Below are 144179 nucleotides of genomic sequence, written 5' to 3' on the forward strand. Positions count from 1 at the left end.
TTAAAAAAAATAAAAGGTAAACTGTTGAAACAAAAATTTAAAAGTATTGTGCTATTCATAAGTTATGTAAAGGTAAAGTGTATGACAGTAGTGCAAAGGCCAGGTAAAGAGAAATGGCAATAAAAAATAAATAAATAAATAACTGGGAGTATATTATTGTAAATATTTTATATGTGAAATGATATACTTGCCTTATATGTGAAGTGATATGTCAAAGGTAGAATATTATAATGACTTGTAAGTCCTAGAGCAACCTCTAAAATAGCAACAAAAAAAGAGCCAATAAAGGAGATAAAGTGGAATCATAAAAACATTCCATTAATCCAAAAGAAGGCAGAAAAGGGGAACAAAGGGAGCAAACAAAAATGGATAGGACAAAACGAAAACATGTAACAAGGTGATGACTGAGACCAAACTATATTAATAATTACATTAAATGGAGATAGGGTAAATGTTCTAATTAAAAGGAAAAGATGTTCAGATGGGATATAAAAAAGCAAGAACCAATTAAACTGCCAACAAGAAAAACACTTCAAATATAAATGCTAATAGGCTGAAAGTAAAAAATTGAAAATGATATATTTACACTAATCAAAAGAAAGCTAGAATGACTACATTAATAACAGTGCAAGTGGACTTCAGAGCAAAGAACATTATCGGAGATAAAGAAGGTTATTTCCTACTGATAAAGGGGTAAATTTACCAAAAGGACTTAAGAATCCAAGAAATTATGCACTTAAAAACAATGTAAAAATGCATGAAACAAAAATATGTAACTGCAAGGAAAACTAGGCATAACAACAATTATACTCAGATTTTAATATCTGTCTCTCAACTGATAGAATAGATAGAAAATCAAAGTGGTATGGTAGACTCGAACAACACTATCAACAAATTTCACCTAATTGACATTTACAGAACTTTCCACCAACAACAGAAGACTACGTATCTTTCAGGGTGCACATGGAACACTTATCAAGATAGACCAGATCCTGAGCCATGGAAAAAGTCTCAATTTTAAAAGGATTCAAGTCATACAAAGTACATTTCCTGATCACAAGGGAATTAAATTAGAAATCAATAACAAAGATATCTAGAAAATCTCCAAATATGTAAAAATCAAACAACACATCTTAAATAACCCATGGGTCAAAAATAAAATCAAAAAGAAAATTAGAAAGTATTGTAAACTGAGTGAAAATAAAAACAAAACATCAGAATTTGTAGGCTGCTAGTAAAAAGAAACACATAGGGGAAAACTTATAATCAGCCTATATTAAAAAGAAGAAAGGTCTCAAATCAGTGACTTCAATTTCTACCTTAAGAAATTAAAAAGTGAAGAACATATTAAATCCAAAGCAAATAGAATAAAGGAAATAATAAAGACCAGAGAGGATATTAATGAAATAGAAAACAGGAAACAATAGAGAAAATTAATGAAACCAAAATGGAGTTTTTTTTTTTTTTTTAAGATTTTATTTCTTTATTTGAGATAGAGAGAAAGAGTGATCACAAGCAGCAGTGAGGGGTAGAGGGAGAAGCTGACTCCCTGGTGAGCAGGGAGCCAGATGCGGGACTCGATCCCAGAACCCTGGGATCATGACCTGAGCTGAAGGCAGATCCTTAACCAACTGAGCCATCCAGGGGCCCCAAAATGGAGTTCTTTGAGAAGATACAGTTGGTAAACCTCTAGTAAGCCCAGAAGAAAAAGAGATGAAACACATATCGCCAATATCTGAAATGTGAAAGGTGACAGCATTACTAATTCTATAGATACTTAAAGGATAAAGTTATATATAACTCTATGCTGACAAATTTGGCCATATGGATAAAATGGACAAAATCCCTCTAAAACAAATTACAAAACATCTTTCAAGAGGTAATAGGTAACCTAAACAACCTATGTCTATTAAAGAAATTGAATTTGTAGTTAAAAATGTCCCCACAACCTCAGGCCCAATGACTTCAGTAGTGAATTCTACTAAGCATATAAGGGAGAACTAATACCGATTCTACACAAATTCTTTCACAAAATTAAAGATAAGGGAACACAGGGGCGCCTGGGTGACTCAGTTCGTTAAGCGCCTGCCTCAGCTCAGGTCATGGTCCCAAGGTCCTGGGATCAAGCCCCACATCAGGCTCCTTGCTCGGTAGGGAGCCTGCTTCTCCCTCTGCCTTTGCCTGCAGCTCCCCCTGCTTGTGCTCGCTCTCTCGCTCTCTCTCTCTCTCTGTCAAATAAATAAATAAATAACATCATTTAAAAAAAAAACAGATAAGGGAATACATCCCAAACTCATTCTATGATGACAGCGTTACTCATCATTTATCCGAATTTCACCATAGCAACTATCAAAAGTTATCTCATATTCTTGTGGATAAGTAAGTGTGGGATAAATGACAGGGTTAGTACAATTAGTACAGCTGAAGTAGTATGGTCTTTTTTGATTGAATGACTATGGCAAAATAGTGATTGAATAACAGATTAATGTCAACACAGAGTGTTTTAATAAAGCTGAGAACATGTAGTGGGTTAGGGAATCAAAAATCCCATGAACTTAAAGCAATAATGTAACACTTTCTAGCTCATGGAAGAATAGAGGTAGATTTTCCTCTTCAGGAGGCTTTTCTGGAAAGTTTTCCTTTAAATAGGGAACTCAGGGATCCAGTTCCTCCCACCCTCTAGTTCTCTCAGAGTTCTTCACTTGCAGCAAGTCAATTGGGGAGAGACTGCAAATGTTTATACTGCATGTTTCTGGCCAGCACTGAAATGTATCGTATGGCAAGAACTCAGTCCTATGCTCTACGTGGATACAAGAGGGGCTCAGTATGTGGTCGTGCTGTATGTCCAGGAGGAAAATAAAACAATTTGGTGAATACTATCTGTCATATATGTTATGAACACTTCACATAACATCATCAGGACACACAAGCTAAAATGATAATCCATTATCTAAGAAGATGACATCGATTTTTTAAAATTCTACACATCAATTTAAAACTGTAAAATAGGAAAGACTTAACATTAGCAAGTTAAAATATGCATCAAATTGTATATGAATTTTAAGAGACATGAGATCCAGGTTAATACTTTTTTTCTCTACTTCCCAACATTCAGACTATCTTGAAATATTGTACTCAACCCTAGTGGTTATAGCAAAAGAACAAATGACTAACAAGTGCAGGCCCAAGGATACTGTAAGTACCACAGAAGGAAAAATTGAGGTTTGTCACATGAACATTAGTTGAAAGAACTATGAAAGTTGATCCTGAAGGAAAGATACAGGGTTAACAACAGAGTTGTCATAAAATATTTTAGTGGGGATATCATTTGAAACAGAGATCAGACATTCTTTATGGTTCTTGAGATGAGTACAAGGACCTTGAAAGTAGAAGAAAATAGGGGCTCAAAATAAAGGAAAATCTTTATAAATAATTAGAGCAGTGATTCTCAAAATGTCATCCAGGATATCCAGGGGAAATCTGAAACCTTTTCAAAGGGTCTTCAAATTCAAAATTATATTCAAAATGATATAAGGGTGTTATTTGCCTTTTCGATTCTTGCTTTCTCACGAGCCTAGAAGTGATGTTTTGTAGGCCACTTGACATGTCATATCACAAAAGGAAGACGTAAGAACCTCTTATTAATCCAGACATAAAAAGAGATTTGAAAAAAGGTAAAACCATTCCATTCTTCTCACCATAATTTTTGAAAAATATTATTCCAGCCTTATTGAGGTATGATTGACAAACAAAAATTCTATGTATTTATGGTATACAATATGATATTTTGATATACATATACATTGTGAGATAATTACCACAGTCAAGTAATTAACATATCTGTCAGCTTTCACATCGTTATCTGTGTGTGGGTGTGGGGGGGGGGTGTGTGTGTATGAGGAAAACGCTTGAGATCTACTCTGTTAGCAAATTTCTGATATACATTAACTATAGTCACTGTGCTGTATATCAGATCTCCAGAATTTGCTCCTCTTACAACTGAAATTGTGTACTCTTTGACTAACATCTCCCTTTCCCCCCCACCTCCCAGGTCCTGGTAATGTCCAGCCTACTTTCTGTTACATGAATTCAACTATTTGTTTGTTTGTTTTGTTTTCAGATTCCACATACAGGTGAGGTCATGAGATAGTTGTCTTTCTGTGTCTGGCTTATAATTATTGAATCTTAAAAATATTTGTGTTGGGGCGCCTGGGTGGCTTAGTGGTTAAGCGTCTGCCTTCGGCTCAGGGCGTGATCCCGGCATTCTGGGATCGAGCCCCACTTCAGGCTCCTCCGCTGGGCGCCTGCTTCTTCCTCTCCCACTCCCCCTGCTTGCGTTCCCTCTCTCACTGGCTGTCTCTCTCTGTCAAATAAATAAATAAAATCTTAAAAAAAATATTTACGTTACTATATAACAGGTTTATTATAGCTATTTAAAATGAATCATTAAAATGGTTCATTTTAATTTCTAATATGATAAACATCAATAGATATATCCCACATAAACAAAAGCTCTTTGCAATTTTAATAAGTGCTAAGAATATAAATGGGTCCTGAGACAAAATAGTTTAAGACCCGTAGAATTAGAGCGTCACAAAATGGGATAGACTAAAGTAGATTGAAGCCACTGAAGCCCATTCCAAATCTGAAGTACAACGATGCTAAAAATCTGTAATCATCTGTTAATTTAATAAAATACCGACACGAACATAAACTTAGTTAAAATTTGTTTCATCAAACATCTATTTTGGGTCAGAACCATACTTAGAATTCTGTTGTCTTCTCACTAGACCACTTTTATTCCTTCCCCTGATCCTATTCCCATAGTTTAGGAGTAATGTTTACCTCCAGGTTTTGGCAAGCAAATAAATGGACTGTGTTGTATTTTAACTGGAACCTTTCATGAGTTCACTGCCTAAGATATTTGTTGGTTGTAACTACCTTCCTTTCTTAGTACTCCTTGACTGAATAGACAAAAGATTTCTCAGGCTTCTGATATACTGTTCACCTAGATTCTTGTTTTCCTTATGTGTCTAAGGCACTCAAAGTACGTGTCAGCAAAGAAAGAGTCAGTTCTGGGATGTGGGTGGAAAGTAAGAAAACAAGAATGAAGCCAGAGGAGGATACTACATGCTTTGGAGGTTATTCATGAAGTGAAATGAGTCATAAAACACTACACAATTGTGCACTAACAAATGCTTTCCCAAATAATGTACCTGAATATAAAAGATATATTGAAAAAATGCCACATGAGACTTACCGAAGTAATAAATCAACAAGTATGGCATGCTATCAACATGAAGCTACGGTAAGCATACATTTTAATTGGTTACTATAATGTATGTGCCATAATATTCAAGCATCATAGTTGGTATCAAAGCTTTAGAATCATTTATGCATACTTTTATAATGTCCATGGTTCAGAAACATACCTGTATTTCCTTGTCAAAAAAGAAAAAAAAAGTCAAGAGTAAAGGCAAACATCCTGAGATAAAATTCAACCAGTAAAATAGAAATTGTTCATGTACTTGGAATGACACACGACAATAGAGGGTGATCTGGAAGATAGTTTCCCATCATCCAATAGGTACGAATCTGTGGCTGTCCTAAACGTAAATACTACAGAAGATCTTAATCGTCCCCCCAACATTTTTGCAGTTATTACCTAAATATTTAAAGAGAAGGGAACCTAATTATTATGATTTCTGGTTCTTATGTAATATAGAAACATTGTCTTTCTTTGAATTCTAGAAAAGTAAAGGCCAGTATACCACTTTAGATGTTTTGAATAGAGTAGATTTAATCAGAATAATATAAAGCTGGCATTGTCATACAATTTTCACCTCACATGAAGGGTGTATGGAACTTCCTTGCACTATTCTTGCAAGTTTTCTATATAATTTTGCAGCGAGACAAAATTTGTAAAAATAAGACATTACTTTTCATAAAACTCTCCAATGCTTTCCATCATACTTAGTGTAAAATACTGTTCTTCCCATGGCCTACAGGCCCTATATATGTTAGCTCCTGCCTACCTCCAATATTAGTTCATAACACTTTACCCCTTGCTAAATATGCTTTAGTCATAAGGTTCTCCTATTCCCTTCACTTAACAAACTCTTCTCTGCCTTGTGGCCCTTGTACTTGCTATTCTTTCTGCCTAGAATGTTGCTTTCCAGGATCTTGTAAAACTGATGTTTTTGCAGCATTCAATCTCAGAATAAATGTCATATCATGAAGGCTTTTTCTGTTTGATTGAAATAATCATCATACATGCACACAAATACACATTCTGTATCACCTTGTCCTGATTACTTTCCTTATATCATTTATCACAATTCACAAATATTTCCTTTAACCTGTTAATATTAATATCCTAAACCAGAGGAGTTTTGTATTTCCTGTTCTAGCATAATAAGGGGTCCACAAACATTTGTTGAATGAATCAATTCATGGCATAATAAGTGTAAGAAAATAAAAGATCTCAAGACTATAAAAAAAATTGATGCGATGTCAATTCTGAGACTAGGCTATAGAAGGCAATTTTGGTTTCACTTACCCTGTGGCTCTTCTAGCTTGCTGCTCTGATGAAGCAAGGTCTATGATGTGAGCCCACATGGATAAGGAACTGAGAGCTGCCTCTGGTCAAAAGCTAGTGAGTCGCTGAGGCCATTGGTCCAACATTCCTTGAAAAACTGAATCCTACCAACAACAGAAATGATGGGTAGGTGATGCCACTCAACAGGTGAGCAGGGAGCCTGGGTCACAGAGCTCCAAAGGGCAGCAGCAGCTCAGGATGTTTCAGATGCTGGGCACCGTTTTCCATGATACACAAAGCAAGCCAGCTCAGAATGGATAAAAATCTGTTTAATTGGGCCATGCTAAAAACACTGGATGTGTAAAAATAATAATAATAAGCCCCAGAACTCTGTGAAGAAATAAACAATCTAGTGGCCACCTTTGGTTAATTTAGTAACTGATTCATACTAAAGTACTTCTATAATTGACTGGATAAAATGGTAACAGCTTGCCTTCAAAAACTTCTAGGCTAAGATAAAATCATAACTTCTAGTTCTTAGAGAATGCTCAACTGCTATAGAAATATTTGTTCAGGCATATGAGAGGTTCAAAGATCTCTGAGAAATGTTGACTCCTTGCCAGGCATTACTATAGACTCTGCCCCAGCCACTTTCATGAAAAGGTGGAATTACCTCCAAGCAAAAATAAATTTAAAAAAAAGTCGTTAATGTGAATAACTGCATCTTATTCTGCTACTGACCATTGTTCATTAAGAAGGTATGGCTTTTTTCGATAGGATACACAGTCTTCCTCTTAGTCACTAGCCAGAGAGCACAATTTGGAATTGGAAATCTTGTGTGCTAAAACGGTAGGTAGGATGTAACAGTCTAAGGGAATGTTAGCCATGAAGTCTTCTAAATTTTCTAAACTCTATCTTTAAGCCAGAATTCTAGAAATCAGAGAAACTTAGTCCCTGATTTTTACTAAGCTATAATTTGGTATCCGTATTTTTTTTTTTAGGATAAACTAGATCATATTGCAGTAACAAATTACGACTCAAACTGTGGTTGGCTCAACATAATAAAGCATTTTTGTCTAGCTTCACTGCATGTTCAACAAGTATTTAAGAGTGTCTACTCCGCTACATATATAGTCTGTGGCCCAGGGTGACTGAGGACTTACCATCTTGTAGTCGTACCATCTGAACCATACAAAGAGAAGAAAAGAATCTGATCTGAAAGAGACCTATTTCACTTCTGCTCACATTTCATTGGCCAAAATGAGTAACATCTAACTTCAAGGAGACTGGAAACTGTAAGTGAGGGTAGGAAATATAATATTTGATGAATATCATCTCTATGACAGTGCCATTCTGGTAAGCTTTTAAGGGGTAATACGATGGGTGTTATTAGTTTTCTATAGCTGCTTTTACAAATTACCACAAACTAGTAACTTCAAAACAACAAAAATTTATTGTTTTATAATATGAAAATCAAATTCCAAAAGGGGCCTTGCTGGATTATAATCAAGGTGTTGGCATTCCTTGTCTCATAGTCTCCTTTCCTTCTCTCTTTAAAGCAAGAAATGGGCAGTTGAGTCTTTCTCACATCACATATTCTGACGCTGACCCTCCTGCTTCCCTCTTCCACATTTCAGGATCCCTGTGGTAACATTTAACCTAGACAATCCAGGATAATCTCTCTATTTTAAGGTCACCTGAATAGAAGCTTAATTCCATCTCCCACCTCGAGATATCGGGAGATAGATGTTATGAGGAGCCATTGTTTTGCCTACCTCAATATAATATGAAAAACATTTGTGCAGCTTTGACATATAAAGATAACGCTTATTATGTCATGCAATGACTTTTATATAAAATTCACATCTAAAAACTTTAAGAACTAATAAGCCTCCTTTTATTAGTTCATGGGAATGAAGTAACACAATATGTTTTCCTTTTGGTCTTGGAGACAAGGAAGGAGAAAAGTGAATTCAGTAATACATTGCCATACACATATCAGTTTCCAGAACAAGTAAATCCTGTTTTCCTAGGTAGTCCTATAACTTATTTCTACTTTAAAAAAAAAAATGCTGCCTGCTGCCTCCAACGCTTTTAGAAGCAAAAAATTTTTAAAATTACATTAATAAAAAATAATAATGTCAGCATTGTTGAGTTGAAAATTATAAAATATAGAATACAAATTGAAAGGAAAATAAATATTAAACATTATTCTGCAGAATAAACATTTTTTATATCTTATTTACAAACATATGGAGAGCAAGGCACATATATACTTGGAAGAAAGAAAATTTAGACGAATAGAAGAGAATCCCTTCCCTTAAGCAGCATTACATCTATTTAGAATGGCAAAGTCATACACATGAAGGCATAACTGGCTACACCTAGCATAATATGAGCAGGATAGTGTCTTATAAATACTATAAGTTATATCAGGAAGAAAAGAAGGGGAAGTGAGTAATTATATGGGAAAAAAATCATCTGATAAGTCAGGACTAAATTTTTTATAATAGATTTTATTTTTTAGGTCTGTGTTTTAGGTTTATAGCAAGAATGAGAGGGGGCACAGAGATTTTCCATATAACTAGCCCCTGTCCTATACATTCATAGTCTCCTCCATTATCAACATCCTTCACCAGAGTAGTACATTTGTTACAATTGATGAAACTACACCAACAAATTATTTTCACTCAAAGACCATAATTTTCTATAGGCTGACTCTTGATGTACATTTCATGGGTTTGGACAAATTTCTAATGATATGTATCCACACTTATAATATCATACAGAGTAATTTCATTGCCCAAAGAATTATCTGCACTCTGCCTATGCACACCTCCCTCCCCCTTAACCTATAGCAACTATCCACCTTTTTACTGTTACCACAGCTTTGTGTCTTCTGAAATGTCATATAGTTGGAATCATACAGTTTGTCTTTTCAGATTGGCTTCTTTCACTTAACTAATATACATTTAATTTCCTCCATATCTTTTCATGGCATGATAGCTCATTTTTTTTTAGCACTGAATAACATACCATTGTTTAGATGTACCAGTTTATTTATCCATTACCTACGGAAGGACAGCTTGTTTGCTTCCAAATTTTAGTAACTATGAATAATCTGCTGTCATGTATAGGTTTTTGTGTGGATATAAAATTTCAACTCCTTTGTGTAAATGCCAAAAGTGTGATTGCTGAATCTTATGGTAGGAGTATGATTACTCTTCTAAGAAACTGCCAAACTATCTTCCAACGTGGCTATACAATTTGGAATTCCCACCAGTAATGAATGAGAATTCCTCTCGCTCCACATTCTCACCAGGATTTGATGTTGTCAGTACTCCAAATGTTGGTCATTCTAATAGATATATAGTGGTATCTCACTTTAATTTGCATTTTCCTGGTGACCAATGATGTGGAACCTCTTTTCGTATGCTTATTTGCCATCTGTATATTTGCTTTGATGAGATATCTCTTAAGGTCTTTGGCTCATTTTTAAAATCAGCTTATTTGTTCCCCTGTTGCTGAGGCTTAAGAGTTCTTTTATATTTTGGATATCAGTCCCTTAGCAGTCCTTTCATAAATATTTTCTTCCAGTCTGTGGTTCATCTTCTCATTGTCTTTTGCAGAGCAGAAGTTTTTAATTTTAATTAAATCCAGCTTATCAATTATTTCTCTCATGGATTATACCTTTGATATTTAATCTAAAAATACATCAATATACCCAAGATTATGTACTTTTCTCCTATGTTACCCTCTATGAGTTTTGTAGTTTTGCATTTAACATTTAGGTCTGTGATTCCTTTAAAGTTAATTTTTGTGAAAGGTATAAAGTCTGGGTCTAGATTCTTTTCTTTGTATGAGGATGTCCAGTTGTTACAGCACCATTAACTGAAGAGATTATTTTTGCTCCATTATATTACATTTGCTCCTTTGTCAAAGATAATTTGAATACATTTATATAGATCTATTTCTGGGCTATTATGTTCCATTGATCTACTCGTCTGTTCTTTTACCACAGGTATCTATTCAATACCACACTATCTTGATTACTATAGCTTTATATGGTCTTGAAATCAGATAGCTCCAGTCCTCCAACATTGTTTTTCTCCTTCAATATTCTGTGGCCTAGTATGAGTCTTTTTGTTCTCCATATAAACTTTAGATTCAGTCTGTCATAGCTATAAAATAATTTTTTGTAATTATATTGAATCTAAGGATTAATTTGGGAAGAACTGACATCTTAATAATATTGAGTCTCCCTATTCATGAACATGGAATATTTTTCAATTTATTTAGTTCTTCTTTAATTTCTTTCATCATAGATTTGTAGTTTTCCTCATTATACATATCTTGTTAGCTTTATACCTAGAATTTCTTTTTTTTTCTCTTGGTAATGTAAATGGTATTATGTTTTTAATTTCAAATTCCACTTGTTCAATGTTGGTACATAGAAAAGTGATAGACTTTTGCATATTAACTATGTATTCTGTAACCTTGCTATAATTGCTTATTAGTTCCAGGAGTTTGTCAATTCTTTTGGATTGCCTACATAAATGAGTACATCATCTGTGAATAAAGACAACTTTATTTCTTCCTTCCCAATCTGTATACCTTTTATTTCCTTTTCTTGTCTTATTGTATTAGCTGGAACTTCCAGTGCAATGTTGAAAAACATTGGCGAGGCTTTCCAATTTGTGAGAAAAATACATCCCTAATTGGCATTTTTGTTGTTATAGTCACCATTCTCTGACTCATTTCATGATCATATGCATCCTATGTTCTCTGTAGTGAAATTCCACTCATAGAAAATGAGCTCCAGGCTTTACTTCCAGGTAGAAGTTTTCAGTTAGTTGATAGAATAGCCTATATATATTTAGTAGTTGTCCTAAATCAGGTTCCCAAATCTTTGTTTGAGACTGATACTCCCAAGGACATCCATGCCCCTTAAGAGATTACAAAAGGTTTTAGGAACTATTTAATAAACTGTGGCCTTTTTCTTTCACCTATGCTTTGCCAGTTCAAACTTTCATCTGACTTTCTTGATTGAAATCCCTGGGATAAAATTAGTCATTAATTGTCTTAAATATAAAACCTGAAACCGTAAAGCTCCTAGAAGAAAACATAGGGAAAAAAGCTCTTTGACATTGATCTTAGCAATGATTTTATGGATATGACACCAAAAGCATAAACAACAAGAGTAAAAAAACAAGTGGAACTACATCAAACTTCAAAGTTTCTGCACTACGTCAAACTAAAAAACAAAAGAAGTATCAATAAAATGAAAAGGCCACCTACAAATGAACAAAAATATTTGCAAACCACACACCTGATAAGAGACTATACAAAATATGTAAGAAACTCATACAACTTAATAGCCAAAAAACCCCAAATAATGTGATTTTAAAATGAGCAAAAGACCTAAATAGGCATTTTTCCAAAGAAGATATTTAAATGACCAACAGGTACATGAAAAGATGCTCAACATTACTAAGGGTCAGAAAATGCAAATCAGGGGCGCCTGGGTGGCACAGCGGTTAAGTATCTGCCTTCGGCTCAGGGCGTGATCCTGGCGTTATGGGATCGAGCCCCACATCAGGCTCCTCTGCTATGAGCCTGCTTCTTCCTCTCCCACTCACCCTGCTTGTGTTCCCTCTCTCGCTGGCTGTCTCTATCTCTGTCAAATAAATAAATAAAATCTAAAAAAAAAAAAAAAATAGGAATAAGAAAAAAATCTTTAAAAAAAAAAAGAAAATGCAAATCAAAACCACAATGAGTTATCTTAAACCTGTTACAATAGCTATTATAAAAGAGACAAGAGATAAGAGGATGCGGAGAACCCTTATGCACTGTTGGTAGGAATGTAAATTGGTGCAGCTACTATGGAAAATAGTATGGAGGTTCCTCAAAAAATTAAAAATAGAACTACTTTATGATCTAGCAATTCCACTTCTGGGTATATACCCAAAGGAAATGAAATCATTACATATCTTCCTCAATTTAGGATGAGATTACCTCCAAATAAACCCATTGTAAGTTGAAAATATCCTAAGTCAAAAATGCATTTACTATACATAGCTTACCAAACATCATAGCTTAGTCTAGCCTACCTTAAATGTGCTTAAAACACTAACGTTAGTTACATTACAACCACATTTGGGCAAAATTATCTAACACAAGCTCTATTTTATAATAATGTGCTGAAAGCCCACGAACTTTATTGAATAGTGTACTGAAAGTAAAAAACAGAGTGGTTGTCGGAGTATACGTTGTTTAACCTCATGACTGCATGGCTTACTGGGAGCTGCAGCTCACTGCCGCGGCCCCGCAGCATACGAGAGCATCACACCACATATCACTAGCCAGAAAAGATCAAAATTTGAAGTATATTTTTTCTTTTTATTTTTTTGTAGTTTCAAGTTTTTATTTAAATTCCAGTTAGTTAACATATAGTGTAATATTAGCATTAGGAGTAGAATTTAGTGATTCTGCACAGTGAAGGAAACAAACAACATAACTAAAAGGCAACCTTCAGAATGGGAGAAGATATTTGCAAATGACATATCTGATAAAGGGTTAGTATCCCAAATCTTTGAAGTATGTTTTTTATTGAATGCGTATTACTTTTGCACCATCATAAAGTAGAAAAATTGTAAGCCAAACCATTGTAAGTTGGAACACTGTATATGCAAGAGATATCTGCATTTGCATGCTTATTGCATCATTATTTACAATAGCCAAGATATGAAAACAACTAAGTATCCACCAATGGAAGAAAAAACAAAGAAAATGTGATAGATATGTAATATTATTTTATATATTTATATGCATATATATTAACTCATACATATTAATTTTTAAAGATAAAGGAATTTTAATTTACCTACAAAAATGAAGGAAATTCTGTCATTTGTGAAAACATGGATGAACCTTGATGGGAATATGCTAAGTGAAAAAAGTCAGAGAAAGACCAATACTGTATGATCTCATATGTGGAATCTAAAATAGTAAAACTCAGAGAAGCAGAGAACAGATATTTTACCTACTTCAAGATGATAACATATGTCTAAATATGTTTAAAGAACGCATTAAGGAGGACACGTGTTGTGAAGAGGTGTTATATGCAACTAATGAATCGTTGAACACTACCTCAAAAACTAATGATGTACTATATGTTGGCTAATTGAACATAATAAAAAAAAATGCCAATCCTTTATTCACACCTCTTTATCTTCCTCCTTCTCCCCGAGCTAAACGAAAAGCTATTTTTCCTAAATAATACTGGCAATCTCTGGGTCTAGACTTACGTAAAGCAAAAGTACATATTAAAAATAGTATATGACAATAATCACTTTAGAGAACTCATCACCATATATCTATCTCTGATAAAAAGATGAATTTATTTATAATACTTTGTAGTAAGTGAAAACCAGAAACTGTATCTCTTATTTTTATTATCCTTAATTGTCTTGGTTCAAATTAAACTGTAGTTTCATTTATCAGCTCATGACACAAAAGTTCAATTTATATACATTCTTTAGAAACATTTTGCATAAATGGAGATAAATGTACACATTATAACCTAGTCAAAAGATTATGTGTTTGGGGGCACCTGGGTGGCTCAGTCGTTAAGCATCTATCTGCCTTCAGCTAGGGTCATGATCCCAGGGTCCTAGGATCCAGTGAGCCCAGCACCTGGCTCCCTGCTCAGCGGGGAGCCTGCTTCTCCCTCTCCCACTCCTGCTGCTTCTGTTCCCTTTCTCGCTGTGTCTCTGTCAAATAAATAAAATCTTAAAAAAAAAAAAGATTATGTGTTTGTTCTAATACAATCCTAAGATTACATTTTTACATACTTTAAGTTGATAAACTATGCTTAAAGAAATGCTAATTTGCCCTTTTGTTGTCTCCAGGTTCAATAAGAGGAAGGCAGATATACCTTTGTATTTTTTTTTTTAAGATTTAATTTTATTTATTTATTTATTTATTTATTTATTTATTTGACAGAGAGAGACAGAGATAGAGACAGCCAGCTAGAGAGGGAACACAAGCGGGGGGAGTGGGAGAGGAAGAAGCAGGCTCCCAGCGGAGCATGAGCCTGATGTGGGGCTCGATCCCTGGGATCAGGCCCTGAGCCAAAGGCAGAAGTTTAACGACTGGACCACCCAGGTGCCCCTACCTTTGTATTTTGGAAACAAACTTTCACATAAGGTTTTGTTTTGGTTTGGTTTGGTTTTTTTGTCAATAGTGAAGTAGCTTTAGAGTCAGAGGTTTCACAGCTTTTATTATTTTTATGATTCTCCTGAAATCATTTAACATGGAGACTTTTCTCTTGTAAAATTTCTTTGTGAGGTCCAAGACTGGTGGTAAATCTTTCCCACAACCTCTGTGGTTTCCTAAGTGTCATGCATAGCCATTTAAACAGATTAATGTCATTTAAAAATCTTTCTTCCTAGTCAAACAACAACATTGAAATAAAAAAAAAGTCATAGAGGAAATTAAAAAAAAAAAGCCATGGGATTAGTGCATTTTTGTTCTAAAGATAATAAAGTTATTGCAGTGTTGTTTGAATTTTATGTTGAGAATAGCTCCCTGGATGGATGAAAGTGAAAAGTTTTCATTCAAGAAGCGAGAAGACTTATCTACTTGGAAGTTTCATGAGATTCCCGAAATAAATCTAATCAAGAAAAAATATATACATATATAAGGTGTATTGGAGTCCTAGAGCTGTCATAACAAAGCACCACAAACTGGGTAGCTAAAACAACATAATTTGATTCTCTCACAGTTCTAGAGGCTAGAAGTTCAGTCAAGGTATCAGCAAGGCCATGCTCCCTCTGGAGGCTCTAGGGAAGAAGTCTTCCTATCTTTTTCCTGCCTACTTTTCTTGGTGTCCTTGGGTTTTGGATGTATCACTCCAATCTCTGCCTTGTTCTTCATACAGTGTTCTCCCCTGTGTCTTCTGTGTCCAAATCTCCCTCTTTTTAGATGGATGCCAATCAATGAATTAGGGCCCACCCTAATCTAGTACAACTTCATTTTAACTTGATTCCATCTTCAAAGATCCTCTCTCCCAGGGCACCTAGCTGGCTGTCAGAAGAGCATGTGACTCTTGATCTCAGGGTCATGAGTTTGAGCTCCACATTTGTTGCAGAGATTACTTAAAATAAACGAAACTTTAAAAAATAAATAAAAAGAATTAAAAAAGAGATCCTATTTCCCAAGAAGATCACATTTACAGGTACTAGAGGTTAGGACTCAAAAATATCTTTTGTGGGGACACAATTCAAACTACAATTGAACAAACTTTGCTGAAATAGGCTTTTAAATAGCAAGTGAGGGAGGCTTGAGCAAGTTGGGAAGTGGCTTTGAAAAGAAATCCTGAAGATCTTAATTATGAATTCTCAAAGTCCCACAGAAGATTTTACACTTGTATTCAGCAATCTATCTTCTGATAATCTCAGTAATAAACAAATACTTTGGTGCCAATGGCATTAAAGATAAAGTCACCAGCCATTTATTCATCCAACTAAAATTTTTTGAACATTCATTACATAAAAAAGAGAACAGAGTAATGAACAACACAATACTTCCTTTCATAGTCTCCTTATCTAGAAAAGAGTCAAGCTGGTGAACAATTACAACTCATTGCACAACATGATCAGACTGACGTTTTAAAAAGATTGCTTTCACAACAGGGAAAGGAGTGGGTTGGAAGAAGAAAAAAGCCAAGAGACCAGTTATAGTGGTATCATGCTGTTTATGGAACAGAACATAGGTTGCAAAGGTTAGATCATGAGGAAATGATTGTAAGGAGAGGAGACACATTCAGAAGATTGTGTGGGCTCCAGTTCCAGCCACCAAACCTACAAAATTACCTGCAGTTGCACCCATTCCTTCGTGATCTCTGTTGCAAAGGAAGAAGTCATCTCTCTTTACTACAGCTAATCCTTCTTCCTGTGCTTTGGAACCCATCCTATCCCTTTGATAATCTTGCTCTATTAATTATATTCTTGTTTTTAGACCCCAGTCTCTTCCTACTTACTTCTTCTTATCAGCTTTGAACATGCTCAAACCAGCCATCACAACACATAGCAACAATTACTTCATTTCCACCCTCAGCAAACCTCAGCACTGCAGCCAACTACGGACTTCTATCTTCTGTTCACAGCTATACTTGTAGATTGTTTACATATGATGTGTCCAATGCTCAGCTCCAACACATTTCTTCATCTATTGCCATTTGACTTCTGTTCTTACAATTCTCTGAAGTTTCTCTCATTCTAGTTTCCAACAAACTCTTTGTTGCTAAATCCAGTAAACATTATCATTACTTCCCTTGAACTCTCCGCAACATGTGGTAATTTTGACTGCTCCCATCATCTTCATATACCCTCTTACCTTACCTTTATTGTATTGATTTCAGTTCTGGTTTTCTCCTTGCTTTTCCTTCTTAGTCTCTTTCTCTAGGCATTTCTTACATGTTATATTCTTCAGAATTCCTCAGTTTGTAGTAGACTCTTTTCCTTTCTTGAGAAAATTTATCTTTTCCCCATGGATCAATAATTATTATTATACTGATGATTCCCAATTATGACTCCAATTGAGATCCCTCTCCTCAGCTTTAGATCTTTATTTTCAACTGCCAAATGGCACTTGCTGCCTCATTGGTACCTAAACTCAGTACGTTCAAAATTGAACTCATCTCCTCTTCTAAATCCTCTATTCCTCCTATGATTCACATATTAATAAATGGTAATACCTTATATAAAAGCCTACAAGCCAACTACAAGGTACCAAGTTTAATTACCCTCCCTCTCTTTCTCTTTCCATCCACCCAACTCCCTATCTCTTTCTTCCCCCTCTTGCACTCCTTCACCTCCCATCCCTTACCATTCACATTATACCCATAATTCCACTGTTACTACTATAGTCCTGATCACTGTAACACTTTAACTCCTACAGATTTCTTCTTCCTAAACAAAATTCCATTTTGTTCATGATATATACCTCTCCCAAACTGCTCATGGGACCTATGGGAAGCTGATCCCACGTTCAATTCAATGCCACACTAGGACCTGAATAAATCATCTAATTATGGCAATTATATTCCCCTTGGAAAATAATTAATTTAGGAGCTCAAATTGAAGTCAATCTGGTTTTTGTTATCTTTGCAACTGTTCTTGTTCCTGGTGTGGGCATGGAACTAAAATTTGTCCAGTCAGACTGAAGCAAGGGAATTTTTTTTTTTCTTTTCAAATCTGGGGAGAGACTTTATTTCTCCCCCACTGGATGTAAGCAATACAGCATGTTAACTTTGCTGCTACGACTGACATTTTAACATTCCCTTAAATTTTTTTATAAATCTATTACAAATGTATATGCCCGTAAATAATATTGCATATTATAAACACACACACACACACACACACACACACACACACACACACATATATATATATATATATATATATATATATACAGTCTGCAATTTGGCATTTTTGTCAAAATGTTTAAAGATTTATTCATTTTGATAGCAACACCTCAATTACATTCACTTTCATAGTATGGTTTCCAGTGCAATAATAGCAAGGAAAGCAAAAGCAAAAATAAATTATTGGGACTTCATCAAAAGAAAAAGCTTCTGCTCGGCAAAGGAAACAGTCAACAAAACTAAAAGACAACCTACTGAATAGAAGATATTTGCAAATGACCTCTGATAAAGGGTTAGCATCCAAAATATATAAGGCATTTATACAACTCAACACCAAAAAAACAAATAATCCAATTTAAAAATGGGCAGAAAACCTGAACAGACATTTCTCCAAAAAAAAACATACAAATGGCTAACAGACACATGAAAAGATGCTCAACATAACCCATCAGGAGGGAAATGCAAATCAAAACCACAATGAAATATCACCTCACACCTGTCAGAATTGCTAAAATCAAAAACTCGAAAAACAACAGGTGTTGCTGAGGATGTAGAGAAAAAGGAACTCTCTTGCATGGTTGGTGGGAATGCAAACTGGGACAGCTACTATGGAAATCAGTATGGAGCCTCCTCAAAAAATTAAAAATAGAAATACCCTATGATCCAGTCATTGGACTACAGGGTATTTAACAAAAAAATACAAAAACACCAATTTGAAGAGATATAAGCACCCTTATGTTTACTGCAGCATTATTTACAATAGCCAAATTATGGAGCAGCCCTAGTGTCCATCAATAGATGAGTGGATAAAGAGGATGTGATACATATCTACACGGTGGAATATTACTCAGGCTGAGCCCAAACCAAGAGTCGGACACTCAACTGACTAAGCTACCCAGGCACCCCTGAGAAAGACAAATTCTTTATGATCTCACTTAAATGTGGAATATAAAACAAACAAACAAAAAACCATACTCTCAGAAGAAGAGATTAGATTTGTGCTTACCACAAGTAGAGCTTTGGGTGAGGGGGTGGAATCAGACAAAGGTGGGTCAAATATACAAACTTCCGGTTATAAGATAAAGAAGTACTGGAGATATAATGTGCAACATGATGACTACAGTTAACACCGCTTATAGTATATTTGAAAGTTAAGAGGGGAGATACTGAGAGTTCCCACCATGAAGCAAACAACACTGGTTTCCTTTCTTTCTTTTTTGTATTTATATGAGATGATGGATGTTAACTTACTTTGGTAATCATTTCACAATATATGTAATATATGTGAGTCAAGTCATTATGTTGTACACCTTAAGCTTACACTGTGCTATATATCAATTATAAACTAACAAAGCTTGGGGAAAATGAGAATAAACTCTTAGTGCTGAGAAGGGAAATATGCCACTAATAAATCAAAACTTGATATTTTTCTAGACTACTTATGGAAGATTGAATGCTACATGTTAAAACAGGAAATCTTTAATCCAATATTATTAAGAATTTTAGAAAGACTGAGGAACTAGGATTTTCATGGTAATTGTCCTAAGACTTTGGAGAACATGCAATTCAAAGCTCTCAATTCTAAAAATACAAGCATTTCTGCTATAATGTGTGCAGTCCTTTAAAACATCCCCTTAGGCAAAAATCAAACACCGGAAATAACTAGGCTTCTGGAGAAAACAATGTAGAGGTAAACCACCGCAACTTTGTAACCAGAGGTCTCACAAAAACAACCACAATCTTAATACATTTTAGCACAGCTAAATTCACACTAGCTTTTCACCCAGTACCAGCTACGTTTTCATCCAGTACCAGAGTTATCTTGTAGGTTTAAACACCGGGGCTCACCTTCTTACATTAAGATATAGCTCCTTGAGGATACCCACTCCCGTTAGAGATCAGTCTTATCAAAAAAAAAAAAAAAAAAAAAAAAAATTTAGAAATATCTTTTCAGCTTCACCTGCACTTGCAGCCTCACTGGATACGTTAACATTGTAAAAAGCATAATGATTCTCCATAGCCTCAAACTATTCAAAACTGATTCCAAAGGAAGGTACTACTATAAGATTTTTAGCTGTTTTTTCTTAAGATTTCATTTATTGCTAAGGTCTTTGTTTAATAGTAAGAAAGATTCCTCTGATTGTTTCAAAATCTGCTTAGTGTTAACTAATGAAACTTCTGGGTTATGCTTGTATCATTTTCCTATTTACCAATCCACTATACACTAATTTGTGACAGAAACAAATGTTCTGTTTTATCAGAAAGCTATAATCAAATTTAAAGTCTTAACATTACTCCCCAAATTATTATAATTTTTGTTTTACCCTCAATTTGTTTTTTGAATATTATAGATAATATATACATATATACACACAGGCGCGTGCAACAAGCACCTTCAAAATGGATCTGAGTGTTATTGTTTTACCTTAATTCCTGGTTGCATAAATTTTCAGATAATATCTTTGAATATTAAGAAAGGATATGAATAACCTAAAACTATTAAACTTTAATTTTCCTAGAAAAACCTATGTTATACACTGGTGTTTAAAATCCTATACACTTTAGGGGCGCCTGGGTGGCACAGCGGTTAAGCGTCGGCCTTCAGCTCAGGGCGTGATCCCGGCAATCTGGGATCGAGCCCCACATCAGGCTCTTCCGCTATGAGCCTGCTTCTTCCTCTCCCGCTCCCCCTGCTTGTGCTCCCTCTCTCGCTGGCTGTCTCTATCTCTGTCGAATAAATAAATAAAATCTTTAAAAATAAATAAATAAATAAAATAAAATCCTATACACTTTAAAAATGAGAAATGTTTCACAAGAAGGTATTCTATAATGAAAATACAGATCGCCATGCATACATTTCTACTACTTAGGTAAACATCATGTGTGATTTTTCTTTTCTGAATGTAGGGCACAGCAACAGATCTTGTAGAATCTTTGAAGGAGAAACTCCTGTTTTCACACTCTGATTCACAGATATTCTGCAGTCCTATTGGTCCAAAGAGAAGAGTCAAGCAGTCAAGTAGAATTTCACATAAAGACTAGTTTATAAGTTTTCATAAATGCATGTTGAAGTTAAGGAAGAAAGATATATAGTAAAATATGAATACTTACTGCTTCACATTTCCTTCTGCCGGCCAATACTGTGAATAAGCCATTTGCAGTGATGTGGATGGAGCAAGAAGGTATTATGCTAAGAGAAATAACCCCGAGAAAGACAAATACCAAATCATTTCACTCATATGTGGAATTCAAGAAACAAAACAAATGAGCATGGGGGCGGGGGAGAGACGCAAACCAAGAAACAATCTTGACTACAAACAACAAACTGAGGGTTGCCAGAGGGGAGGTGTGCGGGGTTGAATAGGTGATGTGGATTAAGGAGGGTACTTGTGATGAGCTCTGGGTTTGCATATAAGTGAGAAATCACTAAATTCTACACCTGAAACTAATATTACCCTGTATGTTAACTACCTGGAACTTAAATAAAAATTTGGAAAAGGAAAAAAAAAATAGGACAATGCCTAGCCTTACACTCAGGGTCATTGACTAATGCGTACAATAAAGGAGAAATTTTGTCAGTTTCTTCTCCCAAGAGAACGATGGAAACAATGTAGAGAAGTTTTTGTTTTATAAAAATCTGATTTTTATTCCAACATTTAGAAAATTGCTATATAATTTGGATGGATGTACAATGATGTATGAAATAATTATAAGAAAAGCTCTCTAGAGAAACACATTTAAGCTTAAGAAAAATTCCACAAATGGTTGACACATTTTCTACATTGAAATTTGAATATATTTTCACATGGAATAATTGTAATTATCATACGATGATAAGAGCATAAAAATGGAAATCAGTTCAGATATCAGAGAGTCTTTATCAATAAAATTAAGGTCAAAGTAAAAATATACGATCATACTGAATTTTGTTTCCAAAAAATTAAAGGAGCATAAAAATGTATATTGCAAATTGGCCAACTGACCAGAGAAAGTTTCTAAAGAAACCTCTCTGTGGTGAAATAAAAGATAAAATGATAATTTTTAAAAGGTTTAAAACTAGCTTCTTTTGGAGAATAAATATGACATTAATTTAAATTTTTATTATATGAACTGGATTGACAAATCTAATGTTATTTTGAGAAACTATTGAGAAACAAATATCCACAGCCCAAATGAAAAGTAGTAAGACTAAACTATATGAACCTAAGTAGTCCTACATAACCAAAAGCTAATAACTAATACATAAGACATCATAGTCAGAATTAACTTACATGTATTTTCCCACTTCTGCTTCACCTTTTTCTTCAAAGTATTCTCTATTGAAAGTATTAAATGTGTATTTTACAAGATCTTTTAAAAATCTAAAACAGAGACTATATTATTATATTTGCACTCAAATTATAATAAAACTTATGGGGTCACATGAATCACATTCATTTATTAAACATGTAACTATATTGTAATTATTTCAAATTTTATTAATATAGCATTCCATTGATGGACTGACAGTGTATAATTCTTCTGCATTGACGATCCAGTTATAAATCAGTTCTTTCCCTTTTTTTTTACTTTTAGATTCTTTACAGGTATATTCAGGATGTTACTGTCTTCCTTTGATAAACATTTATATAGGCAAAATGCAATAGCAGTGAAGAAGATAGTGAATACTTTGCAAATAGAACCTGAATTAAAAAAAAAAAAAAGCATCAGATATGTCAATCTGTTTAGAGCAAAAATATTTGTGGAAAGAATGCCAGTTACCAAAGAAAAAGTAAGTATATTTCGTCTCCAGAAAATATCAATTTTTCCAATTGTAAAATATAATTAATGTCATAAACTTATATCAAGTTACTTAAAGGAGATTTTTTTCCTGTTTACAAAAACTTTCAGATTTCTTAAAGATATGGCCCAAGAAAAATTCAAGGTGTGTTAGTATCTCACAGAATGTATTAATTTTAAAGCTTAAAAAGACATTTCTGCTTTCAGAATTGAAATATCAATAGGAACTGGAATCTATGTAATTGACTTCATGTAGCTTTACTCTTTTTGAAATATTCACCATTTTCCAAATAAAAACAAATATTGTAGAAAAATTAGTTGATTATGTAGGGTTTTTTATTCATTTTCATGTTTCAAGTTTCAGAAAATATATTACAAGGATTATATAAAAGTACTTGGGTTTAGGATGCAAATGACCCTGAAAATTAAAGTAAAAAATATTTTATAGCAACAACATCAACTATCTGACAATATCAATTATAGTGGTTACAAAAGATAAAGTAAGAAACATTAATTAGTCTGTCATTTATAATAACACAATAATTTTCATACATCTTTAATAGCCCAACACTGTAAATAGCCCAAATGAATTTTAACAAGAAAAATAAATTGTAGTATATTCACAAAATGAAGTAGTATTCAGAAATTTTTTAAAAGCACAAGCTACTGCTATGGAATAACACAGATGAATCTCCCCAAAGCATATGAAGCAATACAGAAAAAAGAAAAAAAACTGTATATACTTCATTACACTTGCAAAAATTGCTAGAACATGCAGAACCAATGTATTGTAATAGAAATGTGAAAGAGGTTTATCTGTAGAGGAAGGAAATTGACTGGAAAGGGACAGGGGGAAAATTTCTACAGCTTGGATGAGGCTCTGTTTCCACAGGTGCACTCAATTATCAAAGGCCATCAAACTAAACACCTCAGATTTATGCTAATTGTATCTTAATTACATCTCAATTTTTTTTAAAAAAAGAGTACCGTTTGATACATTTTTCACAAACTAAACACAGTGTGACCAGCATCTGGATCACGAACAAAACATTGTCAACACCTCAGAAGCCCTCCTTTGTGTTTTCTCGAAGTCACTAACCCAAGGGTTAGTGTTGTTTGCTCTTGAACTATATTTATAACAGGTCAAAACTATGTAAGTGGAATCATACACTGCATAATCATTTGTTTCTGGTTTCTTTCGTTCATCATTATGTTTGTTGATTCCTCCGTAATTTATGCAGTTGTGTAGCTTTCACTTTCATTGTTGTATACTATTCCATTGTTGATTTTATCACAATTTATCCAAGCCATTATTTACTATTTGATTATCCACTTTTGTGAAGAGTTCTTTCAAGTCCTTTGTCTATTTTTTCCATTGCCCATCCTTTGTTTATTACTGATTTATGGGACCTCTTTATATACTTTGGACATTAGTTCTTTTTCACATTTACCTTCTACACTGCAGCTATCTTTTCATTATTTCTTTCGATGGTCAGAACTTTAAAATGGACTAGTTGACATGAAATTAGCACAAAAGCATATTCCTATTATAGTTTCCTGTGTTTGTCCTTTCCGATGTAATTCCCTATTTCTTTATTATTGTTTTCTCCTTTTAGTAGCTCCTTAGCAGGATCTCTAGCAGTTCACCAGCTTTCTCAATTACGTGCTGTGTTTGAAAATAGATTAAGCGTGCTACAGTTATAACTAGAATAAAAATTAAAAGGCTCAGCAGTGTCTTAAGAGGACTTACTTATGAACAATGCCTAGTTTTGTTTAATTATCTCTCAGAAATTAATTTTGACTACTTAAATGTCTTTTTTTTTTTTTTTTTACTTTGTAATTGTTTTTTAAAATTGTACTTTACCCAGTGTTCTATATAGACTAAGCTTACTGGATAATGGACTTTTGAATTACAAGGTACCACTGTATACTGTCTCACAGAGGTATTTGTTACTGTTAAATATTAGAGTCTATTATTATGTGTTTCTTTGAATTAATGAACCCACTCATTAAAATCACAAAACATATAAACTCTTTTAAATATTTATCACACCAACAACATCTATGCAATGAAATCACTGAATGTTAGTACCGATAAAAATTTCAGAAATTATGTAGTCCAGCATCCTCATTTTTACAGATGAATAAATTGAGATCCAGGAAGATCTATTGAACTTTTCAAATACAAGCATATTTAAATTTTCTCAACACTGACCATAGCTCATACAACTACAATATCCCAGTTCCCCATATCTCTTTTATTCAACTAATAATGAATGCTTGCTATGTCGATTGTTATATCATTAAGCAAAAGAAACAGTGAAACTTACATGTAAGTAGGGTAAGAGTATCTTGATGTTCTTTAGGGGTGTGAAAAACATTTTTTTATTTATCCTATCCTTTACTATGGAAATGGTCACAAGGTCAAGCAACTTGGTCGTATAAGTATATGGACAAAATTGTTTCCTAAATTGAAATTTTGCTAATTACCACCCCTTATTCAGGAATAACATAAAACAATTGTGTATTTAATGGAATGACTCAAACAGTCATATAAAAACTATAGAACTTTAGTTTCTAAAATATTTTCTTTTTTTTTTTTTTAAAGATTTTATTTATTTATTTGACAGAGATAGAGACAGCCAGCGAGAGAGGGAACACAAGCAGGGGGAGTGGGAGAGGAAGAAGCAGGCTCACGACGGAGGAGCCTGATGTGGGACTCGATCCCAGAACGCCGGGATCACGCCCTGAGCCGAAGGCAGACGCTTAACCGCTGTGCCACCCAGGCACCCCATCTAAAATATTTTCTATATAATAAGTCTTCTTAAATCATCAAAGTATCCATTTGTTCACAATTTATTATTACTGCACATTACTATAAACAACTATACATTTTTAAAACAATTATATTTTTCTATATTTCTTCAATAGGTATTACTTACATATTCCTACCATAAAGTAGGCCATTTTCGTCTTATTATAGATCCAACAACGTCCTGTCTTTCCACAGTATTCAGTCCCCCGAAAGATACAAGAAGTGGCTCCTGCCATTTTAAAAAGTATTGGTCCAGGTATAGTCCCTATGAAAAATGCAGTAATTGTAAATTCTCCATGAAAACACTACAGGTACAGATAAGAATGTTTTTATTCTAAAATTAAACACACATTTAGTCATCATTACATTTAAATATATCATTTAAAATTAGCTAAGAATTTGCTTACAAATAGGATTATTAATAACTGGAAACTGTAACTGTATTTTTAAAAAATTCTTATCTCTGCAGGCATAAAAAATTAGTATCTTTGATATTTTTAGAATGGTGTACATATTGTTATGCAGTGGACATCTCAAAACTTTTAATTTCTCAATTAGAAATTTAGGAGAAAGTATTTAAAAGAGAGATATTAAAAATTATTTTTGTGAATTCAGTGTACCTCCAAAGACTTCAAATTGTGAAATTTTCAATCAATGAAAAGTTAGTTTTGTAATGCAATGTACATCTGTTATCAAGATATTGTGAGAAATAACTGAAAATGTAAATGGTTTTGTATGTTTGTAGCAACCCCTAAATCCAGAGGACGGCTTCTGTGTTGCCTGAGGTAAATCTCTATATGCTCTCAGAGACAACACCTGTTCAGCAACAATTTCAGCTAAAATTGAATTGAAAGTCACTTAAAAAAAAAAAAAAAAGCCAGTGGGGAGCCTGTCTGGCTCAGTTGGTGGAGCATGTGACTCTTGATCTTGGGGTTGTGAGTTTGAGCCCCACATTAGATGTGGAGATGACTTAAAAATAAAATCTTAGGGGGGAAAAAAGCCACCACAAAGACATCAGAAAAAGGATCTCAGAGCTAACGTGTCTTCACCAACTTCCTTCTCTCAGGGCCCTCGTGCTCCATGACTCTTGATTCCTGTGAAAGATCATACCCATCACCAATTTTCCCAGGCTCATTGAGTGCTGGCACTCTGTTTCTAATTGTTCAAGGCGAAAAACTTAGGCCTGCTATTCATTTTTTTTCCTATTTTCCATCGTATTTTTCCAATCCATGATAAGTTTCTGTGACACTAACTCCAGACATATCTTGGATATGTTGATTTCTCTCTTTTCACAACCTCCAGAATCCAATTTAATATAATTCTGACTTAGACTTCAGCAAAAGCCTTTTTTTCCCTCCACGTTTATCTTCTGTAAGTATTTCTCCCTCAGAAGTAGAGTTATCTTTTAAATGTAAATCAGATAATCTCTACTCTCTGCTGCAAATTCTCTGTTGGCAAAATCCTGTTAGATATAGAGCCAGTCTGTATCTAAAATATCATATTCCACCCTCTTCCATCAAAAATGTATTAGTCTCCCTGGCTTCCTTTCTGATGCAGAAACTATTTCTATACTTCTTGTTTCTCATGTTCTTTCTTCCATTACAAAGCTGTCCTTGGGGTACCTGGGTGGCTCAGTCAGTTAAGGTTAAGCGTCTGCCTTTGGCTCAGGTCAGGATCCCAGGGTCCTGGTATCAAGCCCAGAATGGAGCCCCACATGGAACCCCATATCAGGCTCCCTGCTCAGCGGGGAGCCTCCTTCTTCCTCTCCCTTCCTCCCTCTCCCCTGGCTCATGCTCTCTCTCGCTCTGAAATAAATAAATAAAATCTTTTTTTAAAAAAATCTGCCCTTATCTAGTGGGTCGTTATTCACATAAAAATATGCTCTAATTTTTCCTGACTAAAAAAGCAATTTTAACCCCACATATTGATCCAGTTATAGAATTATTTCTCTGGTCCTCATCAAAACCACACTTAAATTTTTCTACATTCTTGACTCCATTTATCATATGTCTTTCAGTCTGAATCCAGTTCAATCTTGTTTCCTTGCCCCATTAATATTTTTCATCAACTTTTGAATCAGGGGTGCTAATATAGTCATAATGCAGATTTGAAAGCTAGCCTTTGCTATTTTAAGAAAGCCTGAAGTACACAGTGCATTACCCTCAGCAAGACCAATTTTTTCTTTGGCTATAAATCCTTGAAAACATCCGATTCAGAGTCTTTGGTAATGAAAATGTTTAAAAGCACTAGTTTAGGTTAATGACTTCCCAAACATGCAAGCAATCCTGTGGTTATATGTTTTGTTTCAGCTTACCAAACTACTTGTATGAGCTTGATGAATATACCTCTAATCAAACATTGTCCTGTCTAATCAAATATAATTATAATACATATTTTATATGGCAGGATGGGCTTTGCATTAGGTATTGTCTTTTTACATAAATATTGTCTCCTAAATTCTCCAAAGCAACTCCCCCAGTCACTTGTTTTGTATCAGTTAACCATTATTTGACATTCCAAATATACATGTAGACACACATATCAAAAAATGAACAATTCAGTGTAATAAAAGATTGCCAAAAGTCCATACCAAACATTCTCAAAATCACATAGGTCAAACCCAGGGCCAAGGAACGATGATTGTCTGATACAATCCTGCAAGCAGATAGTAATGATATTACCAAAACATCATTATTATTAGCAATAGAGAATGTTTGCTAGGTTCAAGGTTATTTTTTTTCCTGTGTGTTAATTAAACCAAGAATCTTTAGCTAGTTGACAGAGTTCATTCTGGGTGAATTAAAGAAGCACCACTCCATCAATTTCTTTATACCCTGCCCCTCACCAACTGATTCCAAAGCTTCCTGCTCTTCACAAGGAGGAAGCATTTACGGACCAAACCCTCTGCCCCAGCCTCTTTTTTCCTTTGCTGAAAAGACTTAGCACTAACTTTCATACTTATGTTCTTCCATTTTGAGGTGCATACCCACTCTTTTAGATTTCTCCTTTTTGCCCCTGTGAGATCCACTGCCTACATTACTCTACCTTTATCTCTGTCTTGGGAGGCTGACCTAATGTACTATATCCCTATGCTCTCTTGCTTTCTGTCTTCCAGTTAGGGTTTGTGATTTGGGTGCTCCAGAGTGAGGACGGACAGTGAGGTCAAGGTGTTCACGCTCAGGCTCTCTCCCTGCAGAGTGATATCAGGTTGACTGGGTCCGTAGGCAAAGCAGTCCCCTCTACAGGTCTCTCTCCTTCCTACCCGTGTTTTCCTGTGGCCAAGTAGTAAGACCAGAGGTACTATGCTATACCCTGTGATTTCTTATATTCCACCCACATTTCAAACAGCCACATTCTTCAACCTTGTTCAAATTGTCCTAATTGAAGTGTGCCTTCTCTTTCCTATTGGACCTCTGACTGTTACCCTCACTATTCAAAACCTAAAATAAACAAAAAATAACTTTCCCAAATACAAAAAAAAATGAACCTCTCTGTATTTATTGGTCAAAGCAAGTATTTGTTTAAAAAATGCATAACGCCACGTACTAGTTTGGAAAATGAAAATACAATAAAATATAATCAACCTTTGAACATATTAGGAAGTAAAAAAATAAGAGCTACATTTTATTCTAATTAAACTCTATGCTTACCCTTTGTTTTCTTGTTCTAGAACTTGAACAATAAACTAGTATGACCAATATTTTCATCCAAACTGACCCAATTTATTAAAATGTAGCATACATACAATATTTTGTGACTATTTTACAAAAAGTGAGGTAATTCTACCATATCAACCTGGTGAGAATATATATTCTTTCCTCAGATGCTTACTACTAAGAAAATGAAAACAAATTAACCAATCCTCAAAAGAGAATGGCATTTTTAAATAAAAAAATACTTTACCCTTCTATAATGAGCGGATTCTTAAGGGAGGAAAAAGAAAGGGTCACGTTGTAGAACCGTACTTCGGTACAGGTCTTGGTATAATGTGCAAATATGAATAATATGCCTAACTGTAATTGTGTGTTCTGCTTCAGTTAGCACAGGTAGCTTCTTACATGGCTTATCGCTGCTTTCTGAAGCATAGATAGAGCTGATCATAACTCATAAGTATAATCGTTAAGATGTATTTATGTATCTTCAGTTTGATTAGAACCATCTTTCTGATATGCAAAATAAGACGAAAAGAGTAATGATTCCTCAGATTTTCCATAATCATTTAAATGAGCAGCACAAAATAAATAATAGATATGTATTCAAAATATTTAATGAAAAATGAGTATTAAAATATACAGCGAATATAACAATGAAGTGAATATTTTTTGTACATTGTCTAATAAGTAAGGCTATGAGAGGATGATTTAAGAATTTCATGGAATAAACAAAAAATTTGTTAGTACTCTTCCAAAGTGTAAAAAGGCAGCTTCCACTATCTCCTAGGACTTCTAAATTCATATTTTCACTCCATGGCTTTCTTAAAAGACATCAGTTCTAAACTGAAGTTCCCTGTGGTGCACAAAAGCTGCTCTTTCCCTAGTGTTCCCTGTCACAGGAGATGGAACTGCCATCCACTGTCATGCAAAGTTCAAGTCCAAAATGTGAAAAGAGGCATCCTTGATACCATTTTTTTCTTCGTTGGCCAGATTCAATAACCAAATACTGTCATTTTTAAAATACGGCTTTTTCATATCTCTTTCTCTGATTTAAAAATATACATAAATCTCTAAGACCACTGGCCTATTCCAAGGCTCTACCTCACTCCTTAAAGAAACGAAGTAACTTCTTAATTTATCTCCTAACAACCATCCTTATCCTTTCAGTCCACTCTCCACAGAACAGCCAAAGTGATTTTTTTTTTTACCTCTGAGATTCTGATTATTTCACTGCCCCCACTAGGATCCTTCAACAGCTTCCCCTTGTTCTTATGATAACATCTAGAACTGCGGAAAACTTTTCAAGGGTCAGCCTGATTGCACAGGTCTCATGGCACGCCACCTCACACCGCATTTTTGCCTAAGCACCCTCCTTGTTCATGACATTTGATAACACAACAATCTTACGAAGCGGCTTCCCCTGAATCTTTGCTTCTGTTGCCACTGTATGAAATACTCAGCCCCTAACCTTTAGGGCTCAGCTTAAAAGTCAGTTCTTCAGAAACACCCTCTCTGAATCCTCAGACTGAGTTAGATTGTCCTATAATTTTCTCATTTCATTTCCTTGCATTTTCTTTGCAGCGTGTTTTAAAACCATAATTGAATACTTATTAGTAAAAACCTTTTTTTTTTCCTGCTGTTTTTCTTGCCACCGTCCCATATCCAACAGTGCAGCAGGGAACTGGACACTTTTCTCTCTCTTTTCTTTTATGCTTTTCTTAAAAGTTCTCATCTACCTTCTTGCTTGAACCTGTGGTGACTATCACAGTTGAGAAGACAAACATTTTTTTAAAATGTGGGATGGAAGGGAAAGAACTGAAGAACTATTTTTTCTTTTCTTTTTCTTTAGTTATTTCTTTGTTTTTCCTTTACCTTCAACTATTATTTTTTTTAATTTGGTTAAACTTGTAAACCTGATTTTAATCCATTTACATATAAAAATTTCTGATGTATTTTACCATTTTTATTTTATTTACTTATTTTTATTAATGAGCACCTTGATGGGGAGATACAGACAAGTCATGGTACTTTTCTGTTTAGACTTCAGCCTCACACATCTCAGATTTTAACAAATTTCTCCAGAGAAAAAATAATTTTATCATTCTCAGTCCCATGTGATCACCCAAAACTCTGCCAGCTTGCTTGCCCCCAGCAGTGACCCTCTACCTGGACCTAGTCCAGACTGTCAGCATCTAGCCTTTATCAAGAATTGGCAAGAAACTCAGGGAGAGCCTTAGATCTCCAATTCACCTCTAAAAACTTCTGCTCTCTCTGGAAGTTTAATCCCTCTAGTCCTTTGCCATTTTCTGCCTGGAGATACATGATTTTTATCATTAACCCAGCTTTTCTAGTTGCCCTCTGTAGGGCCATTGGCCTGATACAAACTTCTCCATCCTACCCCTCTCTTCCTTGACTTTAATTATCATTTATTTGCCAGTGATTTCACAATTTATGTCTTTGGCTCTGAATCTTATTGTATTTTTAAATTAAACTTTATTTGTTGAATTTGTAGTATGGTTACATGCTTTGGAAAGCAAAACAATATAAAGAGAATATGCTGGAGAAACTTGCTTGTTTCTGCCTCTGCCTTCATCTGCCTCCACTTCTACCTCATCCCTTTGGGCTACCGTTAGGTTACCATTTTAATTTCTCTTTTGTTTATATCTACTGTTCCGTTATGCAAATACAAATAATTGTAAATGCATATCTCTATATTCTTTCTTCACAGGAAGTAGCATACTATATTCACTGTTCTGTACCTGATTTTTTCATTAACAGTGCATTCTTAAGATCCTTTCCTACATGAACATAGAGCTCCTCCCTATTCATTTTTTTCAGTTGCATTATATTTCATTGTGCAGAAATGTTTTGACTTTGGTTATTATTTTTAACTTAATGGAGTAAATTATATCAATCTTTCCTGCTTTTAGATTTTGAGTCGTAGTTGGAAATACCTTGTTCTTTTAAAGATCATAGTGAAATTGGTCTATTTGTTTTTCTAGCATTGTATTGCTTAATTTTTTTTACATTTAAATCTTTATTCCATGTTAGGTTTTCCCAGTGTGTTATATGGGCTCCAAATATATTTTTTTTCCCCTTGAAGTCTATCTCTTTATACTCAAACCACTTTCCAAAAGATCTATCTTTGATTCACTTCTTTAAGATTTCACTTTCATTTTATATGAAATTCCCATGAGTTGAGATCTATTTCTAGACTTACTGTCATTCTATTCATAAATCAATACCATATTGTTTTAATAATTAAAACTTTATGGTGCTTTTAGCTTATGGGGTTAAGCCTCCATTATTGTGTTTCTTTGTTTAAGATTCCCAAGCTACTCTCGTTATTTTTCCCTAACAATTTTAGAATCAGGTTTTAAAGTTCAATAATTATATTGGTATTTTCATGATCACATTAAAATTATCAATTAGGTTAAGGAGAACTGATATATTGGTGATGTTCAGTCTTCAGAAATCCATAATATGGGATATATTTTTCCCAGCTGTTAAGTCAGTCTGCTTTTGTGACATTCACGTGTGTGTGTGTGTGTTTCATTTTGTTTTTTTACTTTTTATTTTGAAATTATTTATTTTTGAAACTCACAGGTAGTTGCAAAAATAGTACAAAGTACCATGTGTTCCTTTACCCAGCATCCCCCAATGACGAAACGTTATATAACTATTACATAATATTAAAACCAGGAAAATGACATTGACTTATTTCTGTTAACCAGACTACTGACCTTAATCTGTTTTCATTTTTCAGTTAATGTAGGTTAAAAAATTATTTTTAACTGAATTTGTGTGTGTGCGCGTGCGCATGAGGGTGTGTAGCTCTATGTATATGTTATTTTTTATATCCTGGAGCTTAATGAACTTTTAACTAAATGTATTAGCTATTATTTCCAATACAACATAAAAAGAACTGGTAATATTTTTCTTGGAAGTTTTATTGTAACTGAAAGATAAATACTGGAGTTCAAATCTCACCAAGAATGAAAGATCCTATGTTTAACTTTCTTTCAATCAGGACCTCTCGAAAGACTATGCCCTAGAATAAAGGGCAATCTGGAAATTGATAAGGTCTTTTAGAGACTTAAACTTACCCTCAAACCAACTAAATTTCTGTTTGGATTACAGGTAACTGTCCCGATTCTGTACATCTAAATAAAACTATTGTAAAAAAATTTTTTTGGAGTTATTAATGTCTATAGCCTCTATTGTTTTTGGTACACAAAATCTCACATATGATTAAAAATAATTACAGGAACTATAATTTATATGCTGGAGAAAAAAATACAATATAATACTTCTACAGAATATTCAGATACTAGATACCTAACAGAGATTTTAGATATGGGGAATTAATATATACTAGAAAACAAATGATGAGAGGACTTTATCAGAGAACTAGTATCTATTAAAAAGAAATGAAATTCTATAACTGAAAAATACATGAATTAGATTTAAGAACTCAGTAGGAGAATTTAATAGCTAATTAGACACAGATGAAGATATACTTAGTAAACTTGAGTGTACGTAAATGGAAAAGCAAATGGGAAAAAGATTAATACATCAAAAATTAGAAAAGCAAAAAAACTTCAGTCTAAAGCACAGAGCATAAAAACAAATGAAAATAGAAAGCAAAAGTCAGAAAAAGACACATGGATACGGAGAAAGGTTTATGATATATGTTATTAAGATCCCAAAGATGAAGAGAGAAAGAATGGGGCAGGAGGAATATCTGAAGAAAGAATACTTAAGAATTTTCCTAGATCAATGAAAGATATTGTGGTAGATAATCACCCAAGATGACAGGTATCAATTCCTTTTTTTTTCTTTTCTGTACTTGCTAGTTGTTTCTAACATCAAAAAGTGGAACCTAGTGATCCTCTTCCTGAAACATGACTTTTTTTAGCTAATAGAATGCAGAAAAGTGACATTCTTGGGCATCTAGCCTAAGTTAAATAAAGCCTTGCTACCTCTGCCTTATAGCTTATGCCTGAGTCTCTTAGAACACTAGGACTTTGGGTGTTCGCTTTTGGAAATGTTGTACTTTGTTAGCAGAAGTACAAGTCACACAAAGAGTTTACTTATGGTCAATCAACCTAGCTAGGCTCCCAGCAACAGTTAGCCTAAATTGTCAGTGGTCTTGGAAATCCAGCCCAATCACACTATCAGATGACTAAGTGTCATGTGGCATCTGACCACAAGCTCACAAGAAACGTCAATCAAGAACTACCCTATTGAGTGCAGTCAACTCACAGAACCATGAGAGAGAAAGATAAACTGTTGTCATTAAGTGATAAATTTAGGATGGTTTGTTACTGCTATGGGCTGAATTGTGTTCCTTCCAAAATTTAGATGCTGAAATCCTAATCCCTAGTACCTCAGAATGCCATCATATTGGAGACAGGATTTTAGAGAGGTAATTAAGTAATTAAGTTAAAATGAGGTCAGTTGTGTGGGCCTAATCCAATATGACTGGTGTCTTCATTAGAAGAGAAAAGATGGACACAGAAATGTATGGAGAAAAGACAATGTAAAGACTCGAGCAAAAATGGCCATTTACAAGCCCAGAAGATCTGGAACAGATCTTCCCTCAAAGCCCTCAGAAGGAACCAACACTGCCCACACCTTAATCTCAGATTTCTAGCCTCAAGAGCTGTGAGAAAATAAGTATCTGTTGTTTAAGACACCCATCCTGTGGTACCTTTCTATGGTAGCCTAGCAAACTAATATTCTTACCATCATAATAGATAACAGGAAAAGACAACAAGTCTGTCTTTTAAAGCCATAAAAAAATTTTAAATCTCCATGGCACACACACAGAAACAAAATCATATTAAGACATATCATAGAAAAATTACTGACAACCAAAGACAGGGAAAAATGTTAAAAACATCTAAAGAAAAGGCATATTACATTCAAAGGAATAGTAATAAAGCATTCTCATAGAAATCGGGAACACTAAATATTTCTTTTTAAAGTACTAAAATTACCACCAAACTTGAAATTCCATAAGCAGCCAAACTATAATTTTATGATAAAGGTGAATAAAGAAATTTTTAAACAAACAAAAAATGAACAAAATTCATTTCCCTCAGACCCACAGTAAAAGAAATTTTTTTTTTGAAGAAAGAAATGATCTCTGAAGAAAGCAAAAAATGCAGGAAAATATAAAGAGATTCTGATAGTATGATATTAAATATACATAATATACATAAATATACATCTTTTAGGTTGTAAAATTTGTGTAGCATCGGAATATATGACAACAATAACAAAAGTCTGGAAGAGAGTTAATGGAGTTAAAGTATTCTTAGGTCCTTGAATTATCCAGAAGTGGCAAAAGTACTAATTTAATTTGACTCTAATGAACCACATATACTCTTATAATGTCTTGACTAATATAAGAATAAAATAATACATAATTAGCAAAATAATAAAGGGAAAATGATGAAAATTAAAAATAATCAATGCAAAAGAAGTAAAGAACTAAAAGAACAAGTAGAAAATAATTTAAAGCAAATGCTAAAATGAGACCAAAATCCAAACATATCAGCAATTATTTTTAATTTAATAGTCTATATAGTCTAGGTTAGACTGGATTTTTTTAAAGGCAACTATAGACTGCTTACTAGATATACCTTAAATATGTATAATCAGAGAATGATTGAAAGTAATAGAATGGAAAAGTGTATATTATGCTAATGGAAATATAGCTGATAAAACAATATTCAAGTGAGAAAAAGTAATTCTAAGATAATAAGTTATTAGAGGTAAAAAAAGAATATTAGAATATTTCAAGGGCTAAAGGATCAATAAAGCAAGAAGTTGTAGCAATTTGAAATTTGTTTTCAACTAATATAGTCTCAAAATATATACAGCAAAATGATATAATAATGGAAAAATGCACCATCATAAACAAAGATCTTAAATAATTTGCAAGTCCAAAGAAGTTTTCAAGGAAGAACACATGAAAGTATGTTCCCTGAACACAGTGGACTCCAAATAAAAATAAATGGAATATTAATTATGTTTATATTACATATAAATATAAGATATATAACAAAATATAATGAAAATTTCAAATGTTTAGGAATTAAACAATACACTTTTAAAAAACATATGGCTAAAATAAAAAACATCAAAAGGCATATTTGAGTAGAAAGAATGAGAAAAATACATATTAAGACTTTTGGAATGCAGCTGTATTTACATCTGGACAGAAAAGGAATATATATTGGGGCGCCTGGGTGGCTCAGTCAAAGCATCTGCCTTTGACTCGGGTCATGATCCCAGTGTCCTGGGATCAAGCCCCAAGTTGGGCTCCCTGCTCAATGGGGAGTCTGCTTCTCCCTCTGCCCCTGCAGCTCCCCCTGCTTGTGCTCTCTTTCTCAAATAAATAAATAAATAAAATATTTTTTAAAAAAGAAAAGGAATATATATTAATATACAGAAGATATATGTGAATAAAATAAAAATATAATAAACATAAAAGTGAAATGATGCAAATTAAAAATTTAAAGTGAAAAGATTCATTAGCTTCTTTCTCTCACTTTCTTTCACACACACGCACACACACACACACACACACACACGAGGCATTCCATTTTTAATTTAAAACTCCACAAAGAAATTTCCATGCCCAAGTGACAACAAAAGTGATTTCTTCCAAAGATTTAATTTAAAAAAATTTAACCACGCCTTCATAAAATAGCCCAGATACAAAGAAGAGAGGAAATATTTCCCAACTCATTTCATGAGACCAGAACAGCATTAAGACCAAAACCCGACGAGCAGATTATTAAGAAGGGAAAATTATAAGGTAATCTTAGTCATGAAGACAAATGCAAAAATACTAAACAAAATATTAGGAAAATGAATAAAGCAACTGACCAAGACCAATTTATTCCTAAAATAAAGTAGAAATGTGATATTGTGATCATTTCAATATATGCATCAAATGTATTTCAAATTTTATTCATTAAAAAAAGTCTTAGAGAAAAAGAGACTTAGTGAATGAGGAATGAAAGAAAAACTGGCTTATTCTGAAAAACGGTATCAATACCACACTTAGTTGTGAAATTTACAGCAAATTTCATATCTCACACTGAAATATCAAAAGCCATCACCATAATGCACATAAAAAATAAGGATAGTAACTATCACTACTTCTATTCAGCACTGTAAAGGACAACTTAATCAGGCAAGAAAAAAAGTTATAAGGGTTGGAAAAGAATAAAAATCATTACTTGCAGATCAGGATTATGTACATAGAAAATCTGAAGTTAAATTACCAACCAACCACTAGAAATTAATATAAGCATAGTCACAGAATACAAGATCAAAGCACAAGAATGAATTGCATTCTTCATACCAACAATAAACAACTATACTATACTATGCTATACTAAGTATGAAAAGCATTAATTACCTAGGACTGAATCTATGACGGACATAAAAAACCTCCATCTTGAAAATGAAAATTATGAAAAATTACTGCAAGAAATAAATTTAAATAAATGAAGGAATTATACCTCATTGATTGATTTAAAAACTCAGTATGATAAGTATAGCAATTCTCTCAAATAGATTTGAGGGTGTTCTGTTTAAAATTGCATCATGTTAGGGGTGCCTAGGTGGCTCAGTTGGTTAAGCATCCAATTCTTGGTTTTGGCTCAGGTCATGATCTCATGGGTCATGAGATCGATCCCCACATTGGGCTCCCTGCTCAGTGGGCAGTCTGCTTGAAGATTCTCTCTCTGCCCCTCCCCCCAGTGCTCCCTCTCTCTCTCTAATAAACAAATCTTTTTTAAAAATCTCATCATGTTATTATAGACATGACTAGTTAGATTTCAATCACCTCAAAATACAAGAATGGCCAAGAAAGTCTCGAAGATGGACTTAAAACAAAGACTGATACAAATATTCACAATAACTGTACAACAATAAAGACAGTGTAATACCGGTGCAAGGATGCATAAATAAACCAATGGAACAGAATAGATACAGAAGTAGGTCCACATATAGACAGCCTCTTGTACACTGTTACAGGGTAAGTATAGCCTTGAAGTAAATGGGGGGGAGTCTCTTAGTATTCATATAAAAAAAGAATGAAATTGGATTTCTACATTATATTTTAAAAATTTCCAGCTGAATTATTGATTTTATAATTTTTATTAAAATAACAGTAAATGTCCTCATGATTCTGCTTAGGGAAATATTTCTTGAACAGTACATTAAAATCGAAAATTTATTTCCCTCAAAAGATGACATTACCACAGCTGAAAAGGCAAGCCATTGAGTTGGAAAAGATATTTGTTATGAATATATACGATAAGTAATTCCTGACTTGGGGTATATAAACAATATAGAAAATAATCCAAAAAAATTAATAATAAACAGACAGCCCAATGTAAAGTAGACAAAAGAACCGAACAGATATTTGACAAAATCGCATGTTCACATGGCTAATAAGTACAGGAAAATGTGTTCAATCATATCAGTCCTCTGAATAAGGAAATTAAAAACAATGAAATATTAACACACACCCATCAAAATTGTTCAAGTTAAAAAAACAATAACAGGCTGCTGGAAGAATGAATTTGTGCAAACACTTAAAAATTAAAAAGCTGAATGTATGTAAACCCTATGACCCAGCAATTACGTTGTTTACATACGTATTCGATAGAAATGTATTCATATCTTTCCCAAAAGACAAGTAAAAAATGTTCGTGGAAATAGCAATCCTAACAGCCCTAAACTGAAAACACTAACTAGAGAAAAAATGGGCAAATTTTAGTATATTCATACAATGGACTACTATAAACCATGCTATACAATATGGTAACCATTAGCCATTTGTGCCTACTTTAATTTAAGTCAGTTAAACTAAATAAAAATTAAAGTTCAGGGGCGCCTGGGTGGCACAGCGGTTAAGCGTCTGCCTTCGGCTCAGGGCGTGATCCCGGTGTTCTGGGATCGAGTCCCACATCGGGCTCCTCTGCTATGAGCCTGCTTCTTCCTCTCCCACTCCCCCTGCTTGTTCCCTCTCTCGCTGGCTGTCTCTATCTCTGTCAAATAAATAAATCAAATCTTAAAAAAAAAAATTAAAGTTCAGTGCCTCATTCACAATTAGCTGCATTTCAAAAGTCAACATGCACATGTGGAGAGAGACTACTATTTTGGACAGCAGATACATAAAACATTTCATTATTTTGGAAAACATGATCGGACAGCACTACTATAGGGCAACAGAAATAAATTTCTTTTGTATACAACAATATTGACTCTTGGAAGAACATTGTGAAGTAACACAATATAGACACAAATGACGATGTGCCATAATCTATACACATAAAGTACAAACAGAACAGATTAACCTATTCAGCATAGAAGTCAGGATAGTTGTCACCTTAATGAATGAAGGACTTGGTGACAAGAAAGGAGTTATTGGAAGGACTTTTGGAATACTTATAATTATTGATTTCTTGAACTGGATTGCAGTTACACTGGTGTCTTCACATTGTAAAAATGCATCAGACAGTGATACAAGTGTGCACTCTTCTGAATATACATTATGCTTCAGTAAAATGTCTGTAAAGATGACTTCCCTTGACTCCCCATTTATTAGTCATCCAACAAGCTTGTCCTTCTTTTGATCTGTTTTCTTCCCCCGTTTTTGTTATATAATTTCCACTTTATCAAAGCATATTACATTGCATTCTATTGTGTCACCCTTATACTCAGCTTAGTATTTGTCTTAGTTCTAGCATAAATTAATTATATTTAGAAAACACTTTAGTTAAGTATAAGTAGTTAAATCTGTTTAGTTTAACATAGCTAATGCTCACCAATGGACCTTTTATCAAAGTTTTCCCGTTATATCTTGGCTAGTTATAACTCATCTTAATGTCAATTCTTAAGAAGTATCTCATAACAACACTTCCTGGCTTCTGCCACATCAAAACTGTTTATAATTGTAGGGCAGTTTGTTGATAATGCAATAATTAGCTCATATTTTCTTTCTTCAGCAATCTTTTAATTGTCTCTCTATTCTAGAGGTGAATGTTGCTGTTTAGAAATCCAGTGCCAATATTTTTTGCTTTCCTCTTTTTTTAGATGGCAAAAGGACTATTTCTTCATCTTTAAATATAACAATTTTACTATTATATATCTCAGTGTTGACTGTTTTGGGTCAATTTCCCTAGATACTTGATGTGCCATTTCAATAGGTAAATGCAAATCTTTTATATTTCAATATATATTCATTATTTATTATTATTGCTTATTAGTTCAGTGTTTATTAAATATCATTATTGCAATAGTTTAACCAGAGATTTAGATATTTATTGTTGGATTGTTTTGGTTTTCTTCTTTGGGGACTTCAATTATGTGTATGTTCGATCTGCCTTTCCATCTTCTATTTTTGTCCCTTTCCTTAAATACCTTTTTATTTTTATTCCATAGTCTCCATTCCCTGCCCCCCACCAACCACAGTTGGTTTCTATGTTGTCTTTTCTTCCCTGTGTGCTTTATAACTTAAAACTAAATGATAAATTATAACTAAATTAAATGAAAACTCATTTCTGAATTTTTTCCTTTTAATTTTTTCCTTAGTTCTTTTAGTTTGCATTCCATAGCCTCATCCATCTAGCTATTTTCTCATTTTGTGGCCATAACTGTTTAATTTTTTTAGCTTAAACTTACATATAGCTACATTTATATTTTTATCTGATTCATAGGAACAATATTCTATTGAATTTTCATGGTGTATAGTAATGTTTAATAACTTCCATTTCTTTTACTATAGTTATTTTGTATGCAGGCAGAAACTTTTCCTTTTCCACTTATTCATGAGAAAATTCAATGAGACAAATTTTCTTAAATTAGAGGCAGGTCGTGAGAATGGACCATAAGGCAGGGCTCAACAGCTTCAAAACTGAAGTTATCTCCTCTGTTGATATAGGTGAGGACTTAACTATGACTCCTATGTGTGGTTCTACCTCCTCTGCCTCTCCAGTTCTGGCCAAGGGCTTCTGACATCTCTTCACATTTCTTGTTTCCTAATGTTATGTATTCAGTTATAGAAGGTATATTTTGCTGGCACTTTTTGAGATCTGCTATGTCTGGACCTCCTGGGCATATTCCAAGCCTTTTTTCTCATTCTTGACAGAGAGATTCTACCTTGGCTTATCTACCCAGATTGTGCACCCAAAACTTCCATTATAAGGTGGGGCCTTCTTCTGAGCAGAAATATATGCTGGAGGTATAGGAGATCTGTCAATCCTGAGAGCCTCTCCACATTTCATGTCAGTCTTTGTAACATCTTTGTGAATCTACAGGCTGGCTTCCAGTTCTGCTTCAACTTTGGCAATACTTACATGCAATTTCAACTTTGTGATTTTTTTATTTATTTCATAATTACATGGAAACTCTAGTGTATGTGTGTGTACATGCATATACACACATGCATGTGTGTTTTATTTTCCTTATTTTATTTATTTTCCTTGTTGTTTTGTATAGTTACAAGGACAAGGGAAAAGACTCAGAACTAAACTTCCGGAATATTACTATCATCTGTCTCATCTCACTCCTGGAAATATGGATGTTTCACATAACTTTACATAAGGCATGTTTAACATTGTGATTATCTTTGATCTAAGCATTCTCTTCTTGAATTTCCTATCTCAGTTAATGCATTGTCAGTCACTCAGTTCCCTAGACTAGAAATCTGCACATAATCCTAATTCTTTTTATATTTTGTATGAGGAACATGAAAGTAATAATCTTGTCCCTATATCCAAACTAAATGTTTTTCAAATATATTCCATCACCTCTATCTCTAAATACCACTACTAAATTAAAAAATGGTATCCTAAGTACCTTCCTTTTTCTCTCATTTTTCTCTCAGCTTCATCTTTTATACTATCTTCAAACTATTCTATTTAAAATGCATAGCTGGTCACTTTTAATTCGGAGGTTTATTGTTTTCAATGGCCTCCAGGTGCATACAGGATAACATCATTCATGTTAATATGGCAAAGAAAGCCTTCCATTCTCAGACCCTTATGGAATACAAACTTCCCTGTCCCATTTACCATCATGCTACTCTGGTCATAACAAACTCCTTGCCAAGATATTTCACATATTTTTGCCTCTATTCTCACTGCTCATTTTCACGTTAAGAACTTTCCTCTAATCTGCTTGCATGATGACAAAGCACTTATCTTCATAACTCAGTTCAAGTACCATACCTTCTATAAGCATTTCCAAATCATCCTAGATAAAAATTACCATTTCTTCCACCTTTTCCTGGGTCAATCTCTCCAAACTTTAATCAAGGCACCTCTAAGTATCCACTGTACTTATGTGCTTTTCTCTCCCTATTATACTCTAAGCAACTTGAAGGCAAGGCACATATCTTACTGGTCCCTGTAATTTTAGTCCAGACACAGATGAGTGGATAAGAAAGCTGCTTCACTGTAGTGATATGTCCAACTTTTGTCTCCCAACTAAATTGCAAGTTAATTGAAAGCAGAAACCACATGTTCCCAAGTTCTCTGAATTGTTTTTGCATACATTTATTCATGTTTTCTAGTCTGCTTTCCTAGAAGACAACAAATTGCTCCTCATGACTTAAAGTATTATGTTAGCCTCTTGAAAAAAATTGAAAATAATAACAGACTATTTTGCTAATATGATAAAAAGAAATATTAAATGTATTTCACATATTCAGAAAGAACAAATAAATAGCAAATGCTTTAATTTAGAAAAATCTGTGTACTGATTTTCTAAAATTTTTTAAGTTATCATGTTCCTTTGCTAATGACACTGATTTTTTTTATAGCCAAATTGGTTACTATAGAAGCAAATATTCAATAAATATTGAATTTATGTAAATAAATTAGATAAAATAAAAATTAAACATATATATGAATTTTGACAGTGTAACAATTTTCCTATATATGAAGTTACCAGATTGTAAGTTAAATTTACTTAAAACTAAATGTGACCATTACAAACTTTAAGCAAATAAAATTAGTTAAAACAGAGAATTAAGCAAATATATGAATTTTGACAATATAGCAATTTCCTATCTTGCAGTTGCTACCTTGAAACAAAAGAGTTAATCATTTATAGCAATATTCTAAAATGTTCTTAAAATTGGCTTTCTCGTGTAGTAAATGAACAATGATTTTGAATAATATATACATACCGAAGGATGTTCAGGGTGCATGGTATACCCGAAAAAACAGAAAATAATATCGTAGAGAATATAAAAGCAATGAACAAAGGCAATTTATAGCACTTTGCATCACATGCCCCAGGTCTAGCATCGATAAAATCACCTTGATCATCTGAGGTTGTTAATCCTTCTTTAATGCAAGAACAATTGTAGTATGCCTAGGAAAATGAAAATAAGAAACAATCTTTTAGAAATATAGTCATAAAGCTAAACTCCTGTTATTGTAAAATAAAATAAAATCAACAACTACAGGGATACTAGCTAGTATTATTAGTCAATATTCTTACATTAACTCTGCCATTCATTATTTAGAAATGAAATATTAATGATAAGCCCTAAGTATTTTATGTAACAAAATGTGTGTGTGTATGTGTGTGTGTGTGTGTGTGTAACTAGAGTCACTTTGGATAAATTCTATTAATTTAAAAAATTTCACCAAAGTCATTTACATTCAATCGCACAAACAATTGTTGGAGAGCTGTATAAATTGAGGACAATTAAGATAATGAATAAAGTGGATGTTCAGCTGGGACTTGAAAAATGGACAGTTACCCAACTATAGAAGGTTTTGGAACAATGAGAAAAATATAAGACTTTTGCATATAATGATGAAGGCTGTTATCTATTAGGCAAAATAGGCACAATGCCTGGGGCCCACAATACTTTAAGGGCCCCTGTAATTAAATGTTTTAGTTTTAGTGTCTCCTAAAATTACAGAAAAAATGAATGGAATAATAATGAATAAATAATAATGAATCCAGCTGGGATCATACTTGTCTTCATACCAATGAGGTCGTACACTAATTTTTTTTTTTTTTAAGTGAGGGAAGGGACTTACAAAGGCAAGAGTCTAGAGTTGATTAAAGTCACAAGGTAGCCCTGAATGAAAATTTTGGGTTGTTGTAGGGTTGATAAATCAAAGAAGATGAATAAGTAATATTTTCTAATATTTAGTTCTAAGAACTAAACAGAGTTTGGTGTTACAGAGAGTAGTTAGCAACTTATTAATCTACTGAAAATATTCCAACTTTAAAAAAAATAATAAATTCCTCAGAAATACAGAACTAGGTCACTAGTTAAAGAATAAGAGGAAACGAAGATGACTTGAATTTGAGTGATTCATAAAATCGTGATCCAAAATCATGTTGGCTTCTTTGGGACAGTTGTTACGTGATTACTAGATCTACTAAATAATAAATGGAAATACCCAAATATTCAAATTGCAATTAATTCATTCCACCATATTCTTTTTAGTGCCCATGTGCCAAACACCATTCTAGGTGCTGGGAGAACGCAGTAAACAATACAACAGAAATCCCTGCCATCATGTAGATAACTTGGATGAGACAGGTAATTTAAAAAACAAAAACAAAAACAAACAAACCCACTTTATAATGAAACACATATGGACACATACCTTGGAGGGAAAAAAAAGCAAGGAAAAAAATATAAGGATTATAGAGGTGAATTTAGCATGATTAGGGAATGCCTCAGTGATGCAGTGATATTTGAGCAGAGATTTGAATAAGGTAAGGAAGTGAGCCATGTGGTTAACTGAAAAAAGTATATTCCAGGTAAGAAAAAAGAAAAAAACCTCAGAAATTGAAAAGCCTTGGCTTGTGCATGTGGGGGGAGGGGCAGGGAAGGGAGGGAGAGAATCTCAGACTCCCCGCTGAGTGAGGAGCCTGACGTGGGTCTGATCTCACAACCCTGAGATCATGACCTGAGCTGATCTTCTCCCAGAACTTTTATTATATTAACCCAGTCAAAAGCCAAGGAAACTCTCATCCTATAGTTCAGTCTCCTTGAACAATAAGCAATGTAGAGAACAGTGAAAAGTGGACCTGGAGCTTAGACAAAAGATAAAGGCACAATAAATGGTTGCAGACAATAGAACCTAGGCTGACAAAGGGGTAAAGGAAAATATGAAGAAGCTATAGTGAGCAAATGGTAGAATCACAAGATATTAGGCCCTGGAAAGGTTGAAGGACTGTGGAGTCGTATTCAAAGTAATATAACCAAAAGGCCAAAAGTTAGATTAAAACAAAATAGTAAAATATTCAAATATTCAATTCGAATAACAAAAAAAAAGAAGGTAGATCTAAGTCCACTATATCAATAATTACAATAAATTTCAGTAGTCAAAAAATTCCAATTAAAAGAGATTAGCTGATGGGTGCTCAGTTGGTTAAGCATCTAACTCTTGATTTCAGCTCCTTACTCAGTGGGGAGTCTGAGATTCTCTCCCTCCCTCTCTGCCCCTCCCCCACTTGCACACACTCTCTCTCTCAAATAAATAAGTAAATATTTTTAAAAAGAGAGAGATTAGCAGCACTGAAGAAAAAGCAAAAACATACTACATGCTGGCTACGAGAAACACTTTAAATGTAGACACAAATAGCTGGAACATAAAATGATACAAATGGGATACACATGGAAACAGCAAGAGAAAGCTAAAGTGATTATTTATTTATTTATTTATTTATTTATTTATTTATTTATTTATAAAAGATTTTACTTATTTATTTGACAGAGAGACAGCCAGCGAGAAAGGGAACACAAGCAGGGGAAGTGGGAGAGGAAGAAGCAGGCTCCCAGCGGAGCAGGGAGCCCGATGCGGGACTCAAACCCAGAACTCTGGGATTACGCCCGGAGCCAAAGGCAGACGCTTAAGGACTGAGCCACCCAGGTGCCCCTAAAGTGACTATTTAAAATGTAGATGTTAATGGGCACCTGGGTAGCTGAACCAGTTAGGTGTCTGCCTTCGGCTCAGGTCATGATCCCAGGGTCCTGGGATCGAGTCCCACATCAGGCTCCCTGCTCCGCGGGGAGCCCGCTCCTCCTGCTTACCCCCGTATCTCTGTCTCTCATGAATAAATAGATAAAAACTTTTTAAATTTTTTTAAATTAAAAAATAAAATATAGATGTTAAGACAAAGACAATTACCAGAAATGGAAAAAGACACTTTCATAAAGATGAGAAGTCAATAATAAGATGTAAAAATTATCAGTGTGTATGCACGTAACAGTCTAAAAAATACATGAAGCTGAAACACAGAGAGAAATAGACAATTGTAAAATTTTATTGGGAGATAAAATAATTGGCTTATAATTAAGAGAAGAACAAATACAAGTAAGACTCACGGATGATCCCCATGAGGCACCTACTAGCAAGGACTTTAAAACAGCAATGATTCATGATTTCCAGGAAATAGAGGGCGAATGGCTAAAATATTTTAAGTGACGTGGAATTTCACCAGGGGTTTGGATCCTACAAAAACATAAATGTTAGAACTGAAAAACATGGTGAGTAAACACAGCAAAAAGGCGTATTTGTAGCGGGCATGAGGCAGAATTCTAAGATGCCACCTAAGATTCCCACCTCCTACTGCATAAGCCTGAATGACTCTGAGGACAATGCATTGATGAGATTTTCTCCCCTTACTAAATTATGTTATGTGAAATAGATGACTGTAAAAGAGAGAGGATAAACCTCGCCTAACTAGGTGAGCCTTATATATCACTGGGATTTTTCTGGAATTAGAGATTCAAAGCATGTGACATAAGAGTGATTATCTGTTGCCAGCCTTGAAAACAAAGGGAGTCATGCAGTAAAGAATGGGGGTAGCCTCTAAGAGCTAAAACTGGTCCTCCGCTGACAGCTTGACAGCGAGCAAGGAAACAAAGACCTCGTTTTTTACATCCCAAAGCAACTGAATGGCCAATAACCTAAATGAACTTGGAAGCAGATTCTTCCCCAGAGCCTCCAGAAAGGAGCGCAGCCCAGCCAACACCCTGATTTCAGTCTGTGACACTCAACAGAGGACCCAGTCATGGCTTCTGGACATATGACCTTAGAACTGTGAAATAAATAGAATTATTTAAAGACACTAAGCTTGTGGTAATTTGCCAGGTAGCAAGAGTATATTAATACATTGTTCCCCACTCCCCCCCAAAAAGAGAAGAGAGAGTAAGGGAGAAACAACAGCTGAGAATTTTCAAACAGATACACATTAATCTGCAGACTAAAGCTGTTCTGTGAAAACCAAGCAAAATAAATGTAATGAAAATCCAATCTAGGCCTATCAAAGTAGAAGTCTGAAAACCAAAAACAAAGAGAAAATCTTAAGAGCCACCAAGCAGTAAGAGATACGAGGATAATCAAATGGCATCTTTTAAATGCCAGGGTGGCAGGGTTGGGGGTGGGCACATCACTGCCAATACAGAATTCCAGACCCAACGAAACATTTATTTTCAAAAATGAAGGTGAAATATGGTTCTTCAGGAAGAAAGAAAGTAATCTCATATGAAAACATGGAAATGCAAGAAAATGGGTAAACGTAAGTGCATATTGACTTTACAAAACAACAATAACGGTACATGTCATTTAAAATACATGAAGAAATAAAGTATATGATAAAAATAACACTAAGGTGGGAAGTGAGTAAATGAAGTTAAACTATTCTAAGGATGTATCAATGGAAGGAGACTTTGAAGCCTGGCTTCTTGTAATTCTTCATGTTTTGGGTGAGATTAACATCCCCTCCATAGATAATTAGAATGAGGCTCCTGTTGTAACAGAGTAACCTTCGGAAAAAGCACCATGATCCTGATATTTAAAATGAAAGCTATATCAGCTGGAAAAGAACTAATCTCAGTGACAAGATCATGAAATAAAACCCAAGATTTCTTTAATATCTATATCAAGGAAATTTGAAGAACTTTGGTAGCACAGATAGGAAAAATGTATGTGGGTGTCAATGAGACAAAATTGTCCAGAAATGTTATTGGTATGAAGAACAGATAACTATTTTCAGTTTTAGCAAGGCTCTCATTTTCTACAGAAATTTAAAAATCTTCAGAGATAAAGCATTTTCTACCACTCAAACTTCTGCAGAAGTGTAATTGAAGAGCATCCAATTCTAATTCACTTTTATTCTGATGTTTCAAATATAATCATTTAATCAGAATTATTTCATAGCAAAAAAATATTTTTTAACTAGGCTCCATGCCCAGTGTGGAGCTCAACATGGAGCTTGAACTCACAATCCGGAGATGGAGACCTGAGCTTGAGATTAAGGCCCAGACAGTTAACTGACTGAGCCACCCAGGTGCCTCTGAATCAAAATTATTTCAAAGTTGACATATTTTGATTGAAAAAATATTTTCAACGGAGGGAATTCCATTAACATCATTTAGATACATAATTACTTTTTATATATACTGTTTCTTTTATTTAATCATCATTTAGTAAAATTATTTGTATTGGTATCAATTCTTTCCCATTTGAAATTAAAGCACATTTTATCTATTCATCAATTCTATCCATATCAAATTTTATTAATTAATCATCTATTAATCATTCCATCCATATCAAATTGTATTAATCAAATTGTATTAATAGCTTCTGCTATTTTCCACTTTCCTTCAGAATTATTAATTAATCAAGGCTAATTCTGGGTAATTTCTAACAGTTCTAATATTTGTCAAAAATATTTTATTCTTCTTTCAATTTTTATTCAGTATCAAATGTTACCACACAGTTTGAGTGACTATTTTGTGGATTATTTCTGTCACTGTTACTCATTGAGTTAATTACTCCTTAGACAAATGCAAGACAATTATAAAGACTTTTATGAAAAAGAAAAAAATCCCTAACATAGGATTCCTTTTTAGGAATTCTGTGAAAGATCACATCATCCTATTAGGATTTCCCAAGAAAGGCAAGAAAAAGCCATATAATGGATGGCTGTTTTAGCTCTTGACTATCACATGGGATCAAAACACCGAGCTCAAACAATTATGCTTTATACTGTGGTAAAAACATGAGCATCTAAAAAGGTCATTTGCTTCTTTCAAACTAAAATGGAGGAGAGGAAGTTAGTAAGAGTATAAAGTAAGATTTTCTCCATGTAAACAAGTTGCTGAAGAGAAGTAACGGACATATAGGAGTTCATTATTCTTTTCTATTTTCTATTACATTTAAAGTTTTCCACAGTAACATATTTTATTTTATTTTTAAAAATTTTATTTATTTGACAGAGAGACACACAGAGAGAGGAAACACAAGCAGGGGAAGTGGGAGAAAGAGAAGCAGGCTCCCCACCGAGCAGGGAGCCCGATGAGGGGCTAGATCCCAGGACCCTGGGATCATGTCCTGAGCAGAAGACAGACGCTTAATGACTGAGCCACCCAGGCGCCCCCACAGGAAGATATTTTAAAGACTTTAAGTATCGTTTAAAATATATACTGTAACATTTATGAAGAAATATTTTTAAAGGGTATGCAAACTTTTGTATATTGATATTAGTTTTAAAAAACTGAAGATATATTATTAAATCATACACTAGTGAAAACCTGACTATGAGGAACTAGAGTTGGTCAAGTATGCTAATATCTTTAAAAAAAGTGATCTGTGTATAACAGGAAAAAGCATATCATTATGTCGGTGCATAAATCACAAAGCACTTTATTGCTTGCTATGGGGGTGGCCATATGCCCACGGGTCAGGATCAATAAAGCTCTCTGTTGCTCTCTCCCCCTCACAAAGACCAGCCAGAAAGACGAGACAGAAATACAGAGTTTTTAAAGACTGTGTCCCTACTTTGGTGTCACTTAAAAGGAAGAAGCTGAAGTTATAGTGCATTATTTAGCTAAAAGCAGATTTACGAAATTTTGGACATAAGAAAATTAATCTGGAGTCAAATAAGTAACAGAGTAGTCAACTCTACATGAAAAAATAAGAAAATTTCTCTGGAGGTTGGTAGAAGGCCTAGGGAAATAAGGAATTCTGATGGTTTGGGCCCAAATATAAGCAAACAGGGAAATTTTTAAATGAGTCCTGATAGATGTAAATGGCAAAAGACAAACAGGGGTAACATATATTCACTTGTAAGTCATTTGTATTGCTACCATATAAATCTGCTCTTACCTTTCTAGAAAGTCTGATAGGCTTATAAAGACCTTGTATGTACGGTAATCTCTGGCACATGATAAAGGGACTGATTCTCACATCTGAGTTAATGTGGAACAGAAATAGAAACAGCAAAAAAGTGTAGATACTTTTAATTCCTCAAAAGAAGAATAAACTGAGTGAAAGGTGAATAGAAAGATAGTACTGGTCAACCCAATGCTGTGAGAAAGACTGTGGTTCAAGATTTTGGTGTGGATGGGTGCTGCAGATAGGTAGGGCAGAACTAAAATAAATGACATAAGTAGAAGATAAAATATGCTCTTAAATTGCTTCTTTCAACTTTGCTACTGCAAGAGGTAGATGGTCACCTACTACTTTTAAACTATAAAATTGGGATGATGCAACACATGGATGCATTTTTTTTTATTCAAGTATAATTAACATACAGTGTTATTTTAGTTTCAGGTGTAAAATAGGATGATTCAACAATTCTATACGTTAATCAGTGCTCATCACAATAAGTGTACTCTTAATCCCCTTCACCTAGTTCACCCGTGCGCCCCCCCCCCCCCCCCCCCCCCGCCGACTCCATTCTGGTAATCACTAGTTTGTTCTCTACAGTTAAGAGTCTATTTTTTGGTCTGTTTTTCCTTGACTGTTTTGTTTCTTAAATTCCACATATGAGTGAAATCATATGGTATTTGTCTTTCTCTGGCTGACATCTCACTTAGCATTATACTGCTAGATCCACCCATATTGTTGCAAAAAGCAAGATTTCATTCTTTTTTATAGTGAGTAATATTCCATTGTGTGTGGGTATACATATATATACATACACTCACTTTTTGTGTATACACACAAACACACACACATTTTTTTTATCCATTGATCTATGGATGGACACTTGGGTTGTAAATAATGGTGCAATAAACACAGGGATGCATACACTTTTTCTAATTAGTGTTTTCATTTTCTTTGAGTAAATATGCACTAGTGGAATTACTGGATCACATGGTATTTCTATATTTAAGCTTTTGAGGAAGCGCCATACTCTTTTCCACAATGGCTGCATCAATTTACATTCCCACCAAAAGTGCATGAGGGTGCCTTTTATTCCACATACTTGCCAACACTTGTTATTTCTTGTGTTTCTTGTTTTAGCCATTCTGACAAGTGTAAGGTGGTTTTGATTTGCATTTCCCTGATGATGGGTGATGCTGAGCATCTTCTCACATGTCTGTTGGCCATCTGTTTGTCTTCTTCAGAAAAATGTCTATTCATGTCCTCTGCCCAATTTTAATCAGATTGGGTTTTTTGGTGTTGTGTTATTAATCCCTTATCAATTACATCATTTGCAAATATCTTATCCCATTCAGTATGTTGCCTTTTTGTTTTGTTGATGCTTTCCTTCACTGAGCAAAAGCCTTTCATTTTGATGTAGTCCCAATAGTTTAATTTTGCTTTTTCTTCCCGTGCCAGAGGAAACATATCTATAAAAATGGCTGATTTCTATACGTGGTGTCAAAGAAATTACTGTCTATGTTTTCTTCCAGGAATTTTATAGTTTCAGGTCTCACATTTGGGTCTTTAATCCACTGTAGTTCACTTGTGTATATGGTGTTAGAGAGTTGTCCAATTTCATTCTTTTGCATGTAGGTGTCCAGTTTTCTCAACACCATTTATTGATGAGACCAACTTCCTCCCATTGCATATTCTTTCCTCTTTTGTCATAGATTAATTGACCATAAAGGTGTGGGTATATTTCTGGATTCTATACTCTTCCATTGATCTATTTGCCCATTTTTGTGCAAGTAGCACACTGTTTTGATGACTACAGCTTTGTAGTATATCTTGAAATCTGGGATTGTGTTTTGTTCTTTTTCAAAATTGCTTTGTCTACTTGGGATCTTTTGTAATTCCATACAAATTTAAGGATTATTTGTTCTAGATCTATGGAAAATGCTGTTGGCATTTTGGTAAGGACTGCATTAAATCTGTAGATTTCTTTGGCCTAGTATGGACATTTAGAAAATATTGGTTATTCCAAGCCATGAGCAGAAAATATTTTTCCATTTGTTTGTATTGTCTTCAATTGTAGTTTTCAATGTTTTATAGTTTTCAGAGTATAGGTCTTTTACCTTTTTAGTTAAGTTTATTAATAGGTATTTATTCTTTTTAGTGCAATTGTAAATGGGATTGTTTTCTTAATTTCTCTTTCTGCTACTTATTAGTGTATAGACTTACAACAGACTTCTGTATGTTAATTTTGTGTCCTGTGACTTTACTGAATTCATTTATCAGTTCTAGTAATTTTTGGGTGTAGTCTTGAGGATTTTCTATATGTAGTTTCATGTCATCTGAATATAGTGAAAATTTTACTTCTTCCTTACCAATTTGAGTGACTTTTCTTTTTCTTGTCTGATTGCTGTGGCTGGGACTTCCAATACTAGGTTGAATAAAAGTGATGAAAGTGGACATCTTTGTGTTGTTCCTGATCTTAGGGGAAAAGCTCTTAGCTTTTTGCCATTGAATATGATGTTAGCTGTGGATTCTTAATATATGGCCTTCATTATGTTGAGGTATGTTCACTCTAAACCTACTTTGTTTTTTGGCATGAATGGATGTTGTACTTTGTCAAATGCTTTTCTGCATCTATTGAGATGATCATATGGTTTTTATCTTTTCTCTTATTGATGTGATGTATCATACTTATTGAATTGTGAATATTGAATCACCTTTGCAACCCAGCAATAAATCCCACTTGATTGTGCTGAATGATTTTTGTAATGTTTTGTTGCATTCAATATTTTGTTCAGATTTTTGTCTCTATGTTCATCAGAGATATTGGCCTGTAGTTCTCCCTCCCTCTCTCTCTTTTTTCCTTATTTGGTAGTATTTTTACCTGGTTTTGGTATCAGGGTAATACTGACCACATTGAATGAATTTGGAAGTTTTCCTTTCTCTTCTATTTTTTGGAAAAGTTTAAGAAGAATAGGTATTCACTCTTCTGTATATGCTTAGTAGAACTCACTTGTGGAGCCATATGGTCCTAGACTTTAGTTTCTTGGGAGTTCTTTTTTTTCTTAGTTTTTGTTTAAATTCCAGTTGGTTAACATACAGTGTAATAGTTTCACATGTAGAATTTAGTGATGCAACACTTACACACAACACTCAGTGGCTCATCACAAGTGCCCTTTCTAATCCCCCTCATTCACCAAACCCATCCCCTTGCCCACCTCCCCTCTAGTAAGCATCAGTTTGTTCTCTATATAATTACTGATTCAATTGTATTGCCAGTAATTGGTCCATTCAAATTTTCTATTTCTTCCTGATTCAGTTTTGGGAGGGAATATGTTCCTAGGAATTTATCCATTTCTTCTAGGTTATACAATTGGCATATATTTTTTTAATAATATTCTCTTATAATCCTTTGTGGTATATAATTTCTTACAATTTCTATGATGTCAGTTGTTATTTTTGTTTAATTTCTGATTTTATTTATTTGAGTCCTCTCTCTCTCTCTCTCAATGACTCTGGATGAAGGTTATCAATTTCCTTGATCATTTCAAAAAATCAGCTCCTGGTTTCATTAATCTGTTCTATGGTTTTTTAAATCTCTATTTATTTCTAATATTTATTATTTCCTTTCTTCTACTGACTTTGGTTTTGTTCTTCTTTTTCTAGCTCCTTTGGGTGTAAGATTAGGTTATTTGAGGTTTTTCTTGCTTCTTGAGGTAGGCCTGTATGGCTCTGATCTTTCGTCTTAGAACAGTTTTTGCTGCATCCCAAAGATTTCAGATCATTTGTTTTTATTTTCATTTCTCCCCATGTAATTTTTAAAATTTCCTCTTTGATTTCTTGGTTGACTCATTTATTGTTCAGTAGCATATTATTTAATCTGCATGTATTTGTGTTCTTTCCAAATTTTTTCTTATGATTGGTTTCTAGTTTCATACTATTGTGGTCAGAAAAAAAATGCATGATATGATTTCAATCTTTTTTAATTTGTTGAGACGTGTTTTGTGACCTACCGTATGATTTATTCTGGAAAAAGTTCCATGTGAAATATTGAAAAGTTCCACTTGAAAATAATGTGTATTCTTCTGTTTTATGATGGAATGTTCTGAATATATCTGTTAGATCCATCTGTTCCAATGTGTCAATCAAAGCCCATTTCTTTTGTTGATTTCTTGTCTGATCTATCCATTGATGTAGTAAAAGTCCCCTACTATTATTGTGTTACTATTGATTTCTTCCTTTGTGCCTGTTAATAGTTGCTTTATGTATTTGGGTTCTTCCATGTTGAATGCATAAATATTTACAATTGTTTTATGTTCTTTTTGTTGGCTTGTTCTCTTCATCATTATGTAGTATCTTTCTTTGTCTCTTGCTTCAGTCTTTGTTTTAAAGTATATTTTGTTCCATATTAGTCTTGTTACCTCTTTTTCTTTTTATTCCATTTGCATGATAAATGTTTTCCTATCCCTTCACTTTCAGTCTGCATGTGTCTCTAGGTCTGAAGTGAGTCTCTTATGGGCTGCATATAGATGGGTCTTGCTTTTTTATCCATTCTGTCACCCTATGTCTTTTGATTGGCATTTAGTCTATCTATAGTTAAAGTTGTTATTGATAGGTATGCCTTTTGTTACTTACTACCATTTTGTTACTTTTTTTATAATGGTTGCTTTTATAGTTCTCCATTCTTTTCTTCCCTTGCTTTCTTTCCCTTGTAGTTTGATGGCTAACTTTAATGGTATCCTTGAATTCCTTTCTCTTCATTTTTGGCATACCTATTTTAGGTTTTTGATTTGTGGTTACCATTAGGTTCATCTATAACATCCTATACATATAGCCATCAATATTAAGTTGATGGATGCTTAATTTTGAACCCATTCTAAAAGCACATTTCCCCCCCCCACCTTTTTATGTATATGATAGCATATTTTACATCCTTTTGTAAATTGCTTGACTGATTTTTATAGTTATAATTGATTTTACTGCTTTTGCGCTTTAATCTCCATCCTGGTTTTATAAGTGATTAATGTACTACTTTTATTATGTTTTTATTTACCTGTGAGGTTTTTTTTCCTTTCATAATTTTCTTATTGAGGCATGTTTTAATATAGAAGTATTTTTTCCACTGCCAATTCCCATAAGCCTTTTGGATTATGGTCACCTAAAGCAAATACTCTTTTCCTGTTTAAAAAAAAAAATTATGGGGGGGGGCGCCTGGGTGGCGCAGTCGTTGGGCGTCTGCCTTCGGCTCAGGGCGTGATCCTGGCATTATGGGATCAAGCCCCACATCAGGCTCCTCCGCTATGAGCCTGCTTCTTCCTCTCCCACTCCCCCTGCTTGTGTTCCCTCTCTCGCTGGCTGTCTCTATCTCTGTCAAATAAATAAATAAAATCTTAAAAAAAAAATTATGGGGAAGAAAGCTTTTATAGAGAGTGAGGAGTAAAATGTAAACACCAACTACAAATTGAACGTCTTATTAGAGAGGGAGAAGCATAATAAAAAAATAATTACCTGTTGATCATTTAATTTTTTAGATTGTGTACAGCCTGCAAAGCAAGGAGAAAAATATCCAATATTATCTCTTCCACAGATAGTAGAATAAAATGAAGATGAGCATTTACAGTGAGAATTGCAAGGAGCTGTCAGGTTTCCCAACTGTCCTGTTCTGTAAAAAAAAAATTTAATATAATTATACCACAGTATTATACTTATTAATGTATATATCAGGATATCAATGAAATCCACAAAAATATGATTACTGAAATATAATTTCTTTTTAACAGGTTTATTGAAGTATACTCAATATATACAATATACAACTTGAATGTTTTTGATACATGTATACACTTGTGAAATCATCACCACCATCACCACAATCATGTTAACAAACATAATCCTCACCCCCTAAATTTCATTGTGCCCCTTTGTAATACCTCTGTCCCCTGGGATCTGCTGATGCATTTTCTGCCATTATTCATTAATTTGAATTTTATAGCATTTCATGAAATAGAATCATACAGTATGTACACTTTCTTTGTCTGGCTTCTTCCATGCAGTTATTCTTTATATGGTCTTTGTATGATGATATGTCTCCATGTCTCTTGGGTAAATACTAAGAAGTAGGATCATACGGTAGGTGTTCATGAAACTTTTTAAGAAACTGTCACTTTTCCAGCTTGGTTGTGCTATTTTATATTCCTATCAGCAGTGTATAAGAGTTTCAGTTGCTTTCTACATTCCGCACCAACACTTAGTATAATCAGTCTTTTTTTTTTAAATTTTTTTAATTTATTCATTTGAGAGAGAGAGATTGAGAGAACAAGTGGGATGAGGGGTAGAGGGGGAGGCAGGCTCCCAGCTGAGTAGGGAGCCCAATGCAGGGCTTCATCTCAGGATCCCAGGATCATGACCTGTGCCAAAGGCAGATGCCTAACCGACTGAGCCACCCAGGTGCTGCTGGTCATTTTTAGACATTCGAACAAGGACATAGTACTTTCATATTGTGGCTTTTAATATTCCCTTCCCTGATGGCAAATGATGTTGGCCATCTTTCCGTATGCTATTTCTCATCTGTATATATATTTGGTTAAATGTCTGTTCAAAACTTTTGCCCATTTTTATTGAGTATTTTCTTATTATTAAGCATTGAAAGTTCTTTATATATGCTGGAAACAAGTCCTTCATCAGATATATGATTTTCAAATATCTTCTCACAATCTATGGCTTGTTTTTTCATTCCCTAAACAGGGTCTTTCAAAGAGCAGAAATATTTTATTTTGATGTACAACAATTAATCAATGCATTTCTTTATGGATCATGTATTTTGTGCCATTATCTAAGAAAACTTTGCTGAACCCAAGTTTACAAAATATTTTCCTATACTCTTGGTATTTTATATTCCCATCTACAATCCATTTTAACTATTTTATGTGCTACATGGTATGACCCAAAGTTCATTTGTCTATATACAGATAGCTATTTGTTCCACCATCATTTGTTAAAATGACTATATGTTCTCATAAGGACACTAATTTCCATTATCAGGGGTAGGGTGGTCTACCCTCAGGACCTTATCTAAACTTAATGATCTCCTTAAGGCTCCACCTCCTAACACTATCACATTAGAGATTTAGGCTTCAACTTACAAATTCAGTAGGAGGGTTAAACACATTCATTCCATAATAACCACTAAGTATAGTGCTAGCTGTATGCTTTCATAGTTCCCTTCCATTCCTAGTTTCCTGGTTTATGAGGAGTAGATGTTGTACTTTATCATGGAGCTTCTGGCATCTATTGTGATTATAGGTTTTTTCATTTTTAGTTTATTAATATGTGGATTATACCAATTGACTTTCAAATATTAAAGCAACTTTGCATTCCTTTGATAAATCTTGCTTGATCATAATTTATTTTCCTTTTAATATACTGCTGGGTTCAATTTGCCAGAATTTTGTTAACAGTTTTTGAACCTATGTTCATGAGAGAAATAGGTCTATAGTTTTCTTTTCTTACAATGTCTTTTGTCCAGTTTTGATATAAAGATAATGCAAGTTTCATAGAATAAGTTGGAAAGTATACACTCCTTTTCAATTTTTTGGAAGAATTTGTGTAAAGTCAGGTATTGTTTAAATATTTTGTTTAGTTCTCCAGTAAAAACTTGGGCTTGGAATTTTCTTTGTCAGAAAGTATATAAATACAAATATGATTTATTTAATAGACGCATATTGTTTTTTCTTAAATGAGTTTGTGTCTTTTGAAGGATTTATCCATTTCATGGAAGGTGTCAGATTTATGGGCATAAAGTTGTTTATAACATTACCTTACTATCCTTTTAATATTGGTGGAATCTATAAAGACATCACAACAGAACTCTAACTCTTGATATTGGTAGTTTTCTCTGTCTAGAGATTTGCCTACTTCTATTATTAAGAGAAGAGTATCAAAATATCTGACTATATTTGTGGATTTCTGTATTTCTACTTGCAGTGTCTTTTTGCTTCACATATTTTAAAGCTCTTTCATTAGGCTCATAAACATTAAGAATTGTTTGAATTCTTGATGAATTGACCACTCTATCATTACATAATCACCTTCCTTATTTCTGCTAATATTATTTGCTCACAAATCTAGTTGGTCTACTATCATACTCCAGCTTTCTTTAGATTACTGTTAATATGCTACATCTTTCCCCATCCTTTTACTCATAATCTACTTGTGTCCATATTTGAAGCATATTTCTTTTATACAACACATAGAGTTGGGTCTTTATTTTTTTTAATCAAATTGGAAATTTTCTGCCTTTTCATTGACATTATATGCGATTGCTAATAGAGTTGGGTTTGAATCTATCCTTTCTATTCATTTTCTTTTTTATCTTTTCTGTGTTCTCTTTTTTCTTTTTTTGCCTAATTTGAGATTAAACAAATGTTTTTATAAAATTCTATTTTAATTCATGTGTCAGCTTGGCTTATTAGCTGTGATTCTGTTATTTTATGGTGCTTCAGAGTTTATATTATACAGCTTTAACTTAACACAGTCTACCAACATGTGATATACGGCACTTCAGGTAAACCCATATTATGTTAATCTGTTTTAAACAATTATTTTAAAAGAGATTTAAATAAGAAAAAATACCTATAAATTACCATTTCCTTTGCTCTTCTTTGCTTTATGTAGCTCATATTCTTACCTGGTGTCATTTTATTTCAGTCAGAAAGACTTTTTTAGACATTTCATGTAGTGTAAGTCTGTTGTTCAAATATTATTTACATTTTTATGTGTAAAATTATTTCTCCTTCATTTTTTATAGACATTCTGACTTGGTATAGATATCTTTTATTTAAGTTTTTGAACATATGGAATACTAATAACTGTCAACTCTGGTAATATTAACATCTGAGTCAGTTATGGGTCAGTTTTGATCAACTGATTTAGCTTCTTATTATGGGTTGTATTTTTCTGCTTCTTTGAATTCCTTACATTTTACTGGATATTGGACCTTGTAAATTTCAATCTTGGATGTTGAATATTTTTGTATTTTTGTGACTATTTTTAAACTTTATTCTGAAATGCAGCTAATTTACTTAGAAACACTTTTATTTGTCTTAGTTGATAGGCAGATTTGATAGGAAGAGCCAGAGTAGTACTCAGTTTAGAATTATTTATCAATCTTGTGAGCCCTAGCTGTATTGGTCTCTCTGAACTCTCAGCTCAATTTCCTCAACTCAGGGAATCAGCCAGAATCTGTCTCATCCCCACTCCCTGTGCTACAACCTTAAAATTCTATCAGGCAGTAAGCTAGAGGAATTGCAGGGCTCACCTTGAATGCTTCTCATCTCATGTACCACTGTCCTTCAATGACTGATTCCAATGTCTCGAAAACCACTGTTTCAATTTTTGTCAAATTTTTGGTTGTTTTGGTAGGAGAGGAAATCTGTTATCCCATCTTGGCTGGAAGTGAAAGCCCAGAACAATTTCCAAATATAAATTTAGAATGAAACCAAAGGGGTTTACTTTATATTATTAATCATTTGAAAAAGTACCTATAGTTAAAAATCATTTTAGATTATTATATTCTGACTTATAAACTATATATTTGAACAATTTTAGGTCTCCAGAATAATTGAGCACACACAGAGTTACCATATACCTCTTTCTCCCTCTACACACAGTCTGTTATTATTAGTAAGCTGCCTTAGTGTGGTACATTTTTTACAATGGATCTTGTATCAGTTATTACATCAGTATTCCATATGTTCAAAAGGTTAAGTAGAAGATATTTTTTTAAGATTTTATTTATTTATTTGACAGAGAGAGCACAAGCAGGGGGAGTGGAAGAGGGAGAAGCAGGCTCCCTGCTAAGCAGGGAGCCTGATGCGGGGCTCTATCCCAGATCCCAGGACCCTGGGATTATGACCTGAGCTGAAGACAGATGCTTAAGTGACTGAGCCACCCAGGTGCCCCTAGAAGGTATTTTTAAAAGCCCAAATCAAAATATGCAATTTTGCCAATAATTTTGCCTTTTCCAGAACATGTTATAGTTGGAATCGTATAATATGTAGCCTCCATACTGGCTTCTTTCACTTAGCAATATATACATTTAAGGTTCCTCCACGTCTTTTTGTGGCTTGGTAGCTCATTTTATCACTGAATAATATTCCATGTATGGTGTACTAGTTTGTCTATTCACCTACTGAAAGGTATGTTGATTGTTTCCGATTTTAGCGAGTACAAATGAAGGTGCTATCAACATTCACTAATAGGTTTTTGTGTGAATGTAAGTTTTTAATTCATTTGGGTAAATACCTGAAAACACAATTGCTGAATTGAATGGCAAAACTATGTTTAGCTATGTAAGAAACTGCCAAATTGCCAAAGTGACTTACCATTTTATATTACCAGTAGCACCAAATGTGAGTCTTTTTTACTCCACACCCTTGCTAGCATTTCGTTTTGTCAGTTTTTTGGATTTCAGCCTTTTCAATAGAAGTGTTGTGGTGTCTCGTTGTTTTAAGTTGCAACTCCTTGATGGCATATAATACTGAACATATTTTCATATGCTTATCAGCATCTGTACATCTTCCTTAGTGAGGTGAATGTTTAGACCTTTTGGCCATTTTTAATTGGGTTGTTTCTCTATAAACTGATGAGTTTTAAGAGTTCTTTAAATATTTTGGATATGTCCTGCATCAAGTATGTATTTTTCTCCCAATTTGTGCATTGTCTTTTAATTCTATTAACAGTGTTTTTCACAGAGAAAGGTTTTAATTTTAATGACATTTAACATATCATTTTTTTCTCTCATACTTCCTTTTTTTGGTGTTGTATCTGAAATGTTATCACAAAACCCAAGGTTATCTAGATTTTATCCTATGTTATCTTCCAGAAGTTTTATAGTTTTGTCTTTTATATTTAGGTCTATAATCCATTTTGAGTTAATTTTGATTTAATTTTTGTGAAGCATGAAGTCTGTTCTGTCTCTAGATTTTTTTCTTGTGGTTTTTTTTTTTTTTTTTTTTTTTTTTTTTTTGCATGTACATCTTCAGTTTTTCTAGCACCATTTGTTGAAAAGATTATCTTGGTTGCAGTCCAAGATGATGACATAGGGGCCTCCAGAACTGACCTCCTCCCAAGGACACCAAATCTACAGCCACACAGAGAAATTCCCTCTGAAAGAAATCCAAAAACTAGCTGAATACCTCCTACACATTGGGCAAGTGAGAAAATACCATCACCCACACTGAAACAGGTAGGAAAACCTGAGACACACTTTTACAGTAAACCCTACCCCAGGTCCAGTACCTGATATTCAGGAGGGACTTCCCAACTAGCAACTTCTCCCTAGGGAATGAAGAGTATGGACCCACATCTAGTGTGCCAACTTTAAAGACTCACACTTGAGTAGTGGGCATCCAAAACACTTAGCTCCAAAAACCAATGGGGCTTGCATCCACATATCCATGAGATTGTGGCAAAGAAGAAACATTTAATGGGCTCTACAGACTTACCATGACTATCCCCCCCAGGGGTCAGCACAGAAAGAAAAGGCAAAAAATGCCCATCTCTATCTTAGCCTGAAAGAGGTCTATCTGCATAATTTAAAAGTCACTATCTGAGGGTCAGTCTTCTAATTTAACATATATCCAGGGGCTGATCACAATCCTCCCAGGGAAAGAGCCTCTTGATGGCCTGCCTCTGATAACCAACAGGGCTTGCCGCGTTCCATAGTACTGTAGCAAACAAAGAAACAGTTCTCAAACAGCTAGCTATTCCCACAGGGCTCAGTGCAGAGGGAGCAGCCAAAAAACACCCACTTTCACATTTTCCCTGGAAGAGGCCTATTTGAATATTTTAAAAGCAGCTGTCAGGGTCAGGTCTCTAATTTAGAAGGCATGTAGGGGTTGACTGCAATCCTCCCCAGAGATCAGGGAAACCATTAGACTTCAGCTTTGCCTTCTCAATTCAGCTCACTACAAATTGTCAATGTCTCCCTAGAAGCAGCTTGCACATATGCTGGCATCCCAGTTTTTGTGGTTGCCACCCAAAGGATGGATCTCAGGACTGTATGGCTCTCATAGCCAAAAGGTCTTGCACTGATGGGTCCCATAGGACCACAGTAGAAAGAGCCCAAGCTAGGCTGAATGATAAGTTTCATCTAATTATAACTATAGGTAAGGTTATAGTTATAGATAAGGTTTATCTGGTTAATATAGTTATTAAAAATAAATATGACTACAAGAATTTGTTAATGGATGCACAAGGTAAAAAGACATAAATTATGACATCAAAAACATATAATGTAGGGTGAGAGTAAAAAATTAGAGCTTTAGTATATGTTCAAGGTTAAGCTGTTATCAGCTTAACAATGACCGTTGAAAACATATTTTATGTAAACCTCATGGTAACCAGAAACCAAAAACCTATAGTAGACACACAAAAGATATAGAGAAAGGAATCTGAGCATACCATTGCAGAAAATCATCAAACCACAAGGAGGAAAGCAAGAGGAGACAAAAGGAAACAGGAACTACAAAACAGCCAGAAAATAATTAACAAAATGGCAGTAAGTACATACCTATCAATAATTACTTTATATGTAATGGATGAAATTCTCCAATTAAAAAACATAGAATGACTGAATGGATAAAACAAAACAAGACCAATCTATATACTGCCTATAAGAAACTCACTTCAGATGTAAGGACACACACAGAGTGAAAGTAAAGAGATGAAAGAAGATTCCATGCAAATAGAAGCCAAAAGAAAGCTGGGGTAGACGAAATACTGAAATAAGAGATAAATATCATTTTAATGAAAAAGAATCAATCCAGTAAGAGAATATAACATTTGCAAATATTAATTTATCCAACAGAGGAACATCTAAATATATAAAGCAAATTTTAGAAGACCTAAAGGGAAAAACAGACAGCAATACTATAATAGTATGGGACTTAACACCCTACTTTCAACAAGAATAGATCATCCAGACAGAAAATCGGTAAAGAAACATTGGACTTAAACTACACATTGGATCAGATGGACCTACAAACATTTACACAACGTTACATCCACAGCAAGAGAAAACATATTCTTCTCAAGTACATATGGAACATTCTCCAGAATAGATCGTATAGTAGGTCACAAAATAAGTCATATTACATTTAAGAAGAGTGGAATCATATCAAGCATCTTTTTCAACAACCGTATGGCACTAGAACTCAATTTCAAGAAGAAAAGTGGAAAATTCACAAATATGTGGAGATTTAAAACATGCTAGTGAACAACCAATGGATCAAAGAAGAAATCAAAAAAGAAATTTAAAAAATACCTTGAGATAAATAAAAGTAGAAATGTAACATACCAAAACCTATAGGATGCAGCAAAAGAAATTCTGAGTGAAGTTCACAGAGATAAATGCCTACATTAAGAAAAAAGAAAGATCTCAAATAAGCAACCTAACTTTACACTTCAAGGAACTAGGAAAACAACAAACTAAGCCCAAAGTTAGTAGAAGGAAGGAAATGACAAAGATCAGAACAGAAATAAATGAAATAAAGATTAATGAAACAATAGGAAAGATCTATGAAACCAAAAGATAGTTTTTTGAAAAGATAAATGAAATAGACAGCTTTCAGCTAGAATTGCCAAGAAAAAAAAAAGAGGACTCAAGCAAATGAAATTATGAATGAAAGAGGAGACATCACAAATGACACAACACAAATACAAAAGATCGTAAGACATGACTATGAACAATTACATGCCAACCAGTTGCTCTTTCTTGCTTTCATCATTCCCTCCTTTTTTTTTTTTTTGCCTGCTCTGGTTTTAATCGGGTACTTTATGAGATTCTATTTTCTCTCATCTATTAGAATAGCAATTAAACTTTTTATTTTTAAAGATGTATTTATTTGAGAGAGAGAGAGCGTATGCATGAGCAGGGGGAGGGGCAGAGGGAGAGAGACAGCCCTCAAACAGACTGCCTGCCAAACACAGAGCCCAACAGGAAGCTCAATCCCAGAACCCCATGACCTGAGCCGAAATCAAGTCAGATGCTCAGGCACCTGTGCTGCCCAGGCATCCCAGCAACAATATTTCTTAAAAATGTTTTAGGACTTTCCCTAGAATTCCCAGTATAAGAGCAAGTTAAGTCTACTTTCAAATAACACTATACCACTTCATGGGTAGGAAAGGTATCTTATAAGAGAATACTCTCAATTCTTCCTTCCTCTTTTATGAGATTTCTGTCATCCATTTCACTATCCATAAACAATTAACATCTTATGACCATTATTATTTTGAACACAAGTCCTCAATTACACCAATTAAAAATAAAAAATGAAATAGTATACCTTCATTTATTCATTCTCTGGTGTTCTTTGATTCTTATATAAACTCAAATTTCCGACTCATGTCATTTGTCTTTTTTCCGAAGAACTTCTATAAACATTTCTTGCAAAGCAAGTTACTTACAAAGCATGTTTCTTTGTTCCTTTAGTTGGACTCAGATTTCTGATTCATACCATCTTTCTTTTTTTCTGAAGAACTTCCTTAAACATTTCTGGCAAAGCAGGTTTGCAATTCCTGTATTTTTTTGTTTTCCTGAGAATATCTTTATTTCTATGTCATTTTTGAAGGACAGTTTCATTGCACATAGCATTCTAGGTTAATGATTTTTTTTCAGTCCTTTAAATATTTCATTCCACTCTCTTCTTGTTTGTATGGTTTGTAAGATAAGTCTGAGATAAATAATCCTCAATCTTCTATCAGTGAGGTTTTTTTCTCCTGGCTTCTTTCAGGATTTTGTCAGTGTTTCCTGATTCTACAAGTTGAATATAATATGCCTAGTTGTAATTTTATTTTATTTTATTTTATTTGTTTTATTTATTTATTTATTTATTTATTTATTTATTTATCTATTTATTTATTTATTTATGGTATTTATCCTTCTTGGTGTTCTCTGAGCTTCCCAGATCTGTAGTTTGGTGGTTATTAATTCTGAAAAATTCACAGCCATTATTACTTACTTCTTCTGTTCCTCTCTGTCCTCCTTCTGGTGTTTGTGTGGCACATTTGTTACACCTTTGTAATTGCTGCACAGTTCTTGAATATTCTGTTTCAGTTTTTTTTTTAATCTTTTTCTCTGTATTTTTCAGTTTGTGAAGTTTCTATTGACATATCTTCACAGTCATTGGTACTTTAATCAGTTCTCTCCAGTCTACTGATGGGCCCATGAAAGGGATTCTTCATTTCTGTTATTTTTTTTTTGCTTTCTGGAATTTACTTCTGATTTTTTTCTTAGAATTTCTATTTCTCTTACATTACCTATTTTTGCTTTCATGTTGCCCACTTTTTCCCATTAGAGCCCTTAGCATATTAATCATAGCTATTTTATGTTCCCAGTCTGATCATTCCCAAACCATGCCATATCTGAGTCTGGGTCTGATGGGTGCTGTGTTTTTTCAGTTTGCATGTTTTCTTGTCCTTAGAATACCTTGTAATGTGTTTGTTGAAAGTCAGATATTAGGTATCATGTTAACAAGAACAGAGGTAAATAGGACTTTTAGTATGAGGTTTTTATGTTTATCTGTCTAGGAGTTAGGCTGTGTTTAAAGTTTGCTGTAGCTATAGGTGACAAAGGTCGCAGTTTCCCGTGGTGTCCTCATTCTGTCTTCCCGGTTGTCTTTAGGTTTCTCTAGAATCTTTTTATTAAACAGTGTGTGTCTTGCAGCTCTCTCAATTGTGCTTCTCTGTTATAACATTGGATATCTATTGGTGTGGTGCTAAGATATTGTTGAGGGAAAGCACTCTATAATCTTAAGATTAAATCTTAGATTTTGCATCTCTTTTTGTCCCAGTGCCCCTGAGTCTCTAAGCTGTGACCTTCAGAAGTTTTTCTACCCTTTTTTCTCCCTTCCCTTATGTGAGACAGGAAGGTTAGAGAAGGATTGACTTGTCCGATTGCCCTCCTTTTTCAAGTTTGGCAGGGGAAACTCTGGAAAAGTAGTTTCTTACAGGGTAGGCTTCTGTTACAGACAGCAGACGCCTCCTGGGTATTATTTCAAATGGTTATTTTCCTTCTCCTCCTGCCCAAAACACAAGATGATTTTCCTCTCAGTTTCCACTGTGAGAACCTGGTAGAGCACCTGGATGTTTAGAGTCATGAAAGTGTGTGGGGTCCTCCTACAACTGGGTCCCCAGATTTTAACTCTTAGGTTACTACATGTTCCACCTCCAGCAATTAGTCAGGTGCTGTTCAATATTCAGTTCCAATGGCTTCTGTTCCCAGTAAACTGCAATTCTCTCTATTTGCTTTTCTCTCCACTTTGGGGGGCAGCAGTTTGCCCAGTCTGCCCTCTGTTACTGATTTTTTTTAAAGATTTTATTTATTTATTTGACAGAGAGAGACAGCCAGCGAGAGAGGGAACACGAGCAGGGGGAGTGGGAGAGGAAGAAGCAGGCTCACAACGGAGGAGCCTGATGTGGGGCTCGATTCCACAACACCGGGATCTCGCTCTGAGCTGAAGGCAGACGCCTAACCGCTGTGCCACCCAGGCGCCCCTGTTATTGATTTTTTTATTTGTTCAACCCTTTTCTTATTGTGAGGATGGGAGTGATGACTTACAAGTTCTTTACATACTGGAGTAGAAACTATAAGTCCTATTGTTCTTTATTGTTTTTCATGACACTTACTAATATAAAAACAATCTTAGTGTGCAGCCCATACAAAGACAGGAAATACAGATATAGATAGACACCTAAACTCTATGTATATGTACTTACTTTTCTACTTTGAGTTGATATTTTACCACAATATTTAATATGTATAAGTCTTATAAACACAGAGGTCCTTTTCTTCTCTCCCTTTATAGTTGTCATATATACAACATCTATAACCTTTGAAAAACTACACCAGACAATGTTATACTTCTTTGATTTTGAGAGTTACATATATTTTAAACTTCAGATGAAAATTTAGTCTACTTCCTAGTATACTTTTCACTTCTTTTACTCTTCCTTTGTGCTTCAAGTTTTCCTCTAAGATTATTTTGCTTCAGATGGAAAAAATACTTAATTTCTTTTAGAGATAATAACATAGAGATAATAACTTTACGAGTTATCTTTTGCCTGAGAATATCTTTATTTCATTTTCACTCTTGAAGGATATTTTTACTGGATAATGATTTATGAGTCGACAGTTTGTTTTGTTTTGTTGTCTTTCAGGATTCCAAAGATATTGTTTTACTCTCTTCTGAACCCATGGTTTCTGAAGAGAAATTCTTGGTCATTTGTATTATTGCTCATATCAATATTGTTTTAACATTGTTATTTAATAATGATGCTATCTGGATCCCTTGTGGTCTGTTCTCTTGTCTGTTTTGTCTGATAATTTTTGGTATTATCTTTTTTTTTTTAGAGTGTTGGTTTTTTCTGCTGCTAGTTAGAGTGCTGGCTGACCAAATTAATCCAATTAGAGACCAAATTAACTCCTGGCTAGGCTACAGTACTTCTGGAAGTTCCTCCTTCTTAGGTCTTAGCCTTACAGAGATATCAGAGAACTTGTAGTGTTTATCACAGTTCCCCTCCCCAGTGTTTTCTAAACGCACTCTCATTTACTACAGAGTATCACAGTACTGCTAGACTTTTCCTCTACTTTTTATAAGATTTCTGCTTGATTTCAGCAACTTACATTCATAATTCAGCAAATGTACTGAGTGAAAACCCAAGAGTATTGCCTCATTTGTCTCTCTCTCTCTTCTCTCTGATATCCTGCCCAACCCTATTTTTGTCTCTCTAGGTTGATGCATCTGTCACAAATGTGTGCTGATTTCTTATCATCTAACTAGAAGCTTTTTGCCCAGACCTTTGCCCAAATTCTCAGCTTCTTGACAATGTTGAGAATTAGCAAATATCTCTAAAGTATCCAGCTGCAAAAAGTTGCTTCTCTTCTTAAGGGTCTGCCGTATTTCAGAATTTTGGCCTTTGAATTTCTATTTGCCTAAACAATCCTCTGATGCCTTGAGACAAATCTTTTAAACTTGATTCAGTTTTTTATAGTTGTTCTCAGTGGGAGCATTGGTCTGCCACAAGCTACTCCAGTGTAGGCAGAAGTGAAACTCTTATTTTTTTACTTACTTTACTTGCTCAATCCTTAGGTTTTCTATTGAAATTCTATTCCCCTGTATTTAGTATCAATCTCTGCCAAGTTCTTTGAATTTTTGCATGTTTAGCTTAAAGGAGACCTTACTTACACATACTTTCAGAGGAACTTCAGTTCTATTCTTTGATGTCTATAAAAAGGCAGATATACCAATTCAGGAACACAAGGTAAGGCTGCATATAGTCAGTATTGTCTCTTAGTTGTTAGCCACTTTAACACAGAATATTACTTCTAGGTTCTGAATCATTTCAATGCCTTTTTTTTCTTTAGTACTTTATGCATAAGCAGCACGTCGCTAGCTTCCATCATGATATTTCTGCCCTTAATATGAAAGGTGAAATTATGCTTTATATTTATTTTACATGTTAAATAATTCCAAGAATGGTATAAACTTGGTATATAGATATATATATCTATATATATATATACACGGGTTACTAGATAATTATTAACTGACTGAGAAATACACTGTTGGTTCAAATGTAAAAATCCAATATACAAAATAATATTTACCCGGCATAATCTTCATTGATCCCAGCAAGTGGTATTGGATTACAGTGTACAAAAATTACAAACCCAAAGAATGTAAGTGATATAACAGATGTAACCATTACAAATCTCATAAGGGCTTTACAAGACATGCGTAACTTGGAAACAATGATACCTCCCAGAAGCTGGCCAAGTCCACCTCCTGGAAGTAAAACAAATCCTGAAAGAAAGGCAGAGAAGGAAAGAAAACAGTTTAAAAAAAATAGTCAGCTAAAAAAATAGTACAGAAAATTCATATGTAGATGCAATCCCCCTGCTCTAAACATACAGCAAACATAGATTTAAATAAAAAGACAATGAAAACTTAAAGGCATGATAAACATCTCAACAAACCTGAACCTTAAGAGTACAAATTTGGGAGTAGGGCTAAAACTATAGGCCTAATGGAATGATGGAGAAGTTTTGCTCCTATGTGGTAATGGCATCTAAGATAAATCCAGAACTTAATTCATGCAAAACAGAAGATGAGAACCGTCTTATTCAGAGCTATTATTGAATAGTTGCCTGGATTTATACTTTACATCAAGAGACATGCCCATGACAAGAATTCAAAAACAGAGGTTCATTACCAAGAATTAAACTAAGCCACCCACTGGTTCTGTGAATGGGTGTGCAATATTAACAATCTCACAACAAAGTGGGATTTCAGAATAGCCATTATCGGGAATACTTCTTTTCAATCAAGCATAAAGGATTAGATAGAGGCAAGCAGGAGGAGGATAAGAAAGAGGAGGAAGAAGACATATAATTAGAAAATAGTCATATGAAAGTAGTACAGTAAATGCATACATTGATATAATCTCCTTTGCTCCAAATATAGAGAAGTGGTAGATTTAAATAGGAATATAGCAAGAGAAATATAAGGCAAAATAAATTCCCATTAACATCAGATTCAATTTATATCATTGAAGATCTGTGGGAAGCTTGTAAATAAGTAATTTTAGAATGCTTAAAAAGATAAATGAAAGTTTAACTGCCATAAAAATGAAGAAGAAATAAAATAAAAAGAGAAAGGAATGAAAAGAGCAGACGAATAAAAAATTAATAAACCTGGACATTTAAAAATATAATTGTTAAAATAAAAACTGAAGTCCCAGGCCAGAGACATTTGCAGTTAATAAATTAGAAGACGGCATCATGTTTTTCATGCACTATGTTATTAAAAAAAAAGAGTGAAAGGAGAATAACCAAGATAAGCAGTTAAAAGACAATAAGTACAGTGGAGAAATATGATAAACATTACCCAGATGAACAAGGTCAAATTCAAAAGTAGTAAGCCATGGTGATAGTACGCACCCTTCATATGATTTGATGAAAATGCCACTCTACTTCTATGATCCTCCCTCTAAAACCCATAACCCCTGTCTAATCACAGGGCGGGGGGAAATCAGACAATTCCCAATTAAGGAACATTCTAAATCATACCTGACCAGCACATCTCAAAACTGTTCAAGGTCATAAAAAACAATGGAATACTTAGAAGCTGTCAAACCCAGTAGAATCCTAAGGGATATGACAACTAAATATAATATATCTTAAATGAGATCCTGGGATAGAAAAAAGGACATTATATAAAAGCAAAGGAAAAAAAAATAAAATACTGACTTTAGTTAGTATTGATATTGGTTCATTAATTGTAACAAAACTACCATACTAATGTGATGTTAATAATAGGGAAACTAGGTGTGCAGTGTATGGGAGCTGTCTGTACTATCTTCATTTTTTTTTTTTTGAAAATTTAAAACTAATCAGAAAGTAACTTTAAAAAAAAACACAGTGGGAAAAGAATAAGAGGCACTACAAAATGTTTTACAGCACTTGTGAGAAGTATAATGGAATGAATGTCAGAGAAATAATATATGAAGAATTGAAAGTGAGAATGAGAAATTTCCATCATTAAAAAATATATTAGTTGTGGGAATAAAACTAGTCTCCAACCACTGAGAATGATTAAGAATAAATAATTAAATCTATCCTAAGACACACAGAAGTAAGGTAAGAAAACTTCATACCATCAAGAATAAAGCAAAAATCGTGAAATCTGCCAAATAGCACGTTACTTGCCAAAGAATGATAATTATAGCTAATTCATAAAATGATAAAATTAATAATCTAGACTAGACATGAACACATTCACTCACTCTTGAAGACTGGGGCTAGTGAACTATCAATGTGTAGTTAAAATCTCCTGAAGAAAACAAAGGGAATAAAATGAAAAAAAAGAAAAATGAGTCCATTGAGAGAGGACAGGATAGTAGGGGAGAAAAGAAGCAATTTGAAGGGTAATAAAGAAATACAAGTAAGAAGTTAAAAGCTACTAAAAAATGTCAGAATCCACAATAACGATAAATGGATAAAGCCTAACTATTAAAATGACAGATTATCAAATTGGATATTTTTTAAAGAAAAATCTGAAAATAAAGTACTAAAAAATGTGCCATGAAGGGGTGCCTGGGTGGCTCAGCCCTTAAGCATCTGCCTTCGGCTCAGGTCATTATCCCAGGGTCCTGGGATGGAGCCAGCATCGGCCTCCCTCCTCAGTGGGAAGCCTGCTTCTCCCTCTCACACTCCCCTCACTTGTGTTCCCTCTCTCGCTGTCTCTCTCTGTCAAATAAATAAATAAAATCTTTATTTAAAAAATGTGCCATGAAATGTAGCTCATAAACATATATATATATACCTAATGACATTGTATAAAATAAATGTTAAAATTGCCCAGAAAATTAAGAAACCATAAGCAAAGTATTTTTTCTCAGCTTTCTCATAAACAGAGACTTAGCTTACAACATTACTAAAGATATGGAAAGTATTACTTGATGTGAATAGTTATTTAAAAAGAGAAACAAAACCATATATTTAAAAACTAAAAATCTTTTCTCAATAAGACATGACTTAAATAAAAACATGATAAGAACCATAACTTAAAAATACTTACAATAGAAAAATAATGAAAATTACATCTAAATGTATGAGATGCTACTAAGGAAAATCTATAAAGAATTATGCCACCATGATAAGGTTGTTAGAATTAAGTGACTCAATATTTAATTGCTTAGAAAAGTATCCAGGAACACAGTAAATATATGAATGTTTGAAAAAAGGTAGACATTCACAAACAAATTCATTAGAAAACAAAAAAAGTACAAATTAATAGAGTTGGGGCAATATTTATCAAGAAAATTGTGGGAATTGGAACTGAATCAGGAGACTTCAGAGGGTGAGAAGTAAGCCTGAAAGTAAGGAAGTCAAGAAGAGGCAAACCATTATCCCAGAATCTCAGAAATGAAGAGCAATAGGTACCATTAAAAGCAGGAGTTGAGACAAAGATAAAAACAAGGGGAATGGATGGCAGTCTATATAAAATGTTTGAGCTCCAAGTCCTATCTCCATCCCCATGGCATATAACTGACCCAGGAAAAGGCCCTTGGTTTATTTAGCTTGAACCCAACAACTACAGATTTGGGAGAATCACGAACATTTGTGAGCAAAAAACTGAGAACCCAACTCAGCTAGGAAAATACTGTCTGTCAGGCTCTTGCCCTAGGCAATAAGAAAATACTGGCACAGGGAGTTCAACAATTAAATGGCTAGCTCTTTGAAGGCTACCCCAAAAGGAAACAAAGCAGTTGAAAATTCAACCAGTGCTGCCAGGATACAAGAGCTGGGCACAAACAACACACATAGGAGACGACCCTGAAGTGCCAAGTTCTGGTGAACCGAGGACGCTGCCCTATAGAGCACTACAGGACCTCTTCTTCATAAGGCCATTACTTTCAAAAGTAGGAGACATATCTGACCTCTCTAACAAAGGGAAACAGACACAGAGGGTTAAACAAAATGAGGAGACAGAGGAATATGTCCCAAATGAAATAACAGGACAAAACAAAACCACAGCAAAAGATCTAAGTGAAACAGATATAAGTAGTATGCTTGATAGAGAATTCGAAGTAATGACCATAAAGATACTCACTGGACTTGAGAAGAGTGGAGAATTTCAGTGAGACCCTTAAAAAAGAGATAGAAAAATGCAAGAAAGAACCAATCAGATGAAGAACACAACAAACAAAATTAAAAATACACTAGATGGAATAAATAGCAGGCTAGAGGAAGTGGAGGAACAAATTAGAGACTTGAATAGAGTAATGGAAAGAAATCAAGCTGAGCAGGTGAGGAAAAAATTATGCAAAATGAGAATAGACTTATAGTACTCAGTGACTCCATCAAGCACAACAACATTCACATTATAGTGATCCCAGAAAAAGAAAAAATAGTTGAATATTCCCTAGTCTGAGGAAGGAATCAGTTATCCAGATCCAGGAGGCACAGATATCCCCCAACAAAATCAACCCAAGATGTCCACATCAAGACACACAGTAATTGAAATGGCAAGAAGCAATGATAAAGAGAGAATTTTAAAAGCACTACGAGAAGACAGTTACATACAAGGAAAACACCAGAAGGCTATCAGCAGATTTCTCAGCAGAAAGTTTGCAGGCCAGAAGAAAATGACATGAAAGGAAAAAAATTTACAGCTAAGAATACTCAATCCAGCAAGGCTAACATTCAGAATAGAAGGAGAGATAGAGTTTCCCAGACAAACAACAGCTAAAAGAATCCATGTTAAAGGGGACTCTGTGAGGGAAAAAAATGTTAAAGGGGACTCTGTGAGGGGAAAAAAAAATAAGTAAAAGTAAGAAAAATAGGAAGTTTAAAAAGCAGTGAAAATAAGTATATCTGTAAAAATCAGTCAAGGAACTCACAAAATAAAAGGACATAAACTATGATGCTATCTACTTAAAACATAGAGGAAGGGTTGAAAAATAAAGAATAGGCTCAAACTTAAGTGACCATCAACTTAATACAGACTGCTTTACACAGAAGATATTATATATAAACCTAATGGTAACTGCAAATCAAAAACCAGTAATAAATATGTAAAAAATAAAGAGAAAATAATCCAAGTATATCATTGGAACTAATAAATAAATTCAAAAAAGTCACAGGATACAAAATCAACCTACAGAAATCTGTTGCATTTCTATAGACTAATAACAAAGCAGCAGAAAGAGAAATTAAGAAAATAATGCCACTTACAATTGCACCCAAAATAATAAAATACCTAGGAATAAGCTTAAACAAAGAGGTAAAAGACCTGTACTGAAAACCATAAAACACTGATGTAAGAAATTGAAGACGACACAAAGAAATGGAAAAACATACCATGTCTATGGATTAGAAGAACAAATACTGCTAAAATGTCTATACTACCGAAAGCAATCTGCACCTTTAATGTAGTCCCTGTCAAAATACCAAAAGCATTTTTCACAGAGCTAGAACAAATAATCCTAAAATTTGTATGGAACCACAAAAGATCCCAAATAGCCAAAGTCACCTTAAAAAAGAAAAGCAAAGCTGGAGGCATCACAATTCCAGACCTCAAGCTGTATTACAAAGCTTTACATAAATAGTATGATACTGGCACAAAAATAGATAAAGAGATCAAGAGAAGAGAAAACCAAGAAATAAACCCAAAACTACATGATCAATTAATCTTCAACAAAGCAAAGAATAGTAATGGGGAAAAGACAGTCTCTTCAACAGATAGTGTTGGGAAAACTGGACATTGATGTGCAAAAAATGGAACTGGGCCACTTTCTTACACTGTACAAAAATAAATTCAAAATGGATTAAGGACCTAAATGTGAGATCTCAAACCATAAAAAGCTGAGGTTTGCCACACTGTAACAACTATTATTAAGACTCATACTGGTTAGACAGAGGATTCCTCTTGATTTCAGACAACAGTTATAGAGACGTACAATTATAATGCATGTGAAAAGAGGGAAATTTACAACCACTATAGACAGAAACCAGTGAATCATTAGAAGTTGATTTGATTTGTTGGTTTGTTGATGAGATAGCGGAGTGAGCAATTGCTTGTTAATGTAAATTGGTAATAGCTAGGCTGTCTGAGGGCCTAATTCCTCCTACAGTCTGTCATGCCAACCTTGGATCCATTCTAGGACAAAAGTAAAACATCTCCGTTGTTTTGCTATAATATTGTGACCCTCTCAGGAAGATTTCCCTAAGAAAAACATTTTCCCGTGTAAAACCATAGATGAGGCACTGAATAGAATTTGGACTCTTAAACTGCCTCAGAAAAGGAGGTAAAATGACCTTGTGGGTGAGGCTTTGGAATTCAGTGTACTTTTGTTGTGGCTTCAATATACTAATGCTGTAGCTTTCAATTGTATATTAAATTCCAAAATGTATAACTGGTAATTATATTTAAAAACTTGTGCTATATATGCTCCTAAACTCCAAAAGTAAAGATGAAATACATAAATTGAAATACCAAAACCTGTGTCCCTATCTCCTCTTGTATGGTCCAACAGAAATAACATAGAATCCTGGGAGGATAACGGAAAATCCCAGCCTTGATTATGGCCTTAAAGGAAGCAGGGGTAGTAAGAGAATAAGAATGAGCAATAACTGAATTCAACAGACCTTATGCCCAGTGAAAACAGTTATCAAGGAATTGATATTTACAGCAGATTAACCACCAATTAAATTTAGTTATTGTTCCTATATTCCTTGAAGTCCCAGACGTTGTGAAGTAACTACATTTATGGCACACTTGAATGGCATTTGAGATGCTGTCTTGGACATTGCCAAGACCTTCTTTTGTATCCCATTAGCAACCAAAGACAAATTCTCAGTCATGCTGCAAGGCCACAAATATATATATGCAGTATTTCCTAAACTCCCCTGACTATTACAAGGGGGTATATCAGGATTTATTGTGAGTACCATTACTCACTGTGCCAAAAGCTTTCAATGATAAATAAATATTCAGTTGGATGAAGGGTCAGAAGTCTCAGACTCAAAGGCTCTGACTTTGGTGTAACCACACCTGCAATCAGCAAAGATGACTGATAAAGCCCAACAAAATCCAGAAGACTGCTCATCAAGTTTTGGGGGAATTATTCAGACAGATTCACAATGCTCAACCCCTCTGGCAATTAAGGACTAATTGTTGTCCCTCTTCCCCCCAACCAAAAGGCAGCATAGCATCACTTTGGACTCTGAGATTACAAGCAGTAGCTGACTCATGGATATTCTATTTTAGTGGTATTTTCAATCAGCTAACCCACAAGGGGTGTAATCCAGACCCAAATTTGAAGCTAAGCAACAGGCTATGGCATACTTCTTGCTTCGAGGCACCACAAACCTAATTATCCATTTGAGCTACAAGTCTCTATAACTGCGCATTTTGTGTACTGGAGCATTCTGGAAGAGGGAGCCAGCCTCCTCATCCCTTGGGGTTTGGACTCACTGACTCCCTAAAACAGCTAGTTTGGAAAAACAACTCTTAGCTTACTACTGGCCTCTTGTCAAAACTGAAGCCCTGACCCGAGGAGGCTTTGTGACTCTGTGGACTGATATTCTCATTTCGGGATACTCTAAATCCTATTCACAACTATTTGACAAGCCTTCCTTGTCAAGTGAAAATGGTATATTCAGGCTATAGGGATATTCATAAGAGATCTTCAAGTGTTCAAAGAAACATCACCAGTAGATCAAATAGCCCTCAGAAGACTGTGGAAATCTTTCTCAGAGGAGCTTCTTGGATGGATTATTGACATATTATTTATATGTACCACCCTGAAGGCAGTTATTACTATAATAAGAGTAATACTCTCAGAAAAGGTGGTATAAAATTTTTTCCTGACTTTAGTTGAAATAATCCGTGACACTACACCTCTTCCTCAGAAAGCGTTCTGATCAGCCTCTGCCACTGATCAGCACTATTTCAGACAGAATTGCCCAAAACTTCATCCTTGTAGGCCAAGGTAGAATATATACAATTGCTAATACTTTCTGTTATATCTGAATTAATAATTCAGGCTAAGTTAAAAGGTCAATACAGAAACTTAAGGAGAAAGCCATCTTGCATTCTAAGGTAGACCATGAGGGCCAAAGGATTTATTTAGCTGGTTGGGTCCAAGACTTTAACAGCATGACTGAGGCCAAATACTCCATGTGGCCTTACCCTGTTGCTTGGAGTTTTGTTGATATTATCCTTTAATTAAACACTGTACTTAAACAAATTGAATGAATTTAGTCCCACTCTTTTCATGAGATTTATCAGAATGGCAAACAACATGGTGGACTCATGGCAAAATATTGTCATTATGGCCCTTAAAACTGCCGTATTTTTTTACTTTGGACTATTTGCAGTCTGACAATGGTATGCCCTGTTTCATAAAATCTGCTCCATAATAGGCTGGTGGCCAAAATTTTTGCATATCTCAATATTTGTTTTTTATTTGTCCCACATGTTTTATGTTCCGTATTTCTTTCTTGTTTTTTTTAAATTATTAATCAAATTTTTCAAATTAATATACTCGTTTACTCTTTTTTTTTTAACTATTACTGGTTACCCTAAATGTTACTGCGTGTGTCCTTGACTTTTTACAACATAAAATAAATGATAATATTTACAACTTTCCCATTAATGCCAGAATCTTAAAACATTTAATACTAACTACAACCTCTTTTGGAGAGCCAATTCTTAGTATCTAGTAAAACCGAAGATGTACACAGTATCAATTCACCTTTAATGTCTAACCCTAGACCAACTTTTATAAATGTGCACAAGTAGACATGTATGAGCCTATTCATTATGGCATTGTTTGGAAGAATGAAAAGTTGGAGGCAAATTCATGCCCATTAGTACAATGATAGACAAATAAACAGTGGTATATTCATAAAATAGAATTCCACAGCATTAAATAGATAGACAACAATGTGAATCTGATGGAAATAATTTCAGATGAAAGTAGCAGAAGAATATAAACAAAATGATACATGAATTTTAAAAAGAGACTATACAGATAGGCCTACAAGCAGTAAAAATATACACACATGTTTGGGATGATTGCACTCTAACTTTAGAATAATGGCTATTTGTAAGGGGAAAGGAAGAGAGGTGGGACAGGAGCAACGCAGAAGTCAAAAACAAGGGGCGCCTGGGTGGCACAGCGGTTAAGCGTCTGCCTTCGGCTCAGGGCGTGATCCCGGCATGATGGGATTGAGCCCCACATCAGGCTCCTCTGCTATGAGCCTGCTTCTTCCTCTCCCACTCCCCCTGCTTGTGTTCCCTCTCTCGCTGGCTGTCTCTATCTCTGTCGAATAAATAAATAAAATCTTTAAAAAAAAAAAAAAGAAGTCAAAAACAAGATGAATCCAAGAAAGTGCACACCAAGACATAATAATTAAAATGTCAAAAATTAATGATAAAGAATCTTAAAAGCAGCAAGAAAAAGCAACTAGTGACATACAAGTGAAACCCTATAAGGCTATTTGCTGATTTTTCAGCAGAAAATTTGCAGGCCAGAAAGAAGTAGCACAAATATTCAAAGTGTTGAAAGAAAAAAAACTACAACCAAGAATACTCTACCCAGAAAGGTTATCACCCAGAATTGAAGGCAAGAAAAATAATTTCCCAGATAAATAAAAGTTAAGAATTCATCACCACTAAACTAGCCTTGTAAGAAATGTTAAAAGGACTTCTTTAAGTGGAAAATAAAAAGCCATAACTAGAAGTAAGAAATTATGAAAGGAAAAATTTCACTGGTAAAAGCAAATATAGAGTAAAACTTGTAGATCACCTATAAAGCTGGTATGAAGGTTAAAGGACAAAAGTAGTAAAAGCAATTACATCTAAAAAATTAGTTAACAGTTTCATAAACTTTAAAAATGCAAAAGCACATATATAAAACATGGAGGGTAGAGAGTAAAAATACAGAGCTTTTAAAATGTGTTCAAACTAAAGCAACCATCAACCAAATACAGACTGTCACATACTTGGGATGTTATATATAAACTTCATGGTAACCACAAACCAAAACCTATAATGACATAAAAGATAAAGTGAAAGCAATCCAAATGTAACTCTAAAGAAAGTCATCAATTAGAAGAAAGAAACAGAGAATTACAAAAATAACCAGAAAACAGTAAACTCAATAGTAATAAGTATGTACCTATCAATAATTATTTTTAAGTAAATGGTCTAAGTGTCCCCATTTAGACTGAAGGGATTAAAAATAACATGTGTATCTCTTTCTCTCTCTAAAAGAAGTGGGGGAGGGGGCGCCTGGTTGACTCAGTTGATTAAGCGCCTAACTCTTGATCTGGGCTCAGGTCATGATCTCAGGGTTGTGAGATCAAGCCCCACATCAGGCTCCACACCTAGTGTGGAGCCTGCTTAAGATTCTCTCTCTCCCCCTCTCCCTCTGCCCATCCCCCCACCTCTCTATCTCTCTCTCTCAAATAAATAAATAAAATAGAACTTATATACTGCCTACAAGAGACATATTTCAGACACGTGAAAAGATGTTCAACATCACTCATCATTAGGGAAATTCAAATTGAAACCACAATCAGATATCACCTCACACATGTCAGAATGGTTAGAATCAAAACCACAAACTGTTGGCAAAGATGTGGAGGAAAAGGAACCCTTGTACACTGTTGGTGGGAATGCAAACTGGTACAGCCACTATTTACAAAGCCAAATTGTAGAAGCAGCCAAAGTGTCCATTGATAGATGAATGGATAAAGACAATGCGAAATATATACACAATGGAATATTACTCAGCCATAAAAAGAATGCAATCTTGCCATTCACAACCGTATGAATGGTCCTAGGGGGTATAATGCTGAGCGAAATAAGTCAGTCAGAGAAAACAAATACCATATGATTTCACTCATATGTGGAATTTAAGAAACAAAACAAATGAACAAAGAGAAAAGGGACAAACAAAAACCCAGACTCTAAATACAGATAACAAGCTGGTGGTTGCCAGAGGGGAGGTGGGTGGGGGAGTAGGTAAAATAAAGGAGATTAAGAGTACACTTATTGTGATGAGCACTGAGTAATGTACAGAATCATTGAAAAATAATAAAATAAAATAAGATAAATAAAACTTGAGCAAATGCTATTATTCCTACTTTATGCTTATTTGAAATATTCATAAATACATATAAGAAAACTTTATATAAAAACTTCAAAATGAGTACAATGAGCAGAAATGGTCTACCTGCAATTTTAGTTGCTGTAGAGTGTTTTAATAAAAACTGATTTTCTATATATATAGGCAAATATTCAGAAGCTCCAATAAAAACTAAAGATTCTGAAGCTTTGGTCAGAGCTAGGCATATAAATACTGGATTCTTCAACAGAACCTGAAATAGAAATGTTATATACAAATTATTTTATTTTGTTAAGTAAAGAAGAATAGATTTATTCACTCACATGTTAATGACCAATTAGCAAAAATTTTGCCTTTCCCAATCTAAACTGAATATATATATATATATATATATATATCAAAATTTGCAATTCACCAATATACAAATACCATTAAAGACATGTAGTGTTTGAACCATTTTTATTTATTTGACCTCCATACCACCTATAATTTTTATATATGAGTCTGGCAGGTCCTACTTTCAGAGTTTCTAATTCAGTAGGTCTGGAGCAGGGTCCAAGAATTTGCGTTTTTAACAAATTCCCAGGCAATGATGATGATGATGGCCTGGGAGCCACACTAAGAACCACTGCACTAGATAATTTTTGTGTTTGGACTCTTTAGAATTAAAATTAACAGACTCATAGGTTAATCCAGTTGATGAGACTTATTATAATGTTACACAGTAAAGTAAGAAAGCCAAAAACACTCTCTAAGTAGCTGAATGATTCAGCACTCATAAAGAGAAAATGATTCAGAAGCAAATGGCAGCTAACCTGGTCTGCCTGGTCTGCTCTCTAGTGGGCATTCCATTGCTTTGTCTTAATTGCTACAAAGGCCCAGATATTCAGTTTCTGTCAGCTTATTGTGCCTATATCTACTTCTATCACAGCTACTCACTATATTGTCTCTCCATTTGCTTCTCTATCTCAATGGTCTTTGCACATTCATTTTCTCTATGTCAGTTTATTAAAGCTGTGTCGTTTAAGTTTCCCAGCCTTTCTCCTATTTATACTCTTCCAAGAAAGAGAAATTAACTAGTTGTTTTATAACAGGTGTCCTATTGGATATTTTCTCAAGTTACTTAATTGGTTTTTGGGAATTCTAAGGATTGCTATCTTAGGCTCAAGTTCTGATACCACACCTAGTTTTTACCAGGACATTTGAAGTACACCATATAGAGCATGGCAACTCATGCACAAAGAAACCCTTCTGGGCACTTCATTCAAAAGGGCTATGGGAACGTTACTTAGAAAGAAACTGGAAACATAGCAAACACTCGGAATACAACAGACCTTTCCAATGAAGTGTCTAGGCTTTCCTCTTTTTAAAAAAAAAAAAATCTATTTTTTACTTAAATATAAATATGGGAGACAAAGAAAAAGGCTAGACATAAAACCAGTATTCAAGGGATTTCATGTGATAAAATCAGGCTTAATTATGGTAGGTGTCGAAAAAGAAAAGGAGGAACTGAATTAGTTCTGCACAGTAGCAGGTAATTTCATGCAACAGCCATTTCTTGTAGCACTGTGGCTCCCAGCCCTACTCCATCACAGAGTTTGTCTAAAACCATGGTCTTTACTACACTAGAGGAGGTCCATGCTGGTCTGGGAGGTATGGTTTTAAATGGTAACCAATCAACATGGTACTCCTGCATGTACTTACTTAGTAAGAGTCTGAAACAAGGACAGGATCAGCAAAATATAAAGTAAATGGTATAATGGACACAGACAAGTAGACTAAGATACAGGACAGAGCTCAAGTAGCAGTGGGAAACAAATGTCAACGAGGAAACTGATGCAAAGAAATGTTGCAGGAAGGAAAGAGCTCCCAAAGACTCAACCAAGGTTCACTGAAGATGGGTGTGTAGTGTCCCAATTAATTATGGAACTTTTTCTTTCATGTGGTAGAAGCATTAATCTACTTCCTACCCTAATCAAGGTAGCATGACAGGAGACAATGATCTTGCCAGTAAAAGGCTTTGGTGTCTTCCAAATAGGAAGAAAACATAAGTTGTAGAGGATACCAATAAACTTTGAATTTCTCAAGTGTTTTACTTGATCATTTAACTTCGCCTTTGCTCTGGTCTTGGTTCCTCATGAAAAACATCTATTATTAGCCATAGAAAATAAGTAATGGCTATCTTTATTAAATCTGTCAATAAGAGTAAAATACCTCATGTATAAAATGCTTTTTCAAGTTTAAAAATGTTTCAGCCCTCTATCCTGAAACCTCACTTACTCAGCTTCTATAAACACCAATTTATTTCATCAAACCTAGTAGACAACTCAGAGACTGAAAATAATACATGATGTCCTGACATAAATATAAGTAATAAATATATTTTTAAAAATCATATTACTTATGTCAAATGTACATTGATTCTAGTTTCTATGATAGTAATTGACCTCCTTTCAAAGAAAGTTCAGTATTTTGACTAACAACAGTATAATATCTAAATAACTTGGACACTAGCTTCCTTTGATATATTCTGTCATCCGTTTCTAGTCACACAAGTAATGAATAACACTTTAAATTCAATTAGTCCTTTCTAGTTCAAGAAGTTCTTTCATATCATAAAATTCATTGACAATTCTTTGTTCACTGGAGTTCTAGTATATAAATGTCTTCTCTGTGAATAAGGTATGAGACTTAAGGCACGAGATGAAGAAAAAGAAGGTAAAGTGCAGATCTCTCTGCTCCATACATTTAAAAACAGTTTTCTCATATAAAATCTTATTCCTTACCTGCTTCTAGCCAGTCTTAATTTCATTGTTTTTTTCCTTTTCCCTGACTTATTTCCCTAATTTCCAAGCTTTCTATTTTTATTCTTTAAAATATATTCCTAATCCATTATATTCTGAGAGCTATGGATAGTTATTGTTCTTATTCGTTGTTCAACTTTCTATTCTTAAGCGTAAACCCTTTGACTTTTTATTTATAACTTTTCACCTCACAGATATTATAACTTATTTTTACTTATTTTTTTCTTCAAATTTTTATTTAAATTCTAGTTAGTTAAAATATAGTGCAATATTGGTTCAGGAGTAGAATTCAGCAACCAGTGCTCATCATAACAATAGCCATCACCCATCTAACCCATCCCCCTCCCACTTACCTCCATCAATCCTCAGTTTGTTCTCTCTCATTAAGAGTGTCTTATGATTTGTTTCTCTCTCTCTCTCTCCTTTTTCCCCTTCCCATATGTTCATTTATTTTGTTTCTTAAATTCCACATATGGCATTTGTCTTTCTCTGACTGACTTATTTCACGTAGCATAATAGACTATAGTTCCAGCCATGTCTTTGTAAATGGCTAGATATCATTCTTTTTGATGGCTGAGTAATATTCCTCTGTGTGTTTTGTGTGTGTGTGTGTGTGTGTGTGTGTATACACACATCTTCTTTACCATTCATCAATTGATGGGACATCTGGCCTCTTTCCATATTTTGGCTATTGATGCTGCTGCTGCTATAAACATCGAAGTGTGTGTGCCCCTTTGAATCTGGATTTTTGTATCCTTTGGGTAATACCTAGTAGTGCCACTGCTGGATTATACGGTAGTTCTTTTCTTAACTTCTTTTTTTTTTTTTAAAGATTTTATTTATTTATTTGACAGGACAGAGACAGCCAGCGAGAGAGGGAACACAAGCAGGGGGAGTGGGAGAGGAAGAAGCAGGCTCCTAGCAGAGGAGCCTGATGTGGGGCTCGATCCCACAACGCCGGGATCACACCCTGAGCCAAAGGCAGACGCTTAACTGCTGTGCCACCCAGGCGCCCCTCTTTTCTTAACTTTTTAAAAAAATATTTACTTATTTATTTGAGAGAGAGAGAGAGACAGAGAGCAAGCAGAGGGAGAGGGAGACAACAGACCCCCCACTAAGTGGGGAGCCTGAGGTGGGGCTCAATCCCAAGACCCTGAGATCATGACCTGAACTGAAATCAAGAGTCAGAACCTTAACAGACTGAGCCACCCAGGCACCCCTGTTTTTAACTTTTTAGGGGAACCTCCATACTGTTTTCCAGAGTGGCTGCACCAGTTTACATTACCACCAACAGTGCAAGACGGTTCCCCTTTCTCCACATCTCAACAACACCTTTTGTTTCCTGTGCTGTTAATTTCAGCCATTTTGACGGGTGTGAGGCAGTATCTTGTCATGGTTTTGATTTGTATTTCCCCGATGATGAGTGATGTTGAGCATATTTTCATGTGTCTATTAGCCATCTAGATGTCTTCTTTAGAAAAAATATCTATTCATATCTTATGCCCATTTCTTAACTGGATTATTTGGTTTTTGGCTGTTGAGTTTGATAAGTTCTTTAGATTTTGTATACTAACCCTTTATCAGATATGTCATTTGCAAATATAGGCTGCCTTTTTGTTTTGCTGTTTCCTTTGCTGTGCAGAAGTTTTTATCTTGACAAAATACCAATAGTTCACTTCTGCTTTCATTTCCCTTGCCTTCAGTGATGTGTCTAGTAAGAAGTTGTTACTGTCAGTATCAAAGAAGTTGCTCCCTGTGTTCTCCTCTAGGATTTTGATGATTTCCTGTCTCACATTTAGGTCATTCATCCATTTTGAATTTACTTTTGTGTGTGATGTAGAAAGTGATCCAATTTTATTCTTCTGCATGTTGCTGTCCAGTTTTCCCAGCACCATTTGTTGAAGAGACAGTCTTTTTTTCCAGTGGATATTCTTTCCTGCTTTGTTGAAGATTAGTTGACCCTATAGTTGTGGATCCATTTTGGGGTTTTCTGTTCTGTTCCATTGATCTATGTGTCTGTTTTTGTGTCAGTATCATACTGTCTTGATGACTACAGCTTTGTAATATAGCTTAAAGTCTGCAATTGTGATGCCTCCAGCTTTGCTTTTCTTTTTCAAGATTGCTTTGGTTATTTGGGGGCTTTGTGGTTCCATACACATTTTAGGATTGTTTGTTCTAGCGCTGTGAAAAATGCTGGTGGCATTTTGATAGGGATTGTGTTTAATGCATAGATTTCTTTGGGTATTGTAGATATTTTAATAGTATTTGTTCTTCCAATCCATAAGCATGGAATGCTTTTCCATTTCTTTGTGTCCTCTTCAATTTCTTTTATAAGTGTTCAGAGTACAGATCCTTTACCTCTTTGGTTAGGTTTAGTCTTATCTTCTGGTTTTTGGTGCAACTGTAAATGGGATCGATTCCTTGATTTCTCTTTCTCCTGCTTCATTATTGGTGTATAGAAATGCAACAGATTTCTGGATGTTGATTTTATATCCTACAACTTTGCTGAATTCATGTATTCTAGCAATTTTTTGGTGGAGTCTTTTTTAGGTTTTCTACATTAAGTGTCATGTCCTCTGCAAATAGTGAGAGTTTACTTCTTCCTAGTCGATTTAGATGCCTTTTATTTCTTTTTGTTGTCCGACTGCCAAGGCTAAGATTTCTAGTACTATGTTAAATAGTAATGGTGAGAATAGACATCTCTGTCTTGTTCCTGACCTTAGAGGAAAAGCTCTCAGATTTTCCCCATTGAGGATGATATTAGTTGTCGGTCTTTCAAACATGGCCTTTATAATATTGAGGTATGTTCCAACTATACCTATTTTGTTGAGGGTTTTTATAAAAAATGGATGCTGTATTTTGTCAAATACTTTTTCTGCACTTATTGAGAGGACCATATGGTTATCTTTTTTAAATTAATGTAATATATCATGTTGATTGTTTTGCAAAAATTGAACCATCCCTGCAGCCCAGGAATAAATCCCACTTGATCATGGTGAATAATTATTTTAATGTACTGTTGGATTTGATTTGCTAATATCTTGTTGAGGATTTGCAATGGATATTATAACTTTATAAATATGTTAAATATTTTGTTTCTGTTCTGGCTTTTTATCTTTTATTTATGTCCATTTTATCAATTTTAAAATTAAAATTATCTTTACTGAAATTTGAATAAAACTCTTCTTTCGTTAATTGAAGAATTTTCTAAAATATATAAGTAAGGATGAACAGGAAATATGGTAAGAGTAAAGAGAATCCATTCTAAAAAGAGATACTTCTCTGGCTTCTTTTAATAAAAGTTTATGACAAGAAGACTTTTCTTTTAGAAAAAAAAAATCTATCCCTAAAAAATCAGAAGATGTGTTTTTTAACTAGTTTTTAGTCAGTAAGTCTTATAATGATGGTGATACATTTTACTGACTGGAATAACTTGCTTGCTGGAATGATTTTATGTCAGCCCTTAAAACAGGAACTTGTAAACAGACATTGAACTTCAAGCAAACAGTACCAATTAAGTGTCATGAACTAGGAGGTACTGAACTATATGGTTAATAGTGTAGGAAGACAAAGCTTTTTAGTCAATCAAATTCCTCATACTAGTCTTTTAAATTTATTTTCTAGTTGATAACCCATTCTTCTTATCAAGATGAAAATATTATAACATTTTCCCTTATTTTTTTGGTGCACTTTCCTTCCCTAATCTAAAATCAGAAATATCTCAAGTAGACATTCATATTAATTATGTATTTGCTGAGTTTTTACTATGGGCTCTGCAGAAATCTATTTACCCTACATTCCTCTGAAGAAGGTACCATTATTGTACCAATTTCTCAGTTGAAGAAAGTGAGGTTCAGAAAGGTTAAAATACCATATTTTATTTAATCTAAAATGCTATCAACAGTAAGAAACAACATTATTCTGTGTACCATTAAAAAAAAATCACGGATGGAGTTAAGATGGCGGAAGAGTAGGGGACCCCTTTTTCAGCCGGTCCCCTGAGTTGAGCTGGATAGGTACCAGACCAGTCTGAACATCCACGGAATCAGCCTGAGATGCAGGAAGATACATCTGGATCTCTACAAATGAACATCTCCAGCGCTGAGTATTGAGGTACGAAGCAGGGAGCCTTGAAACCACGCACAGATATCAGAAGATAAACGGAAGGGGGAGGGAGCCGCCGCGTTCGGGCGCCGGGAAGCGGTAGCCACCTGCACGGGGGAGCGGGTGGACTCGCGGATGGCACCCGCAAGAGAGCAGACTGAGACCGTGAGCCGGGGAACGCGCGCCACCAGGCTGAAACGGACCTCCGGTGTGCTCACCGGAACCAGACTGAGACCGGGAGCTCCGGGAGCAAACGGGGGGCAGCTGGCGGCTGGCGATGTTAGAAACACAAAGGACAGAGACGCGCTGGCCCTGGAAGTGAGGGCTGGGACACCGGCTGTGGGGCACACATCCCAGGATGCTGCAGGGTTGAGCAGCACCAACAGAAACAGAGTTAAAGTGGCCAGAACATCAGTGGAGAGCGGTCCGCGATCCCTCTGTTCTGAGACAGAGGCTGAGATTCGGCTACTGCTGCTCTGACTCTCAGAAGAGGCACAGCAAACCGCCAGGGAAAGCCGCCAGAGAACAAAAGCCTGGAAAGACCGGCTCACAGTGTGCCGACCCCCATCCCCCCTCGCAGGGGACACGGAGACTCTATCCAAACAGGGTTGTCTGAGTATCGGCGTGGCAGGCCCCTCCCCCAGAACACAGAAGGCAGGCTGAAAAATCAAGAAGCCCACATCCCTAAGGTCCCTATAAAACAAGGGCGCACGGCCTGGGTCCTAGTCAATAATTTGGGCTCTGGACAACCCCGCAACCTCTCCTCATCAGAATAACGAGAAGGAGAAATCACCCCCAGCAAAGAAAAAGCAATGAGTCTGTGGCCCCTGCCACAGAACTAATGGATATGGATATAACCAAATTATCAGAAATGGAATTCAGAGTAACAATGGTCAAGATGATGTGTTGACTTGAAAAAGGTATTAACGAAAATGTTAATGAGAATATAGAATCTCTAAGGGAGGAAATTAGAGCGAATCTGGCAGAAATTAAAAATTCTATGAGCCAAATGCAGTCAAAACTAGAGGCTCTGATGGCCAGGGTGAATGAGGCAGAAGAACGTATCAGCGAATTGGAGGATGGGTTAGTAGAAGAGAGAGCTAAAATAGAAACTTGGCTCAAAAAAACCCATTCTCAAGAATGTGGGTTAAGGGAGATTACTGAGTCAATGAAACATTCCAATGTCAGAATCATCGGCATCCCCAAGGGGGTGGAGAAACAGAGGTCTAGGAGAGATATTTGAACAAATTGTAGCTGAAAACTTCCCTAATCTAGCAAAGGAAACAAGAATTCGTGTCCAAGAGGCAGAGAGGACCCCTCCCAAGCTCAACCACAACAAACCTATGCCACGTCACGTCATAGTGCTTTTCACAAATATTAGATCCAAGGATACAGTATTGAAAGCAGCCAGGGCAAAGAAATTTCTCACATACCAAGAATTACGTCAGACCTGTCTACACAGACCTGGAATGAAAGAAAGGGTTGGGGGGCATTTTTAAAGCTCTTTCAGAGAAAAACATGCAGCCAAGGATCCTTTATCCAGCAAGGCTGTCATTCAGATTTGATGGAGAAATAAAGACCTTCCACAATCGCCAGTCATTGACCAATCTCGTAACCACGAATCTAGCCCTACAGGAGATATTAAGGGGGGTTCTATAAAAGTAAAAAGGTCCCAAGAGTGATACAGAACAGAAAGTCACAATCTATAGAAACAAAGACTTTACTGGCAACATGGCATCATTAAAATCATATCTCTCAATAATCAGTCTCAATGTAAATGGCCTAAATGCCCCCATAAAACACCACAGGGTTGCAGATTGGATAAAAAGACATGACCCATCCACTTGCTGTCTACAAAAGATTCATCTTGAACCCAAAGATACATTCAGACTGAAAGTAAAGGGATGGAATACCATCTTTGACGCCAATGGACCTCAAAAGAAAGCTGGGGTAGCAATTCTCATATCAGACAGATTGGATTTTAAACTAAAGACTATAGTTAGAGACACAGAAGGGCACTATATTATTCTGAAAGGATGTATCCAACAAGTGGATATGACAATTATAAATATATATGCCCCCAACAGGGGAGCAGCAAGATACACAAGCCAAGTCTTAACCAGAATAAAGAGACATATAGATAAAAATACACTGATAGTAGGGGACCTCAACACCTCACTATCAAAAATAGACAGAACACCCATGCAAAAACTCGACAAAGAAACAAAGGCTTTGAATGCCATACTCAACGAGTTGGACCTCATAGATATATATAGAACACTACACCCCAGAACCAAAGAATACTCATTCTATTCTAATGCCCATGGAACATTCTCAAGAATAGACCATGTTCTGGGTCACAAAACAGGTCTCAACTGACACCAAAAGACTGAAATTATTCCCTGCATATTCTCAGACCACAATGCTTCGAAATTGGAACTCAACCACAAGGAAAAATTTGGAAGAAACTCAAACACTTGGAGACTAAGAACCATCCTGCTCAGGAATGATTCAATAAACCAGGAAATCAAAAATCAATTTAAACAATTTATGGAGACCAACGAGAATGAAAACACAATGGTCCAAAACCTACAGGATACTGCAAAGTCAGTCCTAAGGGGAAAATACCTAGCCATCCAAGCCTCACTCAAAAGAATAGAAAAATCTAAAATGCAGTTTTTATATTCTCACCTCAAGAAGCTGCAACAGCAACAGAAGGACAGGTCTCATCCACGCACGAGAAAGCAGTTGACCAAGATTAGAGCAGAAATCAATGAATTAGAAACCAGGAGTACAGTAGAGCAGATCAACAGAACTAGAAGCTGGTTCTTTGAAAGAATTAATAAAATTGAAAGACCACTGGCAAGGCTTATCCAAAAGAATAGAGAAAGGACCCAAATTAAGAAAATTATGAATGAAAAAGGAGAGGTCACAACCAACACCAATGAAGTTGGAAGGATTATTAGAAACTTTTATCAACAGCTTTATGCCAATAAATTAAGCAATCTGGAAGAGATGGAGGACTTCCTGGAAACCTATAAACTACCAAGACTGAAACAGGAAGAAATTGATTTTTTAAACAGGCCAATTAATTATGAAGAGATTAAAACAGTGATAAACAACCTTCCAAAAAACAAAACTCCCAGACCAGACGGTTTTCCTGGGGAATTCTACCAAACATTTAAAGAAGAAATAATACCTATTCTTCTAAAGCTATTTCAAAAAACAGAAACAGAAGGAGAGCTACCAAACTCATTCTATGAGGCCAATATTACCTTGATCCCCAAACCAGGCAAAGACCCCATCAAAGAGGAGAATTACAGACCGATTTCTCTAATGAATATGGATGCCAAAATTCTCAACAAGATCCTGGCTAACAGAATCCAACAGTACATTAAAAGGATTATCCATCATGACCAAGTGGAATTCATCCCTGGGATGCAAGGGTGGGTCAACGTTCACAAATCAATCAGTGTCACAGATTTTATCCAAAAGGAGAAATTCAAAAATCATATGATTCTCTCAATAGATGCAGAAAAAGCATTTGAAAAAATACAGCATCCTTTCCTGATTAAAACTCTTCAGAGTGTAAGGATAGAGGGTACATTCCTCAATCTCATAAAAACCATCTATGAAAAGCCTACAGCAAATATTATTCTCAATGGGGTAAAGCTGGAAGCCTTTCCCTTAAGATCAGGAACACGACAAGGATACCCACTCTCACCACTATTATTCAACATAGTACTAGAAGTCCTTGCAACAGCAATCAGACAACAAAAAGGGATAAAAGGTATCCAAATTGGCAAGGAAGAAGTCAAACTGTCTCTCTTCGCAGATGACATGATACTCTATATGGAAAACCCAAAAGACTCCACCCCCAAACTACTAGAACTTATAGAGCAATTCAGTAATGTGGAGGGATACAAAATCAATGCTCAGAAATCAGTTGCATTTCTATACACGAACAATGAGACTGAAGAAAGAGAAATTAGGGAATCCATCCCACTTACAATAGCACCAAAAACCATACGTTATCTTGGAATTAACCGGAGACATAAAGGATCTATATTCTAGAAACTATAAATCACTCTTGAAAGACATTGAGGAAGACACAAAAAGATGGAAAAATATTCCATGCTCATGGATCGGAAGAATTAACATAGTTAAAATGTCCATGCTATGCAGAGCAATCTATACTTTCAATGCTATCCCGATCAAAATACCGATGACATTTTTCAAAGAACTGGACCAAATAGTCCTTAAATTTGTATGGAACCAGAAAAGGCCCTGAATCGCCAAGGAACTGTTGAAAAGGAAAAACAAAGCTGGGGGCATCATAATGCCGGATTTCGAGCTGTACTACAAAGCTGTGATCACAAAGACAGCATGGTACTGGCACAAAAACAGACACATAGACCAATGGAACAGAATAGAGAACCCAGAAATGGACCCTCAGCTCTCTGGGCAACTAATCTTTGATAAAGCAGGAAAAAACATCCAGTGGAAAAAAGACAGTCTCTTCAATAAATGGTGCTGGGAAAATTGGAATGAAACTTGACCACTATCTCACACCATACACAAAGATAAACTCCAAATGGATGAAAGACCTCGATGTGAGACAGGAATCCATCAAAATCCTAGAGGAGAACATAGGCAGCAACCTCTACGACATTGGCCAAAGCGACCTTTTTCATGACACATCTCTAAAGTCAAGAGAAACAAAAGATAAAATGAACTTGTGGGACTTCATCAAAAAGCTTCTGCACAGCCAAGGAAACAGTCAAAAAAACTAAGAGGCAGCCCACGGAATGGGAGAATATATTTGCAAATGATGCTACAGATAAAAGACTGGTATCCAAGATCTACAAAGAACTTCTCAAACTCAATACATGAGAAACAAATAAATCATAAAATAAGCAGAAGATATGAACAGACACTTTTCCAATGAAGACATACAAATGGCTAAGAGACACATGAAAAAATGTTCAAAATCATTAGCCATCAAGGAAATTCAAATCAAAACCACACTGAGATACCACCTTACGCCAGTTAGAATGGCAAAAATAGACAAGACAAGAAACAACAATTGTTGGAGAGGATGTGGAGAAAGGGGATCCCTCCTACATTGTCGGTGGGAATGCAAGTTGGTACAGCCACTCTGGAAAACAGTATGGAGGTCCCTTAAAAAGTTAAAAATTGAGCTACCCTATGACCCAGCCATTGCAATACTGGGTATTTACCCCAAAGAAACAGACGTAGTGAAGAGAAGGGCCATATGCACCCCAATGTTCATAGCAGCTCTGTCCACAATAGCTAAATCGTGGAAGGAGCAGAGATGCCCTTCAACAGATGACTGGATTAAGAAGCTGTGGTCCATATATACAATGGAATATTACTCAGCTATCAGAAAGAACGAGTTCTCAACATTTGCTGCAACATGGATGGCACTGGAGGAGATAATGCTAAGTGAAATAAGTCAAGCAGAGAAAGACAATTATCATATGGTTTCTCTCATCTATGGAACATAAGAACCAGGATGATCGGTAGGGGAAGAAAGGGATAAAGAAAGGGGGGTGATCAGAAGGGGGAATGAAGCATGAGAGACTATGGACTCTGAGAAACAAACTGAGGGCTTCAGAGGGGAGAGGGTGGGGGAATGGGATAGGCTGGTGATGGGTAGTAAGGAGGGCACGTATTGCATGGTGCACTAGGTGTTATACGCAACTAATGAATCATCGAACTTTACATCAAAAACCAGGGATGTACTGTATGGTGACTAACATAATATAATAAAAAAACATTAAAAAAAAATCACGGCCACTGACATAATGCTACAATGCTTAAAGGAAAATCCTATACTATGCAGATTTTAGTCTCACCGGCTTTTGAAATATATTAGATCTATTAAGAAGGACTTGCCAGTTTTTCCTGACTTAGCCGCACAGTTTGGCATGTGGTCTAGTCAGTCCTTTTGCAGTTATCTCAATAAAAGAACAATAAAGCTATCTCTATTTGTGGGATTCCTTTACTTAAGTTTCATAAAATACTTGGATGTTACTTTGCAAGAAAATGTGAACTAGTGATCATTCCTTCAACATCAAATATTTGTATATATATTATACATATATAATAAGTTTATAATACCATGCTTAAATACTGCATCATCTTTTTGAAATGTTAACCAAGAAGGCTCACTCAATATGGACAGCACCACTCAAGTATATAACTTAGTTAAGGTAATGATAACATGAACAGCCATCACCAAGTTTATGCATATCGGGCATTATCTACTATGTCAAAATTACATCCTGCTTTATAGTTATTTCAAGACTCCATCAATTTAATACCAACCCATTTTAAATATGTTAAAAAGTGAAGGAAAAAAGTATGTCTCCAAATGAAAGAAATATGGATATTTGGTAAGGTATCACAGTAGTGAGTGCTACATAATGTCCCTGAGGAGTAGTCCCTCTAGTAGTTAGGCCTGCTAACAAATCAGAACCTATGGATAAAGAGAGATCTGATGCATCATTTGCCTTTTACCCCTTGGATAACCACTAGTCACAAAGAGAAGGCTAGAGCTTACTCTCTCTAAAACTTTACCAAAGAACAGGATGCTACTCTTGGGTGGTCAGAGTCTCTAACAGAAGTCTGACTTTTGGGCTTAGGTAAAAAGTGACAGACCCTAACAAGAAAATTTCTCTATGATCTACCACAGAGAAGCATAAACTTACCTTTAGTTTACTTTCTACTCATCCCCAGAGAGTCATAGCATCTCTCACCCTTACCTGATGAGGGATTATTACCATTACCACTGCTTCACTCCACTCTTCCTTGCATGAATTCTTTAATAACCTACATTGCTTAACTGACTCACAAGTAACCACCAACTTAATAGAAAACACTGGCTGACTCCCTTAGGATCAGAGAAGAAATGCCCTACTTAAATTTCACCAAAATGAAAAATAAAATAAAATAAAATAATAAAATAAAATAGAATAATTTCACCAACATGGCTCAATAGATACACTTTACTGAGAAAGTCAGCTTTGGCAGGTGCTAAACCATGAAACAAGGCAAACAGTGGGAATTTTTCTAATCTAGTAGGCTCCCTAAAGTGTGGCCCGTTATCCCTGTTTTCTTTCTGAACTCAGCCTGGTATATGATTAAAGGCAAGAGCCTAGATACATAAGCTTTCTGTTGGATCTGGATATTACATGTCCATATGTAGATTTTAGAACATTTGCTTTCCCATATTTTAGGTTTTAATTTATTTTCTTTCTTTTTTAAGACTCCAGAAGCTCAGATCATATTGCTATGTGAAAGGTTTACTTTTTTTTCTTCTTATACAAATCATTGTCAATAGCCCTGAATTTTATAAATGCCAAGTAATTCTTTAATTGGTTCTTGCAATTGGGTCCTATATACTAGCTGAATAAAAATTAACCATTTTTAATACCGAGAGAAAACTTCCTGTAACAACACCTAAATCATACTGCCTTTTCAATTCTCACCCCACTGTAATCCATTTTTTACACAAAGTCATGTTTTAAAGTTCTTAAAACATCATTCCCTAACTTATATTAGTGACTTCCTATTGCATTGAAAACAAAATCTAAAGCTCTCACAATCTCCCACAAGGACCTTCAAGAGCTAGCCTTCTGCTTATCTCTCCAACCTAGTATTCTTTCACTCTCTCCACCAAGCAGCTATGCTTTAAACATACAAGTCTTCTCTAAACTGAACATAGGCAAAAACTTTGCTGCCTCAAGATGTTTCCACATGTGTCTCTTATGCTTGAAATTTCCTTAATGACCATTCTTTGCATGGATAATTCCTTCTCTTGCTTTAGGGTTTTCTATTTAAATGCTCCCTGTTCAGTGAAGCCTACTTTGACCTATATCTAAAGTACATTTTACATGGAATTTTCTCTACACAATTGTCAATCACTTGTTTTTAATCTGTATTTTTTAAGATCTGAGACCCACACAACAACACAGCTCCATAAAGGCATGGGTGTTAGTATCATATCTTCAATGCGATTCTGCCCACAACATAAAGGATAAAGTTATGAAGAGGAGAAGAGGAAGTAAATTGAATACAGAATCACTATTTAGAAGCTGGGTTTTTTTTCAGGATGCCAGGATGGCTCAGTCAGTTGAGCATCTGACTCTTGGTTTCAGCTTAGGTCATGATCTCAGGGTCGCGGGATCGAGCTCCACCACCCACTCCACATACAGCGTGGAGTCAGCTTGAGATTCTTTCCCTCTCCTCCCCCCTCTGCTCCTCCCCTCTCCTCCTCCCCCTGCTTGGACTCACACACTCTCTCTCTTTCTCTCTCAAATAAACAAACAAATAAATAAATAAGATCTTTAAAAAATTTTAAAAAGAAGTTGGGTTTTTAAACCCCACTATGTCTGTATTGTAGGCCGTGTTTCTCACGTAGAGAAACAAAGATTTCTTCTCTATTTGATATTGAGATATTTTCCATAAAATATGATGTTTGCAAGAATATTTGCTAACTTCTAGAGTTCTCTGCTACGTCATTTAACCATAATAAAAAGATGTTGATACCTGTAAGTTATCTCATTAAATGTCTTATTTATTTCTTCAGGGAAAGAACAAGCACAAAATAACACAAAAGTAAAATTAAAAGAAATAGGAGGAAAATATTAGTACCATCCTCTGACACTAGCCATGTTCCTGGAAATGCCACTTAGTTAAGGCGGGTCCTATTTTACATTATCTATAAAATGAATAAGTTAATTAAGACTTTGAAAGTCCCACTCAGATTTAAGTTGAACACTTTATGGTTATTTTCTTACATCCACTACAGGTCAACTTATTTGGTTTGTTCATGAAAAATATTTTACTTTACCCAAATAGTAGCAAATAAATCCTTGATATTAATCGGTCCAAATTCCTGATCTTTAATCTCTCCATCAAATGGATGAGGATGTTTACGCTTCTCAGCTTTTATCTTTGCTGTACCTATATGATAAGAAATAAAAGAATCTTATGGCATATTTGAATAATTAACACAGACAAATATATGCATACATCTTAATAAACCCAGTTTTTCTTGAAATGACAAGTGAGCTATTTGTGAACAGGCTAAAGTCAATCTAATTAAGTAAAAAGCACATTTTCCTAAAACAGTGCTGTCATAAAGAACATTCTATGATAATGAAAATTTTCCATAGCTGTACTGTCCAATACTGTAGCAATGAGCTATATGTAGCTATTAATACTAGAAATCTAGCTCCTATGACTGAGTAAATGGGTTTCTAATTTTAATTTAATTTGACATTTAAATAGCCACATGTGGCAAGTGACTATAGTACTTGACAGCACAGCCCTAAAATGTAAAAGAGTAATTTTGACATTGCTAAAAATATTTTGTGACAATAAAATGTACTGTCATTAGGAAAGTATTTGATTTCTCTAATGTTACATATTATTTTTCAGTGTTTTCAAAAGAATTTTAATACTATTTTAACTTATAATATTTCTTTAAGGTAGTACGTATATTAAGTAATGCTAGGTAAGTAGATTTAAACGTGTTTCTTTCTAAAGAAATGTTATGAACTCTAGCATTTAAAGAATGACAAGAAGCAAAAATACATACTAATGAAATCTGGCACATAAATAAAATAATATTTGGCCACATCCAGCTTCATTTGCTCAAATAACACTAACCTATATGTCGCCATAGCTCCATGACAAAAAGAAATGTAGTTCAGCCATATTCTGACATGAGGAGATGGGGGTGGGGACAAGGAATCTATTGTTTTTTAATTTAACGAATTATATTTTTATAGTCACCTCGTACACTGTGTGGAAAGCATGACAATGGTATCAATGTAGACCATGCAATAAGTGAGACCAAACCAAAATAAATCCACCAATTCCGCAGCTGCCTTTGATGCTCATCACTGTCATCAGCACTTTAACAGAGAAAAAATTTAAAATTTCAACATTGTGTATTTCATTACGACAATGCCATAATCAAACAGAAAGAGAGAAGAGAGAAATGGAACATTTTCTGTTAATTTGTCCCTACTGTTTTGTTTTGCTGATTGTGAGTCCTCCAATTATATAGCTTTCTTTTATCCTGCAGGAATATAAATTTTTCCCTTTTCTTTCTTTTCCCACATCCACTCAGGTGCAAAAGTAATTCTTTGTTCTTTTTAACTTTTTTTTCCAGCAGAATCCATGTGTTTGGAAGACTATCCTTTTAAATCTCACCTATCCTTTAAAATCACTCCTGCCCCTTTAAGTCATGCACACCCTTTAGGGCAAGCCTGGACCTCTAAGGTACACAACTAACTCTTTATCTGGCATCTGACCCTTTAAATCACCTATACTTGGAAATCTCTTTCTTAAATTCCTTCTCTGACTCAACTCAGATTGAGTGTTAATTACCCTTCTAGTGATCATACCTAATCACCCATAGGACTCTTTGTTAGGCTTTGTCTTCCCTCTTCTCTGCAGTTTTTCTTGGTCTGCTTTTGTAGACTTTGCGGTGAGTAGGGTGGGATGGGAATGTGTGAAGGATCCTGTGCTGGATTTGTTGATTTTCTCTTTTTATTCCCTGTTCATTTGCAGTTTCAGCATTCTTTGTCTTCAGTCATGCTAAGGCCATGATCTTGGGAAAATTTTCATAGTTGTGAAGTTATGTTATATCATTTAGGGAGAAGATTTGGGTGTGTTCATTACCATACAGTTACCACTGTCTTCAGTTCCACAGATATTTAACACCTTGTCTAACATTCTGTTGTGGGAAAATACCTATATACTCAAGAACCACAGTTTTGAAGGTGCTGGTTTCTCACAGGCAATCCTGTTGTCAACAGAGACCTGATGAGGAGCTTGCATACTGACCTTGCTTTTCATAGAATGTGGACAATATTCCCAGTTCTATTCATTAATGGGACAACTCTTTATCCATTGCTACGTTATTCAGGGGTACAAGTTCCAACTTGCAATGCTACAAGGTTGAAATCTGGAGTTCCATTACCCAATAGGTATATATATCTGTATATATTATGCACAAGGAGTTTCAACTCTAGATTGTCATTAGGGTTATGTGTTTCCTCAGTGATTATAATATTTAGAAATTTTCTTTTTTTCTCTTTTTGTTTTTGAATCCAGCTATGTATTGTAACCATGTGCACTATGCTACATATGATTATTACATATGTGTAAATAATTGATAACCAAGAAGACTGAGGAAATTAAAAGTGTAAACAAAGAACAAAGGGAAAAAAAAGTATAAGCAAAGAATTTAATACAGTGCACTACAGATCAATAGATTTTCCTCCTACTAGAAATAATTAAGAAATTAAATAATAAAGATTCTATGCACAATACTAATGAAGTACTTCAAATTACTAGGAATAAGCTTAGTGGAATATTTTCAATAAGAAGAATACCTTCCTGGAGAAATAAAAGAACTAAAATCGAATCAAGTCAAAATCAAAAAGGATATTAATGAGATGCAATAAAAAATGGAAGCACTGTTAGGATAAATGAGGCAGAAGAGAGAATTAGTGATATAGAGACAAAATGATGGAGAATAAAGAAGCTGAGAAAAAGAGAGATACACAACTACTGGATCATGAGGGGAGAATTCGAGAGATAAGTGATACCATAAAGAGAAACAATATTAGAATGATTGGGATCCTAGAAGAAGAGGAAAGTGGGGGGCAGAAGGTATATTTGAGCAAATTATAGCTGAGAATGTCCCTAATCTGAGGAAGAAAATAGATATTCAAGTCCAGGAGGCACAGAGAACCCCCCTCAAAATCAATAGGTCAACACCTGAACATATAACAGTGAAGCTTACAAATCTCAATGACAAAGAAAAAAATCCTGAAAGCAGTTCAGGACAAGGACTGGTATGATATATTCAGGGTGCTAGACGAGAAAAATATGCAGCCAAGAATACTTCATATCAGACTGGATAAAAAAGCAAGACCCATCAATATGCTGCCTGCCTGCAAGAGACTTATTTTAGACCCAAAGACACCTCCAGATTGAAAGTGAGGGGGTGGAAAACCATTTATCATGTTAATGGACATCAAAAGAAAGCTGGGGTAGCAATCCTTACATCAGACAAATTAGATTTTAAACCAAAGACTATAATAAGAGATGAGGAAGGACACTAGATCATAAGTAAGGGTCTATCCACCAAAAAGATCTAACAATTGTAAATATTTATGTCCCTAACATGGGAGCAGCCAACTATATATACCAGGAAATTAAAGAAGAATTTTTAAAAATTCATGGGAACAAATGAAAATGAAAACACAACTGTTCAAAACCTTTGGAATGAAGCAAAGGCAGTCCTAAGAGGGAAGTATATAGCAATACAAGCCTTTCTCAAGAAACAAGAAAGGGCTCAAATACACAACCTAACCTCATACCTAAAGGAGCTGGAGAAAGAAGAGCAAATAAAGCCAAACCCAGCAGAAGGAGAAAACTAATAAATATTAGAGCAGAAATCAATGAAATAGGAAGCAAAAAAATAGTAGAACAGATTCTACTCAACAAAATTAGGACCTGGTTCTTTGAAAGAATTGGTAAGATCGATAAACCCCTGGCCAGACTTATCCAAAAGAAAAGAGAAAGGTCCCCAAATAAATAAAATCATGAATGAAAGAGGATAGATCACAATCAACACCAAAGAAAAAAAACAATTATAAGAACATGTTATGAGCAAATATATGGCAATGAATTAGGCAATCTGGGAAAAATGGATGCATTCCTAGAACCATATAAACTATCAAAACTGAAACAGGAATAAATAGAAAAAATGAACAGACCCATAACCAGCAAAGAAATTGAAGAAGTAATAAAAAATCTCCCAACAGGAACGCCTGGCTGTTTCAGTCACTTAAGCATCTACTTTTGGCTCTGGTCATGATCTCAGGGTCCTGGGATCGAGTCCCACATTGGGCTCCTCGCTCATCAGGGAGCCTGCTTCTCCCTCTGCCTGCAACTCCTCCTGCTTCACTCGCTCTCTCTCTCTGACAAATAAATAAATAAAATATTTTTTTAAAAATCTCCCAACAAACCAGAGTCCAGGGATGGATAGCCTCCCACGGGAATTCTACCATTTAAAGAAGAATTAATACCTATTCTTCTGAAGCTGTTTCAAAAAATAGAAATGGAAGGAAAACTTCCAAACTCTTTTTATGAGGCCAGCATTACCTTGATTGTCAAACCAGACAAAGACCCCACTGGAAAGCAGAATTATAGACCAATATCCCGGATGAACATGGATGCAAAAATTCTCAACAAGAAACTAGCCAATAGGTTCTGACAGTACATTAAAAGGATTATTCACCACGACCAAGTGGGATTTATTCCTGGGCTGCAAGGGTGGTTAAACAACTGCAAATCAATCAATGTGATATACTACATTAATAAAAGAAAGGACAAGAAGCATATGATCCTCTCAACAGATGCGGTAAAAGCACCTGACAGGGTACAGCATCCTTTCTTGATTAAAACTCTTCAAAGTGTAGGGATAGAGGGAACATACCTCAATATCATAAAAGCCATATGCAAAAAGCCTAAAGCAAATAGCATTCTCAACGGGGAAAAACTGAAAGCTTTTCCACTAAGGTCAGGAACACGGTAGGGAAGTTCACTCTTAGCACTGTTGTTCAACATAGTACTAGAAGTCCTAGCCTCAGCAATTAGACAACAAAAAGAAATAAAAGGCATCCAAATCAGCAAAGAAGTCAAACTCTCACTCTTCACAGATGACACAATACACTATGTGGAAAAACCAAAAGACTCCACCAAAAAATTTCTAGAATTCATACAGGAATTCAGCAAAGTAACAGGATATAAAATCAATGCACAGAAATCAGTTGCATTTTTATACACTAACAATGAGACAGAAGAGAAGTTAAAAGAGTCGATCCCATTCACAACTGCACCAAAAGCCATGTTACCTGGGAATCAACCTAACCAAAGAGGCAAAGGATCTGTATTCAGAAAACTATAGAACACACATGAAAGAAATTGAAGAAGACACAAAGAAATGGAAAAATATTCCATGATTGTGGACTGGAAGAACACATATTGTTAAAATATCTAGGCTACCTAGAGTAATGTATCCATTCAATACAATCCCTATCAAAATACCATCAACTTTTTTCACAGAGCTGGAACAAACAATTCTAAAATTTGTATGGAACCAGAAAAGACCCTGAATAGCCAAAGGAATGCTGAAAAAGAAAACCAAAGCTGGGGGCATCACGATTCCGGATTTCAAGCTCCATTACAAAGCTGTAATCATCAAAACAGTATGGTAATGGCACAAAAAACAGACACATAGATCAATGGAACAGGAAAGAAAAGCCAGAAATGGACCCTCAACTGTATGGTCAACTAATCTTTGACAAATCAGGAAAGAATATCCAATGGAAAAAAAGTCTCTTCAACAAATCATGTTGGGAAAATTGGAGACACATGCAGAAGAGTGAAACACACAAATATAAACTCAAGAAAGACCTAAATATGAGACAGAAATCCACCAAAATCCTAGAGGAGGACACAGGCAGCAACCTCTGTGACCTTAGCCGCAGTAGCTTTTTGCTAGACACATCTCCAAAGGCAAGGGAAACAAAGGCAAAATGAATTATTGGGACTTCATCAAAATAAAAAGCTTATGTACAACAAAGGTAATAGTCGACAAAACCAAAAGACAACAGACAGAATGGGAGAAGATATTTGCAAATGTCTTATCAGATAAAGGGCTAATATCCAAAATCTATAAAGAACTTATCAAACTCAACACCCATAGAACAAATGATCCAATCAAGAAATGGGCAGATGACATGAACAGACATTTCTCCAAAGAAGACCTACAAATGGTCAACAGACACATGAAAAAATGTTCAACATCACTCAGCATCAAGGAGATACAAATCAAAACCACAATGAGATACCACCTCACACTGGTCAGAATGGCTAAAATTAACAAGTCAGGAAAGAACAGATGTTGGCAAGGATGCGGAAAAAGGGGAACCCTCTTACACTGTTGGTGGAAATACAAGCTAGTTCAGCCACTCTGGAAAACAGTATGGAGGTTCCTCGAAAAGTTGAACACAGAGCTACTCTATGACCTGCAATTGCACTACTAGGAATTTACCCCAAAGATACAAATGTAGTGATCCAAAGGGGCACCTGCACCCCAATGTTTATAACAGCAATGTCCACAATAGGCAAACTATGGAAAGAAACCAGATGTCCACTGACAGATGAATGGATAAAAGAAGATGTGGTGCATATACACACACATGTACATACACACACATGATGGAATACTACTCGGTCATCAAAAAAAAAGATATCTTGTCATTTGCAATGATGTGGATGGTATTTGGCTATGGATAGAGGGTATCTGGCTAAGCAAAATAGGTCAATCAGAGAAAAACAATTATCATATGATCTCACTCATATGTGGAATTTAAGAAACAAAAGAAAGGGATCACAGGGAAGGGAGGGAAAAATAAAACAAGATGAAATCAAAGAGGGAGACAAAACATAAGAGACTCTTAATGATAGGAAACAAACTGAGGGTTTCTGGAGGGGAAGGGAGTTGGGGGGAAGGAGTAACCGGGTGATGGACATTAAGCAGGGCACGTGATGTAATGACCACTGGGTATTATATAAGACTGATGAATCACTGAACTCTACTTCTGAAACCAATAATACATGATATTTTAATTGAATTTAAATTAAAAAAGAAAAAAAAGTTATTCTAATTATATTCTTCAAAAGTTATTTGTGTCTTTTTACCATAAATTAGCTAGCACTAAGTATTCAGAATCTTTGCTAACTATATATATAATATGTAATATAATAATGTATAATTATATCATTATAATATATTATGTATATTATATGTCATTGTTATTCTTTTAGCAAATTAATAGTGAAATGGAACCAATTTCTGTGTATTTTTATGTTTATTGGGAATTTGTATTCCTTCCTTTGTGAACTTCCTGCTAATCTTTACAAGTGTTTGCAGGGTTGTTTTTTTTTTTTTTTTTCCTTATGGATTTGTAAAAGAATCTTAATGTATTAAGCTGGTATTCTTTATGTCATAAGTACTGAAGTTTGTGTCATATAAAAAAGTAAATTAAAATTAAAAAAAAAACATGGAATGATCCTTAAATGCCATCAGTACAGTGAAATATCCCTTTGAGGGGAAAAACAGAAACTTGACCCATTTGTCATATTATACAAAAAAATAAATTGAAATTGGACATTGCATTTAAATGTACAACTAAAACCAGACAAGGACACTACAAGAAAAGAAAATTATAAGCCAATATCCAAAATGAGCACAGATTCAAAAATCCTGAACAAAATATTAGGAAACCAAATTTAACAATACATTAAAAGAATCATACCCCATGATCAAGTGGGATTTATTCCAGACATGCAAGGATGGTTCAATATCTGCATATCAATCAATGTGATACACCACATGAACAAAATGAAAGATAAAAATCATAGGATCATATCAATTGATATAGAAAATCATTTGACAAAATTTAGCATTCATTCATAATAAAAACTCTCAACAAACTGAGTTTAAAGGAAACATACAACAACATAATAAAACCATATATGACAAATCAGGAGCAAGAGAAGAATGCCCACTTTAAGTCAACACAGCACTGGAGGTACTAGCCAGATCAACTGGTCAAGAAAAATAAATAAAGGTATTCAAATCAGAAAAGAATGAGTAAAACTGTCTCTGAAGATGACATGATCCTAAATATAGAAAACCTAAAGATTCCACCAAAAAACTGTTGAGGGTATCAAGCCATGACAACATTCTATCAAGTCAGCTATTTCTGGATAATGGGTTACAGAATAAGACCAGTGAAATCTGTAGTTGTCACACCATCACACTTTTTTGTTTTATCAGATGCTCCCTTGTCAGAGGCAGTATTGTGTGAGAAACCACAGGGATGAATATGGCACCTATAAGTCTTTGAATGGTGTTGCTAGAAGAAGCACTATATGCAGATGTTACAGAATAAATGTTTAGACATTTCTCCAAAGAAGACAGATAAATAGTCAACAAGTAAATGAAAAGGTACTCAACGTCACTAATCATTGGGGAAAAGAAAATCAAAACCGCAATGAGCTATCCACCTCATAACTGTCAGGATAGCTATTAGAAGAAGAAGGAGACATAGAAAGAGAAGAAGAAAGAAAAGGTGGAGAAGGAAGAAGAAGAAGAAAGAAAATGATAAGTGCTAGCAAGGATGTTGAGAAATTGGAACCCTATGTACTACTGGTGGAAATGTAAATGGTAGCACTGCTGTGGAAAATAGGATGGAAGTTCCTCAAAAATAATAAAAATATAATTATAATATGATTTAGCAATCCCACTTCTGGGTATATATCCAAAAGAACTGAAAATAGAATTTCAAAGAGATATTTGCTTATCTATGTTAACTGCAGCATTAGTCACAGTAGCCAAGGGGTGGACATAATAAACTAAATGCCCATAGACAGATACAAGGATAAAGAAATATGGCATATACATGCAACAGAATATTATTTAGCCTTAAAAAGTAAGAAAATACTGGTATATGCTATAGCATAGATTAACCTTGAGGACATTATGCTAAGTGAAATAAGCCAGTCACAAAAAAGACAACTACTGCATGATTCCACTTATATGAGGTATGAAAAGTAGTCAAAATTGTAGAAAGTAGAATGGTGGTTTTCAGGGGCTGGGGAGAAATGGGTAAATGGAAGTTATTGTGTGATGGATACAGAGTTTTAGCTTTGCAAGATAAAAAGTTCTAGTGATCTGTTGCTCAACACTGTGCACATGGTTAACGCTACTGTACTATACACTTAAAAATGGTTAAGATGTAAATTTTATGTTATGTGTTTTCTCCACAATTTCTCAAAAAACTGTATGTAGAATTAGTAATAAGGTTGTCATTATAGTGTTTTTAAAATTACATTTCAAACAGTAAAGATAAAAGTGTATATTCTAGATTTATATGTACATATATGTGCATATCAGTCACATTTACACTTTCTTCCTAAAATATGGTTATTACAAATTAAATATATATGTATGTTTATAGGCTACAGTATCGATCCAATAAATATCGTATACAATGTAAACCACAAACAAGGAAATAAAATGGCTTACCTAATTGCAAAAATACTGTTCTCAGTGCCCCTAGTAAGGGATGCTGCTATCACATAACTCAAAGAATATCCGAGTACTACCGAAGCTTCCATTATGCCTAAAAATGAATACTGAACATCAAACAACTACATAAGCCAGCTTTGTCATGACAAAAATTATATCACTGAAATAGATTACTTCTGAAAGCCTCATGGCATACTTTATTAGTCAGGGTCCTCCTGAGAAACAGAACCCATAGGATATTGAGAGAGAGATTTTTAAGGCATTGCCTCATGCAATTATAAAGACTGGCAAGTCCAAATTTGTAGGGCAGGCTGGCAGGTGGGTAACCCAGGTAAGAGTTAATGTTACAGTACTGAGTCCATACCAACGCTTAAAACCCACAGGGTAGGTCAGAAAGCCTGAAAAACTCAGGCAGAGTTTCTGCCTAGCAGTCTGTAGAAAGAATTGCTTCTTTTTGGGGAAACCTAAGTTTTTGCTCTGAAAGCCTTCAACTGATTCGATAAAGCTCGCCACATAATGGAGAGTAATCTGCTTTACTCAGTCTACTGACTGTGTTACTCACACCTAAAAAACAGAGCAGAAACATCTAGACTGATGTTTGACCAAACAAATCCAGCAAAGTTGACACATAATTAACCATCATATATATTACCCAATGCTTGTATTAAAGAAACTTAGATAATCATAATAATTCACTGTATCTTATTTAATCTATATATTTAATGTAATATAAATACATTTACATTTAATATAAATATAAATTCAATATACCTGATCACACTTTGTGGTAGCTTTGTACACTTCACCTTAGCTGCCATGGTGGCAGGAGGTGGCAACTTTTTACAGTGTGTAGATGTGCATTTTAATTTTATTCAGTAGAAGCAAAAGTAAAACAAACAGATCTGTTGCCACCCTCGGCCAACATTAATAAATCACTGCGATTTTTTTTCTAAAAGCAAACATAAATATGAATATCATCTATTTTAATTTATTGACATAACTTTCCTTACTTCTGGTGGAAAAATAATTATTTTGGTGCAAAATGCTAGGTTCTCTTAAGTCACCTTCACAATACTTTAAAGTTTTTTTAAATTTTTTAAAAACTATGATAAACAACTCTGTACAGATAGATGATCTACCAAGACCAGAACTACTGCAACATAAAGAAATACAGATTATTGTGAGATATACCCCTGGGCTACTTATTGTAGGATACCATGGCACAAAAGACTAGAAATAGAAGGTACTACATTGTAGTCAATTAAATAGCATATCACTTCTCTTCTTCATAGGATGAACAAGATTATATTTTCATTAACTTCAAAATATTTGAGCCCCCCCAAAAGGTGAAGTGAGTTAATGCATGTAAAGAGCTTAGTACAATGATGATGACGATTTCAACACCACACTGAATCCAGTCCTGAGGAGGCATGAAACAATATTTCTATCCCCTCATAAACATAATGGCAGCAACTTCCCACCTATGTCCCCAAAGTTTGAAACATACAACTATTCAAACAATCTAATCTAATAATTTGAGACGTTTTCCTAGAGAAATGAAATGCAAGCTATATAGTTTGATATGACAAATATATACATAAATGTTATATGCATTATATATATGACATAATACATAGAGTATCATTCTTATTACTTAAGAAAGTATGTCCTTTTCCCATTTCTCTTTATCTTTTTGATGACTTTCAGATGACTTGTCTACTATTCCAAATCTCAAGCAATTCCTCAGAATTAGGCAGCTCAATGTGATTTTGAAGTCACACATACCATTATCATTTATTATAATGTTATTTTAAGGGCCAATAACTAGCACTTACATGTCTGTTTAGATATGTACACCAAGATGTAAAAGTTCAATAAAATTTCAAAATGGGTCAACCATATTAGAGAGGGGAAAAAAAAAACTTGCCTATGTAAATACCAGCTGAGTGTGTGGCAACACTGTTGTCAATAAAAACTGTTCCAAGGATATAAAGAGGCATTCCTGCTACTGCCTGCACAATCTGCCCCAGGATGAAGGAAGTTACATATTTTGCTTGGAATGATGTTACAGCTTTATTGCAAACCGTGGTAGTCTTCATTTCTTGACAGATATCTTTTGAAAAGATAATTATTTTTTGTTAAATGAGTAAAAAATTAAACATACAACAAATATACAGTATCTCTCACGAAATATTTTACCTTGTACAAAGCTATTTCCACCAGTATGCCTTTTTTTAGTTAACATTTCATTTACACTGAATGTAGCAGTTCTAAAATCAGTCATTATATTCTCATTAAAATGCAATTATAAAAGGAGTTTTATGGGAATACTGGAAAAGATGCATATATTATAAACCAAATATAAATGTGTATGCACAATAACGTATATACACAATTATGTGTGTATTTGTATATACATATACACACATACACAACACACATATGTTCCTCTTAAATTTGGTAACCGGTATCCCTGAATTTTGACACCCAGGAAAAAGTATTTCTAATGTTCTAGATTATCTGTATTATCAGATTATCTTCTGAGTTTAGTTCTATATCCACTTCTTCAGGAATCATCACATTAAATTTGTGTCACTCTGTTTAAATAATTTCCCTTTTCAGGGCACTTCGTTGGCTCAGTTGGTTTAGTGTCTGCCTTCGGCTCAGGTCATGATCCCAGCCAGGGTCCTGGAATCAAGTCCCGCATCAGGTTCCCTGCTCAGAGGGGAGTCTGTTTCTCCCTCCCCTTCTGCCCCTCTGCCCTGCTTATTTATTTATTTTTTAAAATAAATAAGATAAATGAATAATTTCCCTTTTTAGACACACTAACTTCTTCTCATAAAGAGAAGGCATTATATAATAAAAATTTATTTCCATTAAAGTTAGTCATTGCATGGTAACCCACTAGATTTTAAATTCCTTTAGGTGGCTGTCTATCTCTTAAGCTTTTTTTATTCACATGGTTGTAAAACAATAGTAAAGAAGTGTTTCTTGGAATTGCATTTTTTATTAGATTGGTAGATCCAGGCAATGCTATTAGATTGTTCTGATTGTGTCCATTTTGACTGGAATTTAACAAATGCTCTTAAAATATTTTTGTAGAAAACTGGCTAGAGTGCAGATTGCAATATAGTACACTAACGGAAATTTTCATTTGGTTCAGTATCTGTATCAACTGCTAGTTGACTCCATGTCAAGCGGGAGGAGGTGTTTAGAACTGTGATTTAAAATACTGATGATTCAATTTTATACAGATATGTTAACTTGTGGTCACATCAGTATCAACGTGATATTTTAAATACCCTAATCTCATAGTCCCTTGAATTTTTCTCCTCCCATGTACTTGTACTCCACTTAATTGATTTTAAACTTCCAAAAACAATAACTACAAACCTTTCTTAGTTGCAATTTCAAGCATTCCACATTCACTTCTAGTAACCCAATTCCAACAATCCTTAAAACGCACTAGGATTTTGATACTGCTCCTTTTCACCATCCCAATATCCTCTTCTTTCCTTAACTTCTCCCATTGTCATTTTAGCACTTTTAAATCCCTTGCTCTCTTACCAAGTAATCCCTTCGTAAAATTGCAAACCTCATCAAATTAAACTCTTCTCCCTACTCTGCTCTTATACTTGTAAAGCTGAATATGGCTGGGGAAAAACACACGACCATGCAAATCTCACTTTGAATTCATAATTATTAAACTCAAGGAGGTCATTCAGCCTCCTGATAATCAAATATGTCCGTTGTCTGCAGCTCTTGCCTTCTCCCATAAAATTCAGTTTGTTGGTTTCCCTTCTCCTAGGGATCATGGTCCTGAGATTCCTGCTGTCCAACATCTGAAAATAAATGTTTTCCACCAAGAGAATAAAATATTATAAATATATGTGAATATTATATAGTTCATATATTGAGGATATATATCAACATAATGTTTAATATGTGAATTATATAGTATACAAGTATGTTATATAAATTGCATTTAATAGGTACTATTTATTTAAATTGTGAGCATACATCATAAGCATACTTTTAAATATCATAAGCATGTATATACACATACATACACACCTGGAGACATCGTCATGGCTTTTTCTACAATGTCTTGCTAAAGGCCAGTTGAAGGTTGCCAAAATGGGTAGATCCATTTTAACATCGCTATGACCTATACACACTAAGAAACTACCCAACACAACAGTGCCAGGAATAGTGCTTTGAAACTTCAAAGTAACCTTTATCTACTAGCAATAGCAAAAAGATTGTGGAATAAATCTCTCTCTTTTTTTAAAGATTTTATTTATCTATTTATTTGATACAGACAGCGAGCACAAGCAGGGGGAGCAGCAGGCAGAGGGAGAGGGAGAAGCAGGCTCCCCGCTGAGCAGGGAGCCTGATCCGGGACTCAATCCCAGGACCCTGAGATCATGACCTGAGCTGAAGGCAGACGCTTAACCGACTGAGCCACCCCCGAGCCCGGAATAAGTCTTTTTAAAAATGAACAAAGTGAAGAAGCCACTAATCTTTTTAGATTCCAAGTCCTATGCCAAAGAGCAGCTCCCATTTTGAAATGGTAGGAGTCTGATCTTTCTTTTTCTGTGTGTTTATTTATGTATTAATCTGTGCTTTCGTGTATGTGTGTTAAAGTCAAAATAAAGGATTAAGGAAAGCATATTGTGGAAGACGTAAGGAATTACCAAAGTTCTCAAGAGTTTTATAATACATATGAAAACTGATGAAAGAAAAACAATTTCATAAAATAATTATCCCAAAATATTCTTCTTCTTATGCCTATCTCTTACATGAAAGGATATATGATCATGAGAAGATAAGAGAATAGCATATATATGTTAGTAGGGAGCTACAGTTAATTAGCTTAACAAACATGGTAATATACATAGATACAGACGGACGGATGTACAGACAAGTATTACAGTCTATTTTAAGTTCCTAAAGCCAATGTTTAAATGAATAATAATTTCATGCACCTTTTATAATCTTACCTTCAATGTCTACACTTGCTCTATCATTTCCACCACTAAAATATGGAAAAGCAAATAAAAGTGATCCAAATCCTACTAAAAAGGAGGAAAATGTAATCCATCTTGGTATGTTTCCTCTCCCTCCATAGTATGCTATAAACAACACAATCAGGCAAGATGAAATATCATAAGTCAAAGACAACAATAAATTCTCCATGTTGTTCAGATGACTTTCCTTCTCAAAAGTGTCAATGCTCAGATCTACGAGACCAAACACAATACCTAAAATGAAAAAAGAAAAAAAGAAAGCAATAATATGCATTTTAAGAGACAAAAGAGAACACCATTATAATCATTATAAACCAAAACAATTTACATTGATTTAAGTTTATTTTACATTATTTTGACTGTTTAAGATCCATAAGCACATGATTCGTTTTCTAAAATAAGATTCATAAGCACATGATTCGTTTTCTAAAATACTAATAGGCCTTAACCTCTATGAAATATTTGCTAATTAAATTTTTATACCTATTCTGTACCTATTTACTGGAGAATACTCATCTTTTTTAGTCATCTTACTTAGTACTGATCTTTATTTTAATGTATTATAATTCAATTATAAAAATGAATAAATAACAGAGGTGGTTCAATGGGTTAAGCATCTGCCTTTGGCTCAGGTCATGATCCTAGGGTCCTGGGATTGATCCCTGCATCAGGATCCTTGCTCAGTGGGGAGTCTGCTTCTCCATTCCCTCTACCACTCCCCCCTGCTTATGCTCTCTCCCCCGCTTTCTTCTCACTCACTCTCAAATAAGTAAATAAAATCTTTTAAAAAATGAATAAATAACAATCTAATGAATATTTATCTACCACCCAGAATAGGAAATATAACATATTTGAAGCCCAGCATGCACTCCCCAAACACATTCTTCTCTCTCCATAACCTGTATCCTATATTTGAAGTTTATAACTTCTGACTCTTTTAAATCCTTTTTTTGGACAATGTATATATCCTTGAACAATACAGAGAATTGTTTGTCATGTTCCTAAACATTAAGTAAATGGTATCATGTAGGTGCATTTCTATCCCTTAGTATCCAACTAGGAAAAAATTGTACTAAATATTTGAAACATAAAGAAATTAATACAGAGGTTGGTTACAAAAGTAATACATTTGTTGGAGTGAAAAGGGAAAAGAGTTACCAATCAAAACTCATGATACCTATGAGGTGGGAGTTGCTGGAGCACGGGCTGCTGCTGCTGTTGGAACTGCAATCACCACCTCTTTTGCGGAAGGCCAGGACCTACACTACTGCTAATGGTCTGAGAGGCAACGTGCAGTCACCCACTGCTTCTGCTGCTCTTGCATTTGCAGAGCAAGAGCCATACCCATTGGCTGCTGAAGCACCCACTATTGCTGCTGATGGAGCTGCAGTGATGCCTGAGCATAAATCCAGGAGTTCTTATTCACCCAGTATTGCTGCTATTGCCAAAAACATCACCACAGAGAGGAAAAAACAAAAGAGGGGCTTTCCTTTGCCCCCTTTTCAAATCTACTGCCATAGCCTCTCATTGGCAATGCATAAGTGGAAGCCCGCGAGAAAGAAAGGCTGGGAAATGTAGTTTACAGGCTGCTAGGCCCCTTGGAAGTAGGAGTGAGTCCAGACCACAAATAATGAAGTCTATGGCCAACAGACAAGAAACTTGGAGAGTTCACCTTTTACACCACTCAGGATTCATTTTCACCCTTCTTCCTCTATTTGAACTAGAATACCAAATTAATAGCAACACCATCACGTTTCTGCCCAACATTGTGCAACTATCATTCTTAAAAAGATTTCTTACTCTTTCCAAGGGAAAAACAACAACAACAACAACAACAGAGACACAGAGTTCAACCAATCATCCTATCCATCACAAGGTAATTTTACTCCATCTTCTAGTTCAATCATAAACCTAAATGGTTTTTCTTAATACAAAAAGTAAATTGCAAAGGTATAAATGGTATAAAAAGGTATGAAAGGTATAAATAAATAATTTCTCACACATCATAGACCTAAATAATTTGTGAGGGAACTGTTCTGAAAAAGAAACTCTAAGTCAGACTTGGAGCAACAACAGTTTAACAGACCAAGACCAGCAGGAGACAAGATACAAAAACTTTGTTGCATCAAACAGAAGAGTTTCCTTCAACTCTCATTTTAAATGTGGCCAAGGAGGATAATGGCCAAGGCAAGAACTGTCCTGTCAGTAACTATGTTCATCTCTGAGGTTGGGGTATTAACTCCCCTTCTCAGGGATATTCTGTAACCTAGAGATGAATTTGTAATGTTATCTCCCACAATGCTCTTTTATAAAATAGTAAGGGAAAAAGAAAAAGAAATTGGAATACACACACACACACACACACACACACACACACAAATGTGTATATATGTTTGTGTGTGTGTGTGTGTGTACACATAAAACAATAAGAAAAAATGCACAGTTGCTGCAGTTTCTATTTCTCTAAATGGTTATGCAAACACGGTTGATAACTTCCTTCTTCCATTATTCACTCCCTCTTCTACTCCTTGATCACACGTAACATATGTAGGTTGCTATCTCAAAGCATATCCCTCACCTTACAGGACAGCATCCCCATTTTTTAAAATCGTTGTCTCCTAGCTGGACTTTATGTAAGTCTTCAATAGGACATTATAACTATCTATATGGCCAAGAGTTTCTGGTTATTGAAATATGTAGTAAGATTAGTGAATTCCATGAACATGAACTTCCTGATATACTTCTTCTCCTAGAAAATGAGTTCCTTCATTTAAAGCAATGTGATAATAAATAAGATGACCATGATGGTGTATAAGGCATTCAATAAGGGCAATAGCCACATCAGCACTGGTAAGGATAAATCCATGCATTCAGCTCTGGCATAACCTCTATTCTTGATGCAATTGTCACCATAAACATGAGCCCACTGAACAAGACATACAATGGGGAATTTTCACAGGATGGCTACCTATCTCATTACTGAAACCTTCCTCTGCAATGGATTTCTTTTGTTGAACATCCACACAGCATAACTCTGCCCATTCAAAGAGACATGCCACTTACCCAGCTCTCCTAGCCACCAAATGGTCAAACCATTAGGCAATGGCAGCATGGCATCTAGGCAATATGGATCATCAGATGTATTGCTCAATGGTCTGCCCACTGGAAAGATTTCCTTTCTCCTCTATTTTTTCAGGGCCTCCCCTAAGGAGAGCTATAGTGCTACCATAACATACTTCCACCTTCAAAAAACACAGGTTCCCTGAAGATTATGTTTCTTTCTTTTTTTTTTTTTTTAAAGATTTTATTTATTTATCTGACAGAGACAGCCAGCGAGAGAGGGAACACAAGCAGGGGGAATGGGAGAGGAAGAAGCAGGCTCATAGTGGAGGAGCCTGATGTGGGGCTCGATCCCAGAACGCTGGGATCACGCCCTGAGCCGAAGGCAGACGCTTAACCGCTATGCCACCCAGGCGCCCCTGAAGATTATGTTTCTTAATAGTGAATGGAACAAGTGGAGAAACTTTTCCTTCATTTTAGAAGAGACAGCCCTCACACTCCAAACCAATTGCTCCCTAGAGACATCACTGAAGTGGCAGGCAAATCTGTGGTGTATAGTACCTCCCAGGATAGATTTTATGTTAGCCATTGTGGGAAGGCTGGGATCTAATTGTAGTTACGAGTCTGACAGCAATTAAGGGGTAGTGGCGTGCATCATAAAGGCGATCAGCACTCCCCTAGCTTGGGTGAGGTAAATTCAGTGTCTTCAAAAAAGGAATTGCTTTTTCTTCAGACATGGGAGATACGTTGCTCCTACTGGGAAAGGAGGTTTAGGACTTGGCGATTTATGCTCCTCAGATTCACTGAATTCCAGCCAAATGCCTTCATCCCAATTCTTAAGGTTCCACTCTTCTCCAATCAAAATCTCAACTCTAACAAAAGTGATCTGGTGAATCTGTGCATTGACCTTATGTTGTAATCCTGCATTGGAACTGTTCAAAATATGCAGTGTGTGGCTAAAAGTAATGAGATTCTTGTAGAACCATCAGAGAAGCTCACACATTTTCCTAATCATGCCTTAAACTTCTTATTTTTTTTCTGTAAACTTTCCAGAGCAGTCAGAAGAACTTGATCAACCCCAGAATCTTTCTAGTTGAAAGTTCTACCATATGAGTCAGCTAGAGAAGCCACTCATCTCCCAAAGTCTTGCCATCAATAAGAACTTGATTTTAGGCAACATTTTAAATAACATCACTACATGACATACACATCCAGTATAACCATTTTCCACAGGCACAAATATTGCTGTTTTCATTGTTTTCAAGCCCAGTCAGGTCAGATAACCAACTTCAGATTTCATCTTTGATGGTTTGTTTTTTCCCTGGTTCAATGCCTGGTAATGCAGTAGTATATAAAAAACTTCTATGATTTTTGTCATTTCTAGACAAATTAGTTTTATTACATGGTGAAGCTAAAAGTTTATTCAAAAACTTTTCAAACACCTTTATATTATATATCATAACTTCAAAAAAATAAAAGAATATGTTCTTGATATGCACTCACATACTTTAATTTCTTAGCCATACTTATCTCTAATAAAATGTTATTCATATTTTTTTCTGAAGAATATATTTTTAATATGATCTTTTTTTCTAATTGCTTCCATGAAATTAGCTGCAATTCACCCAACTTGCTTTGTATAGTTTTGCAGTAAAGCATTAACTCAGCAGGCCCTGGTTGCTCAAAAATGCCTGTCTTCAAGACTGGCCTTTGGTTGGTGTCTGGAAGATGACTCTGAGCCCTTGGAATATTCTGCCTGAGGCCTTGGACCACACAGAACAATTTATATTAAACATGGGGATTTAAGGTGATTATCTGTTGCTGTATGCCTGAGGCCTTGGGCCGTGTATCAGTTTGATCAGATAATTTATGCTAACAATATGATTTCTGGTGAATGTGTTTTTTGTTGTGCGTGTGGGAGTGCGGTAATGGAGACTGAGTAGCTGAGGTCAGTCTCACAGATGTTGCATGCTTACATGACTGATCCTCCCCAAAAGAACCTGGACACCAAGGCTCACAGAAGCTTGTTTGGCAACTGTTTGCATGTGTTATCACACATTGTTGGGCAAAAATTTAGCATGTCCATGCAATTCCATTGGGAAAGATACATGGATGCTTGGACCTGGTTTCTTCTGGATTTTGTTCCTTGTGCTTTTCTCTTTACTGATTTTAATCTGTATTCTTTTATTTTAATAAATCATAACCATGAATATAACATCTTTCTCTGAGTCCCACATCCTTCTAGTGAATCATTCAGCCTGAATGAGGTCTTATGGACTTCCAACATAATAGTTAATAAATGTGAAGTCTCCAAATGACTCTCCACTGTAGGTCACATTTTAATTGAGAAAACACTCTCTACAGGTGCATAAATATTTAGTAAGCTCCAGGAAAACACTACTAAATAATGTATAAAGTTCTTTTTTCCTATTGAAGTATTTTAGCCAAAATATTCAGAGAATTTTTGACAAATACATTATAAAACAAAACTCTTCAAATAAGTTGTTTCTGTTTATGATTATTTTGAATGTTTTACCAAATTTAAATGTGCAAAGCCATGGGACTTCTAATTTCATACCAAATATGAAAGTGAATCAATGTAATTCATTATATTAATATAATAATGGGCAGGAACCACATTAACAAACACACACACACACACACAAACAGAAAAAGCATTTAACAAAACCCAACACACTTTCTTAGTAAAAATACTCAATGAAGTAGGAATAGAAGGCAATTTCTTCAAACTGATAAAACACACACATGAAAAACCTACAGCATACTTAAAAAGTGAATCATAAAGTTACTATAGGTCCCAGCAATTCCACTCCTGGGTATAAAATTCAGAGAAACAAAACTATGTGTCCATACAAAAACTTATATACCATTCCAGTCCTACATGTAAAGAGCTTGGAAGTCACCATTCTATCCTAACAAGTAACAAACTTAACAGACTAAAAAATTAACAATTATTTTTGGATATGTAACAGAAGAGAAGATGCAAGACAAACTTAACAAGAGTGCGCATTCAACTGCCATTACAACTTATCCACCCAAACACTTAAATTTTGTGTTTGATTTCCAAAAGCATAAGATTGACGGTTAAAAGAAATAAGAACTTCTTTTATGGCTGTGATGGGAGCTCCAGAATTCTCAGATAGGACTTGAGCTGAATTTGTCATTTTCTCTTCGTAAGTGCTTAAGGGCACTCAAAAGATTCCATCCAACAGCAGAATCCTTATAGTCTTTATCATTACCATCAGGTAAAATGAAGAGCCACTTGGGCTTTTAAGATATGTACCTGAACTGGTACTTCATCCCAATCAAACACAAGTGATAGCTTGATTCATTATGATGCCACTACATGCCAAAAATACCCATCTACCACTAAAATCCCATCTTTATGGATATATCTTCTGGGACTATGCCTGATAACAATTTCATAATGGTCTGGATTCAATCAGGCAGGCATGACCTGAGTCTGGTCATGAGAACACAGCAGATATACCCAAGTTGAAATTCCCCATACAGAGTGAAAGACCCATATACCTTAAGACTTGCATGGACATAAGAAACAGGGAGAAAGTGGAGAACTGCTACAGACTAAAGAAGTCTAAAATACGACAACTAAATCCACTGTGTGTTCCTGGATAGAATTTGGGACCAGAAAGGAAAAGGAGACAATATCGAGGCAGTTGGCAATATCTGAGTGGGGCCACCAATGCCTAATTTGATGGTAGTGTTGCACTGATATTCCTGACTGAGAAGGGTGTATAATGGTTAGGTCAAAAAGTGTCCTCATTTTGGGAGAATGCACACTGGAGTCTTTAGCAGTAATGGGGCACCATGTCTGAAAAAGTCTGTATGTATTAAGAAAAGGTGAAGGAAAAAATGTGGTAAAATGTGAACAACTAGAGAATGTGGGAGAGGGAATGCAGGAATTCTTTATATCACCTCTGCACCCTTTCTGTATGTTTGAAATTATTTCAAAATTGTTTAAAATGTAACAACAAATAATAAATAGATCAACTGATAAATACCCATGGAATAAGTCATTTTTATGAATGGAAACTCAATGTTATACCCAAACTGAGCTAATGATCTATAAGAAGTCAGATGAAAAGTAGTGGAGCTAAAAACATTCACTGTGAACCACTTGTTCAAGAACTTTCAATGGCTCCTCATTACCAACCTAGTAAGGAGATCACATTTAGTGAGATAATACTTGTAAAGCACCTTACTCATCACCCAGTACACTAGTAGGAAGTGAACAACTTTTAGTATCCTCTCAAAATTCTCAGTCTGGTATTTAAAGACCTTCATAAAATTGTCTATTCCTTCTTTTTTTTTTATTCATTTATTTATTTTTTTTTTTTAAAGATTTTATTTATTTATTTGACAGAGAGAGAGACAGCCAGCGAGAGAGGGAACACAGCAGGGGAGTGGGAGAGGAAGAAGCAGGCTCCCAGCCGAGGAGCCTGACGTGGGGCTCGACCCCAGAACGCCGGGATCACGCCCTGAGCCGAAGGCAGACGCTTAACGACTGCGCCACCCAGGCGCCCCTTTTTATTCATTTATGTATTCAATACATACTTAATAAGTGCCTTTTCTGTCTTAATCACTATAATTAGGTCCTGGGGAGACACGATGAATAAAACAAATATAATTATTCCTTTTGGTGCTTAGGTGAAACCATCACCCAAGCCAAACTCATCACTCACCATTCTGGAACAAGGCTTTCCTGTATCTGAGTGTTTATTTATCCAAACATTCATTCATTCGTTCGTTCACTCATTCATTTCCTTATACAATAAATAGTCCTTAACTACATTCCACCTATCACAACTGTACCCTATTTATCAGGGCATGATTCAAATGTCTCTTCCCCAAGAAACTTCTTTAATAAAAATCAAGATAAACTGATCACTATTTATGTGTTCCTGTCATATGGTTCTTATCACATACAGCCTTTTTATTGTACTTATTTAGAAATAACATTTTAGAGCAAAAAGAGAGATCACGTCTGGCAAACTTCAATGCCATCAGTGTAAACAGGATAGTAAAGAATCTTAAGCATAGTGGAAGTAGTGAGGGCTGTGGCCAAGTAAAGAACACATACCCCCTCTAAAGGCATTCAAATTCACATTCTTTGTTTAACTGTATGGGCAAAGATAAACACCTGCCAGTTTGGGTTCTCTGATATAGGCTGTTTGAGGTCCCACTTCACCTCTTCAATTCCCATATGAGGATACCAAATCCAGGCGGGGAGCAGCTTGGCCAGCCAGTCTCAAAATTGTGAGCAGAAGCAGAAACAGACTGGTGGTCACAGTCACCATATTCAATTTTATTTTAATCCCCCAAATAATTCAACCCTGAACCTCCCAGGATCCATGACCAAACAACGTTAAATGACCCTACAGCACCTTCCTATCTGGAGATTAGGCCGCTGTCACCTACACTGTGTAAGGTGGCCTGTGTCACTCACGTGCCTGCTGAGGTGAAGCAATGACAGGTACACACACCCAAGGTAATGGCCCATTTAACCTGTTTTGATTCCAGACAGACCTTGAGAACGTGAGAGACTACAGCTGCTTCAAGCTCGGTCACCACAGGGAGTCCCCCACTCACGCCTGTCCCTCTCGCCTCTGCCACGTCAGCAACCCCAAGGCGCCGTGGCTGCCCTCACCAGAGTGACCGCCACCCCCACCCAGGCTCACCCTGAGAGGTTATCAGGAGGCTGTAGAAAAACAGGAAGCAATGGAAGTTGTTCAAACGCTGACAGCTGGGAATAACTATACAGCCCAAGCCGCAGGGCCCCTCCAAATTTTCTTTTGTCTTCTTCGTAACAGGGGGTGTGGCCCCAGCCTGAACTTTTTCTCGGTTTTGGAAAGCCCGCAACTTGATCAGGCTAGCAGGAACCGTCCTCAAAAGCCGGGATTTTTTCTTGCCCTTCTCCGCCTCCACGGCCAAAGTATTTTTACCACGCTGGGGCTGGGCAGCCTTCGGCTCCACTTCCGCTAGGGCGTCTGCCATGGTGGATAGATGGCCTGCGGAGGCTGGGGTCTTGGCTCACAGAGGGCGGCCCTGGGCCAGAGGAGGTGTGCCCTGTTTTTTCCAGGGGCTTCCTGCTCTACCGGCTCTCCTGAAAGGCCAGCCGGCCTGGTCGTCTGGGAACTGGTGGCCACCAGAGGCGCCTGCTGCCCAAGCCTCCAGAGAGAAGGTTTCTCCTAGAGCAGAAAGCAAACGTCCCTGAAAGGTTGACAGTTGCTCAGAGAGAACTTCCAAGGCTGTTTCCTTCTCTGCTTCCACGTGGGGAAGAGGAGTGGGGCGGGGGGGGGGGGGGGGGGGGGGGAGTAGTACTATTAGATTCTGATCATTGCTAACATAAGCAGGGGGCGCCAGAATAACTCTAATGGAAGTCAAAAGATGCCAGATTAATACTTTTTCTTAGGAAGCAAGGAAAGAAAATTGTGCTGTGAGGCGATAGTGGAACTGTCCCCCAATTTCCCCAGACTTATTGTAATGTTTTTTGAACTGCATGATCTCACTATAAACAACCTGAAAATTGTTGAAGGACCAGGAAAAATCAGAGACATGAAAAAGATACTTCTACCATATTTAGAGAAACCAGCAAAGATCATAAAGCAATGTCCCAATGAATGCTCTTAAGTGTTTTAAAACACAGAGAAATTATTGTCCTAGAAACTATCCTTAGCCAAGAATAGAAAGGATTATTATTTTCCTCCTTAAAGAGGGGGATGGGACCCAGGGTGTGTTTTACTTTCTCAGGTACAAAAAGTTTACTGAAAAGAAAGAATGTAGGAGAATAGTAGCAGAATATGAAACTTGTATATTTTTATGGTAAAAATTCACCTTCTTATTGGCTTTCTTTTCTCAGGCAGACATACCTTATTCAGGCCATATAACAGGTGGGGTGATTTTACAGGAGAAATGAAACTATCTTCCTTCCAATGGATTAGACATTGTGTTACTAAAAACAACGCAGATGTTCAACAAAATTATGTGCAGCCAGCAAGTGCTAGGGCTGGTAGACCAGGAAAAAAACCACTGAGAAGAGCTGGGGAAGAGGGTACCACAAACCCTACCTCCAGCCTGAACCCTCAGCTTGCCTTACTATGTGCCCATCAGTGGGTGGAAATGTTATTTCCAAAATGTTATTTTGCCTTTATTAAGAGACCCAGTTTGTCAAATACATGATCACTGCGTAAGTAGAAAAAATGCCCTAGTTTTTCCATATTCATCATATGTGAGGGTACCCCCTCACATTGCTTCATGATATTAATAAGCATAAAGGAAACAGGATGCCTACAAGGGTGGAAAGAGGGGGGGACTCTTATTCTTGTGCTTTGGTACCCAACTGGGCACCACCTGAGAGCAGAGGGAACAAGATGGCTCTGTTCAAAAGAGATTATTCTAAGACTTTTGCTTCTGCTCAGAATATAGAGAGCCAAACAGAATGTTACCTGACTCTAACAACAATAATAACCAAAGGAAAAAAAAAAACCTGGATAACATAAAAAAATTATCACTTTTTAAGCCCATTGGAGAGCTACATTTGCGAAGCAACCAGGTGAATTGCTTCCAGAGGGAAGCAAACCCCTGGGAAGAAGGATGAGACACACTTTTTCACCTTTGGTAGAACACAGAAGGAGGAGGTAGCAACCATAAAAGAAGATAAAAAGAAAACATTTGAAATCTTAATTCTTAACGCACAAGTGAGGGGTAGCATAATGGTTTAGAAGCCCTGGGAACCTCAGAAATAAGGGGAATCCACACCCACATATCAGATCTCTGCCATTTGACAGAGCAAGAGAGGCCCCCTTAAGGAGGAATGCATTTGGTGGTGGTAGGCAATACTTCTCAAGGGAGAAGCAGGGACTCTGGCTTACCTTTCTATTCTGAAGTGTTATGTTCCCAACCCTTTTAACAAGCAAAGCCAAAGCAGTTCTGCCTCAGGAAACCCTCCTGCCCCCGAGTCACTTGTAAAGCAAGAGGAACGGAGCAAAAGCCATTTGTCATTGAAAGAGAGGCAGGAAAACATCCTGTTCTGTGGTTCCCTCACCAGAGGGAAGGGTAGAAATACAAATCATCCGACAAAGAGGGAGGGGCAGGGACATCATTCCTTCCCAAGACCTGCCACCAAAACAAGCAAAGTCCAACCATTGAGGCTCAGACACTCAGGGGCTAAGATTGGGGCTGGTGCAGGGGAACCTAACCCTTGCTTCCATTATGACCTTTGCATGAATACAAAATCAGTGGCACTGCACCAATGTAAGTGGGTCAAGAGAGCAGAGGGAGACCCCCTCTGTGGTGCAGGCATACTAGACCTACTGAAGGCTGAGAGTAGAGTAGTAACACTGACAAAAGACTCTCAAGCACTCCAGGTTTCAGACCAAGCATAAGGAAGTTTCAATTCCCACTAGATGAATTTTAAGCCTGTGATGCACCAAAGATAAATAGAACAAAAACAAAACCCAAATCCATCTCTAACCCTGTCAACATTGACCGACCTACTCTAACAGTCAGAAGAATCATCACTTCCAGGTGCAAATACATTGGTCTGCAATACACATTCATATACAATGTTTGAAAATTAGTAGTAAGTGATCTAACACATGTATAATTGAAGTACCAGAGAGAGACAATGAGGTAGAAGAATTCTTTGAAGATACAATGGTCACAAATTTTATAACACTAATGAAAGATATAGAACAAGATAAGCAATAATCTCAGAAAATCCCAAGCAAGATAAATAAAAAGAAAAACACACTTAAACATATCACTGTCAAGTTGCTAAAAATCAAGCCTAATTAGAGAAGTCTGAAGGAAGTCAGAGAAAAGAGAAATATAATTTATAGAGAAACAAATTCTAAAAATAAATTATGCTAAAAATAAATAAATAAATAAATAAATAAAAACTTTAAAAATCATATAAATAATAGTGAATTATACTATCAAAAACTATGCAGTCAGAATATAATAAAACTCTATCTTTAAAATATAAAAGAAAAATCTCCAACCAAAAATTCTTTATCCATCAAAATAGCTTTCAAAAAGATGTCAGGAACTATAAAAAAATAAAATAAAATAAAATGAAACAAAGCAAAAATACCCCCTCAAAATAAGCAAGTCAAACCCAACAACATATCAAAAAAACTGTATTCCATGATCAAGTGGAATTTATTCCAGGACTACGAAGTTGGTTTAACATTTGAAGATCATTTATTGTAATACACCAGATTAACAAAAGGCAAAATTTACCTGATCATTTTAATAGATGCAGAAAAAGCATTTGAAAATATTCATCACCACCTTTTCATGATAAAAACACACAAGAAATTAAATATACAAGGGAACTGCCCCAAACTGATAAATGGTATCATACCTATTGACTTTGACTTGCTTCCAGGGTTATTTGAGTAACCCTTTATGCAGGAAACAACTGTGGGAAAGTGTAGCCATATTTTCAATAGCCAACATTTAAAATACCCATGGAGAAAAAGATGATTTGGCCCTTTAAGAAAGTAAGTCTAGAAATCACTATTGGAAGGAGCAGGTGACAGTCATAAGAAGATATGTCCTTTTCACTGTAACAGAGAGTATGAGCTAGAAGGTCAGGGCAGCCACACCTGTAGTGTTGTTTACTAACATAATTGCCCCTGATAGAAAGATGGGGTCCTAGGGGAAGATCTGCCCATGTAAATCTGCTTTTTTTTAATGGTTGTTGTTTTGATCACAAAAAAAAATTTAAAGCCCAAAGGAGTGTGAAAATGAAATAATAAGTGGTGTCTCACTAATTTCTTTTCAGTTTTAGCCAGAAATGAGACCTTTGAAGTTTTCGAGTCTGTAAGAAACCAGTTATAGAGCAGTACTGTACAACAGAAATAAAACGTCAGCACATACATAATTGAAAATTTTCTAGTCCCCACCACAAAAAAATTAAAAAGAAACAGGCAAAATTAAGTTGAGTAATATATTTTTTAACCTAATATGTCCTAAATATTAGCATTTCAACATGTAATTAATATTTTTGAAATCATTAATTATTAATGGACTATCTTGTATTCTTTTATTTCCAGTAAGCCTTTAGTATTTAGTTTGTATTTTATAATTACAGGACATCTCAGCTCAGACTGGCCACATTTCAAATGCTCAATAGCCATATGGGGCCAGTGGCTGCCAGAATGAAGAGTGTGATTATAGAGGCTCCTTTTCAGTTCAAAAAAGTTAAGTTTATAAGTTATCTGGGGGCTAGAATTTGTTAATAGCAAATCTTTTACTATATTTTATAATAAATTGATTTTTTCCCATTTTTATAATAAATTTTTAAAAAGCTAGCTAAATGATTTCATTGTGTCTTTTTTTCCCCTAAATAATAGCATTTATTTGAGGGGAAAAATGTCTAATCACAAGGTTTTTATTTTCTAATAGAGGTCACTGCCATCCAACCACAAGCATTGTAGACTAGTATTTAAGAAGAAATAACAGACCTTTGTTTGCCTTGCATGTTTAACCTTAGTAAACATCACACTGAAGAATCCATGTTGGCTATCTTTATTTGATGATACAAGGTTTACATAAAATCCCATTGCACGAATTTGCTATAATTAAGCCACTCCCGTATTGATGGTATGGCTTGTTTCCAATTTTGGCTTTGACAGTACTAAATGGACATCTTCATATGTAGAGCATTTTTCTGAAAGACGGGTCACTGATTTAAAACAACTTTTCATAGAAATGTAAACAAAGTTATAAAACACATCCCAATTTTGGAAGTACTAAATTTAGAAAAAAAACTGTCTTTGAATCTGTAAACATGGATATGAAAATAATTTTGCATGTTTTCTGGAAGTTAACAAGTGACTGTCGCATAAAATTTCAAAGTGGGCAGTGAATATAGCTACCAACTAAAGCAGTCCCTGAGAAATTAAGCAATTCAAGAGCTTAAGACATTTCAAGAGACAAGCTTGAATTAAACAATGAATGTTTATGAGGTGCTGTTAAACATCCTCCATATAATATCTATTTCAGCTAAAACCTCTAAACATGTATGTTTAGAGAAAGAACAACTCACTAAAGTAACCTATTGAGGGTATTTCGTATAACTCTTTTTGGCAAATGCGTCAATAAACCAGAAAAAAAAAAACGATGGTACAAATTACTGTACTGTAGTTTAACACAGGGATGCTTCCTCATTAAGGGATCCAGAACTGTTTGTGTCTGTAGTAAATGGCCCCGGTTTGCCTAGGTACCCTGGTAAATGATTCTTGATTCCTATCTCATTGAGTGTAGTGACAGTTTCTAGTATCTTGCCTCCCAAGTTTATTGAGATTAAAGGTCTCACTGCTGGATAATCGAAATGCTAAGTAATGTTTAAACTCAGAGAAAGACAAACATGGGGGCATGAAGGAAGAATCGTGTATGGACAATTCAAACTAGATTTGGATCCGGCTCTTCTGCTTAGTTATTATGTGATTTTAACATTCTCACCCTTAGTTCTCCATTTGTAAAATGAAAATAATGGTAACTCATTTGAAAGATTATTGTGAGGGTTAGCAGTAATACGCTAAAAGTGCTAGCACATTTCCTGGTATATAGTAGATACTTTAACAAAGATAATTATTTATCAGATTATTACAATCATAAACCTGTATATTAAAAAGTACCTACTATGCATAGCCCTCTATAAGTTAAACCCTCCATCAATGGGTAGAAGTTGACTTAATTGAGGGGGTCATATATCAGCACATGCTCTCACAGAAGGCCACAGCGAGAGGATAACACTTGAGAGTATCCTCAATGAACTTGAATAAGTAATGACTTGCAAGAAACATAACAGCCGAAATCAATGTTAACCATGAGGTACATTAAAGATAAAGCTGAAGACACTTAGAAATAAAGTTTAAAACTGTAACAAAGAGTTTTAAGGCTTCCTGAGGCAACTTTACAACAACAAATGACTCTGGAAGGGAATGAGCTGCAAAAAAAAAAAACAAAAAACTTAGATGCTCAGGAATGACTCCCTGACTGACATCTTTGTGGAAATAGGGGGCTCTTGGAAGTATCTGGGAGAGCTGAGTTCTACAATTAAGAATGTATAATGTTGAGGACACCTGGGTGGCTTAGACAGTTAAGCGTCTGCCTCCGGCTCAGGTCATGATCCCAGAGTCCTGGGATCGAGTCCCACGTCAGGCTCCCTGCTCATCGGGGAGTCTGCTTCTCCCTCTGCCCCTCTGCTTGTGTTCTTTCTCTTTCTCTCTCAAATAAATAAATAAAATCATTAAAAGAAGAAGAAGAAGGAGGAGAAGAAAATAGCAATAAGAATAGACCATAACCCCACTATCTTAAAAGAAATAAAAGAATGTATGATGTTGAAATAAATATAATTTTTACTCATTAGCTAGTGAAGCCTAGAAATTCAGTGTGCAAATGGTTGAGTGGATTGAGGTTGGAGAGAGTAGATTATTTAGGTCAATCAATGAAGTAATAAGCAGCTGAATAAGAAGATAAATGGTGAAGAAGACCTTTAGCAATGAATTCCTGTTAGAGATAATACACTTTAATAAATAACTCCAAATTTAAAGCCATTCAGAATGATTACTAGATTACACGTTGTTTTAAAAAACAAGTAAAACATTAAAAAATAAACAGAAATTATTAAAATGAAAAGGAAGACTTTATTCAAGACTGTATGGGATGCCTGGATGGCACAGTTGGTTGGGCATCTGACTCTTGGCATCAGGTTGTGATAACAAGTCCTGCAATGGGCTCTGCGCTTGGTACAGAGTCTGCTTGGGATTCTCTCTCCCAGTCCTTCGGCCCCTCCCACTCATGCTCTGTCTCTCTCAAATAAGTAAGTAAATCTTTAAAATTAAAAAAAAAAAAAAAAGACTTTGCAATAAGGGTGAAAATTGTGTTCAACTCCAAATACAGGAAAGCAAGTGGGGATTTATAGCTAAAGAGCAGACTGAGGGGTTAATAGAAAATTACTAAGAGGAGACATCAAGCACGAGGGGATTCTTGCTAACAGGACTCTTGCTAAAAGCAAGCCAAGGACTTAATAGATCAAAGCTGGGGACAAGGAACTTGATCAGATATTAAGGGTGATCCAATATCAAGGGTAGTAGGATGATGTCTTAGCAGGATTCTTTGCTAAGACTGTTTTAGACTAGTTAAAAAGAAGGCTTGGGGGGGCGGGTCTGTCTAAAGTTTGGTCAAGGAGAAAGTCTTTGTCAGGATATTTGATGCTTTGCTTCTGTACTGTTGATAACACTCGACTTATACTACTTAAAATAAATCTACTGTATTTTTTTTTAAGTTGGCTCCATGGTAGTGCACAGCCCAACATAGCGTTTGAACTCACAACCCTGAGATCAAGACCTGAGCTGAGATCAAGAGTTGGACACTTAACTGACAGAGCCACCCAGGCACCCCTAAAATAAATCAATTTTAATATTATAGGGAATTTTGAAGATAATCCCTTAATAAGTTTGAAAACAGCATGTTTCATGGTGTCTTAAAGCTCACAATCAACACAACTAGGAACACCTCTACAAGTCCAGTACCTCTATGAGTCTAACACCTCTAGCAAGACAGAATGAATATCATAGGAGGGAGTCAGGGAAGGAAGGGTACTGAAAGGGCTTGGTGCTAGACTTAGTCACAGAGTGGTCTTGGCAAAGACTGGTCAGAATTTGTAAAGTAGGTCGGTCTCTGTCACAGTCAATGATTGTATTTTCAGAACTCATCAGACTGTGAGGAGTTACTGTCGAATCAGTTTGTCTGTGGTACGATCTTAGAACACATGGGTCCAAAGGCATTGGTGTTGTAAGAGTTTGACGTTAGGAAGCCAATGTAGATAGTCTGTAATCACAATCTGGTTGAGAGTTTTTACGATTTGCCAGTGTATTTTGCAAGTCATGGTTTCTGTCTAAATTCCTAGTCCTGTCTGCCAACTTAATGACCAGCCTCTACTCCCCTGACCTCTACTTCAGCAGAGATGGTTTTAAAAGATTTAATTTGCTGCCATCTAGTGGGCATATACTTTCATTTTCATATTTAATCTAAAAGAAATGGATTTAGACATTTTAAAATAGAGTTCACACGCTGTTACATTTGTTACTTACATTTTCTTTCGGGAGAGTATTTTCAGAATTATTTATGCTTCCAGTACTCTGTGAGAGTTGGAGTTACTGACTATATTCTGTGTGCAAGAGTGTATTTTTGTTTATGCTGTGCTAACTTTTATAACAGCACATAATATATTTATAAAACAAGTTTCAACACAGAAGTTTTAAAGGAAAATTTTAAACTTTTAATCGGATTTTTAAATTTTCTTAATTAGGAATCGGGAATGTCTGATTTGCAAAGTTTTGAGGCCAGGATGGATTACACACAAATTGGTAACCAAAGGGTCTAAACTGGCCCATAGTTAGTTTTTAGCAGATTGATTGACATTTTACGTTGTAGTAGTTTGACTGAGGGAGACATCTACTTCTCCCATTTCTGCAAGGAAAGAGGCCGTCTCCTCTATAACCCAGAAAGGAATAATGGGAATTATTTCTGGTCATTCCATCTACCTCATTATTTGAACAGACCCCAGCGAGAAAAACTGATTTATCAAATTGGTGAAAGTGGGTCAGAATTGAGCATGCAGGACCCGGGCCTGCAAGTTATCTGTTCTCTTTACCTACGACAACATGGTAAATTTGATTCGCTGGGAGGAAATGGGTATTTCACCTTCAAAGGCCAGCTGTGCTCTTCGATCTAGCTTTTCCAGCAGCGTACAGCTGATATTTTACTCCTTACCTCACTTCTATATCTACTTTTTAAATGTTTACAGAACTCAAAGCAAAAAGGGGGTAAAATTGGTACCACCATGAACCCCAGTATTTTGCATGTGTATGTGTGAAACAGGGCAGCAACTGAATTAGAAATAAACAGTGAAAAGTCTGGGGGGTTTTTGTGGGATTTAGGGATGCATCATAAATGGAAAGAAGATCTTTGGGAGGCCAGGCAAAAGAGAGATCCTGAAAAAGTATTTAAGTACAAGAGCTGGCAGAGTGACTGCTTATTTAGCCTGACCAAGTTGATTATCTTCCAAGCGGGGCAGTTTCAAGAAATTTGAAGCAGGACAGCCCTTTGTCTTCTTAGAAAGTTTCGACCTAATTCAAGGTCTTGGGGCATATTATAAAAACACTTTTCGGGGTGCCTGGGTGGCTCAGTCGGTTAAGCATCCTACCCTTGGTTTCAGCTCAGGCCATAATCTCATGGGTTGTGAGATCAAGCCCTGATTGGGCTCGAGGCTCAGCGGGCGGTTTGCTAGAGATTCTCTCCCTCTGCCCCTCCCCACACATGGGCGCGTGCTCACAGGTATGCAGTCCTGCAACCACGCACGCAGGCAAACATGCACTCTCTCTCTCAAATAAATAAATAAATCTTTGGGGGAAAAAAGGATTTCTTAACATCTTTAGTCATCAGATAAAGAATTTAAATGGCCAATGAAATTGGAAACTGGAAGAAATGGGAATTTAACATTTATTGATCTACCATATGTCCCACTAAATAATACGTGTATGCTCAGTGCACCTCTTATCCTCCTTCTTCCCCCCTCTGCTGTTCTTTTCTCCTCTCAAAGGGCTGGCCCTGTAGCTGCAGTTCCCAGGCTTTGTAATCAACCGCTCCCTGTTAGACTGGCCAGTGGGAAGGTGGAAAGAAGGAAGAAACCAGGGTGCTTCTGTCCCCTTTCTCTGCCATGGCGGTTTCTCTACCAACAGCTCCATTTTCCCATGGATCCAATAACTGCCATTCAGCAACACCAGCCAGTGAGCTTCAGGAACCTCGTCTTCTCTTTCTCTGTCCATCCAGCAGGAAGGGTGGAGCAGTTTCCTGCTCTTGCTAATTTCTGGAGTGCCTCCCCGTCCCCTACTTGGTTTTTCAGTCTTTCCATGATCTATTTAACCAATTCCTGGTATTAACTTCATTAAAAAAAAAAAACAAAAACATATAGAGTGGTCTCTGGTTTCTGTTTTCCTCTTAGAACCCTGACAATATACATAACACACACATATGCTTATATGTGTACGTATAGTTTTATTCTGATTCTGATTCCATCTCCAACACCTTCCTAGGAAAGCATCTTTGGTAAGACTGAGGAAAGCAACACAGACTCTTTTAGGATTCTTAGGTTGTGTGGTATAATTACGTTTTAAGAAGAGGCCCATATTGGTCTGAGAAATTTTGACTTACAGTTGCTTTGCTTTGAGTGCTTGGAAGAATGTGCCCCACCCCAGACCCCACCACAGTATCACTGATAGGATCCTCTAAGGGGAGGACTTGCAGATGGGGAGAAAGAGGAAGTCCTGGGGGGCATTGGCACTGAGGATGAAGGAGAAACAGGAAGACTTCCTCACTTTAGGAACACTAATCTCTTATTTATAATCTCATGTTCATTGTCTCCCCGGCCCTGGGAAACCCAGACTTTTACTTTTTACTTGGAGGTTCTCTCCCCCCAAGAATTTCTGGGCTGTTTCTGAGGAATATTAGTATATCCCACAAATCTCTAATGTCCAACTATAATTTCCAACAGGATGAAAATATCACTCACCTAAATAAAGTTAGCAGTACCAAATATTTATTTACCTCAATAATGAGGGAAACTAGCAAGATGGTAAGCCTGGTTCAAAAAAGAATTGCAAAAATCAAAATATTTATAGTGGCTTAAAGAAAGGATAGTAGAATAAAAATACTAATTAAAATATAAAACTTGCTAATACTCTGCAAGGCACTAAAACTACAACTTCTGCGGTTCATTTCTTTTTATAGGACAGAAATCATTTCATTTCTTGAAAAAAATTCATTTGTACTGCTATCAGAAAATTATGTGCATCAGCTTCTACAAGTTAATAACAACCTTTACAGAGAAATATGATGTCATAATCATTATTAAAATAGTAAGTCAAGCAAAGGTACTCACCTCTAGGGAATTAGATAATATTTCTGTGAACTTCAGTACCTAGCATGATACTGAAATGATGTCCAGTGATCTCTTTTGCCTATTTCTAAGATTTGGATACTTTTTCTTAACATTTGCTCGAAACCTGAACTGATTCCCTATTCAAGGATGGCCTTGAACCTCTTCTGAAGGTTGCCACTAACTGACCTAAAACCAGCTTTCCCCAAGCTGTCACCCTTCTCTCCCAACAAGTTCACCTTCAGTGTTGATTCCAGCTACAGTGACCAACCATCCAGGTTCTCCTGGGTCTGAGAGATTTCCTGGAATTTAGGACCTTCAGTAGTAGAACCGGAAAATTCTGGGCAAACCAGGACAATTTGGTTATTCTAACAAAAGCCCATTCCTTAATTCCAGAAAGAATAAAAAGGTAAAATAATGTAATGTAAACCAAAATTCTACTGAAGTCTTCAGCATATTAGAAGACAGAATTACAAAAAAACCTCTCAAAACTGGATGTGACACATAAGCACTCCAAGAATCTCCTGGCTAAACCATTCCAACATAACTGCTGATGACCATCTCTACCCTTAGTTCCCAGTATCCTGCCATGTGTCCTTCAGCATGACTGTCCTGCTCAGAATTCAGGACCAGGACTCCCTCAAGGACTCCACCGGAGGAGAAAGTAGAGAGTTTTTCATTTTGAAAGGGAACAAATTTCAGAGATGTGGCTCCATTTCTTAGGAGGAAAAGCTTTTATTTATCATGCAGAGTAATTTCACTCCTCACTGTACTCTATCCCTTCATTTCAGAATGCAATATTGGCTTACCATAGGAAAAGCCCTACTAAACTGTTTAGATTTCTTCCCTAAAATAAAAGAAATAGCTGATCTCAAAGGCAAATTCAACCTTCCCTATTTATAGAAACAAAAAACTGCTTGCAAATTTAAAACTGTAGGATTTTGCCTTCTCATAATATGTAATATTTTATATTTTTCAGTCGGTTGTAATAATACATCCCACCCAACAAACTCTGTCACAATGTGTCATTGGCAGCTCTCCACCATGAGGTGGAATCTATGTGCCTTCCCTTGAACGTGAGTGGGCTAGGCACTACAACCAGAGTAATGCCTTCTGCCTTCTGAGACTAGATTATAAAGCAATTTGATAGCTATAATCACCGATACAAAAAACACACACACACAAAAATGACAAACAACAAATATACATATATATATATATACACACACACACACACACACACACAGAACAATTTTTAAATTGTGAGCAGGGACACAGAACAAGCTAAAAAAACTTGTTCATATACAGTGGTAGATAGGAATGGCAGAATCATGTCTTATCATCGTTAATTATTTCTAATGATCTATCAGTTGAAAACTCAATTAAGTCCTCCTTCAATTTTGTTGAAAGTAAAGAATTAGAAATCACCAGACTTGTATAAAAACATAATTTAACTCATTAGTGTCACTCACTATCTCAACCCTGACAACCCTATTTCAGATAGTCCCTTTCTTTGCCACTGGAGAATTTCTACATTAAGTGAAAGCAGCAGAGTAAGATGTGCACCTTATTTTAAAGTGTGGGAAAGAACAGTTGTGAAAAGAGAGAAGAAAACAGGCATGACCTCTCTGACATGATCCCTTCCCCAGCCACAAGTTCTCAGGCAGAAAGCATGTGGACTTCAGGATCTAGAAAGGGATTCCCTTAAAACTGTCCCTACCCTTTAAAGTGTTCATGTACCAGGGTTAGGCCACCATATTAACTCATTTTATTCTTAGAACAACACCATGAAGTAGCTACTATTAACCCATTTATACAGGAGAATATTTGGACAAAGAGATGTAATATCACTTGTCCAAGGTTAGACTTACCAACCAGCACAACCAGAATTCATACCCAAGTTATCTCTAAAGTCTGCATTCTTAGGCACTATCCTGTATACCACTTATGCATACTGTAAATTCAAATATAAACATAAATACACCATCCTGCTTTGCTTTGAAGTCCCATATCAAAAAAACAAGGAAGTAAAAATAAATGTTAAATGAGAATAAAGGAAATTACTTATGATCTCAAAGATCACTTGTTCTAAATGTCTAATACTATGTATTTTATTTAACATTTATTTAATTCCTAGAAACTTAAAACCATTGGAAGAATTACATCATTTGGTTTAATCTTCTCTGTTTACCTAGCATTACCATTTGGTAATAATTATCAGATCCTACAGTTTATCTACTTGCTAAAATCTTCCCAGCACCAGGAAGAAGCTGTCAGGAAGGAAAACATAAACACAAAAAAGCATATCTCTTTTCTAATTCTTGCTCCAAAATCTCATTTGTCCTACTGTCTCAAGAGCAGGAATAAAGAAAAAGTGCAATTAGTGTCTTCCAGAGATACGAATCCCTGAATCAATGTTACTGCAGATCTTGGAAGATTGCTTTTCTCTTTTGCTTACAAGAAAAGGAATGGATCAGCAACTTGCCATTTATTTCCCTCAAATAAGGAATAACCATTCTACATACATTTCATCAGCTCTAATTTATTGCTTTTTCTTAACAATCTCCCAACAAATTTTTTGTTAACTACTTCCCAAAGAATCCATTTAAAGTGTCAATAATCCTTAGAATAGAATATCTGAGTAGTTAATTAAACTAAGTTCCCAGCGAGAGTCTTTTTTTCCTGCATGACAATAAAAGACAAACTGGCCTTTGGAATTGTGATCTTCAGGTTCATGCTTCCATTAATTTCTGAATCTGTGTTTTGATTCATGAATTTTTAAGAGGGTGTTGATAGAAAGAAACCAGAACTTTGCCTGAAACCATGCCGTAAATCTAGGGTGTTCCACAGCGAAAAAGCACCTCTGGGGAAATCTTCTTACTGCAAGTAATATTAACCTTGAGCTTCAGGAAACTCCATTTTCTACAGTCTCGAGGACAGTAGATTTAGCCACAGTCTTTGCATTTCAATAGTAATTCAACAGGCTATTCCAAATTTTGTTAGAAATCGGTTCTCACTTAGAGTTCCAGTAAAGGTCCACTTGTCTGAAGTAATGGGGGAAAAATGTACAGTAATGGTACGAGCCACAGAGCAGGGGTAGTGCTTCCACACTCTGCCTGTTCTCAGGGCACTCAGGCCATGCCGGTGCTTGCACAGAGGGAGGGAAGGAGGGAAGGTGAAAAAGAGAGCGATACATTTTGAGCTGGAAGTGGGGAAATGTTAAAAGTTTAATGAGTTACATGTAGAAAGAATTAGGCTCATTACTGTGTTACTTTCAGATTTGAGGTACTGTTGCTCACTGACATGTCCAAAAGAGCAATAAATCTCTTTGACTACAAACAATGTAAATAGAAACTTCTATTTATTGAATTTCCCTTTTTTTGTCTTTTTATATCTATAACTTTGTCCTAGCTTGTTACAGCATTAATCTTGTCAGTGAGAATTCCTGCCCTGCTAACATAAATATTTAACATCTCCGAACCTCCCTTTCCTTATCTGTAAAATGTGGAGAATAATGCCTAGTTCTGTACTAGGTATAAATAAAAATTAAGTGTATTAAAACCTCCTACAGTGCAAACACACTGTAGGTATTTGGTAAATGATGAAAATGATGGTCATTATTAGGGTCAAATTGAAATTCATAGGCATAGTACCTCATGCAGGACATAACACAAATGTTGGAATTCATAAGGTGTTACTATTATTCCAGAGGCGGAGTACTTAAGTTATTCAAGCTGGATGCGTAGGCTACACGGCACGTGAACCCATGTGTAGGTAAGCATTGTTCTGCGGTGAAGGGAGAAAAGGTAGTTCTACTCTCCCACCTTGCCAGTTCTCTATTATGCTCATTCTTGTGCATGCACAGATCACCAGAAGCGGGGCTACCTCCCTCACTATGAAGATAGGAATGATGGTATGATTTAGGCAAGGTTTGCGAGTAGTCCAGTAATAAAAGCCAGGAAAGGTAGGTGGTGGGCAGAATTGTGACAGACTGGGTTTTACAAGAGCTGAGAGCAAAGGAAACTTGGTTGGGAGTTCAGGAGGGGCATATCAAGAATATCAACAGTTCAGATCTGAAGAGTGGCTTTGGCTCTTAAATCCTAGCATTAAAAATACCATTTGAAATTAGTGATATTCTTTCTGGCTGTTGGCTTCTAGGTACAGGCTCTGCTGAGTTTGGGGAATTTACCAAATGGTAATACTGTAACTCGGGCTGGGTTGGGGGGTAATATGAGCTCAGGTTGGAGAAGGACTTTAAGATTCTCATCAAGTGTCAGTGCTCATTAGGGTCAGGTCTTCCAAGTCTGTGTGAGTCTGTGTTCGTTTTCTAGGGCTGTTGTAACAAAGTCCCACAAACTGGATGGCTTAAGCAACAGAGATTTATTGTCTTGCAGTGCTGCAGACTAGAAATCCAAGACTAGAAGTCTGTCAGCAGACTTGGTTCCTTCTGAAGGTTATGGGAAAGCATTGATCCTACCACTCTCCCCTAGCTTCTGGTGGTTTGCTGACAATCTTTGGCTTTTTCTGACTTGTACCAGAAGCCTCAACCCAATTTCTACCTTCATTTTAACATGGCAATGTCCTCGTGTGCATGTCTGTGTCTAAATTTCCCATTTTTGTAAGGACTCCAATCACATTAGATTAGGGGCCACACTATGTTGATATGACTTCATCTGAACTAATTACATCCACAAGGACTCTATTTCCTCTGAGGTTACATTTTGAGGCACCGAGGGTTAGGACTTCAACATATAAATTTTGAGGACATAAAATTCAACCCTTAACAGGTTCCTTGTAATTAACACCTGTTGCTATAGACTCCTAGACAAACCCATGTCGTTATAGAGAAGGAGTGGAAGTCCACTGAAGTAGGGATAATACGTGTGTGAGTATACTGTAGACAGCCAGTACTAGTTTATTTGTTCTGTGAGGTGAACTAGTCAAAATAATAGGGGATTCATTGGAGAAAAGAGTCCCAAGGGTTGGGAGACAATTCTCCACAGGTCTTTCGCATTACTGTGTATTTTATGTGAAGTGAACAAATTGAACAGAGCTTAAATGTTGAGGAATTTTAACATTTTAAAGTATTTAAAAACATGATTCTAAAGACCTGATGTTAAGTATTTTAGGAAGATGGTGAAAAAAGTACCTAGTTTTAAAATAAAGTAAAATTATTTTTCTATGACTACTTGCAATTGATCCCCAAATATATAATTTCAAAAGTCAAAAACAGTGATTTACTTAAAGAATAAAGGAAAGGCAATGAAGTTCTTCGTAGCGAATAACAGAATTGAAGTGACAAAGATTCATCAGGTAATTGGCAGAGTTCAGGTAAAAACAGGATCATTTACTATTATCTAGGGAGAGACCAATAAATTAGAATGAATAATGATCTTTTATTTTTTTTTTAAGATTTTATTTATTTATTCATTTGACAGAGATAGAGACAGCCAGCGAGAGAGGGAACACAAGCAGGGGGAGTGGGAGAGGAAGAAGCAAGCTCATAGCGGAAGAGCCTGATGTGGGGCTCGATCCCACAATGCCAGGATCACGCCCTGAGCCGAAGGCAGACGCTTAACCGCTGTGCCACCCAGGCGCCCCGAATAATGATCTTTTAAATGAGGAAATTAAATTTGGAATTCTATAAAGATACTTGTTAAGTGGGTATCCGAGAAGGTTCTCCTGGATATGGAGTATGGTGAAACTATTCTGCTATTTGGCATCAAAAAAATTTTTGGAAAGAAATTTTGCTCCTGCAGAGACTATATGATTGCTTTTTTTTTTTTAATTTTATTTATTTATTTAACAGAGAGAGAGAGACAGCCAGCAAGAGAGGGAACACAGGCAGGGGGAGTGGGAGAGGAAGAAGCAGGCTCCTAGTGGAGGAGCCTGATGTGGGGCTCGATCCCAGGACTCTGGGATCACGCCCTGAGCCAAAGGCAGATGCTTAACGATTGAGCCACCCAGGCGCCCCAATATATGATTGCTTTCAAGAATTGTTTAGTTTTGTAGGTTTGGTTTGGTTTTGCATGAACCCATCAACTCTTCTTTACTTCCATTCCCTATCTTGCTATTTTCCAATACATTCAAAGTGTTTGCCTTGAAAGTCAGTGCTCTCAGGCAAAAGTAACCATATACTGCCAGTTCTCAGCAGTTCCTAAGTATCACATCTCGCTAAACACAGCTGAATTTCCAACCAAAGCAGTCACTGATTCAGCAGCACCATCAGAAGCCTTTGCTCCAGAAACGTCAAAGGACAAACACTGAATGACATTTTGTGAAAGAAAAAGCAAATGTATGTACGTTGCCATAAGCTTGACTCTTCTCTCAAGGAAAAAAATTAAATATTAAATGTATATATTGAATTTATAGGTCATACTAGAAAGGTGGTTATGTGGGTGGGTGGGCGGGTGTGTGTGTGCATGTGTGTGTTAAATCAAATGCTTTGGTTCTAACAGATCAAAATTTTCTCCCAGAAACTATAAAAATACCTCACATTATTCTAAAAGCTTTGCCCAATCAACATTGCATTCACAAAATGTGGGAGGATTGGCTTCTCTGTTTCCTTTTTAAGTGAACCTAACAGCAGTTTTGTTTTTCTTCCTTTTTAAAAAAATTTTAACTCTTATTTTTTCTAGTTAGTCATGGCATAGTAATGGGGATGGTTTTCAATAACCATTAATCCATTCACTCAATAAGCATCCTGAATGAGAGGGAATATACTTAAAAATATGGGTTCGGACACTAATCTACCTGAACTTGTGTCTTGACTCCATCATTAACCAACTCTGCAGTGTTTCAGAGCCTCGGTTTCCTCAAATGTAATTTAAGGATAACAATACTACCTCTCTCATAGGGAGGTTGCTGTATTAATCGAGACATGGATTCTCCCTAGTCTGAAAAGCTATTGCTGGAGCAGTCGGGGAGGAAGTAAGAATAGGAGTTAGGTCAATGCAAGGCTGTAAGGGCTATGGACTGGGTAGATTTCCTTAGAATCAAGAATATGTTTGGCAGATAAGGACTGGCATTGCAGTGAGAGAGCAGCGCATAAATGCGTGCCAATATAGAAAGCGAGAGCACATTTGGGGAAATCCCAAAACTTTTCCATGGTTAGAATAAAAGTGAATCTAAAGGAACAGTGAAAAAATGAGCCTGGAGGAGAAGGGGTGAGCTCACATATCCTGAGGCATGTTTTCTATACAGTATTATATAAGCTGCAAAAAGGTTATATTATACTATTTTAACTTTAAATAGCTTACTTTTATTGATCACCTGAAGCAAATTAAGACCCATCATAAATAATAAAAAACATGTTTTTATTTGGTCCCTTTAATGAAGATGATAAATAATGAAGAGGGTACCTACTGTTCCTCTTCACTATCTTGCTTTCTGGGAAAATAAGAAAAGGGTGGAAAATGTCCATTGCAGTTGCCATTGTCACGCAGTATCTTGAAAGGACCTGAGGATTTTGGAATCTCAAATAACTGTGACTTATGAGCGACACAGACTGCTTTTGCTCCTCTGGCAATTGAATCCTCTATTTCTTCAGGGAATCGCATGTCACCTATTTGATGTGATTCCAACAAGGTGTCAATCCCAACCAACCCAGGTTGGTCGAGCATGCATCACGTGCCTCTGGAATTAATGATTATAGCAGGAGCCAACAGTCAACCCAAGCAGAGCCAATCACTTCCTTTCTGGAAATTAATATGAACTCTGGATGATAGGCTCTGGTGTCTCCAGGGTCAACACTGATACCGTGTATAGAAAGCCTGCCTGTGGGGAAAAATAGAGAAGAGCAGAGCCAAGAGATGGAGAAAGAAAAAGAAAAAGGTCTCCTGCATAGAATCAAGTCCTAAACCAGCACTAACCATTAGGATTATCAGTTATATTTGCCAATAAATTTCATTTTCTTGTTAAACCAATTTAATGGGACTTCTGGCCCTAGCAACTCAAAGATGACATAGATGACCCAGAACATGAAAATTTTGATCAGGACAACTGAATAGACAAAATAAAAGAAACACAGGCATCTCAGCATATTTTATCTGTGGTAGTCCATTTCATGAATCTTGTTAAACAGTTCAATAAAAAGGTCTACTGTGTATGTTTACTTAAAAGCTTCTTCGGAGAATCCAGCAAACAAAAATCCCTGATTAGAATCACCCATGTTTACTAAACTCCATAGAAATGCTGATTTTTTTTTCTTTCAGCGATCACCTGAGGAAATAGGCAAGGTGATTAAGGTATAGATTTTAAAGCCCTGCCACAAAGTTTTGCCACTTCCTAGTTCTGTGACCTTCACCAAGTCATGTAACCTCTTTGTGCCTTAGTTTCCTCTTTCATAAAATGGGCATAATAATTTTTCCTATCCCAGGGCACATGGGTGGCTCAGTCAGTGAAGTGCTCGGGTCATGATCTCAGGGTTGTGAGATCAAGCCCTGGGGTTCCATGCTCAGTAGGGAGTCTGCTTGAGATTCTCTCTCTCCCTCCCCCCCAACCTCTCTCCCTTCTCTTTCTCTCTCTAAAAAAAATTTTTAAAAAATACAAAATAATTATTCCTTTTTCATAAGGCTATTATAAAGATTAAATAGGTTAGTATATGTAAGAGTCTTAGAGTAGGGTTGGGCATATAATAAATATATAATGTTTAAAAAGAAGATGATACTACTTTTTAAGCTGTGGTATAGAACTGCAATACACTTTTTACTAAATAAATGAATAGAAAGAATAATCTTCATAAAATTAATGTGTTTACTAACATTTCTGTTAAAGGGTGAATTTTCGATTAATGAAGTTTATATAACTCTGTTTCTGACTCTTTCAATTATAACCTGTTTTGTATACTTTCTTTAGTTACGGAGGTATTCAAAAAATTAACATCCAAATGTGCATACTTAATCTGAATCATTTGATGACTAAATTGCTTCCTAAGAACTTAATTTAAGGCAGAGCACAGGAATCACTAATTAAATTAAGAGCCAGAAATCAGTGGAGGTAATTGCACTGGTCCTTCCATAGTGAACTCTGACATGGGAAAATGACTTGGCAAGGCCCTGCCCAATTCCCAACAGTAAAATCAATGACAGGGAAGGAGCTACTCACGAAGTCCAGTGAGGAAACCGATATTAGTCCACTGTAATTAAGCCTTGATCCATAACCTGTATTTATAAGTAAATTATAATCTGCAAATTCCAGATCAATTTAGCAGATCTTAAATTTTAAAAATTATTTTAAATTTTAATAATTAAAAAAAACTAAACAGAAGAGGCAGAAAACCACCATTGCCCCTTATTAGGTGATAGATTTTAGTTATATCACATAATCTCTCTGTGTTTCAAAGTCCTTATGAAATAAATATAATACTTGCCCTACTCAAAGCAAAGATTCCTGTATGGTTCAACAGAAATAATTTTGATCAGCCTTTTTAAAGATATGCGATGTGATTGCAAACCACCTCTTCTACATGACTTAGAATCTTCCAGGCAATATTCACCAAACACTTCCCATCGTGGCGCTAATACTCAGCTCCTTGCTATGAAACACATAACTATTTCCATTTTACAATGAGTAAACTGTGACCTAATAATGATTAAAAAAAAAAAATGGGTCCAAAATGACTCACAGAGCAAGTTATGGAGTCGAGATTCAAATCCAGTTTGAACTGTCATATAAAGGTTGTTTGCCTAATCCAGATGTCCTTTCTCACTTTCCTCAGGCCTCACCTCTGATCGCAGCCTTGGCTCTGGGGATCAGTTAAGGGTTTGCTTTGACTCACTGGTGTTGACAACATCTTGCCTCAAGCAACTGCCCCAGGGCCTTCATTCTGTGCCCTGAGAGTCCCGCAGCATTCCATTCAGCACACACCCAGATGTAGTCGGGCAGTAATTAACAACAGATAACCCTCAGTCAGGGCTGTAGGAGAGCAAAGGGCAAATGCTTTGTCCTCTGCGCCCTCAGGTAGACAGTCCCAAGGTGTTCTACACTTCCCCGGAGGGATGGAGCCCTTGTGACCTATTAGCAATGACCTTCTCAGCAACTTAGCTTTGTCTTGGTTTCCCCTGCCTTGCGGTTTGATTTCGCCCTCGCTGCTGTCATTCTGCTTCCCAAATAACCACTGACACACAAATTCTTTTTTCAGACTATGCTTTTTAGAAGATCTCAGATTAAGATATGGATTAACTGAAGAATTATAGAAGATCAAGTTTCAACCAAATTAAGAATACTAATATCAGGCACTAATTAAAAAAAAAGAGCCTTATTATTTTAGGTGTTGTGGCTAAAAAGAGGTGGCAGAAAGTACTCACAGTTCTGGTCACAGGAGAGTGAATTTCACCATCTGGATATTCTTACTCAGGATGGATGGGATAGTGATGAATATTATGTTTATGAGCCTCTTAGGCAAAACCCAGGCTCCACTGGGCTTGCATATTAATGATTTATTTTGTTTTTACAGAGAATATTCTACTGGCATACAAGTACGGCCTCAAAGCATAATTATATCCAAGCAAAATAGTCTCTATATCTGCTCCACCACCTCTAAACTCCCGTAATGCTTCCCCTGCACACACTCAGCCTCCCTGTTCCTGTTAATTAAAATACACCTGCTTGGGATGCGTCTCCTCTGAGGCAGACAGAGTGGGGAGAAAGGGAGCCAGGGTACAAAGGGACTGGTGTTTCTCTTTGCTCATTTAAGATCCAGTTGGTCCATCTGGATTACTTTTCTTAGGAAAAAAAGTTAACCAAAGTTAAAAATCAAACCATTTCTCTGATTAGGTCATTCTGGCCAATACAGCGTTACTTCCTTCAGGTCTGTTTCTTTCTGAATTATAAACTCTTCATATCACTTTCTCCTCTGTTTTCCGGAGGGAGAAAACACGTTAGTGCTGCCCATGGAGATACTCCCACATCTCCTGGACTTTCTTTGTCTTAGGCTCCAAGGTTAAATAATCACAAAGAGAACCATAGGAAATATTCCACACAATGCAGTACTATTTTCTCTTATTTAAATTATTATGAAGGCAAGGGTTTGTGGGGATTCATTATTAGGGTGGTTGCTACTATCAATAAAAGTGCTCACTAGAATAAAATTAGGATGCACTGTTATATCTCCCTTGCCATCAGGATTCCATTTATAAAGCTGGGACGATAAGATCTACTTCACACAAAGAGGACTAAATGAGAAATTTATATAAGCCTCTTGGTCCAAAGTTTGATATATTCTAGTTACTCGAAATACGTAATTAATAGTCAGTCCTCTCTTTGATATATAGAAACGAGAGGCTTTAGTTACTCCTGATTATAGCAATGTGCATAGTATTACTAAAATTAAATAACAATAGCTATTACTTGTACTTATTAGTGTCAGGCACTCTGCAAAGCACTTTTCATGTGCTTTATCATTTAATTCTATGCTCTATGAATTAGGCACACATGTCCCAATTTTACAGATATAGAGAAAAGGAGGCAAGTTAAGTACCTAATTTACTAAGGACACATGGCTAGCCAGAATTCAAAGACGTCTAACATAAAAACCCAAGCTATTAACCAAATAGATACGTATATCACCAAATTACTAATTGGGTAAAGACTTAACACAAGTTCTAATGAAAAATAACTCAATGATAACCACTAGAAGAGCATTCTAATAATATAAGCTGAAAATCCTGTCAAATTAATCAGAAATTCTGTTCTTTAATAAAGACTGATTATTAAGTGGAGAAAAAGGAGCCCTCATGCACTGTCGGTAGGAATGTAAACTGGTGCAGCCACTGTAAAAATAGTACCGAGGTCCTCAAAAAATTAAGAATATAAATACCATATGATCCAATAATTCCACTCTTGGGTATTTACCCAAAGAAAAAGAAAACATTAATTTGAAAAGATATGTGCACCCCTATATTTATTGTAGCATTCTTTACAATAGCCAAGGTGTGGGCAACCTAAGTGTCTGTCTATAGATGAATGGATAAGGAAAATGTGAGATATATATATATATATATATACACACACACACATACACACACACATACTCACACAATGGAATATTACACACAATGGACCTACAGGGTATTATACTAAGTGAAATAAGTCAGACTGAGAAAGACAAATATCATATGATTTCACTCATAAGTGCAATCTAAAAAAAAAAAAGAATGAAGAAAAACAAAAAGCAGAATCAGAGCTATAAATACACAGAACAAACTGATGGTTGCCAGAGAGGAGGGCAGTAGGAGTTTTGGCAACATGGAAGAAAAGGAAATGGGTGAAGGGGAAACAGGCTTCCAGTTCCAGAATAAATATGTCCTGGGGATAAAAGGCACAGCATAGGGAATGCAGTCAATGATATTATAACAGCAATGTAACAGGACAGACAGCAGCTACATTGTGGTGAACACAGCATAATGTATAAACTGTCAAATCACTAAGTTGTACACCTGAAACTAATGTCACCTAGTGTGTCAATTATACTCAAATAAGAAAAATTTAAAAAATCAATAAATACTGATTACTCAACATGCTTAGTCAATGTAGATGTTTCCTATGTTAGAAATTTCACAAAATTTCAAGCTCAAAAGTAACTAAGTGTTTCTGGCAGAGAAACAAGAGCAAATGTAGAACTGGTGGGGCATTAAACATAATCTTGACTAATAGGATGATTTCAAATATGTTCGTGTAACCTTTAGCACCACCGTACAGAAATACCCTTTTTAACAAAAAGCTACAAGAAGCAGCTTGCCTGTTTTCTGGGGGGGAGGAGGGGTGGCACGGGAAGGGGGAGGCTGTATTTATATGTACTACCCATTCTAAAATCTTCTATTGTTTTTTTTTATGATCACATGATTTTTTTTTATTATTATTATGCTATGTTAGTCACCATACAGTACTCCATTAGCTTTTGATGTAGTGTTCCATGATTCATTGTTTGCATATGACACCCAGTGCTCATTGCAATACATTCCCTCCGTATTACCCATCACGGGGCTAACCCATACCCCCCACGCCCCTCCTCTCTGAAACCCTCAGTTTTTCTAAGTGACATACTACTGTACGTAACTCAGTTTATTCCTAAAGCAGTGGCTCTCAACGGTGACCACATACTGTAATTGTCTAGGGAACTTTAATAAATGTGTGAGTCCCATCCTTGGAGATTGTGATTTAATTGGTGTGGAGTGTGATCTGGGCATTGGGAATTTTTTTTTTTTTTTTTTTTGAGAGAGAGAGTGTGTGTATGAGCAGTGGGTGGGGGAGGAGGAGCAGAGGGGAGAGAGAGAGAGAGAGAGAGAGAGAGAGAGAGAGAGAGAATCTTAAGCAGCACAGAGTCTGATGCCAGGCTGTATCTCACCACCTTGAGATTATTACCAGAGCTGAAATCAAGAGTTAATTAAGGCTTAACCAATGAGCCACCCAGGCGCCCCTGGGCATCAGGAATTTTTGAAGCTCCCAGATATGTCCACTGGGCAGCCAAGGTTGAGAACCATCATCCTAAAACCTATCATAGGAACTATACATTTCACATATCTTTGTATGACTTGGCTTCTCTAAGAAAAAAAAAACATTCTGGGAAACTCAGCTTTGCTCTCCAAGTAGATTTGAGGAGCTATCCACTCTGCAGAGCTCCTGCCCTCTTTGCTGCTCTGTGCAACACACCTGCTAGTTACTCAGCCTTGGTCCCAGAGGGGCTTCACAGAGATGCGCACTGCTTCACTCAAAGGAGATAGAATTGCTTGCAACCTTGCTTTGCTCCTCAAACAAGCATTCTACCAATTTACAATGCCACCTAAAGCAGTCAGCTGGTATTCCTCAGACTAAATTAGATACTAGGGATAAGTCTCCTAAATACAAAGATCATGATAAAGGGGAGATAATT

At 35.6% G+C, this 144179-nt stretch overlaps 1 protein-coding gene across 1 annotated transcript; it reads right to left on the bottom strand.

Annotated features, from left to right (window-relative positions):
* Positions 1–22514: 22514 nt before the first annotated feature.
* On the bottom strand, positions 22515–119349 carry SLCO6A1 (solute carrier organic anion transporter family member 6A1). Its single transcript, XM_048221110.1, has 14 exons — positions 119034–119349; positions 110227–110487; positions 107151–107336; positions 105221–105317; positions 100675–100693; positions 96835–96937; positions 95888–96000; positions 80210–80354; positions 69069–69264; positions 55910–56063; positions 43441–43628; positions 28154–28218; positions 25691–25828; positions 22515–22651 (listed from the first exon to the last, which is right to left on the bottom strand). Exons 1-14 carry the CDS (start codon positions 119347–119349, stop codon positions 22515–22517), a joined length of 2118 nt encoding a protein of 705 aa, XP_048077067.1.
* Between the last annotated feature and the right edge of the window lie 24830 nt (positions 119350–144179).

The sequence above is a fragment of the Ursus arctos genome, unplaced genomic scaffold (genome assembly GCF_023065955.2).
Source record: "Ursus arctos isolate Adak ecotype North America unplaced genomic scaffold, UrsArc2.0 scaffold_5, whole genome shotgun sequence".
NCBI classification, from domain to species: Eukaryota; Metazoa; Chordata; class Mammalia; order Carnivora; family Ursidae; genus Ursus; species Ursus arctos.

Coding starts and splice junctions, on each gene's coding strand:
- SLCO6A1 (XM_048221110.1), bottom strand. CDS start 119,349: ATGGCAGACGCCCTAGCGGAAGTGGAGCCGAAGGCTGCCCAGCCCCAG. Junction 96,001..96,834: donor CTTTCCACACAGTGTACGAG/GTGACTATAAAA, acceptor CTTATCATATAG/GTACAGCAAAGATAAAAGCT. Junction 80,355..95,887: donor ATTTATTTGCTACTATTTGG/GTAAAGTAAAAT, acceptor TTTCTATTTCAG/GTTCTGTTGAAGAATCCAGT.